General features: G+C 33.7%; 1 protein-coding gene across 2 annotated transcripts; it reads right to left on the bottom strand.

The window, feature by feature from the left end:
- Positions 1-1,288: 1,288 nt before the first annotated feature.
- On the bottom strand, positions 1,289-112,325 carry LOC134529549 (band 4.1-like protein 5). Of its 2 annotated transcripts, XM_063363759.1 has the most exons (18): positions 112,081-112,325; positions 108,959-109,063; positions 107,831-107,873; positions 104,860-105,036; positions 103,577-103,697; positions 102,802-102,889; positions 78,307-78,395; positions 70,867-70,968; positions 66,851-66,988; positions 64,907-65,026; positions 61,754-61,866; positions 53,147-53,272; positions 52,226-52,375; positions 35,515-35,646; positions 30,053-30,128; positions 29,331-29,403; positions 15,050-15,772; positions 1,289-5,865 (listed from the first exon to the last, which is right to left on the bottom strand). In XM_063363759.1, exons 1-18 carry the CDS (start codon positions 112,228-112,230, stop codon positions 5,650-5,652), a joined length of 2,742 nt encoding a protein of 913 aa, XP_063219829.1. In that variant the 5' UTR covers positions 112,231-112,325; the 3' UTR covers positions 1,289-5,649. The 2 variants fall into 2 exon arrangements, with proteins under 2 accessions (XP_063219829.1, XP_063219830.1); XM_063363760.1 differs by lacking the exon at positions 15,050-15,772 and having other exon boundaries at positions 112,081-112,312.
- Between the last annotated feature and the right edge of the window lie 3,005 nt (positions 112,326-115,330).

Genomic DNA, 115,330 nt, shown 5'->3' with positions numbered 1-115,330 from the left:
TGGCCACTAGACGCATGTATAGGGCCATGCCTATTTCGCGAAAAGATTCTGAGATTAGTTATAAGTTAAAATGCTGTAGCATCGTCTGTGTTTCGTGATTAGGCGAATTTCTTTCAGGCGAATGTCGATTGTTACAACACCAATCACAGTAGTTCAGTGGGGAAGCAAATGCGTCCTGAGTGGCTCGGTCAAATAAGGAAATGACTTCTCCCGCAGACGGCCGCCAATCACAAGGGAGGAACCACTGGTGCGGGTATACCTTGTTGCGGTCTAATAGGCGTTCAAGATTTATTCGTGAAAAATGCCTGGCCCTACGCATATATCATAAACAAGCCTTTCAAGGACCACTTGAACTGGATTCATACTGACTGGATGGCTGCCAGCAATCATGAAATAATGCTGAGCAGTAAAGTAAACGACCATCCATGGAAGTAGTTTGCACCTGAATTGTAACAAGCTGAAGCCTGACCATGCAGGAAATGATAGCCAAGAGTTTCAAGACCGGTGTGTCTAATTCTTTGAAATGTATAGTGAGGCTGATGTAATGTGGAAGATAGCTGCAGGAGATGAGAGTGAAAGACTTGGATGATGTGAGTGAAAGTAAAGACAGCACAGCGCTGAGTCAAGCAAGGATGAATTAAAAGTTAATTAGCTGTTTCTGAAAGTTTTTTTTGTTAACATTTTTGGTAAACAAGGTTTATGTTTTTAGTAATGAGGATTTTATTTAAAGTTGTAATTTAGTATTTCAGGCATTGATCTCAAAAAATTGCCATTCTGTTCTTATGGTGACACATAGTTTTGATAACATGGCCAGTTCATGCACTTTTACAAAGATGTGGGAGCTATGGAGAACCATCAACAAAGTCGCAGGCACTTACAAAATTTGCTGGCTGGTTTATTTGTAGATTATTCCCCCCTACAGCCAACTGCCGGTACAGCAGGGTGGTAGACTTAAAACCATACTAGCGCAGTTCACGGTGCTTCACAGTCACACAGCACCGAGACATTTCAAAGCAAACCATTTAAACTTACTCATGAAGTTTTGGTTATTAAAACCCAAGTGCTAGTTATTTATGCACATATTTAATTACACATTGAAAACTCGCATAAGTTTTTCACTACATTTGAGTATAAATATGGTTTAAGTTTGACAGAAAAGTTGTGCTAAATTAGGTACTTGTATATGTTAATATCAAAAAGAGGTGTTCTGTCAAGACAAATTATTAATGAGCAAGTAATGTTTTTGATTGTTGTAGACTGAGGATGCAGGCACAAAGAAATAAAGCAGTTTATTGGCAATATATTTTATATTTATGTACAAAAAAATGTTATATAATATTCCTTTCTCAGCTTTAATGCATTTGCCTGTACATTTAATAAGAACCTTAAATACAAAGCTAGACACAAAATTGAGTATAAAAAATGGTTCATGGTTATTCAACATAAGTGAAATACTAGACAGAATGTAAAATAATTTTTTTAAACAAAGACAGAATTATTTGATCTGTTTATTCTAATAAGCAATAATTTAAAAACTGATCAACATTAGGCCTTCAATAAGTTCTACATTATTCTTAGAGCTGGGCAGGTCATACATTTTGCTGATCAGGCATACACTGTCCAACACTGGCTATTGCTTTTTTTTTAATTTACAAACACAATTCAAATAAGAAATTGAGAATATGTAGCTTTTATAGGTTAGGGACTCATCTGTAGAATTATTACTAACTGCATCAATTTTTCTATTAAGCACCATTCAAGTAGTTTAAAAAAATTTCTTCAATTATATAGTAATATAGCACCGATTACACTTTTCATGTATATTAAAAGTACACATTCATGTTATACATTAGGTATCTAAAACTTGCTACATTATATTCATTATTATGTGAATGTCATAGCTCTATAGGCAAATTATTGGTGGTAATGCTTGCACACACAACACTAAGCATGGAAACATATTCTTGCTATAATAAGTCCTTAATATTTTGGCTTGTACAATTTCCTAGTTATGACATGAAATTCAAATACTAGTTAATTAATGAAACAATACAACTGCAGTAAACTATGTTAAGAAGTGTTTTAAAGGACTCAAAAATCAAAGTTTTTTAAAAAGGAATATAATTATGTTTATATTTTGGTTAATTGGATAATCATTTAGGTCAAACCCGGGTGGGTACTTTGCAGGCGAGCAGTGTGATGGACGTTGCAGTGAGTTGGTGAGTTTTCTTGAGGTATTCAAATTTCCCTCACCATGGTTTTCCATCACTACTCCATCTGTGTCTAATGACCTTGGTGTTCCAAGGACATTTGACCTCTTATCAGTTTGTAATGTGTTGAGCGATCTCGGTGAGCGGCAAAATCTATAACAGTGTTTGTGACCAACATCGGCCCAGCTCTAATTAGACTGTCTCTATCGTGTAGTGACCAGTGCAACTGACTTCTAGAGCTGAGGTTGTGGGTTTGAGTCCCAACTTTGGCAAAGATGTAATACGAAATTAAATTAATTTGTAAGCTCCCCCTCACTATGCCCTCCAGCATCAAGGAGTTGTTAATATTTCTAAATAAATACAATGGATATTTCTCTTGAAATAAATTCTGTTATTAGTTCAGAAGCTACAACTATTAAAAGAAAAATAAACCACAGACCTTATTACTTTAAACCTTTATAAGGAACTAAAATAAAATGTTGCCAAAGTATAAAAATGTATTATACTGTGCAATCATAAACAGAAGGATGTATGAACTGATACAAAATATAGGAAAGCATGCAATCAAAGGGCATAAAGAGTTCCTAATGTAATAAATGGCATATAGTATTCAAACATTGCATTCTCAGCCATCAGATTACTTAAGGTATACATGAAATTAAATTATCAAAAATTATTATTTGTAAATGGCATCTAAAGACTATATGGCAACATAAAACAACAGTAATTTAAAAAAAAAATAGATACAAAATTGAAGAACTTTAAGGACATAGGATTTACATATTTATATACATAATAAACTACATAAAATATACAACACAATTGTCAACTACATGATGGGCAGTCCAAAAGAAAGTTTATGAAGTTTCTCTACAAAAGAAGCAAACCCCCGCCCCTCTGCCAAAACAAAGAAAATTAGAAATTTATGGCAACAACAGGAGAGAGTCTGAATATGAAACCTAATATTTTACCAAACTTTTCCTTTCCCCTTAGCAATAAAAGTCCATGGCTAGTGTATGGATAAAAATGCATTAGCATTCAAATGGTGCATTATTACAACTAACATGTTTTGGAAGTGTAGGATGCCTAACACAGCTACCAAAAACAATGTTATTTCAGCATTTCTGCTAGTTAATGAGAATTATAGGGTCTAGCATGGTATCCTGCTCATGTAGCAACCAGGAATGATTTAATCCCAGCTCCCTGGCATGACACTCAATTTATGAGTACAATTTCTCTACTGAATCACGCAACATTTATCCCTATTACATTACCATTTTTAGTAAGACCAGTCAAAAATGTGATCATCACATTACTACCTTCCCATTGAAATGTCACAAACCTGGATCACAAGAGCTATGAAAGACACGGACTTAACTTTCATAAGGTTTGTGCAAGGTGGGTGTCACAATTGATTTACAAGATTCAACAGCATCTGAAACACTTATAGAAGTGTTTGAATAAAAGTTCAGTGATAATCTTTGCAGAAGAATGAGGTATTTTAAAGAAATAAAATTGCTACAAACTGCAAAAAAAATTTTTTAATAACTACGTAAATATTTGAAAGTTTCAGGTGTTAAATTATTGAATGATTATTAGGGACAAACTTCAACAGTAAAATAAATTTGCATATTTTGTCATAGTTTTTTCTTGATTTCATTATAAAAATAATTTGATTTTGCTATAAAAAACCTACTGGAATGATATCATTAATAGTAAAAGTTAATTAAACACATTTAACTACAGTCAGCTTTCAATTAAATATATTTAGACCTATGTATCTGCACAAAACTTTGTAACACATGCAATATGAATGATTTTTTTCCAGCTAATGAAAAGGCCTTCCTCACTGCTGAGTTTTGGACCTTACGATTTTACTATCCATAACTTGTTATATCCTGTATACATAAATAGATACACAAATACATAAATGGACTGACAAATAAATAATGCTTCATTTAGGCAAAAAAACTTTTACGGCAGTGCTCTATGAATATTTTCAGTTTTGGTTATGGAAAAGTTTTAAATATACCATTTGTTGCATTTGTAAAAATCTGTCATCAACATATAAAATTTCTTTTATATTTAATTTAAATATCACAAAATCAATTGGTTTATTGCATCTTCACATGTTTATGTGGCAATATACTTTTTTCAGACACTATCGCACTTTCACCTAGGTACATTCATGTACGCAATCGATCAAAAACACACTATTTTCAGCAGTTCAAACTCAAACAATGGAGGCTTAAAAACATTTAAGGGTGCTATCAAAAACATGCACTATGTTCTCCATTCTAACAGAAAATAAACAAACTACTGTCTTACAAAATTGCAATGTCAAAAATTCCTTAGACAATTGAAAACATGGACTATTTTTGTCATTTTAAATGTGGAGTGTGTATATGTATATATATTTATGTGTGTATATATATATAAGCCTATTTCTCAAAAATTGTGAATGTATCATGAAATCATTTCACAGTAAGCAAAACAATTCCTGTCCCAATTGATTATATGCTCAGTCAAATATGGTAGAATCCTCAAAAACTCTGCACCAATTAAAGCCATTCCAGTTTTTTTTACAAAAAGGTTCAAAAGAACGTTGGTCCCAATTATGCTCACCAAAAAAATGAAAAGAAATGTTTCTCAATTCAAATGGGAGATTTGTTACTATTATCCATATGCTTTTGGTTTTGTTTTAAAATACTTCCAGTCTTTCTGCAGCCAAAGAGCCACTAAAATGGCTCTAATAAGTAATAACAAAGTTACATTCATGATGAACATGACTGGCAAATAAACATAGCATTTCTTTGTGATATAAAAAATAACGTACAAAAAGTGAGCTATTTTACAGAAATTTCGCAGGAATTATTTTTGTTAAGGTAATATTTTTAAGATTCTGTAATACTGTTTCACGATTTTTCTTAAGATGAGGACACTTACTTTTGAACTAAACCCTGTACAATTCATCTTAACAAACAAATACTAAATGACAGAAATAAATTAAATTAAATTTTATATAAATAACAAAATAAAAGAACAAAATGTACTTCAATATTATCAAAAACTTTTGCAAACACTATATACTACATACATAAAAAATTACATACAAAATAATATATCATCCATCTTAAGTACTCCTAACAAAAGCAAACTTTCCACAGAACTCTCTTGCCCAATACTGTTTCACTCCGGTACTTAACAAGTTGAAATAAGGTTTTTATGCATCCAACTACATACTGCTGTAATTAAACATAATATTAAGTAAAAACATAATGGCACAGTTTAAACTTTTAGATTGACTAATATGTCCTATTATTCTTTTTAGTGTTAACTATTGTGTACTACTTTTGCTGGTCATATAGATGACAAATACTCAAGTTTCCTTATCGGATTGCCACACAAATTCTGGGATGCTTATGAAAATTTGTATAAGTTATAACTCTGTAGTGATAACTGTCTTGCGAATCACAGGTTCAGGTTTGCTCTTGGCCAGAAGAGATGGTACTGGAGCGTTGTCAGAAGGCACGAGCCATGGCGACAACTGGTTGAGACTTGTGGGAACTGGTGCCACAGTCTTAACTGCCGTGTTGCTGTTGACTTTCGATACAGAGTCGTTACCTTGGCTTTCCTCTGCCGCAAAAAATGCTTCCTATGAACATTTCAAGCAATTATTAGTGGGGGGTGAAAAAAATAACAAGTGAATGAATAGTAAGTTTTCTAATACTGACGATGCAAAATGTTCATGTATACATTTTAGGTGCTTCAGATCAAAGGAGGTCAAAAACAATAATACAGCAAACTATGTTACTGCTCCAAGTCATGAGCAAAGTAATTTTCTTGCTCAGAAAAAACTTAAATTAATCTGTTATTACCTTATTGGTTCCCCCACTAAATTCTTAAATGGAATTTAATGGAAGAGAAATATACATAACATTTTAATTGAACCACCAATATGTATTTATTTGTTTGAGTGTTGGCTGAAGAATCATCTGCAAATGTTACAACAGATTTTTTTTATCAAGACCAAGCAAATTTGAACCAACTGGAACTGTAATATTAAGTTGCAAACAGGTTTTAGAAGTGAGAGATCATAAATATTTAATGGGGAACAACATTCCATAACTTATGTAATATTCTGTTAAAATAATCAAAAACAGTATCATCACTGAAATATATCAAGTTCAACAATTTGGATAGTGAAATATTTATGCTATCAAGTCATGTGGGATCTTTATTTACACTCTCTTTTGGTCATATGACTTGAAGACATACAATAGCTGACCAAACCATGCTAACACTTTGTTATACAAGTTTGTAGTTACATGCAATTATGTAAAAAAATTAATGCAATAATTTTTTTATTGTCTGAATGAGAGACATTAATCATAGCACATTTATATCCACATGTTCACTGTACACTCCCTACTTTACTTATACAGCTTAGTGCCTCTTCAGTAGCGAGGTCATTCAGAAATAAAAACATATACAAACACAATTAAGGGAAGTGGAGAAGAACTGGACAACAACTCTGGAACCACCCTAGCACTTGCCTAGTGATTTTGTGGAACCGTGGAAGATAGAAATATGGCTTTACGATTCAAACCCCGGTCCTTCCAAATGCAAGGCCAGTGTTTTATAACTGAGTCTGTCTGCTTTCTATGATAAGCAGCAGTTTGAGGTATAGGAAATAATGATCATCATTATTCATTAATGCAGCATTACTTTTGTACATTAAATTACAATGAATTATAGAGTTCTCTATGGCAAAGATATATCAGGCATCACAACCTTATGCCTCAGTTCATACCCACCATATCTTTTCTTTTCTTTACAGTTAAAATCATATGTCCAAGGCTCATAAACTCAGATTTTTAGTCAAAATTTGCCAGTTATATTGGGGAAAAGGGGGAAAAACATGGCTAGATTTTCACCACGCAAAAAAAAAAAAAAAGTAAATAGACACAAAGAATATACAAATATATGTGCATCCATTCATACAGAAAAACATAAATGCCTAAAACCATCCTCACCAAAGATACCACAGCCAAAACCACTACATAAAATCCCCACAATCATCACCACCACCAATGAATACCCCACAGTAACAAACACCATCTGCTGGTACGTCTGGCTGTCCTTCAGAACTTCAGTGTACACATGGGGCACCTATCAGTTACTGACTTACTAGCTTTCACATACATTACTAACCCCCTTTTTTTGCAATTTCATAAATTTACTCTGAAAGAAAAGTTAATGCAGCTATCCAAAAAAACAGTACACAAATATGGATATCATAAAGCCGAGTCTGAAGCACTGTTTTACAAAATAAATTCAATTGTGTAAAGAAAGTCCATCAAAGTTTTGTAAATCTTCACTTTAATTTCCACTCTCTCATGATTGGTATGTGTGTCACAAAAATTATTTTACTTTCTTAATCTACCCAATATCTTAAAACAATATTGATGTATTTGATGCAGTGAACACTCTAAGATTAATGGTAGGGTTTAACGAGGGGGTTTACCAAATAAATGTTTAAAGCTAGGGCTGGACCTAGCCTCGAGAAATTTGAATCAAGCCAATTCATCTCAACTACATCTCATCATAAAATTATTTTCAACAATATTAAAAAGCTTATGCATCTGCTAAATGCATGTAAAAAGGTAATTTATATACTGTCAAAATTTTTTGTGCTGCAGTAAAAGTTAATTAAAATTAAATAGAAGAGTAGCCCTTGTTTGTCAAAGTCACGTTAATAATATTTAACTCACAAGTTTAACATCAAAATACTATTTGAAGAATACATGGGATATTAAATGTTGAATTTAAAATTATGTACCTACATTTTTTTTTTCCAAATTACATTTGATACAGAAAGAATTGCACCAGATGAATTTTATAGCCTACACTTTAGCCTACCTATGCAATAACCTCCTTAATACGATGTTAACTGAAACTTTGCCCCTGAAAGTCCGATATGGCTCCAACCCCCTTCGCCCTTCGTGGCCCCAAGTCTGTGTGCCTGTGCACCGCACCCCTTCAAGTTTCTCAGGTACATGATTGCTTTAGCTTAAGTGTAATGGGCAATGTTTTATTTCAGCAGACACTTAACCACCTTGTGGCACTGGTCCTTCAAAATTAATTACAGATTGTATTGCCAACAAACCCGAACGTCTCCGAGCGTGGCATGATAATTTCTAAAATATATTATTTTTATCTTCTCATAAGCAAGCATTTGTATTAGGTTTTAATCACTCACAGCACAATTTTAAATAAGAGGCCAGCTTAGCACCTTCTGGTGCAACCATCTTCCCTTTCTTCTAACTTCAATTATTTTTTCACTAACCAGTAAGTGCTATACTACTTAATTTAATTCGTAAACACAAAGGCAGATTACAGAAAAACCCTGTTAAGACTTTTTCAAGGGAATGGATGCTAAAAACTTCTTAACAGGGAAAACTTCTTAAAAGGGAAATACATAGTTCAAATTCATTTGCTACATCAAAATCAATTTTACTCAAATGACATACTGTATTAACTCAAAATTACACTTACCTATTACCTGGATAAACTATACCATTATAACAGTAAACTGAATTTAATTTACTAGCACAATAAAAAAATTATAAAACACTAGCAAAAAAAAGTAACTACTAAAATTTACTGTTTTCAAAAATATTGCATCAGAGTTGTTTGTTTTAACACATTTTCTGACTGATGCATTCCAAAATTGTCCAGTTCCCATAAACATTTCCTCACACTATCTGGAACATTTTGTGTCCCATGAAAAAATAACCTCAGCTTGTCCAGGTGGTCAAGTACATCGGAATAAGTTAGCATGGAAGTGGAATCACCTTCATTGTCGATCTCATCCTCAGCTAAATTCTTGTGGTGTGCACATAAATATTTGATGGTTTGAGACTCATTTGGTAGAACCGTATCAACAACTGAGAGACATACTCTTCAGAAGTGCATGAAAAATGTAGCTGCTCTTAAAGAGTTTTTATATTTGTACTGCATATAGAAGCACCTGCAATTGGTTCACTGTCCTCAAATGATTCTTCTGGGGAAATATTGTCAACTTGCTGAGCACCAAAGCCTGCTTTTCTGGAGAAATTGCTAATGGTGGCTGATTCAAGCATTTCCCATCAAGCAGCAAGAAAATGCCTGGTGTCCAAGATGTTGATATTATAACCACTAATTTTGGTACTTTTCATCCTTGTTATTAGTTGTAACACAAGGCACTTACAAAAATGCTATTTCAGAATATTTATAATTCCTTGGTCAATTGGTTGTAGACTGCATGTTGAATTTGGTGGGAAAAATTCAATCTGGAGGGCAGGGCAGCGATCCATGAAAAGCAAAATCTTCTGATTTCTACACCCCTTCTTTGCATCCAACGCTCTCACATAGTCTTCAAAAATTCTGTATGTCATTCACACAGCCTTGTTGTTTGCATATTTGCACGGTAATGACTTTATGCTGTTAAAACACCCTGGTTTTTTTAGTTTTCAAATTACCAGCTTTTCAGTGTCATCTATGTTGGCACCCAGTAACACTGTAACCCTTTCTTACTTTGCTTGCCTCCCAGGCATGTTTCACCTTTTAAAACAAAGGTTTTGTCTGGAAGCATGATGAATCATTTTTTGGTTCAAAGTCCTTTATAATTACAGGCAACTTTGTGTGTACTCAACTCTGGACAGTATCATCACACACACTCTCAGATTTTCCTCTTATAGTTCTATAGACAATTCCCACTCTGTTCTTAAATCTGTCAGCCAGCCATTCAAAACATGAAATTCAACACCTAGATTATGTGCTATTTGTAAGCTTTCTCTCAAGTGACCTCTGTTCCTTAAACCACGCCAAGAGTGAAATTTCATCTTCTTTGTATTTATCAACCTTTTACACTTTGGCGAAACACTAGTAGTCAAAAGTTGGTCCTGCTTCATCATGATTCCGTTCAAAGTAGACGGCAGCATTCTGAGTTTTTTTTGCCATACGCACTATTGGTATCAAAGGATTCGCATGAACTTCTGATATTATTTTCAATTTTTTTTCAAATGATGCCTTCTTTTTCATGGGTCTTCCACTAATTGTATATGTCATTATGCACTGTTTTTCACAACACTAAACATTTATTATGCGTGATAACCTTAAAATCATCCCTGAAAAGATCGCAAGCCTAAAACCCCTTATTTGCAGGTTATCAATTATTGTTTACTGAGCTCGATAAAAAGTGTGCGCACTGCTTGCACAAAATTAAATGCAAACAGGTCAACGAATAATGGCTGGTAGTAAATGGTTTGCTGTGAATTTCTCATAGGGTAAATGATGTACAGATGGAACAGCCTCTCAGTCTATACGAATGCAAGCAGATGATTGGTCAAAAAATACACTTTTAACAGCGTGCTGCATGCAGCAAAGGTTTCAACGGTCTTGTGCAGTTGAAATGATTTTGTTATCATTTGGAAATACATAAATTTTTAAAAATTAAAGATTAATTAGTAATGTTTAAAGATAAAAATTATTATTTAATTTTTTTCCACAAACACTGAATGTTATATGCCGGAAGCATCTAATAACGCAAACGTTATGACTGGGAAAAATTAATATAGGGATATATGGAAGTGATCAAGGGAATAATTTTGTAAACTTAATAAGCGGGAAAAATTATGTGGGAATGTCTGAAGCTTGTTTTACTGTAACATGAGAGTACCAGAGCACATGTTAAACCAGTCATGCCGAAGGACATTTTAACACATTATAAACAGTTGTGCAGAGGAGACTGCAACGGTAATAAAGGTGTGTTTATAATTTCCGTGTTGGTGATCGACCACTTAGAGGTGCATACTTGGAAGCGAGGATCGAGTACATGGTTACTATGATAGCAAACCAGGTCTGTGTACAGGCAATAGTACAGGGGTAATTGTGTCTAGCACCCATACAAGAGACGTCACACCCTGAGCTAGGGGCATAACAGGGTCAGTGTGCCCTCACACATGGTGACGCACATGCAAACGGTAAGGCAATAATTTATAGTTTTACTTTTAGCTCAAGTTCATTTTTAAAATCAATAATTTCTCCGTTATTGGTTTTAATTTATAATTAGTTTTTAGTTTATGAAGATGGTGCCAAATTCAACATACACAATGTCAAATGTTGCATAATACTTTAACAAAATAGTGTAATTTTAATAGTGGTACAAGCCAAATTTTACTTAGAAAAAATATAATTAGCAAAAATGTATGTTTCAAGAACCTATCAAAAACATTAAGGCAAAAAATACGTAATAAGAGGTGTATTAGCAAATGGAGAACATAATTTATATTTTGATCCACTTGGTCAGAATATTTTGTTACAAACTACAGTAAAAATTGCTTACGACGTTCCCGCATAATACATTTTCCCACTTATTAAGTTCACAAAATTATTCCCTTGATCACTTCCATATATCCCTATGTTAATTTTTCCCATTCATAACTTTGCGTTAATAGATGCTTCTCGCATATAATGTTTAGCATTTGTGGAAAATATAAAATAATAATATTTATCTTTAAACTTTTAAACTCTGTTTATTGTTAATTTTAAAAAATTAACTTATTTCCGAATGATAACAAATTAATTTGAAATTGCACAAGACCGTCACAAACTTTGCCAGAAGCTGCATGCTGTTACAAGTGTATTTTTCGACCAATCATCTGCTTGCATTCATATAGAGTGAGAGGCTATTCCATCTGCATGCCTTTTTTCCTATTCGAGTTATAACATGTGATGAATACGCAGAAAACCATATTTACCACCAGTCATTACTAGTTTTTTTAGGTTTGCGATCATTACATGCTTTATATTAGCTTCACCTGTATGTTTGTCTGTCCGTCTGTAACTCTGTCTGTCCGTCTGTAACTCTTTCGACTAAGAGTGAGTGACTCATCACTGTAAAATGTCCCACCCATTTCATTACGTTCGTTAGCCGAGCGGTCTAAGGCGCGCGACTTCTGTGACGTCAGCTTTCGGATTCAGCGATCGTGGGTTCTACTCCCGGCCACGCCGAAAAAAAAAATGTTTTTTTTTTTTTTTTTCCCCCGGTAAATTCTAATATTATATCCATACATCTAACTGCAAATGATTCGTAGAGACTTTACCATTTCTTTGTGACGTTGCAACTCCAAATAGTTATCTCAGATGGTAATAGGTAGTGTCGGTAACTCATTTCCCTATGATAATTATACATAAATATAGTTTAAAAAACTAAAAAAACATGCTTTTAAAGAATATCAAACTAAAAAGTTAAAAATAAATATAGTTTAAAAAACTAAAAAACATGCTTTTAAAGAATATCAAACTAAAAAGTTAAAAATAAATATAGTTTAAAAAACTAAAGAAACATGCTTTTAAAGATTATCAAACTAAAAAGTAAAAAATAATTTTAAAATTAAATTTATGACAATAGTATATAAGCAATACTAGTATAAATGAGAAAAAAGCATGGGGCGCTTAATATTCAAAAAATATGGCACAAAGCGCCTCAAGCTTTTTTCTCATTTATACTAGTATTGCTTATATACTATTGTCATAAATTTAATTTTAAAATTATTTTTTACTTTTTAGTTTGATAATCTTTAAAAGCATGTTTCTTTAGTTTTTTAAACTATATTTATTTTTAACTTTTTAGTTTGATATTCTTTAAAAGCATGTTTTTTAGTTTTTTAAACTATATTTTTTTAGGTGTGATTTTAAGGTTAATAAGCATAATACTTTTTTAGTGTTGTGGCAAACAGTGCATAATGTGCATCACCATTAAACGGAAGGCGTAATGGTTTGAAGAAAAACTGAAAATAATATCAGAAGTTGATGCGAATCCCTTGATACCAAGAGTGAGTATGGCCAAAAAAACTCGGGTTGCCGCCGTCTACTTTGAACGGAATCATGAAAATGCGAGACCAACTTTTGGCTACTAATGTTTCGTCAAAGTATAAAAAAATTAAAGATTGGTAAATACGAAGAAGTTGAAATTTTACTCTTGTTGTGGTTTAAAAACAGAGGGCATTTGGAATTCCGACAAACGGTCCAATTTTAAGAGAGAAAGCAGTAAAAATAGCACATAACCTAGGCGGTGAATTCTGTACTTCGAATGGATGGCTCGACAGATTTAAGAACAGAGTAGGAATTGTCTATAGAACTGTACATGGGGAATATGAGAGTGTGTGCGTTGATACTGTCCAGAGTCGGATAAACAAAAAAGTTGCCTGAAATTATAATGAACTTTGTACCAAAAAATGTATTCAATGTCAATGAATGTGGTCTGTTTCTGAACATGCTTCCGGACAGAAACTTTGTTTTAAAAGGTGAAACATGCCATAGAGGCAAACAAAATAAGGAACGAGTGACAGTGTTATTGGGTGGTGCCAGCATGGATGGCACTCAAAAGTTACCATTGCTGGTAATTGGGAAACCAAAAAAACCACTGCGTTTTAACAACATAATGACATTACAGTGCAAGTATGCAAACAACAAGCCTGCGTGGATGACAGGTGCCATTTTTGAAGACTATGTGAGAGCGTTGGATGCAAAGATGGGGTGCAAAAATTGGTTTGTTTTTAATGGATCACTGCCCTGCTCATCCCAAGGAAATATCAAACCTTAGGAACATCCAGATTGAATTTTTCCTACCAAATTCATCATCCAGACTACAACCCATGATGGACCAGGGAATTATAAAAATTCTGAAATAGCATTTTTGTAAGCACCTTGTGTTATGACTTATTACAAGAATGAAAAGTTCCAAAACAAGTGGTTATAAAATCAACATCCTGGACACCATGCATTTTCTTGCTGCTTCATGGGAAATGCTTGAATCAGCCACCATTAGCAACTGCTTCAGAAAAGCAGGCTTTGGTGCTCAGCAAGTTGACAATTTTTCCACAGAAGAATCATTTGAGGACAGAGAACCAATTTCGTGTGCTTCTACATGCAGTGCAAATATAAAAACTCTTCAAGAGCAGCTAAATTTTTCATGCACTTTTGATGATTATGTTTCAGTTGATGGTGCGGTTCTACCATGTGCACCACAAACCATCGAAGATTTATGTGCACAACACAAGGATTTAGCTGAGGATGAGACTGGCAATGGTGACAGTGATGAAGGTGATTCCACTTCCATACCAACTTACTCCAAAGCACTTGGCCACCTGGACAAGTTGAGGTTATTTGTTCATGAAACACCAAATGTTCCAGATAGTGTGAGGAAAAGTTTATGGGAACTGGACAATTTTGTGATGCGTCAGCGAGAAAATTTGTTGAAACAAGCAACACTGATACCGTATTTTTCAAAACAGTGAATGTTAGTTTTTTTCCTAGTGTTTTGATTGTTTTTTTATTGTGCTTATTAAAAAAATTAATTTTAAATAATTTAATTTATTGATATAATTGTATAGTTTTCCAGCATGCCGATGATAATTGGTAAGCGTAATTTTGAGTTAAGCAGTATGTCATTTGAGTAAAATTTGTTTTTATGAAGCAAATTTATTTCCTTTTCAAGAAGTTTTTCTTGTTAAGAAGTTTTTAGCATCCAGTTCCTTGAAAAATGTCTTAACAGGGTTTTAATGTATTTATAGATTTCACTTGCCAAATATTGTTTCACATACGAAAGAAGTTTTCAGAAATGCTACTGTATTCTACACTGAAGAAAATTAGTTTGGAGCATTGTGTGTTCCATTCAAGAAAAGAAACGAAAAAAAAAAAAACTTACTAAATATTTCTTTAATCAAATCAATTTATAAATATGTGAGTTCAAAGGGGTCCATACTAAAGTTGAAATACAAAAATTAACTTACCCTTGAAGTTTTTGCAGGATCGAGAGCTGTCGACCTATCGGGCTGGAACTCTGTCTGCTTCGGTGACATAGGTGAGGTTGTTACAAGTGAAGTATCATACTTTGGAGATGGTGGTGATACATCAACATTTTTTGCAGTTTCTTGCAAATTCTTAGATGTTTGGGATTTCTTATTTTTGTCTCCAATTGAAGCCTCAATATTTTTGAATGGATTAGATGACATCAAAAATGGATTTGGTTTTTCAGAAGATCTATTGTGAAATGGATTTGTTGGATTGACACCTTTCTTCTCTGATCCTTGTAGTTTAGAAGATGAAAAATAGTTGGAAAATGGATTGCATGCATTATAATAAATGTCAACACTACCAGGATCATTCTGTGTGTCATCTGAATTAGTAGGTGAAAGAGAGACTGGTTTGGGTGATACAAGCGGATCATCATGAACATCTACACTGTTAGTAAAAACCAAAGAAGAAGGGGTATTTAGCGACTTAGTAGTTCTTGTTTGCTCCGATGGCGACGGCAACACAACTTTCTCAATTTTCCCACAGTCTGACCATGAGAAGTGTGTTACAGTAACTGGTGTGGTCGAACGTTTCTGTTTAAAAGTTACACTTTCTCGTTCTTCGACGCTGGATTCTTCAATATCTGTTAAGGGTCCAGAAACACTGCTGGTGGAGAGAGATGTGGAGACTCCCAAAGGCAGAGTAAGCTTGTCACCACCCTAAGAACGGCAGACAAAAGCAAGCAGGCATAAGGAGAAGGAAAGGATTAACAAAAAAAAAAATACAGTGAAAAGCTTCACAAAATTACAACAGCAACACAAAAATCACACAAAACATTATCTGTAAGCAACTTAACAAAACCCAGTACTGCATTATACTAATAGCATACTAAAACACACACATGCATGCAAACACACATACACAAAGTATTGTTTACAATACAAGCCAAATAAAAAAATTCAAACAAAACTATGGAAACTTATTATACATCAAGCTCAACTAGTTTTTCCTAACGGAAAAATTTGTGAATGTTTCGAAAGTACATTCACAGTTGTCTATATTATAGTTCTTGATATTCCTTACAGAATTTTAAAAAATTTAGCAGAATATTTAAGATAGTGCAGTGAAAAATGAGTAGTACACTTTTGAAAAGGAAAAAAGACAAAATGAAAACACAATGGTATATATTGATTGGCATTATAAGGTATTATAGTGGAAAGATGGGTGTATTTTGTCAGGTGTTGAGTTTATGCCCATTTTCTGTAACTTTATATAGACCGACAACCCATACAAAAGTATTATTCTGTATACTACTTATCTAATATATGCTACTGCTAGATATATTTTTCAGTCTTCAGTCGACGTCATCACTATCCTCGAGCCCAATGCGCCAAGTCCTGTCTCGGTACGGACTGAAAAAAATTTGCTGTTTTGATGACCTTCAGACTACTCGGGCAAATAATGCCAGTTCATTGGCTGCTGCCTTCTGAGTCATCTAAACTGGTATGCCTGTGATTCAATACTTCTTTAGTTGAGGGTTCCTCATCAACCAGAGTCATCCAGATGAAAAATGTACCAATAGCAAAAGCAGCTCAAAGGTATATGTATTTGAATGTACATGCTAATTATTCTGATATCTGTGTCTCGGTGCAGCACGCTCAACTAGGTGTAGTGAGTGCACAAGAGACTGTTTAAACAGAGCGCCACCAATCCAGTGGTTGTCAGCAGGTGTATGCTTTGACAGTGTCTTTTGTAACAAATGTGTTAGTCATTTATCTACCTAATATTGTATGTTCTTATTATTCATTACAGTAGAACCCTGTTATAATGTTCCTGCATATAACGTTCATAAATAGTGTAATTTCCTGCTTATAATGTTTGCTTTCTAACATTCAATAAATGGGGGAAAAATGTTTTAAAACCAAATTATTCCAACACTTACGATAAAAAGTTTCCTTTATGTATGTTTATGTTTACAATCACTGCCATACAATACATGAAGTTTGTTAAAATACAATTTTATGCAATATACTGAAGGTACACAATGTTCATAGTTACATGTCAGTTGGCACCCTTAGTCAACTCTTCTCTTCCTTGCCATTCCAGTGGGTATTCAGATGCACGTACATAGTCCTACGATATTTAAGTTGCCAAACATTGAGCGAGGGCATAACTAAAAGTGTTTTCTATTGCTTACAAATAATTTTTTTTCATTCATACGTAGGAATCCCAAAATTAAACATTTTCAGGTGGCGAAGGAGTATACGTTCTCACTCTTAATGTTGTCATCATGAATCGTGAGACAATTTTACAAAAAATGTGGCAGTGTATCTTTAAAGACAAACAAAATTTAACCAGGGAACAAGACGAAGTTGAAAAATTGTTGGCTTGTTTCAGAAAATTCATGTATCAAGCATACTACAGACCTGCCAACATTCAAATTTAAAAAATCATGAGGTCCTCGATAAAAATTTTCAGGCCCATAAATAGAGGTTAGATATAAAAAACAACAAATGAGAATCTTTAAATTTAAGTGACATACCTGTACATATGTTACATGGTCTCTGTTTCAAAATTTATTTCAACAAATTATAGGTTGCAGATTTAATTTAGTTGAACATATTTTAGCGCTGTCATGTAGTGATCATGCAGGGCCGCAACTAAAAAAAATGTAAAATAACATTCTGCTCGTGTAACACTATTATCACTGTTTACAGCAAAATTAATTTTTTTATTGGAAGCAATACACTTCACGTGTTAGTTGTGTTTTTTTGTAGCAACATGTTTCACAATGTCTCCTCTTCCACTATGCGAGATAGAAAAATCAGCACGGCACACGCTATAAAACGCAACATTGCTTCCTTTACGTGACTTGAGTATTGATGGAAACTCGTTACTGTAAGCTTTCGTAAAACTTGTTTTGTAACTTTTACAAACAAAATCTTGGGGCCCCGAAAAATCGTGAGGAAACACTATTTTGGCGTGAGGGCGTGAGATGGACCTTAAAATCGTGAGCCTCACACCAAAATCGTGAGAGTTGGCAGGTCTGATACTATCTTTGGTTTTAACATTAAAGTTGTTTACATAGCTTGGTGAGTCCATTGGTACAAAGCTCGAACATTGTTAAGTGCTAAATTTAGATTTCCTGATTATAACGTTTTCCTGCTTATAATGTTTTTTTCTTGTCCTCCCTTGAAAAACATTATAACAGGGTTCTACTGTATTTGTAGTAATGTTTGAATGGTGCTGCTAAGTTTACCCAGTGAGATGATATATTTATTTTTATTGGGCTTTACATATTGCCGACAACTAGTTGTGATGGTAACTCATGACAACACTGACCAGGGCTACTGGGGAAGGAATCGGCTGTGCCTACATTGTAACAAGCTCAGCATTTTCTTGGAGTGACTATGAGAAGCCATGGAAAATCACGATCAGAATGACCATACTAGGATTTGAACCTCAATTAGTGTTATCCTGTACTTCATTTATTGTCTTTTGTGATTGGCTGTGATACTAGTGATTGAAAGTATTTTTTCCTTTCTTTATTAACTTATTCATATTTCAGACCACAGTTGAAGCAGCAAGTAAAAAAACTAAATGCTATAATAACAAGAAATTAGTAAGTAAAAATTAACATTCATAAATTCCCATCTAAAAAAAAAAAAAAATTAAAAATAAATTCATATCTCATACTTTAGGCAAAATTAACACAAAACATTGTAAAAACATAATTATTTCCCATTAAGTTTAAAACAAATTTTAAAGAAATTTCACTAAGGATGTAGCCATAATTCAGAGAAGACACCTACATATTTATAAATATTGTGCCATCTCGAACTTGTGAAAATTTATGGTGGTATATACAGACACGCATACACAAACACATATACAGAATGTTCGAGAATCCCAAGGCATAAATTTTGTGGGTGACAGGGAATGGCAAAACAAGCATTTTTTGTTAAGAATGTATGCCTGGAAAACCCTGCAAAGTAACAGGTGCAAACAATAGTGTGCAAATTTGAATTTTGCATCCAAAAAGGGAGGGGCCACTCCAGTGGCTGACAGGCAGTGCAATCACAACACCGTGAAGGTTAAATGCTCTGCGGGAAGCAGACGATGAGTCGGGAGCAAATGTTTAGAGTTAAGCCATATGCACTAGTAAATGTACAGCACAAGGGATGGTTGGTTGTGGTATGGTATGGTAACATGTTTGGCTTTGGGCTATTAGCGCAGAGTTAACTTTTAATGATTACGGTGCTCCAATTACAGATTTAACAAACATCAATGGTATGAAATACTTTACATTTGAGAAGGCAAAAGGAATTGCATTAGGAGCAGTGCACAGTTACCAAAAATGGACGCTCTCCAACCAAGTATGGAACAGGAAGACCTTCATAAGTCATAATCAGCGACGGTCTGAAACTTGGACTGTGTATGACTAGCTCTTAACATCTTTGCCCGGTTCATTGTCCCGCTTAGCACGGAGCATTTGACCATCATCACGCTGCAATCATGCGTCCTCTCAGCCAGTGAAAAGGCCACTGAGCCATTCCACCTCAATTCAGGCAGTTAGCAAGATAATGTGTCAGGTCACCATCTCAGATTTGCTTTAAAAAATTACAGCAGTTACAACCAGTGCAGACAAGAAGTATGCCAAAAGGATTTTGTCCCAAAAAATTTTTTCCCCATGTTATAGCCTTTTGAAGTTGGTTCAAAATCAAAAAAGGTGGAAAAAGGGGTGTTTTTTAAATGAGCGGCATTTCAAAACTATTTTACTGATTTTGTTGATTTTTTTTTATTTTGTACCTATTATAGTGAACTACAGAGTGGAATAGTTCCAATGAGCCCAACGACAATATCTTTAAGGGGGGGAAACTAAAAAATTTGGCAAAAAATTTAGATTTTTTTGGATTTTCAAAAAAAATTTTTTATGTGGAATAATCAATTTTCATAAAAAGTAATTCTGGTAATATGTAGACCTATTACAGTAGTTTTACAGGAAAAATTGTTTTTAATTCTATGATGCATGGAATTATTAAAATTTAACTTTAAAATTTTCAAAATTTGACAAAAGTGCCATTTTTGATTGAAAATTACTGAAAAACCCCATATTTTAAAAATCTGAAAATTTGTAACTTTGTAGTCCTCACCTTTATTAATAAGCATGCACTCTGTTGGATAGTGTGTTTTTGCCTGTAAACATTTCTAGAATTTTTTGAAAATGTAATGTCATTACCTTTTGTATGTTGTGCATGCTCAATTAATAAATGTTTTGTTGGTATCTAAATAGTATGTGATAATTTGTAACTGGTTTTGTATGAGGGGAAACCTTGGGAAATATGAAGGGGGAGTCCCTATCTGAATATTCCCAGGCGCTTGCTGTAAGGGGAATCCCTGGTAGCTTGAGGGAAATCCCTGGTGACCATAGGGGGAATCAACTACAAGACTACAAGGGAATTCCCAAACTTTTGCTGTTACAGTTGTGTTGTGTGTGTTCATGGGTGATGTTCAGCTAGTGAACTAAATCATGTCCGACTTTCATAGTACGGAGAGAATTAAATGTGTGGACTACATTAAAAGGCACAAAAAAAGTGTGTATAAAAGTAAATGTGTGAGGATGTGTAAGGTGAATGATTTAGCAGATGATATTCAAAAGTTTGTGGGTGTATCTGTTTCAGTAAATAAAAATGATATTTTGTGTAGCAACTGTGTTACTTTTTATAAAAAGAAATTTCTGGAACTTGCTGAAGATGCAGAAGAAACATCCACATCAGAGAATTTTATTCCGGAGGATGAACTAGTAAGTGTTTTAAATAGCAGTCTCATTAAAACATTAAATGTAGAAGTATCACCATTGAAATCCCCTTCAGAGGTGAGATTGGATAGGAGAGAAGGTTATGCGAGGAAAAAGAAGATAAAATTAGTTGATGAGTTAAAAACTTCTGCTGTGAACAAATTACAAGACATATATCACGTGCATCTTTCAAGTGAGTTTGATGATGAAATGCCTGTGTGTGTAAATTGTAGTCTATGGTTTTCGAATATTGACTCAGCTCTTCATACTTGTAACTACAATGGAAAAGTACAGCTACTAACATTGGTACCACAAACATTTAGTAAAACTGTATTGAAGGAAAAATTACCTTCAGTGTCAAAGTACCTCATTGATAAATGTCGCACAGTTATAAAAAATAAGGGAATTTATGCTCAACCTGACCCCTATAGTGGACATCCTTTACCTACACAGGTACAAGATCTAGCATTATCATATTACCTAGAAGATAGTAAAGACTGTTCAAGGGAAAGTCCAAACAAAAAAGATGTTATTTGCATTAAGGATGGTAATGGCGAGAAAGTAAAAAAGGTTAAAAGATTCATGACAAGGTCCATCAAAGAGGCATACAAAGCATTCAAAAAAGATAATCCTCTTATAGAAATTAGTCTTTCAAAGTTTTATGCCTTACGACCAAGATGGGTGAAAATTCAGCCAGAACAGACTGCAGTAACATGCAACTTATCTGTGTAGCTCTTCGAAATGTAACAAATAACCAAATTGATGAAGACTATCTTCTACTGAAGTGTTTGTGTGACGAAACAAGGAATGAAGATTGCTGGCTCGAGGAGTGTGGTGACTGTCCTGGCACAGAAACATTAACTGTTGAAAACTTTGGCTTGGATGAAGGGGAAGAAGTTACATTTGCGATTTGGGAACATGGTGACCTCATAAAAAAAACTGTATCTGTAAATAATTTTCTGGAACATGTAAGGCATTGGGTTAAAAAAGCTATTCCTCACAGTTACATTAGGAAAATACAAAGGGAAGGAATAGTTGAAGCAAGAAGTTCTGTCCAACAAAATAATGCTCTTGTTTTACATTTTGATTTTGCTGAGAACTGGTCAGTTGTATTGCCTGATGAAATCCAAACTTACCACTGGCAAACTGATCAGCTTTCACTGTTTACCTGTGTTGCATACTTTGGTGCGGAAATAAGAAGTTTTGTTATAGTATCTGATGATATAGCTCACGACTCTGCTCACGTTCTCTGTGCTTTAGAGGTTATAAAACTGGAAATTTGAAAATTTTGTCAGTTAGAACTTTTGAGTTCAATAGTGTACATTACAGATGGGGCAGCTGGACATTTCAAAAATAGGTTTCAGCTGTATGAACTATGTAAAAATACTCAAACTGTTGAAAAAAAATGGATTTTTTCTGCTACAGGGCATGGCAAAAGTGCATGTGATGCAATAGGTGGTTTGTGTAAACACTTTGCAACTAAGTTCAATCTTCGGGCAGAGTGTGTTAATGCCATTAGAGATTCTGCTTCATTTGTTGCTGAAGTAGGTAACCTTGTACCAAAGATAACTCTATTGGCTCTTGAAAGTAAAGCAATTCAAACGTATAGGTCATCTAAGGAAAAAGAATGGGCTACTGTAAAACCAGTTGTTGGAATACAATCTAAACATTACTGGCTGATTAAAAATGAGACATACATGGGACGCACAATTAAAGATAAAATAGAAATAGTTGTACAATCTAACCAGATTAAAACACATTATTCAATAAATGACTTCCAAGTAGGCCAGTTCGTTGCTTGTGTATACGATCAGAATTGGTGGATGGGACAGATCACTGGTATATCTAAAGAGTTGAACGACATGACAGTGTCTTTTATGCATCCCCATGGTCCAGCTAAAGGGTTTCAGTGGCCACAGGAATCTGGAAAGAAGAAGGATGAATGTCCGGTGCCACTACAAAATGTTTTGTTAGCAGTAAGCAATCCTACTCCACTTGGACAATCAGCAAGACTCCACACTTTCGACAAAGCTGAGTTGATGAAGATCCAGCAGATCTACTGTCTTTAATCAGCCAAATAATATTTTAGGAAGTTTGTCAATATATGTTACATATAGTTGAGGAAGGGTAAGCAGTCTACATATAATTAATTATAGGTACATATTGTTGGTTTCAATTTTACTTTGAAATTTTGGTTTTCATGCAAGTTAAAGAGTATGCATATGTATTATATGTGTGTATATGTATTGTGCATATTATGTTAATGTGATAATGTATACACAGACTCTCCTTTTGTAATTCCCAAGGTTTCCCCAATTTACAAATTACATCTCACTTTTTGGAAACTAACAAAACATTTGTTAATTGAGTGTGCAGACCTTAGAAAATGTAAGAAAATTACATTTTCAAAAAATTCTAGAAATGTTTACAGGCAAAAACACACTATCCAACAAAGTGCATGCTATTACTAAAGGTGAGGACTACAAAGTTACAAATTTTCAGATTTTTAAAATATGGGATTTTTGAGTAATTTTCAATCAAAAATGGCACTTTTGTCAAATTTTGAAAATTTTAAAGTTAAATTTTAATAATTCCATGCATCATAGAACTAAAAACAATTTTTCCTGTAAAACTACTGTAATAGGTCCACATATTACCAGAATTACTTTTTATGAAAATTGATTATTCCACATAAAAATTTTTTTTTGAAAATTCAAAAAAATCTAAATTTTTTGCCAAATTCTTTAGTTTTCCCCCCTTAAAGATATTGTCGTTGGGCTCATTGGAACTATTCCACTCTGTAGTTCACTATAATAGGTACAAAATAAAAAAAAATCAACAAAATCAGTATAATAGTTTTGAAATGCCGCTCATTTAAAAAACACCCCTTTTTCCACCTTTTTTGATTTCAAACCAACTTCAAAAGGCTATAACATGGGGAAAAAATTTTTTGGGACAAAATCCTTTTGGCATACTTCTTGTCTGCACTGGTTGTAACTGCTGTAATTTTTTTAAAGCAAATCCGAGATGGTGACCTGACACGCTCCTGCCTGAATTGAAATGGAATGGCTCCACTCCTTATTTGTATGCAAAATTCAAATTCGCATGCTACTGTTCGTGCCTGTAACTTTGCAGGGTTGTATTTTCGGACATAAGTTCTGTAACAAAAATACCGCTTTGTTGTTTTCTCGCTTCTAGAGCAAAAGATGAGATAGGTCTGTATTATGAAAATACAGCTTACTTTACCCATTCAAAAAGAGCTAAAAGAAAGCTTCATATGAAGCTTGACACATAAAATTTAATTTAAGATGAAACCCCTAGTAAAAAGTGTTTACAAATATCAAGTAACTGAAAGATAGAAAACAAACATGTGCATGTGCATGTACATGTATAGAAATGTTAGCATATTTTGTATACAGGCATATAATTATTTTCAAAATAAGTATGCTTGAATAGGAAAAATTTAATTAAGTTTTATTTGCATATGTACTCAAAGCATGATCCTTGCTCAGCCAGTATGATCAGCTAACTAAACTAAAGGTTTGTTAAAGGGAGGCCTTGCCATCTTGCAATTTCAAATATTTCGATACCGCTTGCAATAAAGTTTTTGTGCTAAATTTTTTTGGTTTGACATGGCACAGGACTTATCTTTGGCTACTTGTTGAAGTCAAAACTTGTGAACTAGTGTGATTATCATGATAGTTGTAGTCATCCTCGCGAAATAATTAGTTATTTTCTTGTGGCGCTTAACAGACTAGTGCCTGTTAGTAAATATCTGGTTGCAACACGGTATAGAAGGTCTGGGAGATATTATTTATGTCTTGACATGCCAAAAATAGGAATAAATAGTTCAAATTTAGAATTATAGCAAAAAGATGGAAAAATCCAAGATGGTAGGGCCTAATCCCCCTTAAGTTACGGGAAAAGCAGTTTCTCACATCTAAAATCCCATTGTTCCTGCCAAACATCATTCGCAACATTGATATCAGTGCACAAATTGCTAATTCTTTAGACCACATGGGAATGATGCACAAGGTTGGCTGGATGTAGAAGACGTACAAGACCTTTTTTGTGCTATGGGACTTCTAGCTCTGCAGTCACAAACTCCACCAAAATGTGGTAATATTGATGAATATTGAACATTTAGTGTTAAGCATTGAACAGGTGTTTTAGAACAATCACCAAGACAACTGCAGGGTTGTTCCTTCGTTTCTACAGTAAGATGTAGAAGAATCATTTGATTCCACACAAATCACAGACAAAATTTGACTATCAGCAATTTTAATCATGTGCACAGGACAGTGTGATAATAATGATAATAATAATTATGATAATAATAGCTTTTAAATAATTAGGTGTCTGCAAAATTTGCTAATGCGCGAATGACAAAACATTGTCTATGCCTACTGTGTTGAAAATGTACATCTTCAGTTGTATTTTGATGCTGATGTGGGTACTTGAAGAATTTTTTAAATATTTAAATAATCAACTATCAACTTTATTTATTATTATGGGACTAACGTGGCAATTTTGGTGTGTTACATTGTAACGCGGGGCGCACGAGCGCATGCGCAAAGTGCCAAGGTGCAAGCTGAAACAGCGACGCCTTGGGTCAGTTCCTGCCCTTATCAGCTGGAGACAACACCTTGGCCTGAGCAGGGTGCATAAGGTCTAATAACTAATATTACAGTATAAAAAAAATTACAGGATTTTGTCGGCCTATTGACGAGTCATTTTGTTACATATAGAGCCATTCATTCAATCTAAAAACTCATTGGGCAATGGCTTATAAGAAATTGCGTATATTTTCATGAATTAGACATATGTTTTAAGTGTTTATATATGCTTCTGTGACTGGGAAATAGTCGCTCAAAAGTTAAAAGTGATTTTTTTTTTGGTGTCTGCTGACTTAGAATTTTTTCTGAAAAAATCTAGATTTTGGTAGTGTATGTTACGTAGGTCTTTGACAATATGTATTTGTAAATCATGTTTTGTGATGATTAATAGTATTCTTATTTTGTTCCTGCATAATCCAATGTGTTTTTCATAATAAATATTGCAAAATGGTTCAACAGTTTTTCAACATATGATAACTATTGATTGTCCTTAATGCACTTTTTACCACAATAATATTTTCCAAGATTAAAATCCACTTCAAATGACTCCAAAGTTAATAGGAAAAAAAAAGTAAATCTGAATTTCCTCCATATAATTGCTAACCTAACTTTTCCTTGTCATGCAGATAGTCATGTTTGTTTTATATAAAGCTACATAAAGGTTCAACTGATATTAAAGTGAAACCAACTTATAAAATCAATGCCAATACTCTCAAACAAACCATAAGACATAGCTATGAAAGGCCATTATTTCCTTTTTCTATCTCACGTGATACAAGTTGCAGCAAAACAAGTGTCAAGATGAAACATTCCACTATTGGCTACACCTGAATCCATCAAAAACGAAAATTAAGACTGGTTACGAATCTGTTTTCACAACTTGTTTCTTGAGCCATAACAATTCAAGTGTCAATACATTTAGAGCATCCCCATGTTTATCTGCAGTGTATTTTGTTACATGTAGCTACAACCTCTCTGTAAAAGAGTCGACATATAAACCTCTTGGCAACAGCTATCAAGAGTTGGTAATACATTTTCCAATGAGATAAACTATCAAAGACCTTGACTAGAGAAGGTAAGACTGACCCTAAGTAAAGGTCTACCTGTTTGTGCATTCACTGAGTAAGTTAGTAAGAATAAAAGGTTCAAGAGTACCAAAAATACAACGTGTCTGTAAAAGAATGTCCCAATTTCAATGGTATATTATAACAGTTAAACTTAGACTATTTACAACAAATCATACATAAAATTGAAGGTAAACAAACCTAGTTTTTTTTTTACAGGTGTTCAATATGTGCACATTTAGTTATAAGGCATACATCCAACCTAAAGTCCAATTCTTCCAAAACTTGGTTAACACATCCGGAGTAATTTTGCGCTTCAACTCTGGCAAATCATTAAGTAACAGCGGAACTTAGACGCAATCTTTTATAAAGCCCCAAAGGAAAAAATTGAATGGCATTATGTCAAGTGAACGTGCAGGCCAATGAATAAGAGCTCTGTTGTCGCGACCATTATGACCAATCCAACGGTTAGAGACTTCGACATTCAACCACTCTCGTACAAAGAGATTCCAATGGGAAGGGGCTGCATCCTGTTGCAAAATAAAGATTACAGGTTCATTCTCTACTAATTGGGGAATTGCGCTGCAAGCGAGAAAACAACAAAGCGGTATTCATGCATGCACTTATCTAAAACTGTTTTAAATACTCTTTAATTAAATTGTGACCTTGAACCAACACTTTCAATGCTTACAGTTGATACTATTAAATGTTATAACTGGGACATTATTTTATGAACATACAGTATATGGTCAAATCAAAATGTTATGAAATATTAAGGAACAAAAAATTATTGCTGGTAATAATGCTGTTTACTCCCTGGATGGGACACAACTATAACATTAAAGGCTCCGCCTACCTGGACACACATACAGTGTGCAGAGCTTCAGGAAAAACAACACAATTTGATAACTACTCAAGATATCCGAGTAGGGTCTGCTTACGAAAAGCATTTAAGAGTTCGGTGAGGGCCGAAAAGTACTTTTGATTTCGGATTAAGTTTTTAAACTGTAGTTTTGGAAGAGTTAAAACGGCTAAAACGCATGTTTTCAGAGTAATTTTTAGGCGTAAAAAAAACCAGTACAGATTCTTGAAAGCACTTAAGGGACTTGCATTACCCCTTTATCTTCATTTCTCCACCAAATAATGTTACGGTCACCGCTCAAATTTCACAGTTATCATGTGACTGCGAGAAGACTGTACGCCAGTTCAGAGCCTTGCTCTTAGAGGCGAAACCGCACTAGAAGCACCAGCGAGCGTCGCACTTATATTCCCGCCTCACTAACACACATACACCCCTGACGAGGCGGGCCCCTAAGTAATTAACTTCCTGGGTTACCCAGCTCGACTAATCTAGAATGGTTTCCAAAATGAGAGTGGTTATTGATATCCATGACCATGTGCGCATGGCACACGTTCTCGTGGCCAGGTAAGGGTCGCTGGTCCATTATAAGCCCCTGGAATTACTCATTTAGCTGTGTACTGTATCAGTACCCAAGTGGTTTGGAGCTCCAAGATCCTGGAGGTTACTATGCCTTAAGCCTTCTTGTGCACAACATGTGATGTAAATCCCTACCTTTAACCTTTTCATTTCACTGGCACATTACGTTTTTAATAATATAACTTAAAATGTACATGACATTTATAATAACACGTCAAAGGTGAATCAGAAAAGCTAAATTAATTTTTTGAATATATTTTTGAGGTCTGTATATTTTTAGTCGTGCCTCAGGTTTCTTCTAGTTACTGGTTGATTTATGTTAAGATCTGTATTTGTTGGGGTTCTGTGCGCTGGGCCAGTAAAGTAGATGGACGAGCAGATGTGACGTGACTGCATGTAGCAGTTTTACAGCCCCCATTCCCATGTCCACCACAGCCTGTCTGAGCTGCGCACTGTTTTTCACCGGTTGAAATAGCCTGTCAGGAGGATGTTATGGGGGACGGGGTGACAATCTGACAGTACAAAGGTCAAGTCGTGGGTGGAATCAGGGCGAGGTTTTTAAGGTGGTAGCATAGCATGGGTTTGGTGGCATCAAGGTTGAGGGGGAAACCCGAGTTTGGAATTAAGATATTTCTGCTTCTTGAGTTCTCAAATGGACGGAAGACCTTTTTTCCATAGTTCATCATGTAACAGATGAGTACCATTCATTATTATTTCTTGGTTAGAGTAACTAGTAGTGTAAGCTGAGAAATGCCTTGTTTGAACAACTGCCACTAATTATGTGATTTTTAAAGAAAATAAGTATTGCGTAACCACGTTCTCTTTAAACAGGTGTTAAGTTTTCAAGGGTGAGATTCAGTTTTAAGCATGGCTAGGACAGGACAGTTAGAATTGGCCCATGAGTTATGTTTACATACTGATTTGAGTTGTGAAACGTTATGTATTTTCGATGAGCCAATTTTTTGTTTTGTAGCCAGTTATACGAGTTAAAGGATGTTTTCTGACATTGGGTGGGTAAAAATTAATGTTTGTGACAGACACCTTGAAAACCACACATTTTACATCCCTTTCGGCTTATTCTAACACCACTTTTGGTTAGTTTTAATTACAGTTTTTTGTAAGAGCATTGGTTCCATTTTGAACACGAACCAAAACATAATTTTATAAATAATTAATTTGACACTAATTTTTCTCTCCATATTTTATAGTAAAACTCATTAAAAAATATTGCTTAAAAAATAACTTATCAAAAATTGTGATGCATCACAAAAACAATAAAAAAAACCTTCAAAAGCTTACAGAAATCAAAAGACATTACAAATAACATACAACACAATGAATAGAAAAAAATCACAAACTTACCACGGAAACAAATGTTGCACTTAAAGTGGTGTCGAATGGCACAGCATTAGCAGATTCAATGAAAAGCTTTTTCCTACAAAAAAAACATAAGCAACAATGAAATATTTTATAAAACACAGTAAAAAACTAAGACCTCAAAAATAACAGATATCATTTGAAACACAAAGATAAGACAATTATGTAAATAAATTTCAGTCTAGTCAATGTTAACACAATAAAAAACTAATTTATAAAGTAATAGTTCCCTAGTAATGTGATACTTCAAAATTAACTAAACTACAAAACACAATTATTAGGAAGGTACATACCAAAAATGTAACAGGTAGGTACCAAAAATTTAAAAGGGAGGTTCCACATTTACTAGTACTATTCGACACAACAACATAAGTAATAAGCACTATTTGTCCTTTATGCCTGAAAGTATGCATAGCTATGAATAATATTACACATAATACTTTCGAACAGAATATTCACAGTATTTGTAAAAAATTTCTGTGCTATTAGGCAATCAATACATTCTCCAATCTCCTAATAGTCAGACATTTATTTTACTATCAATTCATGTTTTATATCATATGTAGAATGTAAATTTTTTTTTAAATTATATAAAATTTAAGGAAAAGAGCATTTGGCTTTGAGTACAGAAACAGTAAGTGTTCCCAAGGTGCTTGGATGACCAATACATAAATACATACTATGAAAATAATTAAACGTGTACTAACCCAGAGATAATATTCTTTTCTATATTTCTTTCATTCGAATCTCCACCAGACCACTTCAACTCTTCTTCTACTTTTGCTGAAAAAAATTATAAAATAATCATGAAGTGTCATCAATACACAATAGTTTCATTAAGTTAAAATTCTACTGGTATGACATAACACCCATTAATCAATTTAAAATATATTTTTGGACCTGGGATTAGAATGAGCAATCTGATACATATTTGGAGTATATTGTTTTACAGTTTTTGCTTTACAATGAAAAGTTTAAATTTCACAAAGTAAACAAATCAATTATTTTCTGCACAATGCAAAAAAAAATTGTCTTATAAAATGCATTAAATATATTTTGGATCATTTTATTCAATAACTAGCTCTAATCAAACAGCATTAATGTTTTCATCGCACACAGTTGTTGAAATTTAAATATTTTTTACTAGGCCTGTACGAATATCAGTTTTTTTAGTTTCAATCAAATATGAATACAAATATCAAATTATTCTTGAATATGAATATCAAATTCGAATAGTAAGAATTAGAATCCCACAAAAATTTTTTTTTTCACATATGATAAATACATATTGAAAGAAAAAGTAAATGTGTAGTTGTAGCGTTGCAGTATTCCTGCCCCCTACTACTACTGATGATACTGTAACAAAGAATAGGTTATGTTACTTAAACAAAATTTTTTTTTGAGGGTTCATAATTATTTGATAACCATGTTTCTTTTAATAGGCATAAGGAGTGAAGATAGTTTAGTTGTGCTAAGAAATCTTAATAATTATTTTAGTTTTATTATACCTTAAGTTTTAATGTATTTTGGTTTTATTTTTCTATTGCTAGTTGAAGGGATTCTTAAATTAACAAACTTAGTAATTGTATCTGAGCAGCATGTGCTTATATGATATTACAGACACATGATTTTCCCCAATTTTCATGGTAATTTATTGTTTTACAGTAAACTCCCTGTTATCTGCTGGCGGATTATCTGTGCATGCTATGAAAAGATACAGCACATATGTAAATCTGTATTTTATTACAAGTGAGCAAATTTGAACTCTACTGACGAGTGTATTGTGTGCAGTATACAGTAAAACGCACAGGCCTTCTCGGAACTCACGCAGTAGGCGGCATGCGTTGCTATTTTTGTCTCTGTCGCACTTTGTTTCTAGTCGTATGGTTGAGCACTTTTATGTTTGCATTACTGAAATGTATTGTATGTTAATTTTTCAGTAAAATACTAAAATTTTAGCATCACTAAAACTTTTTTTACTGTTAATTGTAACTTTTACTGTACATAAATGTTTAGATTTTTAAGTTGAAATTAATGTTTCCTTTTTTGTTTCCCATTTACGGTTATTTTGTGGATTATCCGCGATTTTCACTATACGCGGTGGCCCTGCCACTTAATTTCGCGGATAATTAGGAGTGTAGTGTATATCATAATGTTTTGTATGGGTCAGTAATGAAGCAAAGCCGCTGATGGTATTTCAAGGTTATAGTGGTTTGGTAATTCAGAATGGTGTGTAGTTATTGATAATATTCTGATAATGAATTTTGGTAATTCCCTTATTCAGAAAAAGACTCTTAAATAGGGATGGGCAAAGCTTCGAAAGTTCGAATTCGAGTCTAACATTTGTTATATGAGAATTCGTACTCGAAAAAATGAAATTATTCGAAGTTCGAAAAATAGAAAAAAACATTTCAAGAGTTTTTAAGCTAATATTTTACTATACATACATTGCCTAAAAGTTAAAGAATGCCTACGATCAATAACATCAACTTGGAGTTAACTTAGCATAATGAGAACACACACATGCTTAGCCTCAGCCTACATGCCTGATCATTAAAACTAACTTCAACCATAATACAAATATGTTCGTTATACTTTGTTCAACTTACATTGGTTTAGAGTAAAATAATTGTCAGTATCGTATTTTGCTGAGAAAATGGCAAATAGCAACTCCCAATGAATTATTTTCATGTTTAGAAAAGTGCCAGATTCATTCCCGACTTCGGTAGTAGCCTTAATCTCCCCCACAACAGTTATTTTTCCATGCATAAATTACGTCAATAATGATTTAACGTGATACAATATCACCAACGGACTTATAAAACAGCAGTTACGGCACTGAATCCAATGAAATAAGATTATTGAATAAAAATCATTTATAAATAAACGGGGGAAATATTCCATGGATGGAACAGTAAAAATGAGTTTCGTGAATAATCGTAAACAAAGATGGCGACCATACAACCACTCCGTTTTTCACCCACACACTTTCTACACTTCTTAGGCCGGGCCTGCTTTTGTGCAAAGAGTAAAGATATTTTTTTTTTACGTTGGAAGGAATGTAATAAACAATAAATAGTTTGTCTCTAAACGGCTGTGTGCGTAAGCGGAAGGCCAAAAGTAAAATAAAAAGTTTATATTTACCTTCAATCGTTCTTGTTCATTATTATTATTATTATTATTATTATTATTATTATTATTATTATTATTATTACTATTATTCCCATCATCATTATTATTATTATATGATAACAACGTAGAAAGTTCAGCCGGCCGTATAAAATATTACCATACAGTATTTAGTTGTATACAAATAGCAAATGTTACATGACTAAGTTTTTGGCAATGGTTCAAAAGGCCTAAGTTAATGGAGAATGTTGTGTTGATGGTTAAGTTAAGTTATGTATTAGCAAAAGATTTTTAGCAGTTTACATTATTTGTAGTTGATATTCAAATAATGGAAGAAAGCACTTCTGGTTTAAATCAGGGGCCGCCTGCCAAAAAAACCAAGAAGTCCTATTTGGTTGTTTTTTTTACCAAGAGTGCCAATGGGAAACAAGCAACTTGCAAAGCATGTCAAAAAAACATAAAATTCCAACAGATACTACTACAACTCTACAAAATCATCTGAAACAGCATCCTGTACAATTAAATGAACTAAAAAGTCATGAAAAATCTGTCACAGTGATAAAAGAAGAAAATCAGTTGTCCCTGAAATGTACTTTCCAGAAGCATTTACCAATGAGTCCAGACAATCCAACAGCAAAGAAGATAACTAAGGCAATTGCCGAGATGATACCCATGTGTTACTTACCCTATGAGTTTGTGGAAAAGAAAGGATTTTTAAATTTAATGAAAGTAGCTGTGCCCAACTATAAAGTTCCAAGTCGAAATGCATTTTCAAGGAACCACATACCAACACTGTACACAGACATCTAGGGAACATTACAGACACGTTTAAATTTTGATCTTGCGGAGATTGCTTCCTTATCACTAACTACTGATGCATGGACATCAGGGCACATGATGGCTATATTAGTCTGACATGCCATTACCTGAGACCCAATTTCGAGAATGTGTCATTTACAATGAACACTTTGCCACTCAATCATGCTCACTGTGCTGAAAATCTGAAGAAAAGCTTGCAACATGGTATTTCTGAATGGGGTATCAGTCTTGAAGGCAGTATACCTACATACTGCGTCACAGACAATGCTGCTAATTTCTGGATCTTTATTCATCTCACGACATTGTTTCGCTCATTCATTGAAGTTGGCTATAAGTGATGCCAAAACTGAATGTCCTGGTGTAATCATTCTTCTGGGAAAATCCAAAGCAATAGTTGGACATTATAGTCGCAGCACGCAAGCAAGAAAAAGACTTCATGTCCAGATGGAAGAAATGAAGCTCCCTGTGCTGGAATTAATACAGTGTATCGATACCAGATGGTGCAGTGAATGCCAAATATTGTCACGTCTCTATGAAGTTAGGAAGGCTGTTGCAGCAGAACTTGCAAACTCTGACAACAATATTGACATGTTGACGCAGTTGGAAATGAAACAAGTGGCAGGAATTATTGAAATTCTTGAACCACTTGCTGAAGCTACAAGTGATATCAGCGGGGGAAATGATCCAACATCATCACTTGTAATTCCAATTCTTTATTGTTTAAACATACATCTAGTTGACTACATTGCAGCCAAGAAAGATGCCATTACATTTGCTCGGTGTTTAGAGAAGTCTCTCAAATCTAGGTTCGGCCTGTTTCAGTCAGATGCTGTATATTGCACAGCAATGCTTTGCGATCCTAGATTCCAAAGTGCATTGCTCAACACTGTACTTGCTTCATTTACCCTTTCTAAAGAAGTTAAAAACCTTCCTTGGAATGAACCTGAGAGATCTTCTGAGGAAATCAAACCTTCAAGTTCTGGACTTGGTTTATTGTCAGCGTTTGATCAGATTCCAAATAAACAATCAACAAACGATAATGAGGTAGATTGTTACCTGAAGGAACCAACGATACCAAGAGAAAGCAATCCTTATATTTGGTGGAGAGATGAAGGAAAACTTAAATATCCTAAACTGGCAAATGTTGCTCTGAAGTATTTAAGTATTCCTGCCACAAGTGTATCAAGTGAGCGGGTATTTTCTTCCTCCGGAAATGTGGTGACAGCACGTCATCAATTCCTGACACCTCAACATGTGCAGGAACTAACATTTTTGCATGACAATTTAAATAAGTTTTGAAAAATATTTTCTGTCACCAAACTTGTAGTTTATTATGTAGGCCTACTTTAATATTTTGAATTTCTTGCATTTAAATGTGCATATATTTTGTGCATCTGTGAATTACATTTATTTTTTATATTCAACCTAGTTTGTAAGTTTTAAGATTTGTATGTTTATTATAAATAAGATTGTTGCATTGTTTGGTGTTTGCATTTAAGAAATTCTTTTATTTGGCCTAGTATTCGATATTCGATTCGAATTCGGGAATATTTATAAAAATTTGCTTCGAATTTGCTTCGAAACGACAATATCTATATCGCCCACCCCTACAAATTTTATGAGCATTTAGAGGCGGAGCATTTAGAGGCGGACAATTTCATGTATGGGGTCAGGGCCATGCCACATTTAACGTATTTTAACCTTGGTTATTTTTTCAATTTTCAGACTTTTTAGTTAGAACTTAGGCCCCAGACATGTGGCACATGCCCGGAGTGACCAGCGGGTCCACCAAGATGTAGGTCTGTTTTGTCGTACCTAGACGATGAAGTTGCTAGGGGCATTCGCTCTTTAAGGAACAGGATTGTGAGGCGCAATCGGCAAAAGTAAGCGAGTGTTTTCTTTTGGTCACATTGTGTAACTGACTTGTAATTTTGATGTGAGAAGAATAAATTTCTAAATTCATTTCAAACTCTTATTTAAATACGACCAATAACAGTTTCGAGAAAAATATTACCTGAACTTTACACCTAGCTATCTGCAACATCTGAAGGAATATTTTTCAAGTGTTTTCTGTATGTGCAAGAAACAATCATCATCTTAGCCAGGCATGATTGTGACTTGTCACATATGGCAGATGAATTGGGCTTTTACTGTATGTGTTTTGTGGTACTTAAAAATAAAAATACAGAGCTTTAAGTATAAAAGCATTACTTAAGAATACCTTTTAAAATATTGCACTTCAACTGGTCTGGTGGGATTGGTTTGGCAGCCCCTGTGCCTGCAGTAAAGCGACTATTTTGGTTGTTTGGCAATAATTCACCACTATACCCTTTGTCTGCAGGGATTTCACGTTCTGAAAAACAACACAAAACATACAATGAAATCATGGGAAAAAACTGCTTATACCGATCATGAAAATCACACTAATACTACACAATAACCTCTACCAATAAAGATCCGACCTTCCAGCAAATTTCTGTACTCAAGAAGTACGAAATGTGAGACTTTTATAGAAAAAGTTGGTAAGGTAGAAATTAGCTCATTTGCATATACATGCAACCACAATATTTAAAGTGTCATCACAGAAAAATGTTGCAAAAATAGGACGAGTTCAATTTTTCTACTAAAAAGTATGAAATGTAGGAAAAATAGGAAAAGTACAACTGTAAGGTCTGGAAGACCTTGTATAGCCCAAATTAACAAAATATGCTTGACATGGCTACAAAAGAGATCATATTTTTATTTGTTCAGAGATAAGAAACTAATAGAGAGAAAGAAACATTGTACAATACTTTTCACAAATTAGTTGAGTACTATATTACATCAAACAAACAATCCAGTCCAAGCATCCGTCTTTATCTAAATCATGAATTTATGAGATGTCATTTTTGGAGTCGGTAACATGACATCACTTAGTTGAAAATTTCTTCTCAAGCAAGCAACATAGCCAAGAATTGTCTGTTATTATATTTTTATCATTTGGCATCTATGAATCCATAAATTTTTAAACCAATTATGATAGGTCAAAGATACAAAAATATAATCAAAATATTTGTTGCTACAAAAGGTAATGGTGACAAAACATTTTTTGCTGAGCATATTATTTTGCTGCATGTGTGCCTATACATATAAAAATATAAACCAACAAATTTATTTAAATGCCCACTGATATAAATAAAATGATTGTATTACACATGTGCAATAGAAACAAACTACACAATTCACCTTCATTAAATTAAGATAAATCTAATATTGAATGTCAAGTAACCATACTAGGAAAAAAAAAGGACGTGGAAAATACATAGTAACTCATTCTATACAATGTAATTTAAGGTTTATTTTCCCCTTTTATAAATTTTTTTGCTGACATTCTTAATGTTAGTAAGCCCTCTATTTATGATTTGGGTATTTTTGTTTATTAACTTTTATTAGTTAACTGAGGAAATAAAATGAAACCACTAGGACCCTTATTTGACACTCTTTATTTTAAAGAGTTATTTTATTTTATACATTAAACTTACTAGAGTAAAATTTTTATAAACTACACAGGAAAAAAAAATCAATAAAAATTCATATACATTAACTCAGCCTAATATAATTTCAAGATAATACTATGTTACTGTTTACACAAAAAATAACATAATGTTTAACAAAAAAAAACGTATAAAGTTAAAAATATTGCAGATTGCAGTTAAATAACATCTCATAAGTGTAGATACAAGTAACTATTTAAAAAAAAAATGGTTTTTGCAACTCTGCACACTATGTTGTGCCTGACAAAAATGTACTTACTGCTTTCAAGAAAATATTATGTATTTTAGGAATTAAATATTAATTTTTTAATACACATAAATGCTCCTGTTGAAATAAGACTTGAAATGATGATTAAGATTGGCATATGTATTTAAAAAATAATATTACAGTAAAAAAAACTTCCGATCATTATGTTTTTCTTTTCTTTTTTCACACATAATTCACAAAACTCCATGAAAAAAATCATACAAGTTGCCAGACTTGAGAAACCAAACCATACTTAGCCTGCAATAGCTATAATCTTCAATTTTTATACAGTTTCATCATTACATTAATGAGGGAAAAAAAGTATTTACTTGCATTAGTGCATTGATCTTTACTACATAGGAAGGTAGACCACACGCTATGCAGTACCTTAATTCTGGAGATGGGATGAGTTGAGTGAATAGCTTCAACTCAACTGAATCGACTCAAAAGTCGAGTTTATTGTACTAGACTGGATACTAATAGACAGTATTTTTCATTCAATTCAATATATGGGCATAATATCACATACCAATAATTTGCTAACACTTTACAGTAAAATCTCGTATTTATGTCCATACTGTTTACTAGGGATGGACGAGTCTGTAAATTTTTTTTGTTGAGTCAAGTTAGTATTTATAGCTTTGAGTAGTTGCAGAAGGTTTTTCTTTTTTAAGTGTAGAGTATTACAATGGATTATGCTATAATACTAAGGATCAAAATAAATAATACATGTCAAAACTTACTAGTACAAATTATATCCAGGCAAATAATGATATTAGTTCCTCACTGGTACTATGCCAATAAATTAACAACATAAATTTTATGTGTGTCTAGGTTTAATACTATTTTCTTTGCCTTATTTAGGACAACAGGGTTTCCACCTAATTTGGATTTTGAAATTCATGCACATTTCCAGGTATTCAAGGAACAAAATTTATTTTTTCAAAGAATGTGCTTGATAGTGAAACTACATAAATTTAAGATGTCAATAAAGTTATGTACTACTGATAAAGGCAAATATACTTATATTTCAACAAAAGACAACATTAACAATTTATTATTGTTTTTGAGCTGCTAGAACTTAAAAAAATTATACTTCAATGTAATAGTTCCAAACCACACACCCAACCAAAAATTACTTAACATAAATAAGCATGCCACAGGTTAAATTTCCAAGTGGCTTTATTGGCTTATTACTCAAATATAGGCTACTTACTAAAGTATTGGAAAAAAATTTAAATAGTTTTAAAGGGCACTTGAATTTTTTTAAGATTCATAGTTTTATTTTGTAACTATTAAGCTGCTATAACTTTAATTAATTGTTTTTATCTTACACTTCTTTCTTGCCATAACACTCTAAATTGCTGAGAATAAAGATATCAATGGTAGGCAAGAACCACTCAAGACAACTACGCAAAATTTTGTTACGATCCTGCTCTAGTCAATACACATCCCGTGTGTGTGAATAAAGTAAACACTGGCTATATACTTTTACATATGCTCATCAAAATACTTGCATATTTTTATTTAAGAATAGAAACTTTCTTAACATTTCCCTTTCTTTTAACTAACTGTGGCACATTTTATAAATAAAAAAATTATTTCAATAGTTAGACCTATAAATTCTACCAATATTAAATATATGTATTTAAAAATAAAAATAGAAAAGAAAATGTGAAAGCCACCCTTTTTTTTATACTTCCAAATACATTTTTAGCCAGCCAAAATCCATGAGAGACTTTTTTTTAATTAGACAACATACTTTGCCTGTTAATGTTTGATTTCATGTAATATTTAATTTCATGAAACCATAATTGCATTTATTGCTCCTTTGTACATCAGGCAAACATTTGATTTGGCATATATTATTTATGAAGTCACAAAACAATGGCGAATGGAGTCCACACATACTGCCGACCTGCTGATGAGTCCAAAGATTAAAGTTGGACATCTTGACACGTACAGCAGGCCATAATGACGTCACGTACAATGATTTTTCCGAATCAGGTAGCGTCATGTCTGAGGACCGTCCTATTGTACCAGGGCTTTGAATCTTTTAGGCTGACAAAAAAATAGTTTGAACTCTTAAATGTAAATGATGAAAAAATATTTTATGCTGTTTTTTTATCCATCAATTGATAGAACCAGTTAAGTATGAAATTTAACTATTTGTGATAGGAAATAAATTTACTTACATTCCCTCTATGCAAAACCATAATATTGAAACAATAAAAAAGAAAATTGTCTCAATTTGATCATCACTCACAGAGATAAGTATAATTCTTCTGAACGGGACTTTGGCGAAACTACATTTTTGATTTTTGATAAATCACGATTATTTTCCACAGTAGTAGCTCGCCTGTAAGAACTAAAACAGGAAAGAAGATTCTGGGCATTTTGGAGTCTTTTATACCATAAAATTGGTCGGAGGCTGTACACGAAATTCATTGAATAGAAAACTGTAAAAAAAAAAAAGAAAAAAAAAATTAAAATTATCTTATTAAAAAAGTTGTCTCATAAGCAACGTCTCAGCAAGTTGGGTGCCCTTTGTATGTATTTAAAATCATATTCACTCTACGTCTAAAATAACAACGCCACTATCTTGACTATGCAAATGTGCAAGGACAATAAAAGTATTGAATTGTTTGATCAGGCATCCAATTTTCAATATGGTCCTGGTCGTTGAATCTGGGTCTAACATAACATGTAAAACTAGCTACAAGAGTGATATATAAAATTCCTGGTGACAATAAGTAATCCAAGCATGATTCCAGATTTTTTTTCCATAATGATGAAAATTCATATTTCCAGCTTTTCCCCTGAATTCCAAGGCTAGTGGCCACCATGGATAAATATATTTTGGTAATCCTGCAGAAGACTGCCCTTGAACTATAAAATTATTATAATGAAAAGTATAAACACAACCAGGATAAAGGTTAACTCCTGTAATATTTTTCCATTTTCTTCTGTTAATGAATTCTCCCATGTCAAAAATAACAATACTTAAGGCTAAGATCCTTAGTTTTGCAGCCTCCAAGAAAATTATTTCTGCCATGAATATCGTAGTAGATAAAAAATATATAAACGGCAGAATTGTAAACAAAACTTTAAATTTTGTAAATATGATGATTAAAATTTTCTCAAAAAATGCTTTCTTATTTAATTTTAATTTTCAAATTTTAAAAACTAAATATTAGGTATATATTTAAACGGTAAACGGCTGTTACTTTGCACACAACTTAAAGGAGGTACAATGAACAATTCTGCTGTATAATTTTTTTAATACAACGTACAGAATTTAAATAATCTGAGTACAAAATATTGTGATTTAACTGTCACTTGCCGCTCATGAAAGGAACGAGTTCAACAGTTTGCCGCTAGAGCTCCGATTAGTTCCGAGTTTACTCACTAGATGCCTCGAATATCGCAGGAGTTCAGGCGGGAATATTACCGCTTCGAAACGGTCAAAACACAACACTAGTATCAGCAATAGTAATAAATGAATTGAAAACCGTCTCACGTTGTCGACAATTTCTATAGATATATTTGTCATCTTCTCAGTGATGTAAATTATAATTAATATGCTTCTCTTGTGACAAATTTATTCATAGAATATTTTTGATTTAAAATCATCTAACTACAATTACTGAATTGTTTTAGTAGATAGAGATTTACTATAATAGTTGGGCGCCTTAAAAAAAACTTATTTTGGAAATACTAAAGTGCTAAATATGATATCTAACCTGTTTCGTTTACGGGCATCTACGTGAACGTCGCAAATTACATTTATTACAACCTTATTTCACATATTATCTTAGTGACTTCATTATGTATTTTGATATGACTCTTTACCGTAACACATGAATGAATCCTGCAATCACGGTGTATTAAAATAATAGCAAACATATAATAATATAACTTCCAAAATCAATTTAATTTATTATTTATACTTCTATTCAAGACAAATATATAATGTTTAAGATTTTATTAGAATATTTCAATAATTATTGTAAAAAAATTGATTTGCAAAATGACAATGATTTTGTATAAATTAATTTAATTATATTTCTTTAGTTATAATTTATTTAATTATGTTTCTTTAATTATATTTGTACCTCGACTTTAGCTCTGGTAGTATGGGCTATACCTCTGGGTGTAATGTTACATAAATGAGTTATGATAAAAATATTAATAGATGTTTAAAAAAAATTAGTAACTGAAGGACCAGCCGCCTATGGCAACTTCCTCCCGTAATGATTTAGTTATGTATATAACGATACAAAAAATAGGGACAATCTCTCGATGCTGTCGTTCAAGTATGGTTAACTAAAGGTCGTTTAAAATTACTTTTGGTTTTTAACAATGGATTTTTCACTACCCAAGCATTTATTTTATCACTAACCTTGAGCATTTTCGTTAGTTACACAAGTTCGTTAGAAACGCAATTACAAGGCAGTGGCGATTTTTTTTTTTTGCATCTGGGGTCATGTAAAATTATGTTTTAAAACAAATATTGGCCAAAAAGAATTATATATTTTTCAATTTAACTTCCGCTACATTATTTGCAACTATAAATGATCATAGAAACATAAGTTCCACGTGCGCGCACACACGCACGCATATGTATACATGTAAATACTTTTGAACAAGTGAAATGAGGAGTTTTAGCAAATAAAAATTCAGGTAATTTTCCAAAATACAATTTTAAAGACCTTTATACTGTGTTCTTACATTTGCAGTTAGATTTATTTAAATTCTTTGGCAAATATTACAATTTAAAAACTTTTTTAAGTATTTCCCGTAATTTTTTTAGGTAATTTTATTTGTGTTACAAGAAACCGAAGACCTTGCTGAAGTAAAATTATTATGTATATAAAATGTGTTTAAATGGGTGTGTAATACTTCGATGAAATTGATACAGAATTATATGAAATAAAATTATATTGTTTTACCAGCCTTTGAGCTATCTAGTTTACGTGAAATTGTTATAATTAAACTTTAGGGCCTAAATTTTGAATTGCTCGAATATGCAAAAAGTAGTTCCCTCGCTCACATACTGGCCAATACAAATTCCAACCCACTACCAAAAGGGCTGAAAACTTGAAATTTGGGTCGCAGCCTCAATGAGGAAATTCGGAAAAGTACCAATTTTTATTTTCTAATTATTAAAAAAATAAAATTAAGAAATAGGCACGCACCTTTAAAATCGGTGTATACCTTCTTTCGGAAGAACGCTGTTGCAGAAATTATTGTTTACTTCTCATGCTTGTACAAATTGAACAGTACTATAAATGTATTTGATGACATAAGCAATAATAAGTTATTAGCTGATATTGAATACAAACAATTTTTTTCGTGACCAAAAAAATAAGGTTCTCTGCTTGGCGAGTGATAAAATTATACTAATGTCAAAAATATGTTATCGGGAAAAAATAAATGAAGTTATTTTATACCACTGATTCACTACCCATAAAATCCAACTGCAAAGTCTTTGCAACTGGTATCACACACAAGAAATATAAAACATATTCGTGCTTCATTTTGTATAAAAAATAAAACACATATCATATAATATCGGGAGACAGCCTTGAAAATCGTGCATATCACCAACATGGCCAATCAGACTCATAGTAATGTTTACGATGGCAATATTTTCGGGGTAGTTTTACGCTCAAAATTAATACAAAACCAAATCAGCAATCCTTGTATGATCATTTATAATACTACAAAAAATCTTCCATTTCCTTCGAATTGTATTGAGCACTAAAATATAGATTTACTTTTGGCCCAGATTTTATTTGAAGATACTCTGTACAGTTCCGCTTGTTTGCATTGTTTATTTATCAGGTTTAAATCATGGCCAAATTAATTGAAGTGTAACACAAATTATTTATATATGTGTGTCTGGTTTGGAATCAGTATGATGTACTGAAAAACTATGTCCTATCAGTGTAATGAATGGTTGTACCCTTATAACCGTTGAATATTTATGAAACATTTTATTTCTTTGGTTTTTAAAGCCGCAGACTTGTATTTTATTTATTTCATTTAGACAACAACATGCGTCCGTGTTTTCTACATGGCACGCTCTGTAATATTTTGAATATTATAGTAATTTTGGCTTTTTAAAATCTGTGATTTATGTGCAGTAGATTAATTTGTAATTTTTTATAATTTCTTTTTCAAATTTATTATAATAAACACATATTCCATTATTGGAATTCGTTCAGAATGGGTATCACAAGACTACAAAAACTATTCTCCTGCATAAGAAAGGTGATAATACCAGTAAAGAAAATTATCGTCCGAGATCAATTACGGCTTATATCTAGGGACATCTGTATTTCGCGAATACATTTCGTGTCAAGGTATTTTACAAAACACTGTAGATTTTTCTTCTAATTATTGGCTGTGGTCGGTGAAGGCTGTTTTCCCGCACTTGACGGGGCCAATGAGGACGTAGTTACCGTACTGCTGCACGCCCACAATTCGCCAAACCTCTAAGAAAAAAGCTACAGTTATGTGTGAAATAGCCGGACACGAGATGTATTCGCGAAATACAGGTGTCCTTACTTATATCAAAAAATATTTGATCATTGTATGATAATTTAAATATGAAAAGCACAACATACTTTCAAATTTAATACATGGTTTTACATCAACTCTAAGTACTAAAACACATACTGCTTATTTTCTACAAAATAAATCTATACACGGCAACTGATTATGAATCAATTGAGTTTTTTTATTAAGCATCTAAGGCCTCGATTGTTTAAATATATTGTTGGATAAATTAACTAAACTAGGAATACTATCAAATGCACAAAAATAGAAGAGTTTGATCTTAATGATATAAAGCATAATCTATCTATTTATCACAGCCTGAATAATTCATTCCCCATTGTCAAGACTAAAATTAAAAAACCGCGAAAGAAGCAGTATAAAATAACTATCTCATCTTTGCGAGTGACTCAAACATCATACAAACAAAACGAAATATTCTTAAACGCAAGAAAGTATATTTTAAACACTGTAAATAACTTAGATTTTAAATCAAAGAATAATTATCAGTCTGTAAAATTTAGTTAACGATGAGTTGGAAACAGAACATCAAACATATATCATATGTGTTACTACCAACAGAGAACTCTCACAAACAATACAATTCCTTTCTGCGCAACCTGCAAGCTCCGGTACCTTCTGTAAAAACAAATATATTTAAAACATTTCCGGAAGTCGTACCATGGTAACGACTGAAATATGAAGCCTTACTTCTAAATCTACTTATCTAGAGAACAAATTGTATTACATTATTTTCATAAAATTAACACCTACATACGAACAGAACTAAGCTCTTTCATTATTTTTTAGTTACGTGATAATTTTTTTGAGTTATAAAGGAATCCAACTTGAACAGTAAAAAAGAAAGGCTTTTAATGAACAAACCAACTAAGTCATTATAGATAACTGTTCAAACCATTTAAGATCCATCCTGTTACATAATTTTTTATATTTATATACATCTAATGTATAAACAAATCTGAAAAAAAGTCAATAAATTCCGATTGACTTCATTATCGAACTAGAATAAAACACAAAATACACTTGCAGAGAACCACCAAATATATTGCGTAAGTGTTTCTGCAATGGAGTTAAACTTTAAAATTGCCTTTATTATTTCAAAAAAATAATTTAAAACTCCAAGCAAATGTAAGAACACGTCTTCTAGCCTATAATGGCAGATTATAATGCCGTGTCCGAATTCGCCTGAAGAATATACTTGTATATACTTTGGAAGTGACGTCGCAAGGCTGTCAAAAATGGACGTGAATTATGCTATGCAATACGCAAGCAAATGAATCTGTGTAATTCTCGCGTACTTCCAGTTGAAAATACGTTTTCATTTGAAAAATGTTTGGTCATATTTTATATATCATTTAAATAATTTAAGAGGTCGTAAAATAAATATCATTTATTTTGTATTTGACTGGTATAAATAAATAAATTGACAAACACATGTACATATTTAGCCTACCAATCGTTACTACAAAACAAAAGTAAAACAATAATGTAAGTTGCCGTAAGTTCACGTGACAGCGATGAAGTGTTAAAAAAAAGGACTAATTTCACATGCGTTTAAAAATAAAATCTAAACATCTTTTTCGGCTGGCTAAACATTGAACCTATCCGGATTCGTCAAAGGCAAGTGAAGACGCAAGGTTGCAAACATGTAACTGCATTACTTTCTGATTAATTTTAATAAAATTATGCATATATCCAAAAAATGTTCAGTTAAAATTAGTATTGTATTGGTGTTTGTATTAAAATATAATGTAGACCGGATATATTTTTATTGTGTTTTAAGATTTGTTGACTTTTGTGCCTCATGTAGGTACTTTTGGTGAAAAGTGAAAATGTAATTATGTATTATTATCAGGGCCCAAAGCATAACTATATGTTCGTTGGCCGAAAATGAATTGTAGTTATACTTGTATATCTAAGAAAAAGATTTGTATTTTGTATGAATGTAAGTATTTTATTATGTAAATTTTATTACTTAAAAAAATATTTCGTACTCATAATATCTAGTTTCCATTTGTCTTAAGACATAATCAAATGATACACTAAGCAAAAAATATTTATTGGTTCGCAATTTTTCATTGTTACAATATTTTAAAATTTAAATTTGCTATTCAGCAATATCAACTTCTAAAACGTGAGTAAAAATTATCATTAAATTATATCAATGGCATATTTATTGCATTAGTATTCCTTGCTCCTAATCACTTACTCTGGTTGATTACCTTCTGTATAACCTGAGTGATAGTAATTTATGTACACCTTTTCCCCACTAAGACGATTCAGGTGCAGATTCTGGAACAGTGTTTTTTTATGTACAGATGTGTCAATAAATCCATCAGTTTGTGGGTGGTGTTGGGGGAGGGGGTAATTACTACTCTTAAAATATCACTTTATCTGTATTCACGATAAAATATCCTTTGGTTAGCTCCCTTATACAACCTATGACGTGTAGCCTACTCCTTAGATATTTTACTTCCAACACGTTTGATTGCGTAGAGAAGGCGATTCTTCGAGTATGTGGTCCTTTCAGAATTAAATTATTATTATTATTAGTTACAACTGATGTTTATTTCGAGCATCTTTGACTTCCAGTTCATACATAAAAGACGAACTACCAGTGATGCTTGACGTCACCAGTAGGGATAGCGTGAAGGAGCTCCTCATTTCACCAGACGCGACTGACATACACAAGTATTTATATTGCAATAATAAATTACTAAATTATAGCTTAATTTTCGAAAATATGATTATGTTTTTTACAAGAAGTACGAATGCCAGGACATTTACTAATATCGTTTTTAAACATCACATATAAAAAAGGAAGTGTAATCAAAAGCCACAAGCTGCAGGTCAGCTAAAAAAGCAAACCAAACATTTTTCTAGCTCTAGCCTCATGTATACATACTTAAAAACATAATACATTTAAAACACTAAAATTATTGCAATAACCTGCAATATTTTGAAGACAGATATTCAGCTACAAAAAATTCTCCGATAGTATAAAAAGTTCGCCTGTATATATAGTTGCACAGAAAAATACAGTCCTAATCAGATATAAAATATAGCAAATAATACCGCTTTGCAACATAACGTCATGCTATTAGGTGGTCAACGTTTAACTGTTTGTGTAATACATATACACACACACCTGTGACAAAATGGGTAAAGAAATAAAATTTGTAGAAGCGCAAAACCTTTGTTGTACACACACACAGTTAAATATTTTTTTTTACGGGGGCAGGAAAACTACATTACTGGTCAACTTATTTGAATGTAGTGGTTAGCTGTGAACGAGCGTTCTTGCAAAAGAGATCAAATCTGATAGTTTTGGCCACATAATCAACACAGTAAAACATACAATTTGTATATCGTATATGTGTAGTGCACCAAATTAATATTTATTATAATTACCTTGGGTTGCACTCGGTTACGTACGGGTTTCTAACTGAAATGTACCAAAAATAGTAATATTTATTCTCTTGCGCTTTGTTGAGGATTCAGTATTCTTGGGTGGGTGTGAGGGACATGGACAGAGAGGCAAAGGGATTGGAAATCTAATACTAGCCGAGGCAGAGTACACCCTTCCTCCACCCCCCTCTCCCTGACCGGTCGTAAACATGACTCCCCGCTGGGCGATAAGAATTCTGAGAACAGCGTCCTCTTTCCCACCCCCCTTCCTTTTCCGCGCGTCTCTACATCGTTCACCCGTACTGCTAGTGCGCTCTGTTGAGGACTTAGGTAACTACGCGTGTCTTTGCCCGCTCGCGATAAACTCAGGATCTTAGCCTTAAGCAATTTCAAAAGTCACATCACATATTTAAAAAACTGCATTAACTAGAAGCAAGATACATAATAGTGTTTTAAAAACAAACATAAAGCTGTCTATTTTGAAACAATAATCAAATATATGAATATTACTGTACAATTGTATCACTTTTGGTTTTGCTACGTTCATGCCAAATGTCAATACTATAAATTTAATCTGTAGAAATAAATACATGGGAGACATTAAATAATTTTCTCCTCAAAGTTTGTTCTGTGTTAACAAAATTATAGCGTACTGTACTGCTTGCCCTTTATTCCAAAATGGTGTCAATTTCTAATGTTTTAAGACATAAATAGCGGGATGTACATTTTCTTGGTATTGTAATTATGTAAAATACACTAAAGTACGGGCTAGAACGGGAACCGAACTGGTGTTAACCAGGGGAGAGTGTGGAGAAAATAGACGAAGATGGCAGCAGTTTAATAAGCTTGCCCAGCCAGAGGCTGGAAATAGCTGTGGATGATCATGACTACTTTGGTTTAATTTTTTATTTCCATTTCTATTCTATACTCAAAGATTCTACTAGCTTAAAAAAAATCATGACTAAATTGTGGCTTATATTTTATAAGAGTATTAAGAAAGAGTTAAAATACTCTTCCTGTGTTAGTGCAACAGGAAGCTGGTACATAAAAAAAATTGTTGACATTCTGGTTATCACTCAATACCAGTAAATAAAAAAATAGTCATAAAAATTAAATTTAATGTGCAGGTGAACATATATAATAATTTTGAAAACACAAATGAACATAAAAATTAAAATCTGCATTACTGACATGTAATTAATTTCAAAATTTATAAGCAATAATCGCAAGAAACTCTCTGACTTCTACAATTATAATCATACATTATCTTAAATATATAAAATTTTAATTCCTAACTAAGGTTTCATTTGAATAATTAAAAATATATTAAAAACAGCCTTTCTTAAAAATAAATTACTGATTTAATAAATATACAGAAGCTCAGAAGTACTAGGCATGTGCGAATGTTAAATTTTTGTCGCGAATCGAATTGCGAAGCGAATATTAACTATTTGTGCGAAGTCGAATCGAATGTGAATAGTTGAATTTTTATCTCTACTTCACAAACCCATTAATAAAGTGTCCCACATAAAAAAAAACTGTAGTTTTAATCTGTTTTATTTAAAAACATGAAACCAACTATTTTGAAAAAAATTCTTATATGTAAAATTTAATTATAGTTTTATAAACACAACAAATTGAAGTACTGTTCTTTTGAGCCTTCAAAAAATGTCCATTAGTTAAGTATAATGAACTTTTTACTAAACCGGGAAAAATTGTTGAACTCCCATGTCCATTTGGGGCAAGAACAAAAAACAAAAACTATTTAAAAATATACACACAAAACCCCATTTAAATCTTTTAGTATATAAAACATTTAAACACTAGGTTCTAGTTATAGCATCTCAGCAGTTTAGCTTTTATTTTAAGTTGGCATGCAAAAACACCAATTGCTCTACATGCTGAGGAAGCAAGTTTTCTGTTCGTGCTGAAACAACATTCCCAGCTGCTGAAAAGAGACACTCTGAATTTACTTGAGTGGCAGGAACCTCCAGATACTTTAGCGCTACTTAGGATAAATATCGGTACTTTGTGCCTTCATTTTTCCACCATTACAATGGATTCATATGTCTGCTGATGCGGGGTTCTTTTAAGTACCGTCGTACCTCTTCTTCTCCTTCATCATAATCTTTATTGTCTTGCGTTGGAATACTGTCCAAGATAGCCCATAAAGAAGACGACGGTGCAGAGTTAGAAATTTTAGATTTAACTTCTTTAACTGCATGAATGGAATCCGTTTTTATACTTTTAATTTCCGACAAAAAATTGGCTTGTGATTCCATTGTTGATAGAAGAACACCTTTAAATCTGGGATCTACCAACATTGCAGCACGCTGTAGGGGCTCTTGCATGTAGTTTGGAAACCTCTACTTACATTTTTATGCAATGCTCTTGCAAGTGTCACTCCTTCTTTTTTGGCAGCGATGTGCGATTCGAGGTTACAAAGAAGACAGTGAAGTACTGGAATGATCATAGACAATGTTGGGTAAGTGTTACCACTCATTTATTCTGTCGCCTCTGCAAGTGGTTGTAAAACTTGAACAAAGTTCTCAGCAAGTTTCCATTCCACTGCGATCAGCATGTCTGTATCACCAGAGTTCACGTGGTCTGGAACAAGAGCAGGTTTCATTTCCAGCAGTCTCTTGAACATTTGGTACTCTGAGCACCAATGTGTATCAACATGCTGAATTACCTCTAGTTTAGGCATGTTCAACTGCTCCTGGAGTGTGTGTAGTCTTTTCCTAGCATGAGTGCTTCTTCGGTAATGACCAACTATACTCCTGGCCTTTCTAAGAAGTGTGGTTGTACCTGGGCAATCATTCTTGCTGCTTTCAATAGAAATTTGAAGGGTATGAGCAAAACATGATCTTGAACCATCTCTAAATAATTATGCAGAAGCCTGTCTGGAATTATGAGCATTGCCAGTGATACAGAATAATGGTATAGGCGACACTGCTAGGTCGATTCCCCATTCAATGAGAACATTTTGTAGGGTAGCAGCCACATGAACACTTGTATGGGATTCATTTACAACAGTGTTGCTCATTGTAAATGACACAGAAGTAAAGTCGGGTCGGAGATAATTGCAGGTAAGTCTGATGTAACTGTCCGATAAACATGAAGTCCAGCTATCAGATGTAAATCTTGTACAAGCATTTCCTTGAGGTTTTTTTTCTCATAAAGTGCTGCGATGTAATGTTCAGAGAAAGTAGTTTTGCATGGTACTGTATATGTAGGTGCAACATGTTTGTGTCCCATTAAATCTTGAAACCCACGCCCTTCTACAAACGCATAAGGCAAAAGTTCTGTTGCCAACATTTTGGCATTTTGTTTTGTAATACTTTGTGCTTTAGGATCGGTTGGTGACATCTTCTGCGTACTTCTGAACATATTCGATAAAGTAGACTGTAGAAATTGTGGTTTTTTCTTTGCAGAAGTTTCTGAATTTTTTCTTTATCATTCAATAGTTCCTTGTAAAACACAGTGTGTTTGGCCCCCAAATGGTTCTGGAGTGTCGTTGTAGTCCCTCCAAGAAATATTTTTTTCGTATGTCTTACTCATTTTCTTGAGAAAATGATTTATTTTGTACAATCAGTATAATATATAAAATGTACTAGATGTGTTTTTAAAATAGAAAGTGATATTTTAAATATTTAAACACAGGGCATTCAACTGTTCTCATGTTTTAAATGGAAATCATCTGTAATAAAGAAACTGCCCTCAGATAGCAATTAAAAATAGTGCAATACTCTAAAATAGTTATTCTTCTGAAAAACAACATTATAGAAATTTTATTTTTGAGTTTCTCTCATTTTAGTTGATGACTCTGGTCAACTGCATTGCAGTATTTCAAGTTGTTAATCGTTTGCAGTTTTAACAGTTGATTAGGTTAGGTTAGGCTAGGTTAGGCTAGCTTAGCTACATTTAAGTTATTCTAAATCATTGGAATGGGTGGTTAGGGTGTTAACTACATATAAAATAGGCCCTATTATTTAAATGCTTGAACCATTGGTTAGGTAAGCTTAGCTACAAATTAAAATACTGTCAGTTGGCATCCATTGATTGTTAGATTAGGTTAGCAACATTAAAAATACTTATTTGTGGTTTTAGGACAAATAGTAGTCTACTCAAAAATACCATTTTCTGTATTTTTTAATTTTTTGGATTAGCTCTAACCGTATTAGAAAAACAACAAAATTAGAATAATTAGTAATTTCACAGATCACTAAAGTCTAATAATATTTGCTATTTTTTCATCCACATAAAAATACTACACAAAAAAAAATGAAAAACTAGCGATAATTGCGATACGTGTTTTGGGGGGAAATTGGTATTGTAGAAAGATAGTAAAATTTCCAAATTCGCTATCTAAACAATATCAATCTATTACACCAACATTAACACTCTTTTATAGCAAATTACTTCATCATGGCTTCAAACGTCCACGAAAAACCGTTATTATGAACGTTACAACAAAAATCTTGTCTAAAAGTAGTCAACATGAAACGTTATTAGTTTGAAGGCATAAGAAAACGAACGAAAAAAATACATTTCAAGAGTGGTCGCAACGTGACATAATTGCGTTTTACTTTGTCTTTTTTACAGCTGGATATTGCATTACAATCGGAGAACAGTTATTACCACGCATATAATATTTTATATCGCTGTGTACGACCTACAAATTTATCAAAACAATACAATTATCATTGTAACATAACCTACCAAGCGGGCATTTGAATAATTGTTTGCATTTATTGAATTGTGCAGAACAATCGCCAACATCTGTGAAAAAAATTCCATATTGCACTACGTTTTTTCCTTTTGACGGTATTTCTCTAGATTGTGATGATCCCTCTGCACCTTTATACATTTATAATTTCGTTAGACGAAATTAATAAGCTGCAATAGGTTATGTAACTCTTTAGATTAATCGATTATGAAGTCACACTTGTGCGAGAGGTCGATCTTCCAAAGTTAACAGAAAATAAATTGTACTTGTGACGTAAAGACTTGAATGATACGAAGCTTCGTTTAATGTGAATAGTTCATATCGTTTCGAAGTGTTATCGAATATTAAAAAAACTTCGAATTTGTTTGTACTATCGAAGCTTCGCACATGCTTAAAGTACACTATTGAAAACTATTTCTCACGAGTACCATACCTTCTGTTTTACTGGCTGATGGTGAAGATGATGAAGATGCATCATTCTTTGAACAATCAGTGTTGCTGCTACCTAAAGTATCTTTTACGAGGCTTTTGAGCAGTGAATCAAAGTGGTTTTCAGATGAACAAGCCAATGCTGCTTTTGAATCTGCAATTCAAACATTACTGATTAGTATTATATGATACAAGATTAACAGTTTTATAACCAATTATTACTGTAGTATATATTCATATTCAATTTTACATTACTTTCAATCAAAAATTTACCTGTTCACAAAGCAAATTTTGTTTTCAGTTTAACATTTGTGAAACTGATGTAGCTACAAGGGACATATGACTGTTCACTGCATCTATTTATTTTTGTCATTACTTTCTCAGGAATTCATTATGTCTGAATTTTCTAGTTTACTTTAGGAAGCTGGGTGTACTTATACAAAAGCTTTTTGTAGATTTGCATCAATGTTGCTTATATAATGGAAATATTTGTACTTGATTAATGTATGGATGCGACAACAGCACCTTTATATGTTAAATGTGCTACCCTAAGAGTCTGGAATGTCAACTACTGCTGTTTGTTGCAGCAAAAAGCCTCTGGGGAAAACACTGTCCGTTTCTTTGTTTCAAGATATCACAACATAAATTTCCCAGAACACCTTAGCCTGGTGGTTCATACACTAGACCACTACCTAGAATTTTGGACTACCAATTTACGTCTATACACAAGCTAGAGATGCTTCGGATGCGTGAGAAAATTACTAAACCCCAAAATCAAAATTACAATGGCTTTCTAGTAAGAACTAATAAAATTAACCAGGAATTTACTATAATAATCTAGTTAGTAGTTATGAATACTAGTACACAATGAAAGTAACATAAAAAACAATAAAATATAAATATACATATATGCACTTATTTGCACCTGGCGTTGGCGAAGCCCCAGAACTGGTTGAAGACATATTCTTCTTTAGAGTAGGACTGCATGATGAAGGAATTTCACTGGAATATAGACTTGGAGATGATGGTTTGCAATCCTTATCTGATGCAGCTGAAGCATAAAGACAAAACATTCTGAAATAATTAAGTTTCTATCCTGACTAGACAAGAGTCTTTTACATTAACAAAATTATAAAGGTAATAAAAAAAGAAGTAAAACACTGCTACAATTTTTTTGGAATAAACATGTAACAGTTGCTTGTATACGTGTAAGAGATTCAAAAGAAATACCTTATTTTTTTATTGAATTTTTACGCCAAGCAAATCATGTTTACGCATATGTTTCGCAAATAGTTTATGCATGTGTCAATAAATAAATAATTTACTAAATAAAAACAGTGACTAAATAATACAGTACTATAAACATTGTATCCAAATATATAAATGTTTCATATTATTCTTACAATGTTTGATGCATCTTTTTATGGTTTACTTATTTGTCAATTCCCACACATGTTTATATTTTGGGTTAATACACAGACCAATAATCAAAAAGACTTCTAATCTCTACTTTAAGAGCCAGTAGACTTTTAGAACATAAATTACCATACCCTAGTAAACCAACATGTATTTGGTAAATAAATAAAATATAAAAATTTATTGTAGTTCATACGCAGGCATTAACTTTAACTTGCTTCAGAAAAATGTTTAAAGAAGCATTCTGTTTAGCAACCCCTTTCAGCATAAATAATTACAATTTTCTGGTGTTACTTCATAGAAGACAAAAAAATCTGAACTTTTTAGTTGCATAATATCTTTTTATACAATGTATATTTTATAGATATTGCAGATTACATTTCTAGAAAAACGCTAAATGATTAAATACCAAATAAAATGAAACCAGTTAAAATTGAAAAGTTAGAGTAAAGTGGACTCCCATAACAACGAGGCTGTCCATAACGTGCATCAGAAGAGTGAACCCATTCAATGATAAAAAAATATTTCATATTTCCCAAAGAAAGGGCATATAAGACACCTGGTGGGTGGCTCTTACTGATGAGTGATGATGCAAGCACATGTGATGCTAGCTTTGACAGCTGACACAAAAGGAAGATAAGTGCTGGCAATGAAGTGTGTTCCAGCTTATCTGAAAACTTGGAATGAAGCCCAGTTAAAATAGAAAAGTCCAAGTAAAGTGGACTCCCAGAATAATGAGGCTGCCCATAATGTGACAGCTCAATATTGTCACCAGACTAACTAATTGTATATCCATATTTAGTTTAATTTTATATAAATTCAAACTGCCGAACTAAATGTTCGCTGAAGCAACTGCCCAAAATGTTTCACCTATCTTGAACATAGTGTAGTAAATGCTGAGCACTTATTTTTCCTTCAATTGCCAGTGTGCTTGTGTGAAAGGCATAGACTTTTTTTTGATGTGTATAAATCTTAGCTCTCGGTATACTGCATTGGTAGGAGTAATTTCGTGAAAATGGAACAGAAGTCGATGAACGGAAATGTGTCACACAGATGGCAGACCCATGTGTAGCAACATACGCCTGTATATCTTCACTTTCATATATTAGGGTACATAGCAAACATACAGGTGTGCCAAATGAAACTTTATATTAGTGAAACTACCCTGGAAAATATTTGGTAAACTAAACAGTCATAGTAAGAAGTAATCTCAAGTTTTAAAATACCTATGAAAACTAGCATTACAATGATTATAATACATATTCTCTCTCCAAATTGCATATTGGCTTAATAGCATAGTTGCTCATTACTGAGGTTAGATGTTTACACATTACTGGCAAGTACCGAAAGACTCAATCACATTTTTTTATAGCCTCGTAAATCACTGACTCTTTTTTATGTCATATAGGAGGAAGAAGATAATTGCTTGAGCTGCCGCATTAACATAATTGGTAGGAATTACTCTAGGATCGAGCATGCATGCGGTTCACCTGTGTATTATCTACCTAAAAACCATGCTGATAGTCATAATCCATTTTTTAACAGCTTGATGGGTGCAGCTTTTAACATATTCTGCTTTAAGGAAAAAATTGTCAGTATCTTTTAAGTTTTTTAATTTTCTCGAACAAGAAAGCAAAGAAAATCAATCTTTGATTTAACTTGAATTTTCAAAGCTTCGCACACTCCTCGGGGAACAAAGCTATTATCTAAGGACAATCCTGGTACTATAAATATTTTGGACATCCAATAGCATGATATTTAAGTACTGTACACACAAATTAAATTAGTTCATTTAAGATATATATATATATATACACACACATACACACATAAAAAATCAGATACACCAACATTGTTGAATGTACCAAACTTCAAGACTTAATATTTATTTGGAACTGTATACACATACACTGAAAATAAAAAATAAAAACAGCTCATTTTCAAGACTTTCGAAAAAATTCAATACAGTCAAACCTATCAGAAACGACCCCTCACGGTTCCCAGGAATAGGGTCGTAATAGAGGGGGGATCGTAATAGAGGGGGGGTCGTAATAGGGGGGGGGGGGGGGGTCGTAATAGATGTTTTCCGAAATTTTCATTTCATTTCACCCCCCCCCCCCCCCCTTCCCAAACCGCTAATCGCAAAGAAACCAGCCGTACAATGGCAGGATGCTGTCACTCACAATGCTAGACGGCTTTGCTTTAAACCCACTTCAACCTTCATGACAAGTCCGTCGCCCTACAGGCCACCTCTAAAGAAAATATGTCAATAGACAGTTTATTTTTACTGGTTAGTTTACATGTACGTTTTCTGCTTGCCGTAGTTAAATACACTATAACCCCGATGTCACGAACCCCGGATTTAACGAAGCAGTGATTTTACGAATACATTCTCGGGAACCGTCAAAAAATTGGACATTTTGACCAAAATGTGAAAATCAGAAGAAAAAAACAAAAAAAAAAAACAAAAAAAAACGAAAAGATCATTAAAATCTGTTCATTTTAACACACAGCATATTTTTGTGTCGGCTTTAATACTTCCAATGTTCATGTAAGAATAACAAAAAAATAATGGGACATTTCCTTTAAAAATACGGCAGCAGTAGCTTTTGAAACGTAAGTGGGAGCGCGGGAATATCGTCTAGACACTGGCGGCAGCACAGGCGGCGGATGCATGACGTCATACGGCTTACCTCTCCTTCCCTTGTCCAGACTTCAAGGTTCATCCCTCCCAGAAATACAAACCATCCTGTCTCTCTCCCCCTCCTCCCAAAACATCCTTTGGCATGTGAAACTGTCAACATCCTTCCTCCCCTTCTCCAAACTGCGTGCAACGAAAGCAAGGTTTGTATAGTCCATTTCTGGTAAAATGAAAAATTTTTAAGGGCCCCCGCGACAGCCATTTACCGTTAATTGTTTTGATACAATTTGTTTGTTAGTTACACAACATTATTTCTGCTGGAAAATCACTGAAACTTCAAAATTTCTTTAATGGAAAAATTTAGCAGGGATGTAAAAGTATTCATTTTTGCCGCAAATGAACTATACTCGCCCTTCCTGCCGGACAACATTCTCGGCGCGTGACGCATGGCAACTACAGTCGTGTGATGCGCACAGCCACGAAAAACCTATGCGATTTCCAAACTACACTAGATATCCGACTGGAGTCTGTTTACGAAAAGCATTTAAGAATTTGTTAATGCCCAACTGGTTCATTTTGATATAAAATGGCTAAAAGGCATGTTTTCGAAGTTTTAGGTGTAAAAAACCCGTTAAAAATTTCGTGAAAGTATCAGAGGGAAATGCATTACCCCTTTATCTTCATTTTTCCGCCATATAATGTTACGGTCACCGCTCAAATTTCACAGTTATCAGACGAGAACTAGATGACTGCGCGCCAGTTCAGAGCCTTGCACTTAGAGGTTTTACCGTGCTAGAACTACCATTGAGCGTCGCTCTTATCATCCCGCTTCACTAACACACACGCTGACCAGACGGCGCCCTAAAGCTGATTAGAAGAAGCATGTAGAAATGCAAGGCAAGAAATTTTTCCAGCTTATCAACCAGGACCCGGGCAAGTCTTGACTATCAAGCTTTTCACATTAAAATATAAGATACTTGTATTGTGTAATTTCGGTGTTATTTAGCGGTTTTTCTTAAAAATCGCTTTATTCGCATTTTCCATATAAATTTGCGGAAAATTTCGCGATTTCGCGATTCACCATATAATCGTGGCCCTAGTTATTGCTCGCGCGAGAGGTGAGACGTGGAATGTTAGAAGAAAGATAAATGCGGGGTAGACAGACGGCAGCCAGTGTGTTTTCTGCGCGGGGAATAAGTGGCGTAGGCTTTTTTTTTATGCTGGGTGAAGCGACCTTTTTCTATCAACCCACGGGAAAAGATAATTGCTTGAGCTGTCAAAATAAACATCGCTGCGGCAGTTAAAACAAGTTGAGGCGGGCGTGCATCCAGTCGGTCGCTGTGTATTGTCAACCGATAGTAATACAAATCAAGAGAAATCCAGCAGGTAGCTTTCTTTGCCTTAACTGCGTACCACACTAGACACTCGCAAAAAGCTAAACGTAAACACGTTGCCACAAAAACCTTTATCTGCACCCTGCCGGCAAAGGGACGTGGAATGGGGGTTGTTAAGCGCTGACAGCGGTCGACAGGAAGCACTTGGCAAGAGAAACGCAGTAACACGCTACTCACCACAAGAAACTTATTTTCTGTCCGATTTTATTCGGATTTTCGGCAATTTTTTCACGGTTCCTCGAAATCGGGTTGTAATAGAGAGGTGGTCGCAATAAATGGGGTCGCAACAAAAAGGTTTTACTGTAATTGTAATGTATTCAGTTAACCCTTCAAATGTTAATCCTACTATTACTAAAGTAATATTTGTTTTTCACCTAATGCTTTTTTATTTACAAGAAGTAGCAGTTGGTTAGCTTGCCAAATATTTCCCATAATTGTTCTTCTTTCAGTGTATGATATGCAGGATGTGCTGATGAAACGCTCCAGCACTCAAAGTTGTGTCTATGGAATATTTTTAGTGTAGCTAAATATCCAAGAGATCTTCGTCTTCCGCGAAGACGGAGATCTTTGTCTTCAACTTTGATTCTAATAGAAAAAATGGTCCTAACACACCCATGAGCAAACAGTCTCGATAACCAATTGAGTACAGACACTCACTGTTTTCAAACTTACTGTAACATATCTTAAGTATTATTTATTTATGATGTATACTGTTCTTTGTGATAAAACATAAATATGTAAGAATAATAAATTTTAGGATCTGTGATATTTAAGGGCCTCGCCTACCCGGGCATACATCTAATGTGCAGAGCTTTAGAAGAACTCACACAATTTGAAAACAGCTTGGGATATCTGAGTGGTGTCTGTTTACAAAAAGCATTTAAGAATACTCTAAGGCAGGCCTGCCGTTTTTACGGATTTTATCCGTTTTCACGGATATTTGAAGCTTAAAACGGACTAACGGATAAACAGCGACATTCACGGATATTTAAGACGCTTCGCCGATATTTTCATATTTCAATTTCGTTCGTGTAAATATTTACATTCAACTACCTATTTGAAGTTGTCAAACCATACAAGCATCCAACAGTAAAGCAAACACTCACATTACGTGTAGCGCCATGGAACTTCCAATCGTTTAACCACAAACCAAAAACATTTACTCCCACATATCGTTTTATGAAGTACAATATCTATGGTTTCGGAGGAAATGTTTTTTGTTTGTTGAGTTAAACGCTGAGAAGTGTCATGGCGTCAGTAAACATTGGTATTTTTTGCCATTACAATGTTTTAGTTGCGGCATTTGTTTACAAACTTCTTACGTGATTTAAGTAGTAGTTTTGGTCTTAGCTGATTGTGATGGAGAAAAAACGAAAGGCTTCGCCGGACAGGTCACTTTATAAACAGCGTTATCGTAAAGAATGAGAGCAAGAATTGAAATGGTTGAGGCGTGGCAAAACGGAATTTTCCGCCGTTTGTTCGACTTGCAACTCGGAACTGAACGTGACAAAGGGCGGCTTGAAGACGCAAGTTCATGCGAAAAACCAACGAGCTGCTGATCAGAGTTGTTCTTTGACGAGTTTTGTAACCAAACCAAACAAAATAATTGATGCAGAACTGTTATGGGCGAACTTCGTTTGTGAAAACAATTTATCTGTGAAACTCGGTGATAATTTCACGAAACTTGTCCCGAAAATGTTTCCAGATAGTGAATTCGGAATAAACATTCCTTGTTCGCGCACTAAAACTAGCCAGATAATTATTCAATCTTTGGGTACATCAGCTGCAGATTGTTACCTATGCAATGAAAACACAATTTTTCACACTGATTGATGAATCAACTGATGTTACAGTCACTAGGCAGGTTGTAGTGTTAGCAAGGTTCTTTTCATCTGAGATTGTTGAAACTCATCTGTACAAAGTATAATGGCTTTGAGTGGTGCTGCAACTGGAGAAAATCTGCTGTGGAAAGGGTTTTCAGCGATCTCAAGATGGTTAAAACTGTTCACAGATCGTCAATAGAATCACCAATGTTAAATGCACTGTTGCATTGCAGAATGAGAACATCTGCAGGTCTGGCTTTTAAGCCCACTGACGAGATGCGGAGAAGAGCACAGAACATGAAAAAGTAGCTAGTTAATGATGTGAAATACGTTTGTTTTTTTAACTTGTAAATAACTTCAGTTGTATGGATGTATTTATAGTTTGTAAATAAGAAAAGCACCAAAGCCTATACTGAAGAGAAATTTTTAAATTACTTTTATTTTATTGTGATACCAACTATTAGTTTTGTAATGTAAGTGGCAAATCTTAACAATTTTTTACATCCATTTGATTTTTTTTAAATTATGTTTTGGAATGCAATGTATATTTAAAATTACCGCGAAAAATAAATTATGTTAATTACGGCTATATATTTTACAGGATTTTTAAATGCTGTAAAGAGGATTTAGGAACCTAATTTGGTGGCAGGCCTGGCATAAAGTGTCACAGTATGAAATTAATGGGAAAACATGTTTTCCACTGCTTTGTAAACTTGCAAAGGCAATGCTTATTCTTCCACACAGCAATGCAGGGGTGGAAAGGATATTCAGTAAGCTCAACCTTATCAAGACAGCGCACAGGTCATGTCTTGAATCGCCAATGCTAAATGCTTTGTTGCATATCTCTTCTAGGAAGAATATGGCAGAATTCCAGCCAACAGAAGAAATGAGGAATAGGGCAAAACTTCTGAAAAAGTGATATTTAAATACCGCCAGTGGTGAAGTGTAGGCTACGTGTGTGTGTAAATACTTGTATAAAGTGTTAAAAATTAAATTGTTTTGATTGAAGTATAGTTACCTACATTATGATCAAGTAATTTTCATAAAAATTGCATATTTTTTTGTATTTTTTAATGTACAGGATTTTACAGGATATTTTATATTCAAAACAAGGATATTACAGGATATTTCACATTTCAATCAAGGATATTGTTTTCAAAGTGGTGGCAGCCCTGCTCTAAGGGCAGATAAGTCAATCTGTTTCCGTATTTCATTTTTTAAACCGTATTTTTAGAAGAGTGAAAATGATTAAAACGAGTGTCTTCAGGATAATTTTTAGGCATTAAATGCAAGGTACAGATTCTTGAAAGCACTCACGGGACTTTCGTTACACATTTATCTTCATTTCTCCGCTGTATAATGCTACTGTTACCACTCAATGCACCAGCAAGTACCACACTTACCATTTTTTGCTGCTACCAACACACTTTCAATTTAGTGTTAAGTAATATATTTTTTAAATATTTTCAAAATTATTGTGTTAAATGTTAAACAAAATTTAAAGTTACAAGCAATTTCGACTAACACACTGCTTATGCGACACTACTTACAGATATATTTCTTGCTATCTTTCTTGTTGGCTATAATCTGGCAAAATTATATTTTTAATATTACTTTAAGGTGGCTAAATGAAATATAATTGAATCTCAGCCATTGAAAAGATACTGAAAGTGTGGGATATTGTCCTGTAGATTTTAAAATTTTGCTACACCTCTGTTGACATCTGAACATGTAGAGCTGACCAATAAGTCTAGTTTATGATAAGGAAGGGTGGGCAAGCAAGAAGATATCTTGGATGCGAGTAGCACGAAAGTCACGACGCCTCGAAAATACAACTACATAAGTGAAGCCGTTATCTTGAGTACTCAAGTGTTCATAAAGAACTTTTGAACACTCTCCATGCAGAAGCTCAGTAGGAATCTCAACTATAACCATGATCTATTTTAATAGTGGTTAGGTACATTAATCATCTAGATAGTTTCATTTTAATAAATTATATATATATTATTAATAATAAATACAAAAACCAACCAACCTTGCATTTCTACATTATAGTGCACTAAATATGATACTTGGAAGAAACAATAACTAAAATATCCTTAGAAATTTTCTTAATTTGTAATGTTTGAATGAATTTTCTCATTTTCTAAGTACTTGTGTCCATAGTACTGCTTTTATTACTTTTTAGTGACCTGTAAGCACCATGCACAGTCAATGTTACTTACTTAGGGTGAACGCAAAAGTGTATAAATACAAACCTGTGCTGGAGGCTGCATCTTCGTGCTCTACAGATTTATCCGGTGCAGGACCACTTGCAGGTTGCACTGACCTCTCACTAGAAGCATCACTGCATACACATGGCTGGACATTTCTGTATAAAAAAATCACATTCAGTTGAAACTTTAGCCATAATCACAACTAAAATCAGAGAGTAAAAATTGGTAACAGTAATTTTTATACCAAACAAATAATGGTACCACACCTTTCCCTGCCATGCATTCTCTCACTTGCTTAAGTGTACGCCATGCAAGTGCTATGATTCTTCATAGGTACTACGCAAGATTGTGTGCACAAGCATATGCACACATGCATGCAGATGTTTTTGTGGGTGTGCAATAGTACAGCATTGTATCACTTATCAACAGTGCTAGCACGATGGCTGGCAAATTATGTAGCAAGGAGAGTAAGAGTGGACAGAGCAAGAAAAGGGATACGGTCACTACATATTATCTCGGAGAAAATAACATGGAAGTATATAATGCTTTCTTCGAATCTAAGTAAGGCAAATTAATTTCACGTGTTTTTCACAAATTCCATACAATATTCCTAAATATGTTACCATGTTTTGATAGGTATTACGGATGAGGCCTAACTATTGAGTTTTTATGCAGAGATGCTATTCTTTCATGTGTGATTGAAATATAAATATTCAATAAAGGGATCAAATACAGCATAGGATGTACACAAATGCCTAAGCATTAGTTGCTTAAAAACATAGATTGCTTACATGAAATGGAAAACAGTTAAATCATACATAATCTGTAACAAATCAAGTCAAGGATTCACAATGTTTCAAGTAAGGTGTCTCAAATCAAAGTGAGACCAGGAGCTTGTAACCTACCAAGAATCCCAATTAATTATATCTTCACACTGAGAACATCAAAACAATATTATCAAGCTTTGTTGGAAATAAAATCATAAACATTTTTCAAGCACAATGGAAACTGTTTGGGAGTGGTTTAAATATGTCTTTTAGTTTATAACAGTTTTGGTGCAAAAAAAAATTTGTTTAATCAGGAATTTGATTAAAAATATTATGTAACAAATTATTTAAACTAAATGATAGATATTTTAACCAATAAGACACCAAAATTCATAAATCAGTTTACTTCCAGAAAAATTATCCTAAATGGTTCTCAAAGTTAATAAAATTATTTAAAACTAAAGCACATTTACATAAACTCAATAATAAGCATAAAAATAATTATCATTAATCATGTTTCTGAATTCAAAAGAAATATGTGAGGCATAAAATCAAATCTGATAAAAGTAAATGGCAAGCAGATGTAGTAAATTAACTCAAAAGTAAAAACCTAACAGTTTCTAGAAATATGTAAAACTCATAAAAAATTATCACAGGGAAAATTTAAATCTCTTAGTGAATGACAAACCCATTTACAATCCTAATGATGTAGCTAATGCATTTAATAATCACTTTGCTAATACATTTGTTAAAACCTCTGTAAAATTAAATAAAACCAAGACAATCAAGAAAACCATGCAAATGCTTTAAATTTCTTGATTCCTACAATAACTAAGAGTCTAATAATGTGGGCAATCGAAAAAACAAATCAAGTGAAGTGACTGGATCTGATGGTATTCCTAATTTTATATTAAAGGGACCTTCACTACATTATTGACTTGTATTTTCAATGCTATTCTAAACAATACAAATTTTCCTCCTTCGTTGAAAAATGCAATACCTGCCCTGGAAATTATAAAGAAATAAAAATTTAGTTGCAAACTTTGTTATGGAGCTTCAAAAGCTTTTGAAAAAAAATTACTTATGGACACAAAAATTTTAGTATAAAAATTTTTTTTCTTCTGAAAAACAACATAGTTTCCAATCTGGAAGATCAGCTTTAACAAATCTGTTTATACATGTGAATGCCTTGTACGTACCAATATAACATCGAGACAAAGTGATGCTATTTATTTTGACACAAGTAAAAAAAAAAACTTTGATACTTGCCCTTAAATCTTATTATTAAAAAGTTATAAATTTTAGGCCTTGACAAGCAATAAGTGGAAAGGTTTTTTTAATTAATTCACAAATTAATACTTTTCAGTCAGAGTTGCAAATGCACTATCATCAAAGTATTCAATTACATCAGGTGTTCCGCAAGGTTGTTAATTAATCTCCGCTACAATTTAACAGTTTTATAAATGATATTACGAATGAAATCCAAATTTCAAAAATATTACTTTATGCCGATATAAAATTGTATAAAACAATAATTGAAAAAAAAAAAAAAAGTGACTGTGAAGCTCTTCAACATGATATTTCAGCTGGTCAGACTTGGTGTTCTAATAATCAAATGTCTCTCAATTATGAAAAATATTGTTAAATGACCTTTAGGAGAAAACTCATTTCAATTAATTTTAATTACCAGAGTATAATTTGATAACATGATTCGCTTTTAATTATCCCCGGGGTTTACCTTGGGGGCTCGACTGTTTAGTTAATTTAATTGTATTTCGCTAGCCGGAGTTCTAAAATTATTGTGAGAAACTTTATCCAACCACCAGGTGGCTTTGGATATTCTAAACTGATTCGTGCCATTAGGCATGAGAGGCATGTAACACGATGGCGTGTATTAAATCTCATTACCGAATCACGTGTGTTTGCCCATATGCTGACCACTTACGGTGAGACTGGTGTGTGGAACGTCTATAAGAGCCCACTTAATAATACTGTGTAAGCATGCCTGACGCTGAGTGTGTGCCAGGTCCTAGCACACTGAGATAATTGCGCAAGGGGGATACAATTCACGCCTCCACACCGGCAACGCCACGCCCTGAGGACAGAGTCTCAGCTGGGTCAGTGTTCCCAAAATACAGTGGCACCCATTGTTTCTGCATTCGTAACTTAAGCAAATACCCCGACCAATCAATACATATATGTTCTGTATCTTGCATAGTTATCTGAAATTAGTAAACAGCAAATTATAATGCTGGGTTTTGGCATGTTGAATTATGACAGGCGGTAAATATCAGCAATCCCCTTGAAAATTTTAGGTCACATATAAACAATAAAAAATTCTATATTGTTGTTACGTTTGGCCATTAGTGATTTTTTGAATACTACCTGGCAATACATTATCAAAGTTTAAAGATGTAACTATCCATACCTTTGCCTTTCCCGCAGAACATGAGACTGTCTTCGAGCATATCTCTGACTAGGACGACGTTCAAACTGCACAGTACGTCTAGCACGATTTTGCTGTGTTGTCTGGAACTCAGTCTTACCACTGAAAATATTAAGAGAAACAGGTAAATGCAATTTATCAAGGAAGGGTGCATAATATTATATATCACTTAACTTTACATTAAAATTAGGTGAAAACAAAGAAATAAAAATGAAGTATAATGGTGTGAACATATATATTTACAAACACTGATTCATTGCATGTTGCACATATGCTATCCAGAATTATTGAATAATCAAAAGTCTTTCAATTCACTTAAATTCTCAGATAATGTATTTTGAAAACCATAAAAAATTCTTTGCATTTTCACCAGATGATTTGCATTAATTGTATTTTTTATTTGATATTTTAATTCTTTTTCTATTAAGTTTGGCCTAGAAAAATCATTTTTGTAAAATGTATGTACTTGTGGTTAGTATGACTGCATTATACAAGAAACTTTAATGCCTAAAGTTTCTGCATGAAAACAACCACCACCACTGCAGAATTATAAGATTTATAAAACATTGATATTAAAAACAAAATAGCACATTACCACACTCTACACTACCTCTCAATAACTGACAATGCTTAGAGCCTGTCAGGTGGCCACTCTCATGGCAGTCTCAAATTACAGCTTTTTCAAGGTTTGTCAATGTAGTGTCACTGAATACTCAGAACAAATAAAACTTAATTAATAGAGACAAGATTTTATGGTTTTATTTTCAGGCTAATTTTGTTTTTAAAACAAGACATTTTGGTGTTATTGGTTTTAATTTTTTATGAAACCTGTTTATTAAAAAAGATAGCATATTACTGAACAAATTATGACACTTAAATGTTCCACAATATAAATTTCTCTAAAAATTGTAATTTTGGCTGATACTTGATGCACTTTTACAAAATTATTATTTGCAATAAGCATGTGTAACTATTCAGAATAAATAAAATAAATCTATTATTAATTTTTGTGTTTGAAATTTGAAAAATGTACTAATATCGTAATGTAAAAATTAGTAAATAATACCAAATGCAAAATTAATATTAAGTAAAATTTTTCCAATTTTTTTTGCATTAAATATGGTACAATCTTCATGTTAAATAAATTAAATATTACAAATCATTTCATTGAATTTAATATTTAAAAGATTAGGTATTTGTCATTATTTAACTTTTAATTGAAAATGCTGATTAGTTTCATGATTTTAGTTAAATTTTGGTGCTTTTTGGTGTATTAACTTGTATTTTGGTTTTTATCCCAATTTCCCAAATAATCTTATTCCTATTAATTTGTCAAACTTTATATTGAAACAAACAACATTATTGTGTATTTATAACCGCATTATAATAAAGCAATTCTCCTGAACATATTTGATAGCAATTTTTGTTTTACTTGTGTTAACGACAATGACATTAGAAACGGTCAACCGTTAAACAAGATTCAGTGATATCCGAGAAGGAATCGCCAATGGCCTGTAGTGAGGAACCAGCCCAGCATTTGCCTGAGTGGTTTCAGTGAAACCAAAGCAAAATGGATGAACTACGATTCAAATCTGTGTCCTGTGCCCATATTTTAATGTTGCACCACCTTGCTTGGTTATACAAACAATAAACACTAGCATAAGCATAACCTGAGTGCAGTGCATGAGACAAGGGAACTAGCATGCAGCTACAGGCAGTCAGCAGAACTAAACCACACGCTAACAAGGAGCTTCCTAGGTGTCTATCAGCATGCTTTTAAAAACTTTCGTAATTATAATTTCTGATTAGTTGAGTGTTTCAGAAGTGCTTACCTGTACCCTAAAATATTCTCTGGATAGACTCGTAAAAAAATGATTACATACAAATAAATGTATTTTTAACTATAAAAAATTATTGTAAACTTACCTGTATCTAAACCTAGAACCCATTCGGAAAAAGTTTTGCCTCGCCGAGGGACCTTTCACAGGTGCTCGAAGTCTGAAGAATGCATGATGTTCAACTGCACACTTCCATAAATGTTTGCACGCCTTCTCATTGTGAAGCCTAAAATAATGTTATATTACAAAGATTGCATACATATTTATATTATCTAATGTGTCTAATAATTACAATAACAACATCTATATATGAAACTGGAAAACTGATCTAATTTACAGCCAACCACATTGCTGCATTGAAATTTTTTAAATTAATATTATTAGCATATACATATCAGAGTGCTACTCAAAACAGTGCTAATCACATACTTTTTCCCATAAGCATGCATGTTAATCAAAAAATGCCTGCTGACTAAAATTTGAATCAAGACACTGATCACTTTATAATTAATTTACAGTACAAATATATATATAAATACATTTAAAGAATATTAAAACAAATGATAATAATAATATTTTTTTGATAAAACAACCTAAAATTAAATTTTAAAAATTCAAATGTTTTTCTGCCATGATTTGCCACTAGTGCATCCTAGTAGGCGCAAGGTAAACCAGCCCTGAAACCTTCTAGCTTTACTCCCCAGAGCTGCTGCTAACATGCAAGATGGCATAAATAAACGTTGGCTGAAGACACAGGAGTCATCGAAGATAAATACACAACAAAGGAAGCGAATAGCTATTAAGGAACGAGCAAAATATTGTTTGTTGATTCATCACATTATTAATTCATTGCAGTTTATTTAATGCTGCACAAAGTGCCATTGCCATTCTGCGCGCATGTAAATTATAATTCATGTAAAAGAAAACAGCACTACTTTAAATCTATGAACATGCTACTTCAAATCATGTCGCAATTTATTGGCATCGTTACTTCAAAACTGCTCTAATTGAAGAGGGTTACATCGAGGGGCAGGTGTATATATAATATATAAATAGTATATAAACAAGCATACACATGCATGCAGATATGTGAAATAATACATACCAACTAATATTAAAATTATAACTTTTAACAATCAGCACACATGATGCTTTATCATCTAATTTGTTAAATATAAACTCAACAAATAAATGAGTTGGGTAAGTTCAAACAGCTAAGCTTTCTTGTCCGAATGCAAAGTATAAATAGATGAACATTCTGTTAGTAGCTGTTAACATTTTCAAACTTAACTGTAAATATCTTCTTGATTGTACAGGACTGAGAGTACCGAAGTTTAATCAATGCTTACGGTCTCCGTTAAGTACAATCAACAATAAGAATGGCATTTTATATTGATTGGTAACAAACTTTAATAAATTAGACAAACACATTGTATCTTTTTGAGTATATGGTGTATTTAATATAGAATATATATATATATATATATATATATATATATATATATATATATATATATATATATATATATATAAAATAATAACTCTAATAATAGCAATCTTATAAAAAAAACTTTATCAAATAAATAATTTCCTGGTACTTCTATAGATTGGTGGAAAGTTTATATTTATCTTTATTTCTTATTAACTTTATTTTCATTTTTATTAGTCTAGTATTAACTACTCTGTGCTGTCCAATTGTATGCCTATTATCCAATGTATTATGTTTTGCATATTTCTGTGTGACTGTACATATGTCATGCCTAGCAGATAGTTTTATAACTATAGATAGGCACGTTTAAAAAAATTAAAACACACCTTATCAATGTCATCTCAGATTAGTTATCCATAGTTAAAAAGTAAAACAATTTCCCAATAAAATGGAAAAAAATAACGTTCCAATCAATCTCAGTTACTTACTTAAATATCATCTGAATAATAATTGGCCTTATATTTATGCTCTGAAAGGTTCAAGAAAACTGTATTTAATAACAATTTTTTTTTTTTACAAATGACTCTTATACAATTTGGAATAAAGTAAAACAGTTAGCCTTTACACAAACAAATTGATAGTCAACAGTAATTATATTGTCTACAGCACAGGTTAACAGAAAATGAACTACCTACTTACACCAGGGCGGTCATTGGTTTATATAACTTAAATCCTGGACTAAACCTAAAAAAAAGTATAGAAATCCTGGAAACTTAAAGTAAAAATCCTGTCAAAAATCCTAGAAACCTAACCTGACATACTCTCAAATAAAATAATCATACACCAAAATTCTAATCAGGTAGCTTACCAAAAATGAACTCACCTTAGTTATTATAAAACTGGTAAACTAAATATAGCCCAATTAGACTACACAAGACATTTTTATTATTTGAATTATAAAACAATCGCTTGAAACGATACAAAAATCTATAAAGTTATTTCTATCCTATCAATGGTTTGTGGATATGATGACAGTTGTGAACTACTATCATGGGATAATACTTAGTTGAAATAAATGCTGTCTTTCACAAACCAACTCGATCACTTTATAATATTTCTTACTTTCTTCCTTATCTGAAGAGTAGGCTTGAATTCACCCTTTTGTTTCCTATAAGATACTGGCATTAAAGCATTTACCAAAGATGACGATGAGCTGTTTTGATGAGTTTAAATTGGCTGAATGCTCTCTCTACAATAGGATTACTGTGTGGGAAAATCAACATTGTTCTCGCCAACTTGAGAGTGTTGGAAAATGTGGTTTGCCATTTCTCTCACACTTCCGACACTTTGTACCAAAATTTAATAGCAAACCATCAGAAAAGTTTAGCTGGAACAATAAAACTTGAAAGTGAATAGTGTGAAGTTTATTTATTATACTCTATACATTATTGCACGTGGTCACCGCAACTTTAATTGCCATTGTAAGAAACCTAAATTTTTTTTTTGTGCTAAGGCCCACGGTAAACCATATGGCCGTGAACCAAAATTTCAGTGACGTGAACACCAAAATTATGTCAGTTTTTTTTACAAAAGTATACAGTGGATTACTGGGTCTATATTAAAATAAATTTTACAGCAACATAACCAAATTCCTGTACATATTTCATCTTCGTGCATGTTCAGCAATTCTTGATTTACCACATTAGAAATATTTTGGAAAGGCATTTGGCAATACTGAATTTCCAAACACTGCAACGGAAAGTTTAACTTTTTCTATTCATAAATGTAAACAATTAATTTGAAAGTAGTTTGGTTTGATTAACCGAATTTTTTCCAATAAAAATTTGTAAATAATTGTTTGACAAATGATTATAGGCAAAGTCCAAAAAGAATTGTGTAAGAAAGAAAATCTCATCATTTGAAGTAGATATTTTCATAAGCTTCAATATGCACATCTCTGAACTCAAAATACACAAAATGTCATGCAAATATCAGTAATAATTTAGTAAAATCCAGAAATTAGTTTGAGTGCCTGAAATCCTGGAAACGGATAAAATCTATGAAATCGGCAGGCCTGACTTACACTGTAAATTCAAGTACCACCAAGTATACAGTTTACTGGGTAAATAAATGAAAATTAAATAAGGTATGGGCAGTTATTGAGTACTTTCTGTTGGTGGCAATTTTAATCATATTTAAGCAATTCTTTCTTATTTGAGGGTATGTGAGGCAGATGCACTGTCTGTGTATGAGTGGTTTGTACTAAGTTGAACACATTTCTATCATCAAACTTCAAAAGTTATGAAGCTGTAATATAAAACTAATGTCTTTTTATTTTCTGCAATATTTTTATGTCTATTATCCAAATATTTTTAAGAACCATGTGTACTTTAGACTGTCATTCAAGATGATTTTGTTAATAGTTTGCACGTGTCAGAAAACAAAATATTAATATTTATCACAACACTCAAAAAACATTATGCTTCCAAAACTTTCATGAATCCATACATTGTTGTCAAAATATTCACAAGGTGACCTACTCATATATGAGTGCAATTGCAGATTGCCTACCGAAAAATCATAAATATCAGCTTAGTTAGACATCCTTTACTGTAGTTAAAAATATAATTTTTCTGTAAATTGAGGTACATATCTTCTTCAAAAATAATACTAACCGGAAAACAAATGTGTGCTCTTGTTCTTTACCCTGATCATCGTCTTCCACAACTACAAGTGTTAGCTTCTTCTTCTTGAAGTCCAGTTTTCCAATCTTGGGCCTGTCACACACACAAAAATGTTGAAATATGATGATAAACTAACATGTATGAATTGTAAATTAATACAGGTACAATCTGACTAGCGAACTGACAGAAATAAAATAATTCCAAAATTTATAACAGCATCAGACTATTTACTGTATCAGTTCAAGTTTGTGAGTACTCATTTACTCAATCTTATATATAGTAAATTCAAAAGATAAAATCTTACTATTACAATCTGATTTCCTCAACCATACATGCTTTGGAAACTTAAAATCACAGTATCTGCATGACAATTTTAATAATAAAACTAACTTGTGCACAGAAAAATGCAGAAAAGTAACAAGAAATTGCATAAAAAGCCCAATTTTATGTAAGATCTTATATTCATTATTAACTCTATATCTGTTATCTTATGATGGGAGTATATTTGGCTCTATTAAGATCTAAACTCTACATCCTAAATAGGAAGAAAAGTGCTGTGACTATCTAAAATCATAGGCCAAGCTGTTCAACTCTGTTGCATATCCCTCCAGTGAGTGACTTTTGAGACATGTCTTTGGCCAGTGAAATTTTATGGCTATTGACAGCCATGGCACAAGACGGAGTTGACAACACAGTTAAGGAAAGGATACTGGATATTAGCGCAGAATTTGGAAAAAAACAATTAAGTAATTTGTTCTTTACTTTTAAAGCTATTTGCAGGTTATGGCTGAAATATTTCTTAATGGAAGATACTGACAAATGAACTGACGAAGAATTTGATTTGATAGGGTTGTACGCCACACTGCTATACAGTAGTTTAAGGTGATGGGAGCTTCAAACCACTTGGCTACCAACTCAATACTCATACATTTGAGCCGTGCGGGATATTGGGATCAACCCCATGAACATCCGGCGCTAGCTAACACTGACATGGAAGCTCCATCTGACTGTAATAATGTCATCTACGATAAAAAATAAAGATTCCAGCTGTGTACATTAATCCTTCTTTACTTTGTCTATTTGCTTGAATCTATTGATAATACAGTGGTCACTATGGCTTCACAAGCAGAGCTGCCTTCTCACCATTCTGTTAAATGGGCACAGTTAGATTTTTTAGGGGAGCAGGAAAAATGCACGTGATCACTTTCTTCTGGTTATAAAGCCAATCAAAGAGGTTCAAAGTATCTCTACCACATGCAATTTATGTGAAGGTCTAAAGGTACCTAAATTACACACAAATATTAACACCACCATGCTTTGTTATATTGTTACCCCTAATGTATAGAAAAACATATATCATTAAATAAGTCATCCACTATTTTATTTAAGTGACCAAATATCTTGAGATGCCTTGTTTTCTTTAATATGGTGTTATTTTACAATAGATTTTAGTTTCTAAAGTTTCTCATAAGCCATTGGTAAATTATTTCAAAGACTTTTATGAGTGACATTTATGATAGTTAATAAATAATTGATATTTTATATGTAATATTTTTTCAACCAACATTTCACTTGCTAGAAAACCAGAGAATTAAAGAAATGGTTAAGTGATGAAAGAATATTAAAAATTTGGTTAAATTTTATTTGGCTTAATGTTTTGTGACAGCGGGGTCATTAGAGATGGTAACACACAATGACAACAGACCAGGGATACTGAAAAATGATCAACCATGGCCTATAGCCTGGAGTAAATTTGGGAAACCAGGAAAAATGAAAATCAGGATGGCCAGACTGTGATTCTAACCTGAGTCCTCTAAATACGAGCCTAGAGCCTTTCTATTTTGCCATATCGCTCTATAGAAAAGTAAAAACATCCTTCAATGTTACAACATTTTATTCGGCTATACATAATTTGCTATTCACAAATAAAAAATAATAATAAAGAAGTTTTTATTTATGATTTATTTTTATATATTTATTAAAATTTGTGACATGTCCATCGACAGTTGGGAACCATAATTTTGGGCACAATCATAAATAATGGTGGACATGCTCATCACCATAATGGTGGGCACTGTGATGAAGTTATATCAGTGATGAAACTCCTGGACTGACATCTAGGAAAGATTGAATATGAAGTCTAATGTTGAAGCAAAGGTTTAATGATTTTATCGAAAGGAGAAGAGTGTGGTTCGTGCTTTTCTTGTTAGTAAAATAACCATACATTAACATAAGTGTGATAGATTGAAGTTTAGAAACTACATTGACTTTGGAACTGGATTAATTATGATAAAACTGGTTTGCTAAATGATGCTATTACATCAAAAATTGTAAGAAATAAAACATTAAAAAAAAATCAGCAAAGTGACTTTGACAACATTTAAGGTTAATATAAAGGTAATGCTTAAAAGATGTTAATAATAAACAAACTGGCTTCAGTATTATTACAGATATAAGCTTTCAGCATAATGATGGGCACTGCAAACAAAGTTATGTAGAATGGAATGGCAAAAAAAATTAAGATTCTTATAAAAAATAGCCAAAATTACTTATATATTTATAACACGTTTTCAAGTTCATTTCCACAAAGAAGTGTTTAGTAACATGGCCAATGTGACCGGTCTTGAGCATCAACAGGACAGTTTTTGCAGGTTATGATTTGAAAGAAATATTGGTGGAAGGATGTTTTTTGGTGATTTTTTTGTCTGGATTTACAGCCTGTATCTTGTTATATTATTATGAACTTGGGGAAAAGGGTTCTGAAAGTATAGCGCAATCAATCAACTAAAATCACTTACTAATAATTTCTCTAGATTATAACTGTCTGATGGCTGTCCACAAAACTAATTCAACTTTATTTAGTTTGCTATGTACACTCTCCGCTGGAGCTCTGCTCTACAGTGGTCCTCGTTACTAACCATGCACCTCTGCCCAACACACTGCTTCACACTGCTTCACACTGCTTCACACTACTCACTCTGCTGCGCCGCAACACCGTCCCAGATTTTTTGCACACAAAACTTAAGCACTCTGAGCATATATGATTAACAAGCAAAGTTTTTGGTTAAGATTTCCTGACCTGACTGCAAGCTGGCCTAAAGCTTGCTCATCATGCTCACATCTGGAAACTAAGCACTGGTGCATAGCACATGATAATTGGAAATTGGCATATTTTTTTTTTGTATGTATGGTGGCAAGTATGGTTGTTTTTTCATGCAAACATAAGCAGGTCTGCCACACACAGCATAGTGCACTCACTACTTAAGGGTGCTGCCTGCATCTGGGGGTGTGTAGTGGTAAGATACACAGCAAAATACCCTGATTTACAGCACAAAAGTAATGAGGAAAACACAGTTGCTAGTGCTCGCTGTATTTTACACAATCACAAATGTTTTCCTGACATCAGTGATATATGAGTAAACATATAATCTTGAATCTATGCTTTAGCACATGATATCTGCTTACTCTGAATCAGCTGGCCTATAAGAAAAAACATCCTGATCCTTCACATAACTGTACAGGAAGCACTCAAACATGAAATCTCATTACTGTTAACTGTCAGCAAAGCAAAAACTTCATATATGCCAAAGTGTACAATGAATGCACTAAATGCACTTAGTGCATATAAAAATGACTAGCTGCCCGACCCGGCTTCGCACGGCTATACTAATGGAAAAAAATTAAGCCACATCTCCCATTTACAGTAATGGTAAATAAAAAATATTTAGTGAAAATTTATTACAATGCTGTATAATGTACCGGAGAGAAAATGAATAGCACCGATGGTTTCCCGACTCGTGCACGCAACGTACAACTGATGTACCCGTACTTCGCTACAGCAGTCTACAGGCAGATCACTCTTGCGCCGCTCATTATACATGCCCCTCCTTGTGGGTACGCCACTGCCGCGCGATGCTCGTTGCCATGGAGATGCAGAAGGCATGAACAATGCAAAATCCTGTTCTCATGCAGACAAAGTACCCACTGTTGCCTGGTTTTAACCACCCATGGGATCTAATTTTCGGAAAATGTCATCCTGCGTAACATAAGGAACATTACTGTGAAGTTACAAGTCTGTAAAATATATATACTTGAAAAAAAGGGCAATTTTTGATATTTAAAGTACCCGCAAAATTTCAACGGTGATGAGGACTGCACTAACAATGAAATAGTCGTTGCCATAGAGACAAATAAAGCATCAACAAAGCAACAGCCGTTGCCATGGTGATTTCCTACCAAAAACTGGAAATTTTGATATATTACGCCCCCAAAACTCCCCTTGGGATCGGATTTCCACAGAATCCGTTCTTAGTGAGCGTCTACATCACAAAATGAGTAACTATGCTAAATTTCAAGTCAATCGGGTGTATAGTTTAAGAGATCTCGTGATGAGTGTGAGTGGTATTTTGCTTTTATATATATATATATATATATATATATATATATATATATATATATATATATTAGGGATGTGCGGGTACTCGATAATTTCAACTTCGATTCGATTCCTCAACTATTCGAACCAGGAACCGAAACTAAAATTTGGAATCGAAAAATCCTGGCAAATTTAAAAAAAAAAAAAAAATCGAAGTAAGAAATTGACGGTTACCGTTTAACTGATTGCTAGAAATAAATTTATTCGTCAATTATAATTAATGTAACTCGTAAAATTGCCGCGCACTTTCACTCAAGCAAATTTCATAACGTTATGAAATATAGGTTAGGCCGAACATTAATTTTTTTTCAAAGATCGTGTATGATATAATTTACACGTTCAGAACCACTAACTGTTTAGGCTTGCAAAGATAAATACCTTACGAAAACTGCTTGTTTATGAAATAGTTTAACAATCTGCTCAAACATTTTTATTTCTGCCTACTTACGGCATATTACTCATGACCATTTCTCACGTTGCATGGGAAAAAAATATTGTTGGTTTATTTGTTTTGAAAAATAAATAACACATATTAAAAATGAATTTTACGACCATAAACGCACTATTTTCTGTTAACAGTTAAAATAGTTCCTTGTTCAATCATACATTTATAAAGATCGCCATTCTGTGACAGTCTTCTGTTAACAGAATAACCAACATTAAAACATTCACGACATAAAAATATTTTAGCGGTGCCGGACGTGTAGACCAGTTGACATGCCGGGAAGCCTACAACTCACGTAGTTTCGGTTCCCTGCAAGAATTTCCGAAGTTTTGCATTTTGGTATCAACACCACTTCAGCCGCTAAATCAGAAGTTTCCAATGAAAACAAGCATGTTGTGACTGACCTAACCTAACCTAACCCTTCGATTTTTTTTTAATTTCAATTTTTGAGAGAAATCCGAAGTTGCACGAACGTGGTAGGGAACCGAAACTACGTGAGTTGTAGGCTACCGTGACAGGCCACCATTTATCATAGATCGCGCGTGCCGACACAAAGGAATCGAATCACTGAATCGTAACATTCTGTCAGTATCGAAGTACTGTTTACTGTTTATGCTTTTGCCTTTTACAAAACTTAATTGAAGCTGATCATTGTTGTGTGGTTTAGCTTCGTGAAGTTAATAAATTAATCAAATTTACGTATTTTTTCCGTTTTTAGGGGAACAGATCTTGTTGAAAAAACAAAGAAATATATGTTACTTATTGGATTTAATTTAAATAAACCTACTGGCTAGGCCATGCTGCATACGTCATATGTGCAAATGTATGTTAATTAATAAATTATACTTCTTAGCGCAGCACGCATCGCACTATCTCGGTGACTCCAGTGAGGCAGCTGACTTTACCGTTGGTAACATTTGACATCTTTAAACAGTGGTGAAGTGATTAAATAAGTAATGGATGAAAATTGTGGCAAGTTTAAAGGCCGCAGTCATCGTCAAGAATTGTATTTTTTATTCATTTAAGTTAAATACATATGGTTCAAAATAAATGCAATTTTTTTTAGTTAGTCCTACCAGACTAATGACTATGTAGATAAAGTTACCCAAAGAATCGAAATCAGAATCGAATTTCAACTCTTGTGGTGAGAATAGAATCGGAATCGAATCGAATCGAACTGAAAATCATGGAATCGCACAACCCTAATATATATATATATATATATAGATACAAGTCCTTGTCAGAATTGTAACGGGAGAGGAAAATTATTGATGGTCCGATTAATGAAAATTAATTAAAAATAATAAAAATAATTCTAGTAAAAGAAAAAAAAAACAAATTAAACACAGAGAGAGGGAAAAAAACAATAGTTTAGGTTTGCGATTAAGTATTTAAATACTAATTGAACTCTTATGAGGGTACTGATTGCTTCATTGTTAATATCACACAGGTGTTTTTTACTTGTATGGGAAAATTAAGAATGATAAGGCATCTAGTGTGTGGCAACAATGTTAATAGGCAATAGGAAATAAACTTCTAGCGCCTGCGGCATTGTCAACACACACTTTGTACGTGTACTGCATGTTGTATCTAACCCCCTCCAACGCATTTGATTCTAAATTGGACTTTTAGTAAGGATCCCTAATGTTATTGATAATATAATATAGCCTATAGCCTTCCTCGATAAATGTACTATCCAACACTGAAAGAATTTTTCAAATCGGACCAGTGGTTCCTGAGATTAGCGCGTTCAAACCAACAAACAAACAAACTCTTCAGCTTTATAATATTAGTATAGATATAGATTTTCTTGCTTGATGGTGTCGGTGTTAAACAAGGCAAACATGAATTGTTTCCTTGTCATTCCACGTATGTTAAGTTCTTGGCTTGTACCTTGAGTTTGGGTGAAACCACAGGAGTTAAAAGCAGTGATTTACATCAGACATTTCGGTACCATTGGCAGTACGAATTTTTTTCTTGAAGCAACAAATTTTTTTTTTATGTTTTGTGTATAATCTGGAACAGTGTTGTAGTCAGAAGATGGCAGCCACTGTGCTAGTGTGAATTTTCGGTCATAAATAATAAAAATAGGTCGAAATCAGTTTGTGTCCAGCATACGTTATTACAATAATCAATCAACAGTAACAGTTATTTTGGGAACTTACATACTTTTTCATTACCCAAATAATTTCATCAAGTGTTCATGCATGTGCACTCTAGACCAAACATTGAGCTAGGTGGGAGGTTTGCACACAACTGTTAAAGCAAAAAACTGTTCAAGTAAAAAAAAAGTGTGTTTTTCAGGAGATACCTTTTTTATTTTTAATATTACACTGTGATCTGTTTTATACATTTTGTGTACAGTGTATTTTGAAACAATATTTCTTATTATATGACCCAGCTTAACTTTAAATTTATGTATTAATATTAAATTTATGACTTTTTTTCCATTTTCTGACTCATGCTCCTATGCCTAAACAATCACAATATATTAAATGTCACTAATAAAATAACCTTATAAATATACGGACACAAACCACACAAATCTTACCAGAAGAAGAGTCCAATTTTTTGAGGACCTTCAAATACTAAAATCCCAGTAGGTGTAAGTCCTAGGGAGTATTCACAGCCATCTTTACCCTGAAACATAATTATAATGTTCCACATTGGCACTTAACCTTTAACTTGAAAAGTGTTACATTTTATAACAAGCACTAAAAGTCTTAAAAAACATTTGCCACCAAAAAGTTTTTGTCTTTTTTTTTAACTTTCAAAACTAAAACTGCACACATGGTTGCTACAAGCTTGGATTTCCAAAATTCACTGACTTTTCAGATACGAACATCCTTCAGCGTCACTTGATGATGACGGTTTTTCTGCAGGAAAATAAGGTTGTATGTGCTGTTCAAATGTCCCATTTTGATATTAAAACATATGTTTTGATATTAAAACGTATGAATATTAAAACAAATTAATAATTACACGATTAAACGTCTCAGAATTTTTGAGATGCCTAAACGTCAGTGAAAGCAGTACTTTCTGTTTCATTTTAGTTAGCACAAGAAGAAATTCCAGAAATATGTTGTAATTTCTCTGACGTTTCCGAAAATCCCCTGACCGTTTTAAACTTTTCCCGGTTTTCTAGTCCTATAGTAACCATGTGCACATAATGACCAACCGACTAATACGTTTAGCATTCCATAACTACAGTGAAAGGACTTTATACTGCATTCTTTGGTTTGACACATTCTGTAATACAGTACCAAATCAGCTGCTAACATTCTTTTTTTTTTCAGGTGAATTCCGGCTGTTGACCTTGGCTGCCAGGTCACATTACTGTGCTGCCGGCATTTTAAGTTCACTCAGAATTTCATTATTGTCAATTTTCATTTCAATACAGTTTTTCCTGTTTCCTAGCAGGTTGCATCTCACATTTGGTATTGAGTTTTAACTATATTGACATTCAACAATCTGACAAAATCGCTAATCCAGCATGACTGTGGTTTTGAATGTGCTGGATTAAAGACCTTTCACTGTTCCACATATTTAACGAAAAGAAAGATTAAAAAATTGCAGATACTGTATATTATTCAGTTAATAAAAAAATAAAAGGCTTTAACTAATAGCTAATTTTCTCTGACAGGGTAATTTTTACAAACTTTAGAAAGAAAAAAAAAAGGAAATTCAAACAAATGAAATGTACATTTAATCCCAGTTAGTAAATTATGCATCAAATAGGGACTTGAGGGGCTGCTTGGCAATGAGGTCAATAGTATGCATCATATAGGATGCGCGTAAACATTTAACATTAATTACCAATTTAAACAAGTTAACGTTTCTGGACAAAATACCATAAAACTATAAATTCTCTTAGTAACAATTAGTTGAGAAAAATTAAATATTCCACTTCATAAAAATCATTTCAAACAGTTCACACAGACTTGTAGGCAGTAAACTTGTATGCGATAGGTAGTGAATAATATAATTTAGAACATTGTTAAAAGAGCAGTTTGCCCAAAAATATGATTTCACTCTAATCAGTTAATTAATAATAATTATAAATAAAATTTTTTTAAAAATACCAATAAGATAGTGTTCCATCTAGACACTGTACAAAAAAAATTGTTGCTTTTAGTAAAAATGTAATGTTACAAGAAAAAGACTTGGCACAAGAAGTCTGGACAATCAGTAGAAATCCATCATTCAGAGAATACTAATGTCTATGGAAATTGTTTCTTCTTAGTTTATCTCGGTTATGATTTAAAACACTCAAGTTATGGATTCTTTATGTTGCCATAATTAGTGAACTTGTAACATAGCATATTTCCTGCCCCCTGCTTTTACTAAGGTTCCATAATTAATATATACTCTTTTTTTCTATTATGCCTAAGCATTTAAGATATTTTTAGTATGTTAAAAAATCATAATTAATAATTAGTAATTTTTGTTAGGTTTTCCATAAAGCTGAATGTAGGTTTTTATTATTTTTGCCTCTATTTTGCTTCATCAGTCAAAATTAACATGTGTATTTATTAAGTTTTTTTACATTTTTAAAGCATCTTGTGGTTTGTGAGGCTGTAACATTCTAGAAGAAAAAAGAAAGAAAGATCAGGGGCGCGACATTGTTGCCAGTAAGTGATTTTCACGCCTATAGTTAGTGTGTTTTTGGGAAAACCCAGCGTGTAGGCGCATTGGACCAGAAGTTCACTGGGCACTGTCTCTCCAGCCAATTAGGATAAACCATGTGGTGGTGTGATGATGTTCTAGACATTCAGTCAACAAATTTTAGTGAAGAATTTTCCTTGTATGGTCATGTATCTGGTTCTGTTTTGTTTTAGGTCAGTTGGCACACGACATTGATTGTATATTAATCTGCTAAAATAGCACTATTTTACACCCTAAAATCCAAATTTTCCCGGGGAGGGCCCCCGGACCCCCGCTTTAATATGGGTAGGGGGGGAGCATGCTTCTTAACACCCCCCATACACAAATCCTGGCTACGCCACTGCATACGCAAGTTGTGATCAACGTGTTGTTTAGGAAAAAATCATAATAAAACAAGACTTAAAAAATTATTTTATTTAAAAAAATTAGAAGAAAAACTGCTCCATTTAATAATTCATTCTCACTTTGGTGAAAAGAAGAACTTCTCAAATAATCTGTAAAGTCATTGTATATAAACATTATGAAATTTTTAAGTGTATCATGAACTTGTTTATATTTATTCTGGGTGCTTTGTCGGGCCAGCCTGGAATGTAATAAACTGTGATACAATAATGACTAATTTGTTGATGCCTGGTTAAAAAGAACAGATTAATACATCAATACAGTGTAAGAACATACTGCACTGAGGGGCAACTAACATGTTAGTAATTAATGCAGATATGTGTATTGTACAGACACTGGTAAATTAAATCGTAAATGTAGCAAGAACTGTATAATTTTACACAACAGTTTTGCAGAGGTCAATTTGTGTGCGTAAATGTAAGCAAAATGTATCTTAAATAAAAGTCAAACTGTGGGTATATTTGCAAGACAAGTAGAGGAGCCAGAAATGTCAATGAACAAAGATTCATAAAAGCATCTGTTAAGTGCTCAAGTCGTTATTGTATACAGTAAAATATACTAGATCCCTATTAAGTGAAATTCCATATCAGCGATCGTGTGCACAGTACATAACACACTGTACATAAGTAGTGGCAAGCGTTAGCTGTAGCTCTGGATGTTTTATGTACCATTGTGCTGTGCAGTAACTCCTAGCACTTTAGAAGTGAACGCACCATCGTACCTTACCAGACAATTATGTGCAGAGCACAAAACATGTATGGGCAACAGTCAGCCAAAAATATTAATATTACACATATTGTTGTAAAGAAGAGGCTCTGGGTCACACACAGGTTCCACAATGTTTGGCGCAGAGCGAGCGAGATGGTTTCGGGAAAGTCACAAAGATGACGCGGCACGCCCGCAGTCAGTGTCTATCTCCTTTCCATCCAGTAGACTCGAAGCAACTCTCTGCCGCAGGCGTGGCAGTGCGCCCGACACAGCCCAATTTTTAGTATCAACAAAAAACTTTTTATATTATGCCATCTTGGTTTGTGATATAACTTAAAGTAAATGCAACATGAGCAAACCATCTGTTAAATCACAGTTCTCATACATGCTATCTTGAAAATAAAATTACATATTAAAATCCTTTCAAGGACATGTTATCTTGTTTTGCAACAGGTGATGATTCCCTGTCAGTGTGGTGGGTCAATGCCCCTCTTGGTGGGACCAGAATTGCCCGCGGACCATGGGGCTGGCCGCCACCAACCTTTGCTTCAAAATGATTCAGGGAAACTATTATGTTGCACTTAGCCTATGTGCACAACTGTATGACATAAACCCTCATACAAAAAAAGTAAACCATGAAAAACAACAAGATGGCAAAACCGGGTTTTGAACCTGGATTCTCCAGATTGTAAGTCCAGCAAGTTGCCACACCATTAAATGGAAATTGAAATTTTCATAATAATTATAAATAATAAAATAATACTTAAATTATTAATACTTAAATTACTGAAATTGTTAAATCATCACATATGCTTAGAATTTAGTTCACATTTCAAATAGCTTTCATTTAAGTGATGTTTGCTTTATTTAACTTTGTATGTAAACAAAGCTTTTAGGGAATTTTAGGTATGTTACATAAAATTACATTATTTTTTAAGCACTGGTGTTTATTTGAAACAATTTTTTTTTATGTGGCACAAAAGATTATCTTAAGATGCATAGCATATGTGCCTGCCAGCTTTGTTTACAAATTATCTTTACAACAAATGGTTTCTTAAATAATTGAAATATACCTTTCTAGCCATGTAAAGAAAGGGCTACTGCAGCATCATTCAAAATAGGGTTGATAAATGAAGGATTTTATGTTATCATAAGAAAATACTTTTTGTCAAAAGACAATACTTTTCTTCCAGTACTGCAAATGCAGTTCGAAGCATGAATGAAGATATGTTAAATCAAACACATAATCAGCTTCAATAAATTAAATGCAAAACCTACCTCAAATCTGACACAACATACTCCTAGTTCAGAAATAAGAGCTGTACTGAAGCGAGCATGACCATAGAAAGAAGATTTTGCACTTTTAAAGCTTTTGAAGGTGCAAGTTTACCACTCGAGAAACTTGAAAATAATAAGTTTACCTCATAGATTCAGAAACAATATAACCTGTAAGACAACAATTTGTACCAAATTTTGAATCCTTGTTTTATTTTTACATATTTAATATTTAAAAAAAGATAAAATAGAGCAATTCTGGTACCACACACATTTATTCCTTTTAAAATTTTGACATTTTTTATGGAAAAATTATTTATCACAGTGAGCCTATTCCCTAACAATTGAAAATACTAATAAAAATAATTTTCTCGGATTTGCTGCAAGCAAACTATAAGAAACTTGAACCAATTCAACCAGTGAAATTATTAGGTGACCCAAACTTAACTCAATTCAAATACACTTTTTGTTACTCTGAATAAAATATGGCAGCCTTTTTTAAATATCACCAACTAGGTTTTAAAATGCTGCAATTAAAACATCTCTTTCCAATATTACTGTGGATATCATAAATAAAGGAAAAGAAACATAAATCTGAGTTATTTTTAAGGTCTGTAAATTTAAGTAAATAGTTGCTGCAGTTATGCATAGAGTGATATTTTTACTTTTATTTGGTTACAATTTTGTAAAATGGGAAACATTTAATGAAATGTTTCAAAATTTAAAATGAAAAACAATAATATTTATCTGAAAATTTTATAGCTTTCACATTCATCCCTGAATGTTAATAATGTGGGGGACTGATTTTTGATTACGAATGATTAAATGGTGATAATTATACTATAACTTTAATAACATTATCACATCTATTTCCTATTCCTGGCATATTCTGATATGTTTTCATTGTCATAAATGTAAATTTTTCAATATCATGAATATGTTAATAAAACATGTAAAAGTACCATTTACCAAACCTCTTCAGCCAAATGCAGCCACAACTAGTCTGTGATGAAAAAAAATGAAGTTACAGGTTAAAGGTTTTGAAGCAATAGCTAATAATGTCAAAGAACAACCGTGTGTAAGTGCATTATTATATAAAGTAAATCATTTCAACCTGCCTGATTGAGGAAAATATATTTTATTAATATCAGTGTATATTGTGTACAAATAAGGCAATGACACCTTATATACCTATACATATATTGTTTGCAACGAATACCTATTTCACAAAGTGAACAATATACCTAACACTCTGATTATGGCAGAAATAACTTAGATACAGCTATTCTATAAACTATTCATTGACAGCCCACAGACCTGGAATAAAAATAATATAGGCTTTCTGAAAAATATAAAATTTGCAGTTAAAAAAAAGTACATATAATGTAATACAAAATCTTTACCAATATCTATATTCTCACTATTAATATTCTTCCTCCCTTAGAATTTTGGCCCTAATAAAATAAATTAATTTCTATGCTAATAATTGTGATTCAATCCTATCACTTTATTTTGCTTTAATTAGAACCAAATTAGAATTATTCAAAACAAATAAATTTAACTAATTACTCCTCTCTTAGATCATAGGATTCAACTAGATGCTCGTTTTGTACAAACATGTTATAACTATAAAATCAAATATTATCGTATTATGAATACTGGTTTGAGAATTCCCCAATTTAACAGTCGCCTGTTATCTTCTGTTTGTACCCTACACAAGAACAACTATCTTATTTATAGATTAATTTCAAACTTTAATAAAATGAACTTGCAATTCAGTTAAACTTGAATATTAGAATTTACTGTCAATTTGTATAAGTCATCTTACTGTACATTTAGTCTTTAATAATATAGTATTTTTATTTTTCTAATAACTCTTAAGTGTTATTAGTCCTAAATTTTACTTTATTTACATATACATTTATATTTATTCATACATTAGTAGTTGTTATCTTTCTTTTGTAGTAAATCAATCTGTATGTTGTATTGGCAAATGTTGTTACTGCTTGAATCTTTTAGATTAATCTATATTTGTGTTTGTCATTTGTGTTTTTGTCCTTTGTGTAGTTATTTTATTTATGTCATGTTTTTGTTTTTATGTTGTGCCTACCCCTAAAGTTTTAAAACTGTTGATAGTCATATTGCAAATAAATAAATACATAAACTATAAATGGTACCTAGCACCAGTGCTATTTATAATAGTGCTGGAGATAATTATGAAGAGGGTGGAAGAAAAGATTGAATGAAGGAAATATGAAGGTCATGCTATTTGCTCATGATTTGATGATGAGGGGAGAAAAAGAAGGTGAGATGCAAGAGCAACTAACGGCATAGTGTGTGGAAGTGAGGAAATGTGGTATGAGATTCGGCACTAAAAAGAGTAAGATATATGATGGTCATGACAAGGAACAAAAATTTGGTAAGGAGAGGGCTTAAATTAAATGATGTTGAGTTGAAACAGTTAGAAAGCTTTAAGTATCTAGGAAGTGCATTGGAGGGAGGAGGCAAAAACGAGGAAAATGTAAGGGGAGGACAAAAAAGAGATGCATTTTACAAGTGTGAGAGGGATTAGGTAAGGAAGAGGTACGTGCCTTAAAATGCAAAAAAGTGTTGTACAATATGTACCCATAGTCACTTATGGAGCAGACACTTGGACTGTAGATAAGAGCGATGCTGGGAAGATCTGAGCAATAGGAATAAAGTTTATGAGGAGTATGATGCCAGTTACAAGGCAAGACAGGATCAGGAATGAGATGGTGCAAGCAAAGGCAGGGTACAGGAGTGAATGAGATCATCGAAAAAGCAAGGTTGAGATGGTATGGCCATGTCCAGAGAATGGGAAAAGAGATGCTGCATAGGAAAATTATGGAGTTGAAGTACACAGGAAGAAGACCCCAAGGATGACCAAGGAAAATGTGGGTAGAGCAGATAGTTAAAGGAATGCGGGAGAGAGAAGACTGGAATAGAGTGAAGGATGAGGGATGGTGGATGACAGAGGGAGATGAAGGCATTTTACTTGGCTTACCCAGCCACAGGCTGGATACAGTTGATTGATTGATGATTGATGATGGATGATTGATGGATGATAGATGATGATGGATGATATGATGATGATGGATATGATGATGATGGATGATATGATGATGGATGATGATGAGGGATGAATAGATGATAATAGATAATGAAGGGTGATGATGGATGATGAGCGATGGATGGATTATAATAGATAATGAAGGGTGATGATGGATGATGAGGGAGGTATGGATGGATGGATGGATGGATGGATGGATGGATGATAATAGATGGGGGATGATGGATGATGGATGATGGATGATGGATGATGGATGATGCATGATGATTGATGATTGATGATTGATGATGGATGATGGATGATGATGATGACCACTTATGTCACCAGATTTTCCCGTGCAAGATAAATTTACAGGGACTCCTTTTGTGTGTTCTGTTTACGCATTTATATAGACAAAAAACATTAGCACTGAAAATGCTAGTACAGATAATTAATTACAATTTAACATTCTTTTATTTAATTTATATTCTTATTCTAAGAGAAACTGTATGATTAATATTGTTATAAAGCTACTGTATTTACTTACAAAACAAAAATAAAGACAGATTTGTACTTTTGTAGCAAACAATTATTCTAAATAATTTCCCACAGCCATGCCAGATCATATAAGGAAAATAAGGCTACATACACATCCATGTATTTAAAATTGTCTTCAAGAAAGGTAATACTATCAGGCTAGGACAAATAAATTTCCTACACTGTAATATTCAAAAAAACTAATGACAAAAATTTAATGCTTTTTATTCTGTATTTTTTTACTTATCTTTTCAAATTTGTTAAACATTCCCATTTATTCCTTTTTTCCCAAATTTAATGAAGAAAAATAATACAATAAGAACCATGCAAAGTTCAAACACAAGTTAATGTAACTGAATTGGGCACAACATGCAATAGCGTGCTGATGAACTAACTACAAATTTAGGTATCTGCTAACACATATTCATTTTGGGTATGGGCATTACTCACAACATCATATGAGAATAGATAGCAGGTTGGTCGAAGATGTGTTCAATCCTGAAATAAAACAAACTATTTATTTTCATTCTAAAAGAAAGTATTCTACCACCTACACTGTGGTATAACAAAATTAAATGAATTTACTTATCCTAGATGGAATCATGTAAATAATTTAACACAAAATTTGATTTTAAAATTAATTTTGCTTCAATTCTAATGTTCCTAAAATTATAGGTATTTTAAGTATTAAATAGATGGAATCCTGTAACATTGATGGTATTGTAGTATCAAGATCAACAGTGAGACACTAAAACTGAATTTTTAGAAAAAATGGTCACATTTTTTTGTGAACACAGAGCAAAATAATCTTCAAAATTATACTAAAAGAACTTTTAAAAACATCTTTTATAAGCAGCATGTAATTTATTTTTATACCCATAATTATAACTAATGTATTAAAAGCATTCAGTATAAAGTTATGTAACTTTACTTGTAATAAATAAAATCTGGGGGTAAGATAAGGTAGCCATATATTTCAGTTTATTTACTTTTTAAAACTCATTTTACACTGCAACACACAACACAGCAGAAAAATTCTTGCATTTAGAATTACATTCCTGGTGTTACCACAATGCAGTATACCGAACCACTCTTGAAAAGAGCCAATGCTTAGTGACTGTAAGGCTCGACCAGATAAACTTCAACAACGAGAAATAGGAAAGAAGCATTTACACATTATAGATGGAGGTCAAATGCAAGCTGTCACTCATGGCTCCTTTAGCCTCACTTTCTCAATAAATATGGCACGTTGTGTTAAATGTGACCTGGGTCATTCATTTCTGGCCATCATTTCTTGAATTTGTAAGCTTTATATAACACAAATACAATAACTAAATCCACAAGTAAATATTTTGATAGTTTCTGATTATAAATTCAACGCAAGACTTCATACTGCTATTAAAAACCTTGTAATGTTAGTTATAGTAAGAAAGATCACTCAGTGATTCTTGTGAATAATTCAAGAGCCTAAAAGAATCAGATTTGCCATTCTGAATCACTTAGCATTGAAATTTTTTAATGTACATTATAGCCTATATGACCACTTTTGTGTGGCTGCTCAAAGTCATTTCTGTTCACAACTGCATAAAATTAAATTTAAACATAGTCCGGCTCTGGCCTGATGTAAATGGCAGAATGTTAGGAAAAGTAGTTTAATATTTAAATTCCTTCTTTATGAAAGAAAACCCTTAGCAAGACATTTAAAGTGTTCATACTAACTGGGATGTATAGTAATATTGGGTAGCCTTCATCATCTAAAAGTAGAACAATCTCCTGATGGACTATAATGTTAATTTGAATCTCTGTTGCCATTACTGAGTTGTCACGTTCATGTGGAGTGTCACAGTTTCAAACCCAAACCCCATTCAACTCTAATTTATGAGCACATAGGTTAGAGCTGTATTTGATCTTAAAGCACCCATGCTTAGCTGCATCATGATGCTTAACTCATAATGAGCAATTTCACATTTTAGGCATGTGAAAATTCAAAGTCAATAATTATTTTAAACAACCAGAAGACAATTCTGTATGCTGTTTAAAAGAAAGCAAACGAGCTGGCAAAGTCTAAAAGAGGAAAAAAATTCTCACTCATTAAACATGACTGATGGGGGAAAAACATTTATATACATAAGTTTGGGTAGCACAACAATCCAGCAGACACTACCCCTAGTTTTGTAATTATAAAAACCAAATAAAAAAAGTTGAAGTCAATGTTACAGTTTGGCCATTCTAAAGATTATCCACCCCAGATATATATTATGAGAATCCAATCACCACATGGTATGTCTTTGCTGTTGAGTTCTAATTATTTATGGTAAATTTCAATCAAAAATTATTAGTTTTGACTGACAAACAGGTAACCAAAACACTTACTACTCTACAAACAATCTATTTTTGACAGGAATAACAAACAGTCACAATATATTGTTTCAAAATAATTAAACAAACAAAACATAGCTAATTATAATATATATAATATATTTTATTCCATAGCAAACATTACACTATCTCTAAAAGACTACACCAAAAACTGACGAACTAAACTATTACCAAAAATCATTACTTTCATCCAGATGTTCAGTTGGAAAAGAGTTGGTATTTCTGCTCTGGCCAGAGTGCCACTGTCAAGTAACATGTCCTTCCAGCAAATGCATGTACACAGAACAGCAGTATTGATAGAGCATGAGCATAGGCACCACAGCTAGCTCTGTCTATGGCTAGTAAACCAGAGTGCATTCTGGTGTGCAAACAATGGTATGATGTCACTTCACACAGTAGTTTGTCTATAACTGTAGCTAGAATATCAGTGCATGCAATCCAACATATCTGGCCACTTTTCAATACTGTCCCCCTTAAAATACTTCCCCTTAGACACAATACACTTGTGACATCCCATTTCCACTGCTGGAAAGCTCCTAGGAAGTCCTATGTTTTGAGGTTCTTCAGCTGCCTCGTCATTTCTGTTTTGATGGCCTCCACATCACCAAAATGCTGCCCCTGAAGCACCATCTTGCATTTGGGAAATAAGAAAAAGTCACATGGTGCCAAGGTGGGATAATTCACCACAGTAATCAAATTTGAGGCCAAAAACTCACACACAACTGGCGAAGTATGTGCAGGGGCATTGTTATTATGAAGGATCCACCGCTCCCCTCGAGCCAAATTCTGTCGAACTCGAGCCACACGAGCTTTGAGGCATCTGATAACGTCAACGTGGAAGTTTCCATTAACAGTCTGGCCTAGAGGGATGAAAATCTTGGTGGAAAATACCCGAGAATAAAAACAAAACAAAAAAAAACATCAGCATTGTCTCGACATTCGACCTCGATTTCCTTGACCTTTTTTCGTCCTTTGCTCCCCAACTTGATTCCATTCCCTGCTTTGAAATTTGAGTTCCACATCAAATTCGTAGAACCAAGACTCCTTGATGACCCTGTCGAGAAAGTTACCACCCTCTTCAGCTCCCAAACAGTCCTCACAGCATGGCACTCTCCATGCTTTTTGTTCTGGAGACAGAAGATTTAGAATAATTTTGGCACACAACTTTTTCATTTCTAATTTTTCTGTTAAAACTTCATAAACAATCGTTTTGCTCATGAAAGCTCTTCAGTGATCATTCTGACTGTTAACCATGGTCCCGTAGGACACAAGCGTGAATTCTTTCCACATTATCATCACAGGAGTGAAAGGGCGTCCTGAACAAGAGTCATCTCAGAAAACTTCTCAGCCCTCTTGAAACCTTTTCAACCATTTGTTGAAGGTTGGTTCCTTTAAAACATCTTCCCATAAACTTGGACCAAATCTTCAAAAATTTTGCGGCAGTTCTTATGTAGTTTCGCGAGAAACTTGATGTTGATTTGCTGCTCTTCAACAAGAGAAAGCTCCATGCCGAAAGCACATAAAAAAAAAGAGCAAGTTTGAACAAGAGCGTGACAACCCAATGACACTTCAGACTGAGTGTAGTGGGGATGGCCTTGAGTGGAATGACCCATAGCCCTCAGGCAATTATTAGAAGTATTCATACGAACTTTCCAGACAAACCTCGTACATATAAAATAAATAAAAAAAAAAGTTTAAGTGTGCTCCATGGTTTGTCACTCCTTCCTTTCAGTGCTTCGTAGGCCAAGAATTGTTCAATTAATGAGTCTCTTGTGGGTAACATGGGACACTAACAGTTGTTTGGGGGTGCCTACAGTCCCCCCCCCCTCTTGCTCGCTTCATTTCTCATCCATTTCCCAGGCTGAATACACACAAACCTAACCAGGGTGTCCTGCCAAATCCAAAACATAATTCTCTGACTTCTCTAGGACTTATATAATTTTCCACTCAACTGCAACATTTCCATTAAAACAAACAATATAAATTTTTGCACTACTTCCTAACACTGCCAGTCATAACGTACTTGTGTATTCTTCAATGTCGTAAATAAAACTGTTTATGCAGTGATAAAAACCCTGGAAACTAGACACAAAGTGATGTTCCTCACATTCCACTACGAGGCACAATCGCAGGAGTAATTCAGCCTCACATGGCATAAAATTAAACTGTGCTCAGAAATACTTGGCTCACCAACATTGAAACATAACAAATACTGCACAAAAACACAGGATGGGCCTTTGCCTAACCATTTAAATTCCCTGACATAAATATTCTCTGATTTTTTTTTTTTTTTTCAGAAATTTTAAAATGAACTGATCTTTCCAAGTTTTTCCTGTATTCCCTGAAGCTGGACACCCATCTGGCTACTGGGTTACCCTACAGAAAGGGGCATCCAGCTCTCACTAGCATACCACCCTCCTCTCCACCCCCATAAATATTAACTATAATTCAGGCAAGAATATTACAACAATCCACATTCTCCGACATCTACTTGCACATTCCAGCAGCTGGATTAGGCAAAACTTAAATAACAAAGACTCAGCTAATAAAAAGCTGAAAGAAAAATTTACATTAAGGTTCTGTCTCACACAGCATATTTATTTTTTCATTCTTTCATCATTACTTTTATTCAAGGAGCTATTTATAAAATTTTAACTCAATATCTCCCTTATATTTATTGTTCTACCACAAATATTTTCAACAGATATTCACTCACAAGGGGGGTTTCCACGTCGGGGCTTACGGATTTGGTTTCAAAATTATGAGTAAAAGAAGCAGGTAGGTGCCCCTTTCAAAATCCTAAAATAACTTACCTGAATGGGTCCTAGAAGAGAGAAAGGGCTCGTTAAAATTTTAAAGTAGAGTTTGAGAGATATTGTTCACGTATTTTCAAGTCAGCGGCATAGCGCAGTGGTCAAGCGCATTGTCTGACAATCTGCCAGCTCAGGTTTGATACCCACTGCCACGGTTTTATTTTCCATTTCTTTTTTTTTATTTCTTGCAATATTAAACTATTAAATTACAGAATTTAAATATATTTAAACAGTTAAATTACACTATTGGGTGAGGTTTTGAATAAAAGAAACATTTATGAAAATTCTAGCAATCATTTATCTACGCTGCTTTTTATTTATTATCAGAAGAAACGTCACATTTTTTATGGTGATAATCATAAAAAAAACATTAAAAACATAAATATTGTTTACATCATGCACATTTTATGAAATAATTTTTATAACAACATTTTTCTAAAATATGATTCAATGGAAATCATATTTTATTCAAGTTTTTACATTAAGGTCTTTCCCCTGTTAATGTTGATGCAAACCAAGTATTCTGAATCACTGGGGTGAAAACAGGAGCACTGAATTGATGATGCACGATCAAATGTATTTGAATTGCATATTCTCTTCACAATTCTCGCTGTTGTGGCAATTCAGGGCACTTTGTAGTATTTTTATTACATTTTTGACATGGCGATAGAAATATACATTACAGGGTTGAACAAGAAGAGTACATTTGGATGGAATGACCTTCATAGTACACGTTACATCGCCTTGCTCATTGATGAATATCTCATCATACAATGTCAAATCTGCTTGGCTGCTCCACTAATCCACCAATAGAAGGAATTTATTGTTAGCAACATATGGCTTTAATGTTGTTTCCAAGAATTTTGCATAAAGTTCTATTGTTAGTTTTCATAACTTTAAGCAAGTAATTAATGACATTTTTATATTCTGATTCTTGACAATGCCAGAAACTTGAGGACCAAATTTATTGGCAGGCTCTTGCATACATAAAAATACAAGGGGTAACAGTTTTCCTGAAGTGGTTAAACTGTACTGCACTGTGTAAGAGTGGGTGGTCTTGGAGAGATTGAGTTTTTGCATCCAAACGACGTGTCATACGTTGATTCATACTGGCATCCGGTCTGGTCAGTGTTAATTATATAATCAAAGTAGAAGAGAGGCATTATGTGTTTCATCTGGATACAAAATTTCTCTGTTGCATTCACAGTTTCTTACGTTTGATACTTTTTACCCAGGTATCAATAGCAATAAATTGAAAATTTTCTGACAAATATGTAAATGTGACTGCCATTACCCATTGTTTTAATTTTCTTGTCATCACTTGTTTATAACAGCTTTGGGCACTCTGAAATCTTTCCCATGTTTGGGAGTCAATGAATCAAAATTTGTTATTTTTAGTGCCACCTTATTTTATTTCTGTCCTCCAAATTTGAACCCTTTTTTTTTAAGATTGTAAATCTTGATTTTAATGATGAGGACTTCCATTTTGAATAAGCCTCGGCAAAATCAATTACTTTCTTCTTATCCAGCCAAGGACCCCAAAGTAAGAGATCTTCAGGAACGTAATCATCATCGTTCACGTCTTTACTTGAAGAAGGAACCTGTTACAAATAGAACAGCATATAGTAAAAGTGTGTGTGAGCAATGAGAGAGAATGAGAAAATCCATGTACCTCATCATAAAGATTTTGTTTGTCAGGTTCAGTTATCAAATATGCATTATTTACTATGAAATTATTATTCATAATTTCAATAACCTGCTCTGAAATTACTTGTAATGAAGAGAACTGGTGAATTTTTTTTTAAAATCTTCCTCAAAACTTGTAGTTACAAGTTTATCACTAATCACTTCACTAGTATAAAATTCTTGTTGGGTTTCCATTTTCCAGAAAAACAACACATTTTTATGATAAATCATTGCAGACACGTGGTGAGACGCTGTTCACAACTGTAGAAACTGTTACAAACTGTGGGAAAAAAGGTATAGTAATGGCCGACTACAGGGTATTATAAACAGCTGCCAGAGCCATGTACTCTGAATGCATGAAAGAGAATAAAGAAAAAGGATCAAATGGGGCTATAATGACAACCAAATGTTGCTAAACGCTCCTATTGAATCAATAAATATAGTTTAAAAAACTAAAAAACATGCTTTTAAAGAATATCAAACTAAAAAGTAAAAAATAATTTTAAAATTAAATTTATGACAATAGTATATAAGCAATACTAGTATAAATGAGAAAAAAGCTTGAGGCGCTTTGTGCCATATTTTTTGAATATTAAGCGCCCCATGCTTTTTTCTCATTTATACTAGTATTGCTTATATACTATTGTCATAAATTTAATTTTAAAATTATTTTTAACTTTTTAGTTTGATATTCTTTAAAAGCATGTTTTTTAGTTTTTTAAACTATATTTATTTTTAACTTTTTAGTTTGATATTCTTTAAAAGCATGTTTTTTTAGTTTTTTAAACTATATTTATGTATAATTATCATAGGGAAATGAGTTACCGACACTACCTATTACCATCTGAGATAACTATTTGGAGTTGCAACGTCACAAAGAAATGGTAAAGTCTCTACGAATCATTTGCAGTTAGATGTATGGATATAATATTAGAATTTACCGGGAAAAAAAAAAAACATTTTTTTTTTTCGGCGTGGCCGGGAGTAGAACCCACGATCGCTGAATCCGAAAGCTGACGTCACAGAAGTCGCGCGCCTTAGACCGCTCGGCTAACGAACGTAATGAAATGGGTGGGACATTTTACAGTGATGAGTCACTCACTCTTAGTCGAAAGAGTTACAGACGGACAGACAGAGTTACAGACGGCGGACAAACATACAGGTGAAGCTAATATAAAGCATGTAAAAACCACAATAGACAGTAAATACAATTCAAAAATGTCACTTCCACAATTCTTGTTTAAATATATTAATTAAATAAATCACAATAATTTTTACTAAATTGAATACTTTAATATCAAATATATGTTGTTATAATTTATAATGTGGGGAGAACTGAGTTTTTAAGGGATAGCCCAATTAAGTTTTATTACAGTTTAATTTATTACTAATATTTACATTAATAATAGACACTTAAAAGTACTAAGTATTAAAAGTAATAAGTACTTAAAAATGTCGGATCACAAATCACTGGCACTTAAAAATGTTTAATCTGAAGTCTCGCAATGTCTGTCAAGTTCCGCAGTTCACACTCCTCACTGGAGCTAGGCTCAACAGTGGTTCGCCCCTTACCTCACGACTGTCCACACTCACAGTCTCGCGCCACTAAATCGCTGTACTCTCGCTATCCAGTCGAACTCCGCATTACGCCACTCTCAAGGGGGGGGGGGGGGGGGGGGTGGGGGGGTGTCACACTTCCCTTCGCTCAGAATCTGCTCGGCACTCAGTCATAGAACTCGCAACACCCGTCAAGGAACTCAGTCGCCAAAACTGTCGAGGAGGCCGGCGCCACAGCTTAAGTACTCTGGCGCCCTTCTCGAATCGGCAAGTCGCGTCATCCCGAGTCGACCCGACGCCAAACAGTCGAGAATAGCGTCGCTTGTTCACGCCACTTTGCGCTGCGGCACACGGAATTCCCCAAGACCGCACAGCAATAGATAACAGCGCCAAGGGATGATGATGCGTGCGGAGCGGAGGGGGGAGGGGGTTAGTGACGACCCTTGTACTCCGGCCAGGCAAGCGTGACATGCCTGACGTCAGTTGACAGCAGGTGACAAGGCACCCAACTCCAGAGGCAGTGCAGGGCCGCCAGGCAGCTTCAAACCTGGCGCATGTCGCGGTCTTCGCGTTCGTAACAATATTTAATTGTTTAAATATATTTAAATCCTGTAATTAACAGTTTAATATTGTGGAAAAAAAATTAAAATAAAAAAAGGTAGCAATGGATATTGAACCTGAGCCGACAGATAGCCAGACAATGTGCTTGATCACTGTGCCATGCCACTGACTTAAAAATTCATGAACAATATCCCTCAAATAGTACTTTATCTTTAAAGAGCTTTTTATCACTTCTTAGGGCCCACTCAGGCGAGATACTTTAGGACATTGAAAAGTCTTTGTAATTATCATCACTTACCTATGTGACTTTTTACACCTATGACATTAAACTAATTTAATATCTGTTGAAAATATTTGTGGCAGAACAAAAAAATTCAAATGAGATATTGAATTAAAATTTCATAAGTAGCCCTTAAAAAAGTAATGATAAAAAATGACAGAATCAAAATGACATGTGAGACTGAATCTTAAGTAAATTTCATGCAAAACATTTTTAATTGAGTTTAAATCTCATCAAAAGTTAATTTATTAGAAATGGAAAAACAGAACACTAACTAGGGAATTTTGAGGTAGGAATTGGCTATGGCCTATTTTAAGGTGCCATCCCAGCGTTAGTCTGGCGAGATTTCAGGAAACAGGAAAACCAAACTCTGGCTTGCTGGACCAGGTTTGAACCCAAAGAACAAGTAAGTTAGATGTAATACTTCATAACCTATTTTATCTACTTGTACTTCACAAGTATACACACTCCTGTAGGGGGAAGGTTGTAGAGAAACAATGCCGCAATAAAAGATAAATGGCCTTTGTTAAAGCAGAGAAAACACACCAGGAGATTTTCTGAAACTATGAAGTAGTATCCATTTAAGTATTATTAGAGTTTAGTCATTCTCACAAATGTTTGTAGCAGCCAGCCACTATTAACTACAGACATTGTATTCAATTTAATGAAGCCAAATTTTTAATATTTTACAATAAAAACTAATACCATGGCTTCTTTAGTCTTTCTGAATTATTTCTAAAATTATTTTGCTTCTAATACTTTCTGTTTTTGCCAATGATTTGAATTTAATTCTTAATATGATTACAGTCAAAAGTTTGTAATTTATTTTATCAATTTCAATAAGTTTTTACTTAATAGTTTTAATAACCTGAAAGGGTAATTTATACTTAAATCATAACGGGTCAATCCATACCATGTGGTTAAGCACTGGTTGCTCGACCATTTTAAGAAAATTTGATAATTTGTGCCTTGTTAACATTATGTATTGACAGTTTAAAACTGGCACAGTTAAATTTTTATTCGCACTGGTTTGAATATGGCAGCAATTTTGTTGCCATGGCGCACAAAAATTTTTACATTTACAAGGGTTTACCTACATTACCATATCTTAGCTTTGGTAGGTCATAGCATGATGAAACAAAATCTGAGGTGTTAAGCACATTATATACTACAATTCTGATTATAAACCATCTTTCTAAAATCACTCAATCTTACCAACTTTGAAGGTTGAACTTCTACCTCACAATTGAAAAAATTTTCATTTTCATAATTTTTTTCAGAATGAAAGCAGTATGTGTTGGGCTTCAAAATATTTTTGGAAGTGCTTATGTAATAGTAGTGTAAACACAAATTATTTGGAGTGTGAGAATTTGCTACTTTTTTTTTACAAGTTTGTAAAAATGAGTTTTTTTTTCCGTCATATTTTTGCTTACTTTACGGCTTAATATCTCTGGTGGGCAGTTATCTAAAAAATCTGAAATCTGCACATAATTAAGTACTCTATGGTACACAACTCCTGTTAAAATTTTTACTTTTAGATTCAACTGGCTCATAAGTTACAGCCCTGCCAAACTTGTGTAAAATTGCATTTTGTTTTTGTAACTATGACGATATTAATAAACAGAAATAATTTTTTTAAATGCAAATATCAAAAAATTGGCATTTACTATGTGATTGAAAAGAGTTCCTGAACTAAGAACAGTTAAAAGTATGCCTGAGATGTTTGCCAAGTGTTTGAAGTGCACAGGTCTCAACACGCACGGACTTGCTCTGGTATGGTCTGCTTGTTAGTCTGCCAGCAGCTCTGGCATAGAAAAGGTGGTTTGTGTTTCCATGCATGGTTTTTGTTTTTCAGCATGAAGAAAGACTGTTCAGTAGGACATTTAACAAATGAACAATGCCACAAATGTGTTTATGGTTCAGTGCAACAGGAATTAAAGAAAATCAGTGAGTTTAGTTTAGAACAGCAACAGCAACAGCTAAGATTTTCCAGTTTCTAGTGATGTTAAGTCTGTATGTATCATGAGATTAAGTATCTTGTTAAAAATCATCATATATTTGGCCGGTATTGCAGTGATCCTTTACAAATGCATAAAAAGGCAATCACAAAAAGGACTAAGGGAAATACTTCCTGAACATATGCATAAAGAAACAAACTACAATTTACTGCTTGTCCCTGGTAAGTCTTTGTGTCCTACATGCTACAAAATTTTTTTTCTACCATTAGCAAATGATGGAACAGGGGACAATTGTGAAGACTATTCCTGCGAGTGAAAATTTGGAAAAAGTGGACAATGTTTATACTCAGTTAGGGGTTTCACCAGCATCTAAAATAAGTAAATTGGGTGTACATAAAAGACCACAAGCAATAGCTGACAAGATTGGTAAAGTTTCAAATGTGTTGAAAAGAAATCTTGCGGAATCTTTTGATGAAGTGATGGAAAACAGAGTAGTAAGTGTAGAGCCTGTAGAAGAGTTTGAAAAATTTATCATGAAACTTAAGGAAAAATGTGCTGTTGCAGAAAAAGAAGTGCTTTTGAAAATAATTAGTTTACTTCCAAATGCATGGGGTCAACAAAGAATAGCTGTAGAGTTCAATGTATCAGAGCATTTGCCAAAACTGACAAGAGACCTAGTGAAAGATCAGGAAATTCTACCCGAGTTGGGAAAGAAAAAGGGTTTTGGCATTCAATCAGAGGTGGTTACTACAGTCCGTGAATTCTATGAAAGTGATGAATACAGTCGTCTTTGTCCCGGAAAAAAAGACTGTTTATCTGTGAAAATAAATAACATGAAATGTCAAAAGCAAAGAGGATGGTGCTGTGCAATTTGAATTAATTGTTTGTGGAATTTAAAGATAAATATCCAAACTGTAAAATTGGAAGATCAAAATTCATAGAACTCAGACCTAAGTGGTGTGTCACAGCTGGATCATCAGGAACACACAATGTTTGTGTTTGTACTTATCATCAGAATGTTAAGCTAATGGTGGATGGCGCAAAGCTTATGAAAGACTACAAAGGCCTTCTTGCCATACTCGTTTACGATATGAATAGTTACAACTGTATGATGAGCAAATGTATTCCAGGAAATGAAGCCCTAATATCTCTGTTTGATGAATTTGAAGAAAGTGATGCCATTCCAGACAACATAATTTTTCAGCAATGGACCACAACAGATAGAGCTGAAATGATAACTGATTCAGCCAAAAGAACAGTTCTTTCAGTCTCTTATTGAAAAACTTGATTCACTTACAACTCATCATTTTATATCAAAGATTCAAAGTCAATTCCTGAGAGAGAAGGAGAACCTTACGGAAACAGAGTGCATTGTTCTTGCAGACTTCGCAGAAAACTTTACATTCGTTATCCAACACGAGATTCCGAGCTACCACTGGGTAAATTGGCAAGCAACTGTTCATCCCTTTGTATATTATTACAAAGAAAACGATAAACTTCTAACCCAATGTGTTTGTGTAATCAGTGATCATTTGGACCATAACCCAACAACATTGCATACATTTCAATCTCATCTTATTAAACACTTAAAAGACACTGTTCCTTGGGTTCAAAATATAATTTACTTCTCAGATGGATCATCAAAACAGTATGAAAATAAAAATTTTTTTTTTGAATGTCACCATAAGAATGATTTCGGCCTTAGTGCAGAGTGGAATTTCTTCGCAACATCACATGGAAAAAATGCCTGTGATGGTGTCAGAGGAATAACAAAAAAGGAAGTTACAAAGGCGAGTCTTCAAAGAACAGTCAAGGATCACATTCTTTCCCCTGAAGATATGTTTATGTACTGTGCACAGACAATTGAAGGTATTATATATATGAAGAGTATGAGGATCTTCCAGTTTCAACCAAGTCTGTCCCCTTGAATCTTCGGAACAATGACATTGTCGCCTGTCTGTATGATAACAGTGGTGGGTAGGAGTCATTGAGGAAGTTATTTTGTGAACAATGACATTTACGTAAAATTTTACAACCCAGATGGACCTAGAACATTATTTAAGATATCATGTACAGACAGTGTGGGTGCCTCTTAAGAATAAGTTGAGAAAGCTCAGTCCATCAAAACTATCCACAGCAACTGGAAATTCACACAATATTCCAGCATCATTATGTGATGAAATTTCAATGCTGTTTAACAAACATAGAAAATAAGACATGGCGAACAAATTAAAATCGTAAATCATTTGTAATATCAAACAAACATATTGTCTATTTAGAAATGTGACATAAATGGCCTACTGTGCTTCGTATTTTGTATATAGTGTTTATTTGTTTTGACATCAAACTTTAATGTAATATGTAATCATACTTTTTATGACTTAGTACAGTAATTACAGCATTATATTAAATTTAATTCAGAAAATATATAAAGTTATCAGAATTGCTTTTATTTATGCAAATAAATAAATTTTTTATGAGTTCGCAACAGGCTGTAACTTATGAACCAGTTGAATCTCAGAGTCAAAATTTTAACAGGAGTTATGTACCATGGAGTACTTAATTGTGTGCAAATTTCAGATTTTTAGATAACTGCCCACCAGATACATTAAGCTGTAAAGTAAGCAAAAATATGAAGGAAAAAAAACCCTCATTTTTACAAGCTTGTAAAAAAAATTATCAATGTCTCACACTCGAAATAATTTGTGTTTACACTACTATTACATAAGTACTTCCAAAAATATTTTGAAGCCCAACAAATACTGCCTTCATTCTGAAAATAAATTCTGAAAATGTAAATTTTTGCAATTTTGAGGTACAAGTTCAACCTTCAAAGTTGGTAAGATTGAGTGATTTTAGAAAGATGGTTTATGATCAGAATTGTAGTATATAATGTGTTTAAAACCTCAGATTTTGTTTCATCATGCTATGACCTACCAAAGCTAAGATATGGCAATGTAGGTAAACCCTTGTAAATGTAAAAATTGTCGCGCACCATGGCAACAAAATGGCTGCCATAATCCAACCAGTGAGAATAAAAATTTAATTGTACCAGTTTTAAACTGTCAATAGATAATGTTAACAAGAAATGAAATATTTGTTTTTTAAATTGATGAAGCTACCAATAATTGTTTTTTGTACCACTTCATTTGGATTGACCCTAACATGAAATTAGAGCACGCTATCATGACATAAAAATTTATGGAATCGAAAAAACAATGTACAAACAATAAGGCATATTATATTATGAATTGAATTTGAATTAAAAGAAAAACACAAAATCATAGAAACAAAATTAAATTATAAATTACCCCCTTAAAAGTAATTTCACATTAAGTAACCTATGGCCAGTACCTTCTCGAAATAATACAACTTCGATGTTAACACAATGTTTAAGGCCATGCATGGGTACTTCTTTAGATTCTTTGCTCAAACAAACAAATGTTTTCCCTACAAAACAGTTATGTGGAAACACGTACCCATACAGCTCTGCCAGTTTTTCTGAGCTGATCTTTCTGCTACTCATCAACAAGCTGAATAAAAATGTGCCCCATTCATTATTTAAGAAAAAGCTACTCGCTGCTCACCAACAGTTAGTAGCATATGAGACAATACTACGAGATGAGTAATGAAAATTGGAAAATAAATTTGCACCTTCATATTAACACTTGAGGCAATTTGGGCTCTCTTATCCAAATGCAATATAAAACATTTTGGGTGGCACTTTATGAGGACATTATACATGGGTGTAGACAAGCTATAAAATAAGACTGCATAGGCTTTGCTCACTCTGGGATAAGAATTTAGGACTGGATGGCCATGATGGATAATTGTTTTGCCCACCTTGTCCTGGTAGAGGTGTGAGGGACCTTGTTGATCAGCTGTTTTATAAACAAACAACGAGATATAAGCTTTAACTTCAATACTTTCAAATTCTGCAACAGGGTGGCTAGCAAACCTGTGATAAAAAATTCCTTGACATTTACAGGCTAAAAAAAAAGTTTTCCCTGATCAATGTTATTAGTTAGTTGTAAATGACTATCAATATTTCAAATTCAAAATTGCAACTTGTGGTGATACAACACTTTACTATTGCCACAGGCACCATCAATTACTTTAACGCATTACTGTCGATAACACTGAAGTCAATGTGTGTGGTCGATAACACTGAAGTCAATGTGTGTGGTCGATAACACTAAAGTCAATGTGTGTGGTCAAAGTATTGATATACTTACAAAGCAAAAAAGAATGGGAGAAAAACTTTTTGTAACACTAGATATGGGTTGTAAATGATGAAGAAAGGATGTGCATGTGGAACCAGTACATATCAAAATATCTCGGCTATAGTTTTCATTTTCCAGTAACCTCATCAATGAAAAAATTCCCTGACTATCTAAAAATTCCTTGACTTTTCCCTGTTGCTGAAAATCCCTTTACTTTTCCAGGTTTTCCCTTTTTTTTTTCTTCTGATGCTAGCCACCCTGTGCCATACTAACACATACAGAAAACAAGTACATATGGAGATTGCAATTGTGGATACAAGGGTAAAAAACCGGCTCAAGCTTGTCATATCACTCTAAAAATAGCTTATTCCCATCATTCTTCGTGCAACAGCAGCATACATACCAATGGGTGTGTAGACTTCACGCATCAGTGACAAAGACAACCTATTACGTAAGACCAACCTCAGCTTTAAGCTCTTCAAAATTGCTAAATTTATTATTATTATTATTATTATTATTATTATTATTATTATTATTATTATTATTATTATTATTGAAAATGCAGTATATTTCTTACTGTGTGTATAAGGTAGCCTACATGTCTACAGCCTGCAATAGCCACCCCATCAAAGCTATCAGTCTGTGATTTCGTGCAGGCATGAATGGCTGTACTAAGTAAGGCAGGCACAGTTGTCAGAGTTTGCTAATAAACAAACTGCTACACTTTAATTCCACAGTGTTGATCATCCTCCTGCTTCTATCACATAGTGGCTACAAGAGATGTGAATGACTTTAGTGTAATAAATTCCTTTTAATCTTTAACTCCATACCGTGCAGTATTATTGCACAACATTGAGTGCCTTAAGTCATGAACATAACCATATAAAAATACACTAATTTTCAATATTTAGAGACTAAAGGAGGAAACTTACCAAAACTATGTGATTGTCAACTCCATACATATCCAGCCATTTTACTTTGTTCAAATAATTGGTCTCTGCCATAGCTGGTGTGAGTCCCCTAAAAAAAAAATCAGCAAAACTTCAACTTTTTAAATATTTCAACAGTAGGTTTTGCTATAACTTCACACCACACTCTTATAAAATGTAATTTTTTTTACAAAAAAAAATGTAAATTTATGTTTCAATTTTTTTTAATAAGAACAAAGTAAATTCAATTGGAAATTTTTGTGATAGCTCACCTAAAGGTAACTTGTACTCTAGATACACAGTAGGTAGCTACAGTATTGCAAATGAGAGACAATAAAAAAAATCCTATTTCTAATAACTATTTTCAATTTTTCAATACTAAAAAATGTAGTGTCATATTTACAACTTTCACATGGTATCATTTCACCAAACTAATGTGTGGTAAGACATGCATTAGGAAAAAAAGAATATGAAGCCACTAGGTAAGCCTAAAAGATATTCCAAGAATGTCTTTAATAGTGATATGGTTTCACACCTCGAAGAAGAAAAACATTTATGTGAAAATGTATTAGAACTGGGCCAAACAATTCTATAGAAAGCAGAGTTTAACATTGCAAAGCATTATCATAGATTACAACAAGAAGAGTGATTCTTCTAAAAACCTTGAATTCACAAATGTAATTTAATTTTTAACAAAATAATTATTCTAACACAATTCTACTGAAGAGTTAGAATATTTTTACAGCTAGGTTACCATTAAATTTGAATTTAAACTTACCTGCATTTTTTGTATTCTTCCAGAATAGAAATTTCCATTTCCTCTGTTTGATTTGGAACAAATCTAAACTCTGAGACCACAGCAGGAGTATGATAGACTTCTTCATAATCTCCTAGTTCCGCTAAAAAAAAAATTAAAAATAACACTATTTCTGCGAGACACATTTTCTACTGCAATAACACATTCACTCAAAGTAAGGGATACATTTTAAAGTCAGTTACAAAAAATTGGTTGTCTGTAAAGTCGGTTTACGGACGATAGTTTAACGTGACAACGTCACAAAACATTGATGAAATGATTATATACTTTTATGAATAAAATTGAATCATTTTTATTGAACTAACACTATTTTGTATGGATACAAAGAAGGAGTGAAATGAAATCTACATTTTAATTGATAAATTTACTTTTATTTGCACTCATTAATTCAAATATGTTTATTACTTTAACGAAGAGATTATTTTAACTATAACTTTTATACATGTTTGCTGTTTAACTTCTTCCAATCTGTGTTATTCTGTTAAGGATAGGACGATGATAGGAAAAGTAGGAAACGAATGGGAGTGTTTCAAGGATGATGTGAAGGAAAATGGCTTACCCAAAACCAAAATGCAGTCAAAAATAATATATTTGCGCCACGGACTCTGCAGCAATGCTAGGAGGAACGGGTTAGCAAAGAGCAATGAAAATGTTACATTGAAATGCATGAAAACAGAATTACGCCATGGACTCCGTCGCAATGCTAGGAGGTTCAGGTTAGCAAAGAGCAATATAAAATGAGCGTAACAGGACAATGTGCGTAACATGACACTTTTTTGTGCGTGCAGCCGGCGTTCATCGATTTATTAGACGTCACGTCAAAACTTACATTTTGCATAAGTCACATTTGTAAATAATAGTATCAGAAACTGCAAAATTTTTCTGCTGACCATTTACAAACAAAGAATGTATTTGAAATTAATGGAGACTATTTCATGGACGTAGCCTTAGCAAAATAATGATAATAATAATAAAGCCAGGAAGTAGTTTAAACTGGCCACGAAAGCATACGAACAAGATATAATCCTATGTGGTTTTTTTTGTGAAGGAATGTAAAGTAAAAATCTTAAAAATAAAAACCAAATCAACTGTACTTGTAGGTGGTCTTAAGTGATGAAGTAGTCAGAATACTGAGTTCCAGCTTTACAGTCATGGGTTCAAATACCACTTCAGACATGGGGGTGTTTAAGATTAGTAAGCGTAAGCTCATATTCTATTATCATCTTAAAAAAAACATAACTTACACTGCAAAGCCAGTGCAGATAGCTCCACAGCCGTCTGAAACGGACATTCAAGACGTCCTTCCAAGATGTCCAGCTTCAGTTGCAAAAAAAACTGGTAGCGTGTCAATTCTTCCCGCAAACTATTTGGTTCAGATGAGTAAAATTTCACTTTTAGTCTCAATGTATATGGTGGACCAACTAAAAAAAAAAAAAAAAAATCATTCATTAATATTATAAATATTATCTCCTCATTATATCAACTTTCCAAATGACAAGAAGAAAAAAACTTCAAAGAAGTAAGTAGCATGCTAACTCAAAGTTAAAGTGTAAGATAGAGGATTAAACTGTCCACGTTTGTGACAAAGATCAAATTTCCTGCTACTTTAGCAATAAATTCCCTTCTTTACACATTGACTAGACAGAAAAAAACATGTCACACTTTGAAGTTTCTTTTAGCTATACACAGAGAAGATTTTCCATGCTGATATCTTCCCTTTCCTGTCATTTGCGTGATTTCAATCTAGGCCAATGATTGAATGATAAAAAATTAATGAAAGTGTTTTATATTTTAAGATTTCTCTTGAATACTCTTGATATTGAACAATTTTCCATCAGTTTTGTTGGTGAAGGAACACTGTTCTTGTTAGTTCAAGCAATGGGTACCACTGTGTTAGAGATCACACCTGCAACATCCTTGTAAACAGAAGACTGAACAATATACGCAGCAGCATATGACTTTGCCAGTAACAAAGCAGCTTTGGGCCTCACAACGTGAAACATATCAATATTAACTTTGATCAATTATGAACCATTATATATAATCCATGACTGAATCAATGGGTATTTAGCTTTATGTATTACCCAGTTTGTTGGCTGGCACTTAAAATCCACAATATATAAAAATAAATAAATTAAAATCCATGTAAAAAATAACTTAAAAGGCTTAATAGAAATAAAATAGGTACTAAAATATATAAGAAAATAATATAAAACATTTACAAATGACATATATATATATATATATATATATATATATATATATATATATATATATATATATATATATATATATATATATATATATATATATATATATATATATATATATATATATATATATATATATATATATATATATATATATATATATATATATATATATATATATATATATATATATATATATATATATATATATATATATATATATATATATATATATATATATATATATATATATATATATATATATATATATATATATATATACATACATACATATATATTGACGCCGCCGTCAGTGCTGCCTCTGAGAGCACAGGCCGTTATGTGTCCTCAACACCTGATCAGTGTCGTGCCTCGAACGCGACCGTGCGTGCAACGTAGTGCAGTGCCCCGAATGGCGTGACGTCAGTCACGGCCCCCTACGTGTGCAAATTGCCCGGCCGGGTGTGGCACTGCGCAACTAAATAATTTGTTCATGCATTCGATAAAACAAACAAAAACTAATACTTGTAAAATAACTAATAATTAATGTTAATTCAATAATCATTTTGTAAACTAGTATCATTCACAAAACTGGCCGAAATCATCTTCCCGCGCTCCGCAGTTTCCCGCGGAATTTTCTCCCCTCCCTGGCCCCGGTGGCCAGGGAGGTTAGTCAGTCGTCATCGGTGACTCGTCAGGGCCGGCAGCCCCGCGCACGGGAAGCACTCACCTTTCGCGCCAATTCATCATTAACTACAATAGGTAATTATAGTCAAACCGTTTCAACAGCTTCCCGGTCGGCCCTAACCGGCCGTATGAGATTTCGTACGGTCTTTAAATATTGTGTGGCTCGCCACCGAGCCTTTCTTGTGATACGTAAGTTAAATAGGCGACCCGCCGTGGCGCCTGCGCCTCACGCTATCAAAACCCCCACGGGGAATTAGTTCATCGCCCACGTGGGGCGGCACTGCGCCAAACGCGAGAATAAGTTCACGGACGATTCATCAACTGGGACGTGCGACGGTCACGGACGTGATATCCCGCCGGATTCCGCCGTGCCCGTACCCAGCATAACGTGGCCCTCGCCACCACGCGGAGTAGCCGCCATTGTGTGACCACCTGAGTGGGACACCCGGACCTGGTCCGAACCCGGGACTAGCCCTAGTGACTTTAGTGTATTGTTTCTGTGTTAGTAACTTTGTGTAACCCGCCGTAAGCGTACTTCATATCACGCCCCGCCCAGACTCTCTCGGGCGCAGAACCAGGCTTGCCGCTCACCTGAGCATTCATCTCGCCTCTCGCCGGGTAACTACCCCTCTTAATGTACTAGCCGCCGGGCTACTGAGCGACCGTAACGAGTACCGCCAAGAGAGGGTGGTGTAGGTTGAGCATAGGTCGACGATGAAGCGGCCAGTCGCGTGAGAGTGTCAAGTGTAACGTGTGCGACGGAATAAACCAGTTAAAAGTACGTGTGTATTTTTACTAATACGGCGTCCTGGGAGGCCATAACAGCCCGGGGAGCCCTTTGCCGACGCGTCCCTGCCTGCAGCCACGAGGCCAGGAACCCCGCCCTTGAGATCAAAATTAATCAAAACATTTCTAATTCACGTAAATTCAAATCAGGCAGCGGGGACGGCATCAATATCTCTCTCTCTCTCTCTCTGTGTGTGTGTGTGTGTGTGTGTGTGTGCACGTGTGTGTGCGTGTGTGTGCGTGTAAATGTTTATATATAAAAAATTAAGGCACAACTTGAACCTTTATAATGAGCTCTTTTACTGTAGTTACCAAAAAAATATAGTACTCTCAAAATATGACAAAGTAGGTATAAAAATTTGGAAATGCGGGGTTCAGCACTGTTACAACTAGTATGACTATGTGGTGTATTGAACCAAGATATGATTCAAACAGTACTGATACTAAAAACTTTAAGCACTGACACTTTAAAACTAGGAATATTTTTACATACATTCATTCTCATTATTTACTACTGTATACAAAGACTTACTTTTCACTTGTTTCTTCACAGCCTTTGTGGGATCCAACCAATGCTGCGAATAAAATATGTTGATATTAAATAATTGCAGTTCAAACACATGTTATAGTAATAATACACATAGTGAACAATGTATATATGATTATTGAAATGTTTAACATTTTTGAAGTAGCAAAAAATGTGTTTAAATTTTGCCACAAAAAAGGATGCAACAGTAAATATTGGACAGTCATAACATAAGAGTTCTTTCATAAAAACAAACCATGGTGCTATGTTAATATGGTACAAGCTTATCTAAAACTCTGAAAATTACTGCATATTTACTAAGGTAACAAAATTTATGTAATAGTTAACTGTATAAATATCTGTTTTCCATTTCACTACATAATTATATAAGGTTTGTAAGGTTTTATAATTATGATTTTTAGTGCTAAAACAATGAGACAGTTACTTTTCCATTTTTCTGTTAAACTATGTTCATATGGTCATAGAAGAATTTAATAGTGGTCTCTCGAAAACTAAAGACATTTTTTGAATTTTGGTTTTTTGATTCAGAACCATAATTACTGGCCTATCAACTGTTCGGCTTGACGTTGAGTTACAGGATATTCTTTATAAGTACATACTATTATATCACACTTTTTTTTAGTCCATACTGTATACATACTGTTCATCTTAAACAAGCATAAATTTATAAGAGATGAGTGTATTCTTTTAAAATCTGTACAAACTAAATGTAAAAAATTCTGAAACTGTTTATCTTTTAAAAGTATGTACATGTTATTTCGTTGCAAATCTATATTTCAGTTTCTTAATGTCTCACTTTGATTTTAGTATGCTTTCGGACATGTAAACTGTATATAACTGTAGTATACATTACAATGATTTCTGTACAAATAACTTGTTCCAGAGCCTTATGGTGCCAACCATAGTCAAAGGCTAAACAGAATAAATAATAATGCAATGGCATGTATTGCAGAACCATCCCAGTGTTTACATAGAGTGATTTAGAGACACCATGGAAAAACAAAATAAGGATTGCCAGACCAGGATTCCTCCAGTGTCTCAACACCGTACCACCTCACTCCCAAGCAAAAACAACTATTTTTAATTGTATAATAACCAATACAGTACACCAACCTGAACATTGTTGGCATCCGTATACTGCAGGCCAAAATAGTCTTTTTCTATCAAGTCCAAGGAGTAAAAAACCTGCTCATACAGATCATTCCCAATGGCCTTTTTCTGAAACAAATGTTACATTTGATTAGCTTTGAAATATAACACCCTCCAATAAATATTAATTTAATTAAACTGACCTAGTCCTGGATCACTGCAACCTCCAAGCCAATCACATGTGCATCATCACCTTATTTACAAAAATAAGTGTTAATTGAGTAAAATATTTTCCCCAAGCGATGTGTATTCTTTTCAGCAGAATTACTTCCTATGTTGGGTTGCATTAAAAAAAAATGCAAGATGGCGAGGACTACTGAATATCATCAACTGGGAACTATTTTGACTTTTGTTAGGGAGTTTGCCAGGGGATGGCGTTTGTGTTAGTAGCGAGGTGTTTAGGGCAGGTGCGGCCTGAGGCCACAGGGCATGGGGTTCAGGACCAGTCATTGCTCGCGGTCTCATCTCTCGGAAACTCAGCGCAATCATAGGAGGGCTAGGGGAAGGGGCCAGATACTGCCATGGAAGGAACGGAGGGAACAGAGCCCCTAGAGCATGATCAGGAGGCGGAAATTTGGATATGGGCGCATGACGAAACATGCAGATTTCAGGCGCAGCTCAAGATGCAGGTGTGCCAAGGAAGGCTAACTCCAGCTAGCAATCTGATATGTTGGTCATGCCTGTGGCACAGCAGAGGTTCATAATTTTGATCTTGTGCATGCAGGGAGGTGGGAAAAACTGAACAGGGGGCCTTTACACTCGAGATATTATAGTTTTTGCAAAACAAAACACCTGTTTCTTGGATTTAAAAAAATTATATTTAAATGTTTTTAGGTTTTTTGGGGGATTGAGATAGGTTAATAATAGCATTTTTTTTCTGCTTTCAGGAATAACACACAAACCACTTGCAAAACTTTGTGATGATAAATTAAATAGTTTTCAAGAAAAATATTTTTAAAGTTGTGAGTGCACTTTAAAGGTGCCATTAAAGAGGCTTTGGATAGCACCAAGTTAAAAAAAAAAAATCAAAATTAATTAAGAAACTATACACAATAGGGCAAAAAACATTTACAGGTGTTATCAGGATAGTAAAATAATCAATTGTGAAAATTTTAAGGAAAATCTTAGGAGTTGGGTGTAAAATTGATTATTTATTGGGTGATTTTACATGAAATGTCTCATATAAGAATGTATACATTTTGTATTTGGATTTTGTGATGCAGTGGAAGGTAAATAAAATTTTTTAAAATCATAGGTCCCAACTTTGCATTCAAACCCGAGCATCAAACCCTGACAGTACGGAGGCGCAGAGCACCAACTTGTTTCATACAATAGCATATAACATCAATATTTTCATTATTAATAAAACACCTCTATTGACTCACCTATTCTAAAACATACACACACAAACCAATGCCGAAAACACAATATTCACAACTGTTGATTCCGAGGCCGCATTTATGCATGTTCAGTTTTTTTTTTCTCCTACATTTTATCTTCATTTACCTAAAATTAACACGTTGAGTATTTGAATTTTAAATTTCATTTACAAGGTATTTGGTTAGAAGTTTTATGCTGATTAGTTAAAACATTGGTCATTTTTTTAGGAAGCCACAGTTCTGAAAATTAAAAAATACAATTACAAAACGTTAGTAGTTTACCATTTTAAGGTCACAAAATTGTGATATTGTGAGATTGGTCAACCAGGTTAGGTTAGCTACATTAAAAATAGTGGATTGTAGATGTAATGTATCTAACCTAACCTAACCAACCACATACAATTTGACAGTAAACATTTAATTTCTGACGTTTGTTTTACGCTCATTGAAAAATAAAAACAAAGTGAAAGATAGTTTAGGTTAGGTGACTTACATTAAAAAAAACTTTTAAATTGATTGTAAAATATTTGTCAAATAATGAGTTTAATATTTTGAATGGATTGTAGAACTTTCTAGAATCTATAACAACATTGAAGTTGGCAGAACAGGTAGCTAAGCAAGTTAAATGAGTAAATATTTGTTCAAAAATGATTTATAAGCTGAAATTTATTTATTTAAATTATTTTATTACTATTAAAATCAATATTAGTTTTATTTTTAATAGCTTTTAATGCACATTTTTGCTGAACTTAATTGTGTGCAGTATCGTACATTTCATAATCCAATAGGAATTTCGAAAAAAAAAATTCTGGTAAAATTAGTGAACATCTGTAGTGCTCAAAAACACAACTTTTAGTTTTTTTTTTTTTAATGAAAACGCTAAACTTGCTGGGGTTTACCTAGATTTTTTTGAAGATAACTTAACCTAACCAACTGTTAACATGATTTAACAGTTTTTAAATGAAGCTGATCTAACCTAAACAGTTAAAACGATTTTACAGTATTTAAAATACAGCTAACATAACCTTACTGTTAAAAACTGTAAAATATTGGTTAACTACTTAAAATTTTGCAATGCAGTTTTACTGAATCTTCAAATATATCGAGAGGAACTCAAAATACCAATTCCAAGATTTTATTTTAAGTTTTTCGGAAGAGAACCCAATCTAGAAAAATACCATATACTTGAACAAGTAAAAATTAACATTTTCTGAAGAAAAAGTGTGAAACTTTTGTAAATGCACACAACAGAGGTCAATAAAGTATTTATTTATTGATACACCAGGTTGTGTTAGTGCCAAAAGATAATATCCTTTAACTGATAGCTTCTGGCTGAATGCAACCTTAAAAATAATCATTTACCTAAGGCTGCATTGATGCATGATAGCCCACATCCCTATCATGTCAAAACAGCAATCTTGTTAAATCGGAACAGGCATAGAACCAGCTGGGGTGTTAAGTAAAGCAAAAGCAATTAAGCAGTTAATATGGGCTTAGAAGGTTGAAACTCTACCAATGAAAAATACACCCAACCGCAATTTCAAAGAACTTTAACTATAAGGTTGTTTATTTTAGGTTAGAATAGTTAATGTGATCCCCCACCTCTCCACCATTCAAAAATACCTATTTCTTTGCATAAACATACAAAGCAAGAATTTCTTACTTAGTTTTAATAAAATGACTTAAAATAAACCTAAATATACTCACTGACAGATCTATTGAAAGGTCAGTTCCGTCAAGAAGGATTACTTTGCACTGTACAGCATGTTTATTTGGGGCAAATCTATCAGTTCCTGATTTGACCTGTAAGGACTTTAACGTATTTCGACCCCTTCGCCGACTTAAAAACCGCAACATTTTGATCAAAAATTAATCCGAGGCCTATGTAGGATCAAAACCCGCTTTACGTCATCAAAACACACACACAACACATATTAGACGTGTTCCAAAACAACATTTCTGTTGGGCGTGGAGTTCGAATTTCAAACAAGTATAGTATCTATGACTGAATATTTCTATCAAAAATTTATTTGATATTAGGTATTAGTAAATTAATATTTCTACTTTCTCAGAACTGGTACAAAAAAAATGACGCATACTAAAGAGCGACACATACAGTTTAATTATGCGACCCGAATAGCGACAGTAGGAAAATATTCCGTTCACAAATAAATGACACAAATCCTCGTGCCACTTACATCCTATTTACGAGGTGTACTATCCGTGAGTAAATGTTTTGATGAGGGGAAAAGGGCTTTTGAGTACAAGCTGGCATAATTGAATAATGACTGTCCCCCGGCACATAATCGGTGGATCAGGAGGCTTCTTAGCACGAAAAAGGTACCACCTAAGAGGCTGAAAGGACTTGTCGCAACAGATTAAACCCCGGCTATGAGCCTGAGCGATGCCACTCCCAGAAAAATATCTCACACACAAGATAGGCACACAATTTATTAGGAAAAAATTGCCCTTAATCTCAACTTCACTGCTGCCCATCACAATCATAAACACTGCCATAAAATACATTAGTTAACAACAACTAAACACAGACACGAAAACATGCTAAGGTGCAAGATAGGGATAAGGGCCTAGATTACATATAATAAAACAAACCTAACCCCAGATGTAGGCCTCTTGGAAGCTGCTCACCACTTTGAAGCCAAGATTGAGGGCCAGCAAGGCCAGTCATTCTTAGGTGAGCCAACCTTCGCATCATCAAGAAGTCCTAAATTGCCGAGGGGGTGCCACATCTCATCACATAATGGCCAGCAGCCTCTTCCATAGCATCAGGTGGCTTGCACAGCAGTACCCTGCCGTTTTCGCAGCTGGTGTAACTAAGGATAATAAGTATCATTAATGTATGTCTAGCTGCCACTGTCGTTTCAGCACCAAGAGGCTTGCTCTGCTGAATGCCCGAAGTTTTTGACCCATCAAGCCGACTCAGGGCGGTGTTGGGTATGACATCGCCATGATGACACCGCTTTGCAGCCAAAATTGGTGGTTCATCATGTGGTCAGTCATCATTAGGTGTCCCAACCCTCGCATGACACGACAGGTCCAAGTGGCCGAGGTGGTGCCCCACCACATCACTCCCAGTTACTCATGTTCGGTGGCAGCCATATCATTATCACATTAATAATATGCTTTGGAATACATAATGACATGTTCCCTCCTTGTAGTGCTTTCTCTTGTGTATACTATTTGCCGTCACCCGACCTCTGTGAAAGTCTCGGGGGGTACCTGACGGGCGCTACGGGCGTCGCGATGCTGTTGTTGTCTGGAGGGGCGCCAGGCTACCGGGCTGCTAGGCTGTTGATGTTGGGTCGTGGGTACTCTGCCCCCACGTGCCCCGCCAGGTACACGGCTTGAATCTAACCTGAATGGTTCTCCCTTGGCTGTGAAGGCCGCTCGGCCGTGTGGAGGACGGGAGACCACAGAAAATTATTGTACACAAGTTGGTGAGAATTACCTTTAATTTAGTCCCGCTACAAAAACTCTCAACAGCACTTGGCGATGTCTAGCGGTTACACAATTAACAAAAAAATACAACACTACGCGACACTAATAGTTACTGCGGCAGTCTCTCGGGACATGGGTCGATGCTCGCTGGAGACGACCAGTACCGAAAGTTAACGGGTGCAGGGGGGCTCGATGAGCGGGCTCCTAAGTTCGGAGAAACACTTCCGTGAGTGCAGCCGGCAGGCATATGCACGGCGTACTTAATTAAAAATACTCTCGCTGGAGTCGGCCAGTACTGTAAGTTCCGTGATACGATACGCAGCGCGGTATCACACTGAAGACTGTCGGGATAGGCCCGGTTCCGCAAAATACGCGCCGAGTCGACGTGGGCAGCGGTGAATTAATAAAAGGATTTAAATTTGAAGATGTAGTGCAGAATAAAAATAATCAATGAAACAAACTTGAATGCTGCCCACGGACACACGTCTGTTCCCGGCGCAGAGTGGTTGGAGACTGCCGAACATGGCCGCCTCGCAAGGAAGAGAAACTTTCTCTTCTTTGTGAGTCGGCACCAAAAACTTATAATAATTTAATTGGTTATATGATGAGTAAAAAATATGCTCCAGGTGCTTGATTAAAACTTTGCACCTGGTAAATATTTGCCTAAGGCTTAACAATTGTTTTAATTAATTTATTAATTTAAAAAGCGGTACCAAGTTGGAGAGTGTAAATTTAACTACAAATTGTCTCAATGTGCACTGTTTGGGTTTGAATTCCCTTAGTTTGGCTAGACCACTATCATAGGCCGCCAATTAATCAAGGCCAGTAGCCGCTGTGGCTAGTAACGAGGGTTGTTTTCTGTTCCGTGCGAGCCGCGCACACACAGAGTCTCTACGACGCTCTTGCTCACTGCATGTGATTACTTAAGTTCGTCCTAATGCCTCGTTTGGGAATTGTTTTCCGTAGTAGAGCCCCCGGGGTTTCGTGTCCTGTTGTTTAATTCAGTTAATTGAGGTCACGCCCGGGGCGCTCGCTTGACTCAATCCGGCTGGGCAAGGGGCGCGCTCCGAAAACGGGATACGGTACTGGCGGTGCGGAGCACAGGCTTAACGGCCATGGTCGGTACGACGTCATATTGTGGTGGGGTTCTTTAAGGTTTCACAAAGATATGAGAAATGAACAAAAACAAGGTGTGATTACGTCTGAATAAATTACTCCATACTTAGGAAACTTATAACAGATATAAAAAAAATATTAACATACAATATCGATTACATACTTAAACAGCTCTCAGGTATATTTAAAAAGAAGAATAAATATGGGCCGGCCCTAAATTAAATTTAAAAAAGGTTTCATTAAAAAAAATACATAAACCAATAAAAAGTACAAATATGTTTAAACCATCCCAGTATATATTCTTAAAGTCCAGAAATGATGTTTATATGATGAACTTCGTCTGACGACGTAATTTAAGAAAGTTCAGAAAAAGGTTAATAGA

Source organism: Bacillus rossius, chromosome 2 (genome assembly GCF_032445375.1).
Source record: "Bacillus rossius redtenbacheri isolate Brsri chromosome 2, Brsri_v3, whole genome shotgun sequence".
Taxonomy (NCBI): domain Eukaryota; kingdom Metazoa; phylum Arthropoda; class Insecta; order Phasmatodea; family Bacillidae; genus Bacillus; species Bacillus rossius.
This window is presented reverse-complemented; position numbering and strand designations above follow the sequence as displayed.

Coding starts and splice junctions, on each gene's coding strand:
- LOC134529549 (XM_063363759.1), bottom strand. CDS start 112,230: ATGTTGCGGTTTTTAAGTCGGCGAAGGGGTCGAAATACGTTAAAGTCC. Junction 35,647..52,225: donor ATCAGCCAGTAAAACAGAAG/GTATGGTACTCG, acceptor GTTGTTTTTCAG/AACGTGAAATCCCTGCAGAC. Junction 15,773..29,330: donor GTGCAACATTTGTTTCCGTG/GTAAGTTTGTGA, acceptor TGCCGTTCTTAG/GGTGGTGACAAGCTTACTCT.